At 38.4% G+C, this 114,350-nt stretch overlaps 6 protein-coding genes across 11 annotated transcripts; 5 read left to right on the top strand and 1 right to left on the bottom strand.

The window, feature by feature from the left end:
- Window positions 1-3,400: 3,400 nt before the first annotated feature.
- On the bottom strand, window positions 3,401-22,855 carry gss (glutathione synthetase). 3 transcript variants are annotated; one of them, XM_042409796.1, is made up of 13 exons: window positions 22,703-22,854; window positions 18,819-18,960; window positions 17,485-17,630; window positions 16,122-16,197; window positions 15,520-15,659; window positions 14,911-15,027; window positions 14,391-14,471; window positions 13,922-13,999; window positions 13,728-13,797; window positions 12,806-13,000; window positions 9,963-10,044; window positions 9,014-9,203; window positions 3,401-6,998 (listed from the first exon to the last, which is right to left on the bottom strand). In XM_042409796.1, the coding sequence occupies exons 2-13, from the start codon at window positions 18,948-18,950 to the stop codon at window positions 6,875-6,877; spliced, it is 1,431 nt and encodes a 476-aa protein (XP_042265730.1). In that variant the 5' UTR covers window positions 18,951-18,960; window positions 22,703-22,854; the 3' UTR covers window positions 3,401-6,874. The 3 variants fall into 3 exon arrangements, with proteins under 3 accessions (XP_042265730.1, XP_042265731.1, XP_042265732.1); XM_042409797.1 differs by lacking the exon at window positions 22,703-22,854 and adding an exon at window positions 19,615-20,109; XM_042409798.1 differs by lacking the exon at window positions 3,401-6,998 and adding an exon at window positions 8,823-8,925 and having other exon boundaries at window positions 22,703-22,855.
- A 1,552-nt stretch (window positions 22,856-24,407) lies between these two features.
- Window positions 24,408-28,561, top strand: zgc:103759 (U8 snoRNA-decapping enzyme). 2 transcript variants are annotated; one of them, XM_042408789.1, is made up of 5 exons: window positions 24,408-24,518; window positions 24,707-24,838; window positions 25,070-25,110; window positions 27,659-27,896; window positions 28,061-28,561. In XM_042408789.1, the coding sequence occupies exons 2-5, from the start codon at window positions 24,707-24,709 to the stop codon at window positions 28,304-28,306; spliced, it is 657 nt and encodes a 218-aa protein (XP_042264723.1). In that variant the 5' UTR covers window positions 24,408-24,518; the 3' UTR covers window positions 28,307-28,561. The 2 variants fall into 2 exon arrangements, with proteins under 2 accessions (XP_042264723.1, XP_042264724.1); XM_042408790.1 differs by lacking the exon at window positions 24,408-24,518 and adding an exon at window positions 24,531-24,625.
- A 1,662-nt stretch (window positions 28,562-30,223) lies between these two features.
- On the top strand, window positions 30,224-62,050 carry arhgap4b (Rho GTPase activating protein 4b). 2 transcript variants are annotated; one of them, XM_042408788.1, is made up of 24 exons: window positions 30,224-30,948; window positions 38,447-38,806; window positions 40,694-40,865; window positions 40,952-41,114; window positions 46,206-46,268; window positions 46,375-46,548; window positions 46,825-46,953; window positions 47,219-47,440; window positions 48,090-48,191; window positions 48,292-48,477; window positions 49,071-49,155; window positions 49,327-49,354; window positions 50,224-50,251; window positions 51,314-51,374; window positions 51,535-51,612; window positions 53,493-53,621; window positions 54,384-54,489; window positions 54,610-54,837; window positions 56,071-56,126; window positions 56,484-56,655; window positions 58,216-58,314; window positions 58,548-58,655; window positions 60,053-60,155; window positions 60,613-62,050. In XM_042408788.1, exons 2-24 carry the CDS (start codon window positions 38,737-38,739, stop codon window positions 60,817-60,819), a joined length of 2,769 nt encoding a protein of 922 aa, XP_042264722.1. In that variant the 5' UTR covers window positions 30,224-30,948; window positions 38,447-38,736; the 3' UTR covers window positions 60,820-62,050. The 2 variants fall into 2 exon arrangements, with proteins under 2 accessions (XP_042264722.1, XP_042264721.1); XM_042408787.1 differs by lacking the exon at window positions 50,224-50,251 and adding an exon at window positions 49,604-49,700.
- Window positions 62,051-63,449: 1,399 nt separating this feature from the next.
- zgc:158296 (uncharacterized protein LOC791212 homolog) lies at window positions 63,450-67,913 on the top strand. The gene is made up of 4 exons (XM_042408791.1): window positions 63,450-63,734; window positions 64,359-64,591; window positions 66,107-66,294; window positions 67,580-67,913. Exons 2-4 carry the CDS (start codon window positions 64,364-64,366, stop codon window positions 67,761-67,763), a joined length of 600 nt encoding a protein of 199 aa, XP_042264725.1. The 5' UTR covers window positions 63,450-63,734; window positions 64,359-64,363; the 3' UTR covers window positions 67,764-67,913.
- Window positions 67,914-68,867: 954 nt separating this feature from the next.
- fam50a (family with sequence similarity 50 member A) lies at window positions 68,868-83,076 on the top strand. Of its 2 annotated transcripts, XM_042409672.1 has the most exons (13): window positions 68,868-69,138; window positions 70,944-71,028; window positions 71,349-71,448; window positions 73,157-73,278; window positions 73,816-73,892; window positions 74,661-74,727; window positions 74,847-74,908; window positions 75,015-75,091; window positions 75,886-75,940; window positions 79,140-79,188; window positions 79,328-79,398; window positions 80,499-80,609; window positions 82,939-83,076. In XM_042409672.1, exons 1-13 carry the CDS (start codon window positions 69,028-69,030, stop codon window positions 82,945-82,947), a joined length of 996 nt encoding a protein of 331 aa, XP_042265606.1. In that variant the 5' UTR covers window positions 68,868-69,027; the 3' UTR covers window positions 82,948-83,076. The 2 variants fall into 2 exon arrangements, with proteins under 2 accessions (XP_042265606.1, XP_042265607.1); XM_042409673.1 differs by lacking the exons at window positions 79,328-79,398; window positions 80,499-80,609; window positions 82,939-83,076 and adding an exon at window positions 77,908-78,045.
- A 102-nt stretch (window positions 83,077-83,178) lies between these two features.
- On the top strand, window positions 83,179-102,118 carry si:ch211-207e14.4 (interleukin-17 receptor D). Its single transcript, XM_042409671.1, has 12 exons — window positions 83,179-83,790; window positions 90,889-90,973; window positions 92,242-92,400; window positions 93,013-93,131; window positions 97,681-97,804; window positions 98,061-98,099; window positions 98,271-98,416; window positions 98,568-98,642; window positions 99,375-99,441; window positions 100,090-100,236; window positions 100,351-100,523; window positions 100,854-102,118. Exons 1-12 carry the CDS (start codon window positions 83,668-83,670, stop codon window positions 101,400-101,402), a joined length of 1,806 nt encoding a protein of 601 aa, XP_042265605.1. The 5' UTR covers window positions 83,179-83,667; the 3' UTR covers window positions 101,403-102,118.
- Window positions 102,119-114,350: the final 12,232 nt, after the last annotated feature.

Raw genomic sequence — 114,350 nt, 5'->3', positions numbered from 1 at the left:
GCGAAGAGAGCGGTGAATTTTGCTTACTATAAGCGGTTAATATATCTGTATATATTTAAACTCAGCAGAAGGACATGGTTTTGCCTTTATTTAATTTTCTTTTTGTCTTCACAGCTTGAACAAAATGAGTGAATGAATAAATAAATAACTTCAAAATGACGCTGGCACACTTTTATTTCTTAAATTATAAACGCTAAGCTTTTAAATATAAGGGTCTGGTCCCATACAGAAGTGACCACGAATAAAATGGGGATTTACTTAAGTATTTTTGTAAAAGTCCCTCACAGTTCTTCTATTTTATGTTTCCCGAATACAGACAAGTGATGCGAGTGCGAAAAGACACTTGATGGAAGCGTCTTTTGAGAGTCTGTTTCCGTCTGTCAGACTTTGACATGCAGCTGAGTTAAGCTTGACAGTTCTGCTGACTAAGTTACCATGGTTACTGAGCTGGGACAGTAAACTGCAGTGATGGAACGGAACTCTCACTTAAATTAGCGAGGCTTATCGAAATAAGCCAGGATATCCTGTTAGCCAGCTTGATGCCAGTCCTTCTACACCCCCCAGGTGTAGATGGACTGGCTCCTCCAGAAATATTGATTTTACAAAGTAAGTTTTGTACCAAAGCCTGTGTACACAACTGTAGACTCTATGCAAAACATTCTTGTACATGTCAAGACCCAGGTATAGACATATTTCACTTCTTGCAACTGTTTGCAGCCGCTCCGTATCGTATTGCATATGAGAAGACAATGTCATACAGAGTTCAAACATCAGGCAGGTGAATTTGGTTAACAAGTTTCACACCAGACTCATCCACTCTGCTCTACCCGCTCCTCATGCACCAGTCTCTTCCTTTTTGCTGTGATTGCACAATAGTCTTTTGTACTTCATTTTTCTCATACCAGTGCTGCTCCACAAATAAAATATTTGGATGTTATGTCTATTTAGTCCTTATCATTTTGAAATGCCATTACTAATGGCCTATTTGAAAATGAGCAAACATTTTATGCACCAATGCAAGCCCAAGTTGCAGAATAGTACAACATTCAAACTTATTAACATATGTATTCTCCATTCACTGATCATGCATATGCACTCGTATAACAATAGGTTCACAATATGATTTGTACAAGGTTCTAAATTATTAGACTGACAAACTGGGGCATCAGGTTCAGTAGTTTTAAAATAGTACAGCCTAAAGTGCGAGCCTGACTCCTTCCCTTGTAAGAGCTACTTGACCTGGGCTGGTACTCTCCAGATAGCAGCTCTTCTGATATCCATGATGTTACAACTGTAGGTGTTGCCTGTGCTGTTTGTCTTTTTTCCTCTCCTGTCTCTTGTTCCGCCTAGGTCTTCTACATCTGATCAGTCCTCAGTGAGGTGCACCTGGCCCAGGAAAGGAAGTGGTTAAATGCTCCAGGTTCCTGTGGCAGGGAGAGGCTTCTGGTTTGTGGACTGCTGCTCTTGCTGCCTCTCAGCCTGGAATTTATTTAGTATTTCTATTGTCTTTTGACTGTTTATAGTCTTTATTTAGTGTCTTGGTTGTTTTGTATGTTTTTATGTTAATAAATCCCATGGTTTTGGTACTTTAAAAGGTGTTAGAGTTTTACTTTGGGTCAATGGTAGAGTGTTGTTTAGCCCATAGGGCTGACTAAGGGTGGGGCGTAACAATGGGCATACCATTACTCTGTATTACATACCACCATTTACCAGTACATGTCAAAAGACACATTGTAATTACTGTATTAACTAGACGATAATAATTGTTCATGGGACTGCAATTAATGGATCTTAATGCTTTGTTTTAAATGTGGCCCATAAGGGGTTAATAGACCAGTTCTTAGGGGAATCCTGATTAAACTCAGTGGAGACATACTGCACTATGTCCTGAACATACAAAGCAAGTTTCATTTACATCTGATAAAGGGGGGACAAATTGCAGCTGTGTGCAATTAGTTACGCATATGCGCATGGTCTAAGACATATTGGTTCATAACTTGTAGTTGGACTTCAGAAATTTTCAGTGCACCAACCTCTCTTTAGATAAGACTTTAGAGGAGCTTGGTGATTGGATTAAGTTCCAGAAAGGACAGTTCTTTTCTGGGTTCCTTCATGATTGTGTGCAGCGAATGAGATCTATCATTCTTAGTTTTTAATTATATTTATAAAAACAATTTGCTGTAGATTAGCGATACCACTTTTTAGATTAATTACTGTTCTCTGAAGTATCTTCATACTCACCTCATACTTCACTCCTTTAAACTGATTAACTAGCTGAAGTGACTTTGCTGTCCTTTGTGAAGCCTGAAACCTGCTTGTGGCTTTAATTTTGGCTGATTGAGCTGCTTATAATTCTGAAATAAATAAGGTTGGACAAGCTGATTTCTCTAACATCATCAACAGGAATATCAATAATTTACCACTGTTGACAAACTAACTACTTGTCCAACACACATGGCCCCTGACTTCCTACCTCTCACTAAGTGTTATGAGTTTGCATCTTTTTTATCATGGCAATCCATCCAAAAGTTTGAGATATTTCAGTCTGGACCAAAGTGGTGGGACAGACCAGCCAACAGATCAGCATTGCCATCCCTAGATACAGTACTGACTACAATTTTACTATAAAATCTTGAGGCACAAAACATACTGCTGTTTATATCCACATCATAGGTGAACTGTATACAGGGTCAAACAGTAAAAGTCCTCAACAGTCAGACCTTTACATCAATGAACGTGTGAAATAAACCTATTACTCTGAGCATAATTTTTAATGTCATAATTATCCATTCAATGATCTATGATATATATCTAACTGATGACTATGACTATATTGACCTTGCTTCTTAAGAGCATTTCCCCTAAAGCAGAATTCAGGAAATTTTTATTTTCAATCCCCATCATATCTAAGTATCAATACTTCTTGGCAATTAAGCTGATGTTAAAGAACAGCACTGAGACCACCAAAACACAAGAATTCTGAGTTGATATTGATGAGGAATACACATTCTAACCAACGCAGACTTGATAATAAGTACATCCTGCTGATATTGATCAAATGTTTTCAACTCCAGTGTAACAATTCTCTACCTGGTGAAAATCAAGTATCATCTGGGAGGTATTTAAGAAACACATGTCATAGTGGAATTGTGACTTAATTATGAGTAATGATTTATTCTAAAGCAGGGGTGTCAATTTCATCCCGGGCCACATCAGCATTATGGTAGCCTTCCAAGGGCTGGTTGTAAATGTAAGACTATATAAATGTATCTACTTGTTATCATATTACATAATAGCCTCTGCATTCGATTATTATTGGTTTTAGTAATAACTTAATAATCAATAACTAGCTCTGAAAGCAGAATTCTAGGAAAAATAATGGCAAGTAGACATTCAAGTGTACAACTATTATACAATTTATTAAAACTGAAATATACAAAGTAGTATACTGGTAAGTAATAAAGTCAAAATAACAATAAGGGTGTATTCAGATATCTGCTTATCATATTACATGACTGCCTCTGCATTCAATTATTATTAATTTTAGTAATAACTTAATAATTAATAAGTAGCTCTGAAAGCGGAATTCTGAGAATATACATACATACATACATACATATACATACACTAATATTATATATATAATATTATTAAGATAGATAGATAGATATGTTTGATTGCAATTCAAGCACAACGGTCTCATACTTCCCTGAGGCAAAATGAACATGTATTTCTCAGTCCAGCCATCTTTTGATGCATGTTTTTCACTATATGGATAGCAATGCCAGTCTTTCAGTCAGTCCATCACTTTGGCCCAGACTGAAATATCTCAACTACTGGATAGATTGCCATAAAACTTTGTTCAGACATTTGTGGTCTCCATCGCATGAATTTTATTAACTTTGGTGACCCCCTGACTTTTCATCTCAATTTTTATTTGTCCAATATTTTATTTTACAACCATATACCTGCAAAACTAATGACAATCCCATAAGCCTCAGCTGTACTTTGTGTGTACTGCCAATAAGCAAATGCTAACTACATGTACGCTAAATGTGACGCTGGAGCCAGAGGATGCTTAGCTTAGCCTGCCATAAAGACTGGATGCATGGAGAAAACATTAGCCTGACTGTCCAAAGGTTAAATAAATCTGCATGCTAGCACCTCTAAAGCCAATATCTCATTTTTACCCTTTGTTTCTTGTATGGATTATACAAAGCTGTAGAGTATTAGTAGGTAGATTCTTTTACTTTTAGACAGCCAGGAAAACTAATTCTCCCCCTTTCCAGTCTTTATGCTAAATTAAGCTAATCGTCTCCTGGTTGTAGCATCTGATTTAGTGTATAGACATGAGAGTGGTATCAGTCCTCTCATCTAACTCTGCATGAATAAGTACATATCCTAAAATGTAAAACTATTACTTTAAATAACAATTTCTGTCTATGTTTTAATTAATCTGCTATATTAAATTAAACAAGTAGAGAGAAAATACAGTATTACAGACACATTTTTTTAAATTTATTTTTAATATTTTTGATTGAGCATGGTGAGCAAAGTTTTTTTTTCTGTAGGGAGTGACATGGTTCTTCATTGTCCTTCACCATATCTTCAGATTGTTGCTGTATTCTACAATCACAGTGTTAACCTTAGATTACGTCCTAGTGGGGTGTAAGATCCCTTACTACTGTTTCTTTCAATGCACTGTTAAACCTAATGATATCTTCTTCAGACACACTGGCTTCACCACACTAGTGTTGAGGGAAAAGAATGATATATTCTATGCACTGATTCAATTAACTGTTCAGGAAATGCATTATTTGATTCATTATGTTCATAAATCTGAAGAGGAAATTACAATTATTGGCGATAATTACTAAAAGTATTTGGCGTCATTTTAGCCAGTTTTTGTTAATGTATTCCAGGGTTGAGAAATCACAGCAAAATGTCACAGTATCTGTATAAAATACTGTTTACATTAGTTGTCTGTCTTAATCATAAAATCAAGCAATACTCAGCAAGTCATAAAAATTGTAAAACAAAAGATGAACCGCAAATACCAGATGTTTAAAGAGTTAATTTTTTTAAACACACAGAACCAATCCAATGAAAAAAGTGAAAGCACTGCAGTAAATCTTGAGAATCTAAATGAAACTTATGGTCCCCCCCACTCAAAAATATGTTTTTCTTCTTGTTCCTTCAGTTGGATGTTTGAGCTTCACTGTGCAGAATGATGTATGTGCAGTGTATCTGTAACGCCTGCCAGTGACACAGAGTGCTCTCACTGCTGTGGTGACATGAAAACCTAAAATGTGGTAACACAGGAGTCCCACAAGACAGCCATGTTTCTAATGTTTTGTATGCTGCAAATGCAAAGGCAACACCTACTGCACACAGAGTGCACCCAATTAAAAACGCTCCAGCAAAGACAAGTGATTGTGCCCCTGAAGTTGTTAATAGTGAGGCTTTTCATTATAATATTACAAGATATACTTTTAAAAATGGACAAATTAGAAATAATAACGCCTCACAGCTTGCATCTAAGAGAGAACTGGTCTTCTCTTCATTGAGGTAAATGGAGACCCTAGCATTTATTGAAAATACATTTTTAAACATGTCTCTGAACTGAACATTTATTATGTTAAATTAAGTTTTTTAATCACTGACTACATTTGTTAATGTTTTTTTGACAATGCTACTGTATATCTTGCTCTTAAGTATGTATTTGAGAACAGCACTCCATTTTGTGCCATTATGAACAGAGTCATCACATTGTCAAAAACAACATGGTCCTCATTAACCCTTTTGGAACCACTGACAGGGTTTACGTCAGTGTTTTGCAAGCCTGGCAGCCTGCCGGGCCTAAGTTGACTCCCTGCCAGGCCTAAGCATTGGAAAATCTAAAATGTGTTATACAAATAGTGTAGCTCCAGTGTTGTATGTGTAGTGAGTGTGCCGTAGAGAGAGAGAGAGAGAGAGAGAGATAGTGTGTGTAACGGTGAGCATGAAGCTAGCAGTATAGCTGTAAATGTAACAGTGCAGTGTTTGTACAGTTTAGGCTATTTGTCAGTGAATAAATGCCAAGCTGACATTCAAGAGAGATGCTGTTGCTTGCCACCCAGCTGAAGTGAAAGGGGTTAGCCCCGAAGTTAGACTCACTTAAGGTGGAATGACCTTTAAAAAGGACCTGTGTGTAAGATTTAGGGGGATCTATTAGCAGAAATGGAATATAATATTCATAAGTATGTTTTAATTAGTGTATTATCACCGGAAAATAAGAACTGTGTTTTCGTTACTTTAGAATGAGCCCTTTACATCTACATAGAGAGTAGGTCCTCTTCCATGGAGCCTGACATGTTTCTACAGTAGCCCAGAACGGACAAACTAAACACTGGCACTGGAGAGGGCCTTTCGCGTTTTTTGCGGCCACCGTAGTTTCTCCTACATGCTTTGAAGAGGCGGGTGAGGGGGAGGTGTATTCAGTTGGTTGCAATCTACAACCTCAGCACTAGACGCCACTAAGTCCTACACACTAGTCCTTTAAGGTGGACCAGTTATTCCAATGGTAGTGAGAAGTTGCTCCTCTGAATTTTGTTTTACATTAGAAATAATTTAAAAGATATTAGTCTACTACATCACTTCAAATAGCAGCAGTTTCACCACAGAGAATGGAGGTTGTGAGCAATTCGTGGGCCTACACTGATAGCACTTATACCCCACCTTTCTTGTATAAAACAAATTTGCTCATCATTGATTTGAATGCTGTAGCAGCCAGTACTGTTACTTAGTGTGATTCAAACATTAAATCTTGATTTCACTGTTGTCGTTCTGTGCATTTGGTTTTTTGTTGAAGCCCAGCAGGTAGGAGTGTTGATTTTCAGACAAGGAGAGGATTGTCCAGCACAGCCACTCCTGCTGCTACACCACCATCTGCCTGTTCTGAACTCTTGGTTCTTAGCAGATGACCAACACACTCATTCATCACCATGTCTTTACCCTGCCTATAAGGAGAGAAATGACAGTTAGAACCAGTAAATTATTATTAAACTATTTCATAGAAACTGGACAGAATTAAATACAAGCAATATGGTTACGGGGCTTGAACAGTGAAAGTTAAATTTTGGCATTGAAAATAAAACCTGGACTGAAAAAGGAAACATTGGCATTGAAACTCTTGTATTGGAAAAAGTTGCATTGACACTGTCTTGGCACTGAAAAAACTTCCACTGAAAAATAAAACACAGGCATTAAACAAATTACAATCTCACAATTTTATTATCTTGTTTTATTTTGATATTTTTTTCCATTATGACGTGTTTTTCTGTCAATCTTCAGATTTACAAACAGGAGTTACTTGGATAAACTGACCACACGTTGGGAATCTACATGGTTACTTTCTCGCCTGAAAAAATATTAAATCTTAATAAAGTGACATATTAACAGTCCTAGAGCGAAAATTACAACAGTCTGGCTCAAAATCTCTGCCATCACCCTCGGGTATCTTTGTTGGACTGCAAGGCATACTGGGTAATGTAGTCTCTCACTCAAACCCCTCCTGCCTAAGCCAAAATGGTGACAGAAAGTTGAAAATGCCAACCAGTGACACTGAAAAACCTGACAGTGTAGAAAAAACTGTCACTGAAAAAAAACAGACATGAAGAAAAAATCTGAAGTCACATTGAAAAACGCATCATACTGCAAAAAATATCAAAATAAAATAAGATAATAAGATTGGAACTTTTTTTCAGTGTCAATACTTGTTTCAGTATCAATACAACTTTTCCCAGTGTTTCAATGCCAATGTTTCCTTTTTCAGTTCAGGTTTTTGTTTTCAAGGCCAAATTTTATTTTCAATGCCAAATTTAACTGTTGCTGTTCTGGCCCCATATACGGCAAGCTTAACGTGTGCACCCTCCAGTCTGATACTATTGTAGATGCCTTCTCCCAAATATGATTATTGGTCAGTTGTTAGTTTTCACTCAAAACAGTAATTATTTATTTTATGGCTTCTTGGTGGAAGCAAAACAAGCTGTACACACAACACTGACATAGTAACACCTTTTTAAGATGATGCCACGAACACGTTAAAAAAACAATTGCACATTTATGCCACAGACACAGAGCAACATATTTGGAGTTCTGATTCTGGCAACCATCTGATTTTAGTGCTGGACTGGTAGCATAAATCAGAACTTGTTTGCTGAAAACAGCTGCCTGTTGCAGTTAAAAAAAAAAGGATGATGAGAGCTGTGAGACTGAACCAAAACAGTTAAGTTGTGAGCTGCAAAACCAAAACAATAAACTTAAAAATGTTACAAAGCTCCACAGAGCTGAGGGGAAATGCAGAGTCAGGTCATAATGCTACTACAACTGGCTCCTTTACCATTACACTTACTAATTTGATTCATTGTTAATAAAAAAAAAAAGATTAGTGCAACTTTAAAGATAAAATGTCTTACAGTTAATATGTCCACTGTTGGTTTCTCTTTAAATCATTCAGGAGTGTCTCATAATGTCACAGATTGTTCTGAATCGTAAACACAGTCTTCCTAGCCTGCTGGTTCTGGGAACAAAGTCTACACCAACAAGTATATTTACATCAAAGCACATCAATGAACATAGTCCCCACTAACAGAAAGAGGAAATTATGCAAAAAAGCTGTACCTTAGTAAAATATCTGCATAAATTAAATGATCAGATATTTGGGACATTGCATTAGATTAGGGATGTGCAGGAGTTAATCCTGCAGAGAGGAAGGATTACAGGGACCAAGACCCTCTCTGTGCTTATTGGCAGTGTGTATAAAATCAAGATAGACTTCATAATTCTACACGTATCCTTTAATAAATCTGGAATTACACTCAATCTCCTTGCAGTGCAGTTCTGAATTACTTAGCAACAGCTTCAGCTGAAATGAACAAACTAGTCCTAAAAGCAAAACAAGTTTTATCAAAAGATGTCATCTAACACAAAAGCCATGTACAAAATACATTTTATACCAATAGTGATTACTGACCTGACATACACTCCAAACGCACCCAGTTCACTGAGACAGTTAGTGATTTCGAGGGGAGCGTCTTGTCTCAGCAGGTAGTTCTGTGCAGGGGCAGGATGGATTTTATCCATCAGAATATAGGCTGTCCTCTCTGTACTCTCCTTCACTCCCTCCAGTACCTGGCAGATCTCTGATCCATAGATGTTGTTACCTAGGAAAACAATAGTACAATGAAGTTAGGAAAAACACTGAAGAACCTGACTTTAACTTTCTCTAGTTTAGTATTTTGTAAGGCAGAGAAATGTTACACACAAGAACTTCAACTTGCTGAAATAAATACAAGTTACTAGCTGGAATATTTTTGTATGACTGACTGGATCTGTGGCCTTAAGACTCAGACATGAGTCCGAATATAAAACAACCAGGACTTGAGGCTTGAGTTGGACTTGTTTAAGACTCCAATACCTTATGATTTAACTTGTTTTGACCTGCAATAGTAAACTCCAAGAGCAACAAATACTAGATGGAGTAATGGTATAGAGGCTTCTGTGAGCATTTACCATGTAAGACACTGAGACAAATGAGTGAAAGGGAAAAAAAAAAAAACAGTATTCAGTTTTCACAATTTATACAACTGCTTTAATCAGAAGTAACACACATAATTGGCTCTGGACTTGTGACGTGACCCGAGACTTGATCTGACAAACGGCGCTGGTTTGTCTCGAATGATTTGAAAATTGATCTGGACTCAGACAGCTCTGTGACTGACTGTCGGCAAAAACTAATAACTTGTTGGGACTGATAGCTTTCATACTGTATGTGTACCCTTCAAACAACCTTGAAAACTTTCATTTACTGCCATGGAGGTAGTGACACTCCAAACTCTCCTGCTTTAAGAAATGGTGATTTTGCAGTGGTTGCAGGATTTGCTGCAAGGGGAAATTTATAAAATATTTTTCTATTACTGTACCTCCTCCCTCTCGCTGAGGCTTCAGGACAAACTGGTCTGGTGCTGCCAAAGCCATTTCTACTGTTTTGTCTCCCTCTGGGCCCTGAAGACAACAACAACAAAGAAATAAAACAAGTAAATAAAACATTCCAGGACATATTAGAAGAATGCAACAATCTGACTTTTACATTTTCTGTTGATGTGAAAATATTTTTGCAATATAACTGGCCCAATCGACATTAGGTTGATGTCTCATCAGTGTGTGATGTCATCATGCAGTCTGCTCTTACTACCACACTGAGCCTCATGCAAGAACCGCTCGTACAAACAGATTTGTTCTTTCGGTCCCAGTGAAATGGAAGTTGCATTTGATTGGACTGCTAAAAAGTGGGTGGGGCTTGGAGTTTTCTGCGATACAGGGAGAAACGGAGCTACAGAGGACTGTTGGATCCACACATACCTCACTCACCTGTTGTTAGATCAGGAGGAGGACCAGGAAGAGATGAATGAATTAGACCTCAGCCACATTGTTTTGGAAATGAAAAAGTTTTTGCCCACTGATATCTAAACAAACATCTCTCTATATTGGTCTGTTAGCCACTTCGACCCACAAATGGAGAAGTGCAGTTTTATCTGACCGGTGTGGCTAGCTACTCACCCAATGTCACGTTTCATTGGATGAACTTTTGTAAACACCCAAGTGCAGGATGAATCAAACATTTGAAACTATTTTACAGGGATTTTGATTTAAAAATAATCTGACACTGATTTTTTGACATATATCTGGCATATAACAAGAAACAAATTAACAATTAACACATGGACACAGGATTAAACGTGGGAAAATGCATTTTTCATTTCACTGAGTCTTTCAGAGGCATGTATGAGTGATTTACAAGAATTTGTGGCATTCATCAATTTTCTCATACTTCGGTACGAATGGAATTTACAAGCAGTCCGGACCTGTTGTAGCGTTCATGAACAGACTTTACAAGTCTGCCTTGCTTTACAAGGGGATAAACAGCTGTTTGACATAAAATCATAATGAATTTGGAGTTAAAATATGACACCAAAATCAACTAAAATGAAATATATGATTATCATCATCATCATCATCTCGGCTGCCAATTTACTGAGATGGTGTTTAGATTTTATTTTTATTGACATATTTTGGCTCAGCAACTTACACATTTCAGCAGTTGTTAGGAAACTTCTGTCACTTCAATAGCTGCCTCACTTTGCAGGTGTCTGTCCAATATCATCTTCTGTTGTAACTGACAATATTACATCACCTACTGTAGGCTAGAATATTCTCTCCTCAAATATGTCTGTGACTGCCATCCCTTGACCGCCTATCATCATGAGCACTTTTCTTTAGAAAGATGTTTTTAGCATCTAACTTCATGTCGAAGTACTCTTTATTTCTGTCACACTACAGAGGTGCTCTGATGACATGTTGCTGTTTTAATATTTTCTAATTGCTTTGGGTCCCCATTTCGGAGGAACAGGAATTGAAACTGCAGTGTGAAATTCTTGCTTTTACTCTGGTCACATTTTTGTGAACAAAACACGCCCACAAACAAAGCGGAACATGTAGCCTTATATGGACATTTTAGGGGTGTTGATTATGCTAATGACCAGATCTCATCAACGCGCATCTCCTCATGAACAGGTGACATTGATCAGGCTGAAATGAGCAATTCACAAAAAGTTCGGGCAGTTATGAGAGTTCGTTGAATCCGACTTGGAACACACATACAAGTAAACATCACAGAAACAAGATGAAGGGGAAATTAACCGTGTATGGCCGTGTATGGTCAATGTGTGAAACTGTGGCCAGTTAGTTACAGGGATAGTCAGTTGTAGTGTCTATAATGTGAATTCCTGGATATTAAATGTTCATCCGCAATTTTCTGTAGTGGTCCCAGTAATATTTGTTGTTAAAGTGTACTGAAGTAGCATATCACATGACATGGTTAAGCAACGTTTGAGTCAGAAAAGAAAGGTTATAAATACAGTTGCAAGAACAATACTTTCCACTCATATCATATATGTTTTAGTGCGGTTGTTAATCGTTTCTGATGTGAGAACATCAGAGAAAAAACCTTGCGTTCTGGTATTAGTTCAGTTATAAAATCCAGACACACCGCAGAGCATCTCTCCTGCCGGCTGCTGACAGCGCTGCCAGCCAGAATGTCGATCAAACCGGCTAGTAGTGGAGGATATGGTAGAGACACTGGTATGTGTCTGTTTAAACAGGAGTTCAGCTGACTTCTCTGCATTTAACAGCGTAGCTGAGAGCGTCAGAGCTCGGAGCAGGACACAGTCACTCTGCATTGTGCTGCTGTCCTCCGCTTCCATCATCTTGTGCCAATTCATTTTGATAGAGTAACGGCCAATGGGGAAACTCTAATACACTGTTGGCAAACCAATGGTGTAACTTCATCACTCACTCAGTCACTCATGAACAACTGCGGTTATAGGGCTGGTCTGTAGCCGGTCCAGCCAAAAAGAGAGTTTTAGGATAAGAATATGATAATGTTCTTGGCAGGAGTCCCAATGTCTTTGCAGTGACACAGAAATCATTTTCAGTGCAAAAAGGTGCAGTCCTGTTGTAGGTTAACGTGGCCATTACAAGATGGCTGAGACAGTTTTGTCAAAGAATGAATTACTTCTATTTCATCTACAAATACTTGCAGCTTTGAAAATACTTTTCTGCTCCCCTCTGTGTATACTTGCCTTGTTTAGTCCAACAGAATATACACATAGACCTAGATTCCCGTCAGTGACTCCATTTTCATATGTGTGATGTAGTCACATGTGGCTTATACAATTCCACAATATTATATGCATCATTCTCTCACCATGTCTAGAGAGTAGAGACCAGCGAACGTTGCTCTGATCTGTTCCACTACTTCGGGTTGGTTGGGGAAGAACTTCTCCAGAACTCCAGGTCTGGCGAGCACCTGTTGGACCTTCTTGGTTCCAGCCAGGTGAGTGCTGATATCTGGACATTTCACAGCCAGAGAGCGCTCCATCAGAAGACGAGTATCCCAAGTCTACGAATAAAAAAAACACAGATGTGTTTCTCTCCCTCTGGCAAGGATTCTGATACACCCCATTTATTTTAACCAACAGCCACTAATTGAATACAACTGGATTCAGGTCTGTCTAAGTACATTATAATGCAGGATGGTTGGATGTCATACAATAAGATGCAATTGAATCATAAAGATAGTTCCAATTAATTTCTACTTCATGTTTAACACATCAGCAATCCATTCATATGTGAGAGAAACAAACATTAAAATGGTGTTCACATTTCAGTGACCATGTACATCATCTTTGGAATCTCATCTGTGAGTTTATTACAGTTGGTTAGCTAGATATTTCAAGTTTCACATATTGTCACACACACAAAGTTTTCTAAACTCAAAAGTGGGTCTGCACAGCATTTAGGGTGTTTGATGCATTGCATATCTGTCTTTGACCGGGGTGAAGGCAGCATGTGACCCCCAAGCTGACAGAAGAATGAAGTGGAGTACCACAAAGCCACAAAGTGGATTTTGAAAGCTGCTAAAAATATGAGGAAACTGGTTTGTACTGAGGAACTTAGAAACCTGTGTTGACATGCTTTTAAGGCTTGGACACCAAGTTACAGTTACCTGGACTTTTAGAGTCAGAATAAAATGAGAAAAAACACCCCACAATTTTCCATCTTAACTGCACTTCACAGAGTCAGCATATAAAACGATTAGAACTAGGAATAAAGAAAATAGTTAAGACCTCTCCAGAAATGTAGTTCTCAGGCATGTAGCCATTCCTGTAGTACACCACTGCAACCTCTTGGCCATCACTGAAAAAAGTAGTAGCATCGATGATCAGTAAGTACAACTAATGAACATATAGTTTTTAATGTATGAATGTATAAAGTTTATACAATTTATTAATTTACATCTAACAGACAAAAACAGACTTACACAAACAGCCTCTTGTCCTGATCAAGGGACCCTCTTTTATAGACATCGTCAAACCGTTTTCTTACTGTGGGAATGTCCCTGAAACACATGACATGTGTGCAGCATATAAAAAGCTCCACTTTTCACACCATTCACAATACAGGTCAACATCTTGAATGTCAGTTTCAACCTGAGAAACAGAACAAATCTTTTACACTGTTATAAATGTAGGGGGAGACACTATAAGGTAATGGAAGCTAAATATGTGAATCGAGACGCAGTTCACATAGAGCCCACTGCAAAAACAGACATCAGCATATTCCAGTTGGCCAGGGGGCATCAGGGAGACACTGGGCATTAAAGTTAGGTTTGGACATGTTTTCTATTAACATTGCATTACTTTAAGTTTCATATCAAATATAATGTTGATTAAGGCTACTGGGGAAAACCTTACTTATTCAAAAACAGCTCTTCAGCAATCACTTCTTACCTCTTCCATAGTTCATTCTCAATGAATCGCTGATCAAAGATGTTCCTTTGACTCTCTTCCACCAAAAACATGACAACTGCTCTGTAATGACAACAAGTGCTCCTGTAAAACACGCTCACCACTATCTTAAAAAATTATTCTGGATATTTGGTTACTTTTGATAGTCCTCAGGTCTCACTGGCAATTGTTCGGAGGCTTTTTTCCATCAATAGTATCAATCATTATTGATACTATTGATGGAAAGGAGTAGAGCATTACCAACACCAGTAGCACAAATCTTGATCTACTGGACAAACTTAATGGTTTCCATTCACTATTAATTTATGGTACTGGTATCAATCAGCTGGTATTTCAGAAGCATTGTTTCAATACACAGCTCCACCGACAAGGCCTTTTACCCCAGACTCTTTGTAAGTTGAAGTAAGTCAATTGAACAATGAGTGAGTAAAGTACGAAAATCCATTAGGCAATGACATGTAGTTTCACAAGATGTGATTCAATGGATGTACTTAGTTCCTACCTCTTTGATCCATAGAGCTCCCAGGCCTTGGCAACAGCCCTGGCCTGACCAGCTGCAGGGCTGTTGTCTGGGATGCACTGGCTCTTCTCCTGCCAGCCTGCCACCTTGAGGATGTGTCTGTTGAGCAAGATGAAGAATATTTATGGCAATCTTAAATCAGTGCAAATGGTTTATTACTGCCTGCCAGCCACGCTTACTTTCACTCCCTGTCATTTCTTTCTCCATCTCAATTAAAGCAACAACACACTGTCATCTGTTTTGGCAAAAGATTTTACACAGAGGGTGACAGAGATAATATGTGGTTTGGGTTTTTTTTTTTTTGATATACAGGAAAAGAAGCTGTCTGAACAGACAACCAAACTGCATGAAATGGATGACAGTGGATCAATTCTGACTGCCTGGGGAAAATGGGTTACTGTTTCTGTTAAGCCCTGGTAGGTAACCCATTTTGAGTGAAAAAAAAATCTGATCACCGAGAGATGACACACTTTTATATGACAATTATGAAAATGTCAATGAATTTCAGGTACACTATTAAATTTATTCATTTTCATCACAAAACCGTACAAATGAAACAGTCTGTAAGTGATATACTTATGACTGACTTACCGGTGTACATCTGGCGTGTGTGACGAGAGACCTCCAAAACTAGCAGCAAAGGTGTTGATCTCTATCTGCTTCAGTGATGAGGACCCGTCCTCTCTCTGGTCCAGCATGTAGTCGGACCGATTGATACCCAACATAATAGACTAAGCAAATAGGCAAAGAATCCCCATTAATATAACTTTACACCTTAAACCATAAGACATGCTATCAAACGTACATATATCTATTCTGTATATCCTCCATTTAAACTAACAGTAGAACTGTATTTTATGAACATCAAGTACAGAAATATTGTTGAAAATCTGCAACATAATGACTATAAACAATCAAATACTTGGTCCTAGTAAGATTCTCTCTAGATGGTTATTTTAAACTTTACTTCTACTTCATTTTTTGGGTGATGCTTTAGTATTATTTTTGTATTATTATTGTTCTTACGTGCAAATTAATTATTATTTTTTTGTTTGTGGAAAGATAAAGTTTCTGGCTCCAAACCAACTGATAATCTTTATTTTAAAAAGAGAGAAAATGTCAGTATCAACATGGCTCAGTAATATACTCACATGTAGATCAAAAGAAGCAAGTTTTCACATGTGCCAACATACCTGACACCTTCCTTCTTTCAGGATCTGTTGGTGGATCCTAAACAACCTCGCAGTGAAATCATCAACGGCAATGGTGCTATAAACAAAGAACATCACTCTGTTAAAATCCTGAAAACCACTTAAATCAAAATGTTACTTGATAATTCTATTAATAAACGTTATATGAAGATAGATCGAGTCAGATAATGTAAAATTAACATGATCTGTGGGAAGTCTTGTCTTGCCATGCAATGCTGCTACATGCAACTCCACAGGATAACCTAACAAGCACATTTCCAAACTACACAGGAGTCCATCAATATAGTGGGCTCATATGGCAAACCGTCATAACATTTAATTGCTAGACTGGATATGTATTGCAGATATCCGTAATTCAATTCTTCCTAATCAAAATGAACATTCAGGATTCTGTTACTGCATTGCCTTTCTCTCTCTCTCAACTCAAATGTTTTCAGAAACATATTTTAGTGTACTGTTTAAATGTAATATATTAAGGTTTTTGACCAGGCTGCTATTTTGACAATGGACCAGCCCAAACCAAGCACCGCCCAACTCGCAGTACGTCACCCACTACATTGATCTACATGAACTGCAATTTCAGATATCTAAAACTGCATTCTGGAAAGGAAGAATTACAATTATGGACATCCGCAATATTTATACAGATGTCCCCAATTGTTTTTCCTAGTAAAATTGCAGTTGTACATATCCAAAAATCACATTTTACTAGTCAAATGTATTTTTGGATTATTATTATTTGAATTACATTATGAATATAATGATAATAATAATAATAATAATAATAATAATAATAATAATAATAATAATAATACTATATGGTTTTTCATTTTGGATAACTGAAATTAAAATTATGACTAGTAAGAATTAGACTGTAGATATCTGAAATGGAAGTTTTTTCCTAGTAAGAAGTTTATTGCAGATATCCAGAATAAACATTCTAGATATCAAAACTGTAATGGTGGATCTGAAATTGAAAGCCCAATACACATGAATGGCAAAAGCCTCATTTTTCCAAGGAAGAATGTCATTGTGGATATCTAAAATGTTGATTTTGACTGGGAAGAATTGAATTACAGATATCTGCAATAGTTATTCAGTCTAGCTATTAGATGTTACTTTTTAATGATTTTTAGATATCTTAAATTTATTTTTGACTAGTACAATCAAAGTTGTAGATATCTTGAATACAATTCCTACTAGTAAGAATGTTATTGTGGATATCTTTAATTATCATTTTGACTAATGGAGAATACAATTTACTTGGAGAAGTGCTATTATGGATATCCAAAATGTAATTACAGATAGGAGTGTGGTTCGAGCTTCACATAGGCTCATATCCTACCTAGCAAGAGCCTCTTGCAGAAAGTCTGGATCCTGGCTGATCTTGTCCACCAGTGTGTTGTAGTGAGTTTGCAATGCTAGAGCCTGGAGGAACACAGCTTTCGGCACAGGCGTGGGGAAGAGTGTAAATGGAGCGTAGGTCACCAGCTGAAAAACATTTTTTTTTTTTTCCAAAAAACACAGCACGGGATATGGCATGTGAGGAATAAAAGAAAGAATTTGTTTTCCTGTAATTGCAGACAGGGGCTTAACAAAGATCTGTCCCAAATCCTGCCCTAAAGCAAAACAAATTCCTAGCATGACTTTGTCTGTTTTAACAGCAATAGCGTAACAACACTCTGGTATGGAATCGTGCCCTCTGCTGTGGCTGACTCACTCAAATCACAAATACAAGTTTATATTCATGTGCTTCCAACAAAGCAAAACAACATCTTTTATTGAATACTGTATGTATGCCTAAACATGGCTGCATTCAACAATTCAACAGCCAGATGTGTATTCAGAGTGATAGCAGTAATTTTGTTGCATAAACAACAAACTGGCCAATACAAGCTATCTGACTCTTAGCTGGAAGGTGAATGATGTTTTTCGTCCTTTTTTCATGGGATACCCCAACATTGCTGGCTTCATGTATCTATTTAAGTGATGGCTTTTTGTCCTTCAGACAGAAGTGTCTGTCTTGTAAATGTTCCTTACAGCTTTACTCAGATATGACAGGACATTTAGAGGATGAGCCACATTGCTTGGTACTTCTCTGTTCTTTTTTCTAAATTTCACTAAAATTTTGCTTTACATATTTGGTATCTTTGGATATTTTGGGATCTCATCTAGAACACAAAATATAGTTAAGTGATTTCGAACAACAATGGCTTCAGAGCTTGAATTTGAAATTAATGTCCCACCAGCTATGATGTGAGAGACACAGCAGTTTCAAAGTAACAAATTCTTCACTTTATCCATAGGACTTCAGGCCATAACAGATTTTACAATAAGAGAGGCAGCACTTGTAAGGTGTACTGAATTATGCAGAAAACTTCTTTGGTATGTTTCATGGTGAGCAATACTACTTTAATATTAGGCAATCATGGTCAGTGTAAGTCAGCTAAAAAATGCAGGCTGTAGATGATTTGAATGTTGATGAATGTTTTTTTATATTCTATAATTCTGTAATTTGTTCTTTGTTTTCATTTTAAAATTGTTAGCTTTATGTTTGTTTTATGTCTGTAACAGTGTTATTTGTGCTGCTGACCGTCTTGGCCAGAACACCCTTGAAAAAGAGCTTTTTAGTCTTTTACTCCTGGTTAAATAAAGGTAAAAAAAAAAAAAAAATCTCACCTCTGATGAGTTAGGCTTCTCTGGGATCCTCATTAGGACACCCTGCAGAAGCGCTGCATCTTTTGCCACATCTGCTAAGTGTTTTATTAGTGCAGTATTCATCAACGCCTCATCTGGTATACCCTGGGCCATTCTGATTCACCTGAGACAATAAAACAGTCAAAGACCATGGCGAAAGAGGTACAAGTGTCCAATAAAACACAGGGGAAGGGAACACACCTTGTGACATAACACAATGAAAAAGTAGACAAGAAGATATATTTCCTTAAAGTAACATAAACCTTCTATAGCATGACAAAATATCAGACACATAAATATAGTTGTTGTTTAGCAGTAACACCCTATCAGTCAATTTAGGAATCATAGCAGGCTCCAATTCTGTATTATGAGTTTGGCATGTGAGGTTACCTTTCTGTTTTTTATTACAGAATCTGTCAGTAAAAGAAGAGAAACAATTAACCTGCTCACTCACACTTTTTAGAAAAACTAAGGGACAAAAATACAACTAATGGCACTACTACTGAAATACTGATAATAACTGTTGTTGTTGTTTTTCTTGTGTAGAAACCTGTAGCGCTTATTTAGCACATGACTTCATCAAAACACATTACATAAAGGCAGAGAAGGCAGCTCTAAAATATGCAAATATCAAAACTTAAGTTGATTCATACAAAAGATTAAACAGAATTACACACATGAACATATCTGTAAGATGATACAATGTCATTAAACAGTACATAAAGACTTTAATTGTATTGAACAAGTATTACTTCTGACTGTGTTGCTTGTAACTTACCTAACTCTACCAGTGTTTTAACCAGGTGCATACCATGTTGCACACCCCTGTACATAGACTCATGGATGTTTATAAAACATCCAATCTATGACCCCTGTGATCCGTGCATTTGCAGTTGTTCACGTTGTATAATGAAAAATCAAATTTTGGGGGGTATTTCCTATGTTCATTGTCCTAAGACGTGGAACGCAATTCAGCACGCCAGAGCGTCCGCTTGTTCCGTTATCCAACTTGTACACTTAAAATTGAAACAGTAAGTTGAGCACCAGAAACAGACAGCTCGCTTTCAAAGTAAAAGTTGCTCGTTTTGAAGCGTGTTGACTGCAGCTGTCAATTTAAGGAGAGCTTAAGTAAATAAATAAACAAATAGCCTAAATAATGAACATAATTCATAACTTCTTTTACACATTTTGGAGATAAACCTATGTAAGAGGAAGCTAATTTTCGAAGTATAAGCAGCATGTGTTACAGAGATGCACTGAGCCGCTGCAAACAGTTAATGTTAAGTACCAGTATGTCCAACTTTATGTGTTTGTGGTCTTGTTGTGTGCATGACTTTATCAAGTTAACCTTTCCAACCAAATGCTGTTTAAATTGTTCACCTGCCCACCAGCGTAGCTTACTGTTAGCTTCAGAGGATAACCAATACTAGCAATGCAAATTGGTAACAACTTGCTAACAAACTGCTGTTGTACGCTAACGTTACTTGTTTGTTATGTCAGCCGTTTTGCACATCATCTGGCTATTTGCTCATCTAAGTCTGTGGAATGTTTACATTTATGGTAGAAGTGAGTTAGCTGGACCCTCTTCAGTCATATATGTAAGGATCAGAGGTGTTTGACATGCATTTTTGATTTATTAAACTCTAGTGTGGTCTGTGTGTTCACAAATGTGTATACTACCAGCAATGTGTTTGTGCATGCAGACTACAAAGTAAAGAAATGTTCTAAATAATATAATAAATGTCATGTGTCCTATTTGACAAGTGTGGGACCTCCATTGGTAGGCTGATGCATAAACTCACTATGACTGCACCAGGATAACCTGGAAACAGCCAGGGGGAAACTAGCAGTTGGTAAATAGACAGCAGAGTAGAGGCCATCATTTAGACAGTGACACATTTAGGTTGTTTTGGTTTTGGCATATTTGATTTGAAATGAAACAATACATGAAAACTATTGGACATCAAATATTAGATATCACAACTAAAGTTTGTTTTAATTGGTAAAATGATCTTTGTTCCACTATAATTGGACGACTTCAGTTACAAGTAAAAACTAAAGCTACAATTTCTAGCATGTTCCTCTGCAGATGTCACATCAAAGTCAACAGGAAAGATTAACCTCATAGTCATGGTTTCATTTCAAAGCCAGTGGCTGAAACTACAAGAGAACAAACAACAATGTGTCAATATCAATTTAGTCTTTCTCAAGCATTTTTAGCAGTCCTATTACAGTTGCCTTATTGAACCTTTGCTGGTGCACAATTTAGCATTACATATGTGGATCTACTGTAGTACATAATATGTTGGAACCTTTTCAGGGAATTTTGCCTTAATTTTTTCCAGGTTTATTCACTATTCACACTAGCTTCCTAATCTTTCCTATTGACAACTGTAATAGGACTGCTAAAAATGCTTGAGAAAGACTAAATTGATATTGACACATTGTTGTTTGTTCTCTTGTAATTTCAGCCACTGGCTTTGAAATGAAACCATGACTATGAGGTCAATCTTTCCTGTTGACTTTGATGTGACATCTGCAGAGGAACATGCTAGGAATTACAGCTTTAGTTTTACTTGTAACAGAAGTCCACCAATTTTAGTGGAACAAAGGTCACTTAACCAATTAAAACAAACTTTAGTCATGATACCTAATATTTAGTGTCAAATAGTTTTCATGTATTGTTTCATTTCAAATTGAATATGCCAGAATCAAAACAACCTACTATTTTTAATACCTACTCTGCTCTCTACTTACCAGCTGCTAGTTTCCCCCTGGCTGTTTCCAGGTTATCCTGGTGCAGTCATAGTGAGTTTATGCATCAGCCTACCAATGGAGGTCCCACACTTGTCAAATAGGACACATGACATTTATTATATTATTTAGAACATTTCTTTACTTTGTAGTCTGCATGCACAAACACATTGCTGGTAGTATACACATTTGTGAACACACAGACCACACTAGAATTTAATAAATCAAAAATGCATGTCAAACACCTCTGATCCTTACATATATGACTGAAGAGGGTCCGGCTAACTCACTTCTACCATAAATGTAAACATTCCACAGACTTAGATGAGCAAATAGCCAAGTGATGTGCAAAACAGCTGATAATAATAAACAAGTAACGATAGTATACAACAGCAGTTTGTTAGCTACAGCAGCTAACTTAGCTAGTTTACCCACAAGTCAATTATCATTGCTAGCATTGGTTATCCTTTAAAGCTATCAGTTAGCTACGCTGGTGGGCAGGTGAACAATTTAAACGGTGTTTAGTTGGAGAGGTTTACTCGATAAAGTCATGCACACAACAAGACCACAAACAAAAAAGTTGGACTTATCGGTACTTAACATTAAATGTCTACAGCGGCTCAGTGCGTCTCGGTGCGTTTACTTTGAAAATCCTCGGGCTACTTCCGCTTCCTTTAAGAAAATGTCATCTCCAAAGTGTGTAAAAGACGTTATGAATTATATTCATTATTTAGGCTATTTGTTTGCTTATTTAGTTAGCTTCTTCTTAAATTGACCGCTGCAGTCAACACGAGCAACTTTGAAAGCGAGCTCTCCGTTTTCGGCGCTCGACTTCCTGTTTCAATTTTCATTGTAAAAGTTGGATAACGGAACAAGACATTGCACGTCTTAGGAAAGTGAATTTAGGAAATACCACCAGAAATAGGATGTTTCATTATACAACATGTACAACTGTAAATGAATCATACTTCATCCACAGACCTGTACATAGTACATCGTCGGCTGGTGACAGCTAAATAGCTATCTACGTTCATGCTAACAGGTTTTTCCAGTTTTGTGTCCCGCCTGAAAGGTTTCACATGCACAATGTGTATGTCTGCGAACAATATTACCTTATGAGGGGCACCTATATCCTTGGTGACGTTCCAAAAAACAGGACACCGTTGCGATATCAGTACAGCCGCAGGTAATGTGTGCCACGCCGGACTGTCCTCCACAGCTTCACCAGTCAGAGTTTACCACACCGCTGTGTGGTCGCTGGTCAGGTACATGGTCACGACCTGCTATTGGCTAGGGAGAAAGCCACGTGCTTTACTCAGCCAGTCACCAAACACTATGGAAAGTCGTTTTGGTTTGAGCATTTAATCGAACTACTCTCCTACCTGAATGGTAATCAAAGATATCCACAATAACATTCTTACTAGTAGAAACTGTATTTCAAGATATCTACAAGGATACATGATTGTATTAGTCAAAGCCAAATTTAAGATATCTAAAAATTCTTAAAAAGTATCAGTGGCTGTTTTAACGTTTAATAGCTTGACCGGATATGTATTGAACAAAGATCAGAGTCCCTTCAGCCAGCTGCTGCTGAAACTCTGCCCACACGCACTGAAAACAATCTGGACCAACCAAATCATCTCAAAACAAAAAGAAAATTATATCAAATATTGGAATGAAACCACAAAATCACAAAGTAAATTAGAATTGTATTTGACCCTAAATAGAGAGTACATGGTGGCAGAGACCACCGTGACTGATAGCACAAACTGAGAAAAACAGTGACAATGTACAGACTGAGTGGACACAGCCTGGTCATAGAAACAGGCAGAACAGGCTCCCCAGGAAGGCCAGGCTGTGTTCACTTTGTCATAAAGGAGAAGTTGAGACAGAATCTCACTTCCTATTATACTGTGACAAATATAAAGATTTGAGAGAAGTTTTCTTTGAAAAAATAAATCACATATATCCTGAATTTACCCACCCAGTCGGTATTTGCCATAAGAGTATACAATAATTACAGTAAAAACAAGTGTAGATGTTTTTCCCCATCAAGTCCACAGACAGAGCAATTAATATCAATGTTAGTTCTTATTTTTGGCAAATAATGTTTGTTTGGGAATTTATGGAGAAGTTTAAAACATACAATATATCACTAGGTTTGTTTTGTTCAAGTATTTTGAAGACAAGATCCAAACTTTTCCACTGAACATATGAGACAAACCCTCCCCAATAATGGACTATATATGGCATGATGACAATGTGTCTCTGAAAGACAGATCCAATGGCTTGGATAAAAAACTTTTTTTTCTAATATGTTGTCATTGAAAGACGTGGTTCAGTGCTACCCTTGTATAATATCATCACACCTTTAGGAAAGGCATAGCAGCTTCTTTTGAAATGACAGGATTATTATAAACAGAAAAATATTCAGAATAACTCATTAGAAGACCTTCTGGATTAAATGATTGTTGTCCACTTTTTTTTGTTTAACCTATTTTGGAAAATATTGATTTGTTTTTGAATAGTATGTCAGGGTTAGACATGTTAGATATTTAGATAATGTAAACTTATTACTGTAGTCAACATTAGAATAAGAAATAAAAGAAAGAGAAAAGAATAAAAATATTCCAACAACATAAAAATACATTAAAACAGATCATATGCAGTATGATATATGTTTTTTAATAATTATTGTAAAAGATATTTACAATATGCTTCATAAAAAATGCCAATGAAAACTGGCAGAGGGTAGGGACAGGGACTCTCCCAGTTGTCACCCTACTCCACACCAGCAGAGGGAGGTAAAGTGTCACAAAGATCTTCCTTTAAACTTCCTGGTTTTACATGCTGTAGACTGTAGCCCTCCATGAGCTTTCTTGCATGCAAGCCCACAGGCCGTCAAGTTAATCAGTTGGTTTCAGTCAGGTCTGTGAAAAGAATTCATTGACTCAGCATATGAGCGAGGGAGACAGGAGGGATGAACAGAGAGAGCATGTGTATTTGGATGATGTCACATTGGCAGCAAATGACAAGTGGGCGGCCATCCAGATAGATCAGAAAGCACTGAACTATGACTGTGTAATACTGCACTGTGTTTGTTTGTATACTTGTAGATGGCGAGTGGACAGCTGTCGAGGGCGGAGGCATTGGTATGTTCAGACTGCAGGCATGCATGCCACGTGATGCTCTACTCTGACACGAAAACTCGGCTGTTTGGAAAAATCCCCATTAAACATATCATACTGGTGAGGAAAAGCATGTGTTTAGGTGTCTTGTAGGAGTGGTGTATGGATGGAAATAATTTAGACGGTTTCTTTCAATGTATCTTCATGTCTGCATAAAAAATGTGTAAATGTCTGGGGGTGTCTGTGTCTGTGTGTGTGTGTGTGTGTGTGTGTGTGTGTGTGTGTGTGTGTGTATGTGTATGTGGATGCATCAATGTGTCAGTGTATAACAGCCTCTGTCACTTCCCACAGATGCAGATGCGCTTTGATGGTCTGCTGGGTTTCCCTGGCGGGTGAGTCTTTCCTGGTGCTGCTTTTGTTTAATCTTTTCATGTGCACAGGTACATGTAGCCCAGATTTGTATGTCTCCTCTTTTTGTTTTTTGTTATTGTTTTTTTACAGATGAGCCCTGTCAAAAGATATAAACCTTTACGGCACAGAGCAAACATTCACAGCCTGTCACTAAAATACTCATACCACAAGGATGAACTGTGAAAAATAAAATATGCATGATACAGTAGACTGTGCAAGGTGTCTTATCTTGCTTTTAAAAACCTGTTTCAAAAAAACTGTAATTGTTAGACACATACAGTACTGCTTAATTAGTATTCAACTTAACATGAGTCACTTGTGCCTTTGTATCTGGGGTTTACAGTATTTGCTGCCAGAATTTCTAAGGCATCATTTGCCAACACAGCAAAATTATGTAACAAGGCAAGAAGAAAAATCTAAACAGGCATGATGACATATGCAAAACAAAGGAGGACTGCATTAGAAAATAGTGGAGTCACTTGTGCCTTTGTATCTGTGATTTACAGTAGTCGCTGCCAGAATTTCTAACTGTAGCAAAACTCTCATGATTTTATTCCAACAATTTGTCTGCGACAGTGAAATCGTTTGAAAAGTCGTTTGGTGCAAGGCCGACATAAGGCATCATTTGCCACCACAGCGAAATTATGTAACAAGGCAAGAAGTCTGAAAAATCCTGATGACTTATGCAAATCAAAGGCAAACTGCATTAGAAAACAGTTGTCAGAACCAGCAGTGTGTCCCACTTCCATACTACAGATTAATACAATATGTACCATATACTAATTGTCTTTGCAGTTAGTATACAAAAATCTACATACATAACAATTTTACACTAACAGGAAATCATACCATATGTGCTCCAATGCATGTCAGTCAAACTGCAACTTTAGAATCCTACTGTCAATTTAACTTGAACAAAATGTTTAACATACAATAACTTTATTTTGTTTTCTGAATAAAAAATAAACAAAAAAGTATATTGTTCATCAACAATACACTAAAAATCATTTAAGTATGGATACTGATTTTTTAGCCATGTTCGTGATGTAGTATTGTCAATCTACCTGTTGTTCAGCTCGCCATGTCCAGACTGAAATTTCAATGGATTGATTGCCATGAAATTTTGTGGCTTTAAGTGAAATATCTTAACACCTACGTGGATTTCCATGAAAAGTTGTACAGACATTTATCTTCCCCGCAGAATGAATTATAACTTTGGTTTGGTTTATGACCAAAGAGTAGTAATTAGCTAACGCTAGCATGCTAACATGCTAAATTAAGACAGTGAACAAACATGGTAACCTGCTGCTAGCATCTGCTGAACATCAGCATGTTGGCAGGTTAGCAGTGTCATTGTGAGCAGGTCAGCATGCTGACAGTAGCATTTAGCTCAAAGCTGTGCCTCACAGAGTAGCTAGCATACTAACCATAGAATTTGTTTCAGTATATGTTGGCACTGAATTAGCATGTTGTGTGGAATTGGGACACTGCAGCACTCACTAAATGATGTTTAACAGCACATTTGCTCACCAATATTGAAAACATTGCCTAAAAAATGAAAAATTCTAACCAGATAAAAAAGAGAAAGGTTAAGCAGTAGACAATAAAAGCCTACGTTTGTAAGGTGTTTCTGCTGTTTTGTCCATCCCCTCGGTCATATGACATGGGCTCAACTCTTGGATTAACAGATAGGTTCAACTGTCAGGTGCTCATATGAACATTCAAAGAGGTTTTCCTAGCTGTAACAATTCCTCCTGTTCATGGCTTCAGCAAGCTGAGTTAGTCATATAAAGTGGATATCTGCCACATTTACAGTCTTTTTAGCATCAAATTTCCTCTTTGTGTTTCCTCAGACAGTGTTTCCCTGTTGAACTGCGGTGAAAGTATAGTAACAAAAAGAGGGACTTTGGCACTAAAAAGACTGTAATGTTGAAAGATATCTACTTGATTTCAATCGTTTGGACAGCTGAAGCTTCATATTAGCTTCAGATAAATTTTTAAATACATTTTTGCACAGAATGAGGCTAGTGGATTTTGTCCCCCATCACTTACATTGTAAGTGCACTATAAAGGGATTTTCTAATGCTCAGTATGAACAGGAGAAATGACTACAGCAAGAAAATCCATTTCAATGTTCATTTGGGGGCCTGACTGTTGTTTTAAGACAGACTTGAAAAATTGCGAATCTGTCCGTTAAATTGTATTTTCACTAATGCATTTCTAACAGATACTCCTGAGTAAAACTTGATCTGATAGTTTGGTTATTGTGAGCTATCTCAGAACATTTTCACGTGTCTCTAACTTCAGACTGAAGATCCAGTGGACTTGTGACTTTCTTGTGACTTGAGGCAGAAGCAGCCCGGGGCCACCTCAGCAAAGAACTGTTAGCCTTTGAAATCCAATGAGCTTTTCAATCAGCTTGATTTATTTACTCTTGCTCTGAGGAGTCACAGGAGAGCAATACAGCTGACGTTGTTTATCTACTTTCTTATCTGATTTTGAACTTTGACCCCACCTCCCACACCTCAGGCTCGTTAACCTATCGGAGGAGACCCTGGAGGCAGGGCTTGGCAGGGAATTACTGGAGGAGCTGGGCGTGGCTCTTCCTATATCGGTAGAAGATCATGTGGACTCTTGCCATGCCCCTGCATCCTCCCCTTCCTCCTCCCGTCTTATCACTCACTTCTACGTGAAGAAGATGGAGGAGGAGCAGATTAGGGAGGTGGAGAGTGCGGCTGCATCCACAGCAACAGATCATGGACAGGAGGTAGTGTGTGTGTGTGTGTGTGTGTGTGTGTGTGTGTGTGTGTGTGTGTGTGTGTGTGTGTGTGTGTGTGTGTGTGTGTGTGTGTGTGTTTGTTTGATTGCAGACATTTACCTGATCTCATGCTCTGTTCCTCATCACCTGTCTCTCTTTTTCTGTCTCTTCAGGTTCTGGGAATGGTCAGAGTCCCACTCTACATCACAAAAGGTGGGGGAGGCCTCTCGTCTTTCCTGTCACACTCATTCATCGGCAACGCTCGCTCACAGCTGGTCGACGCTCTGCTGCGCTTCAACCTGGTCACCCCCAAGGAACTGCACAAAGCTCTCACACACTCTCTGAAGACAAATATGCACACCACAGAGGACCTGCAAGCAGCCCTCGCGCTGACAGAGGCGAAAAGGAAACGGTTTTGAAACACACCTGCACGTGCACAAGCACAACCTCTCAAGCACGCATAGAGATGCAGTTTATTGCCCAACAGCAACGTAACTTGTTCAACACAATCCTTCACTCACACATTTAATCCTACACACACGCACACACAGTTTGTTGCACTGATTCTGAGCTGGTGACTCATAAATAACTACTCTGCATCAAACAGTTTGGGGAAAACATCATCAACTGCTTTACTATTAATGGAAATAAAATCATTCACACTGTCAATCACATTCAAGCATGATATTTTTGTCATTTTACTCCTTTGACTCATCGGTGTGTTAACACCTTATTTTAAGTCCTCCTATTTAGCATTTATAGGCAGTATATAAACAGTTAATAAATGCTTTATAATGCACTATAATGCAGTTGCTAGCATATATAAGTTTTTATTATATGTATATGTCAACAACTATAACTCCTCCCGCATAACTGGATCTGGTATATAAACAGATATACTGTATGACTACTAGAATGAATGTAAACAGATAATGACTGACAATATAGTTAGTATAGTTTTAATATATCTTCATATGTCTTCAAATACTGTACTTTAATAAACACCTTAAAATGTCCTTATATCACAATTACATTGTAGTGTATTATAAACCATTTGTCAACTGGTTATATACTGCTTATAAATGTGAAATAGGGGGACTTAAAGTAAAGTGTTACCGAAAAAGGAATTATATGATGTGAAAGCAATGTATTATGGAAATCAACAGTATTTAATCATACCTTTCTATATCTTAATGTTATAAAGATAGGACTTCAATGATTTTAACAGGAACTTGTGACACATACTGTATATCATCAGCATCTTTCAAGCTTTCAAGTATTCAAAGTAACAGACAAAAAAGGCACCGTGTCACAATACAAAATGTGAACAGAAACACAGAGGATATCACGCAGGGCTGTATCTCCTTATAAGGTAAAGAAAAGGCTCCCTGTGGTATTCTATAACTGCCAGGATCAAAGGGGCATGACCAGCAGAAAAATACCCAGTTCTCAATCAGGTAGAATTCTTCATCTGTCTTTGTGCAGCTCAGATTTTCGGTGGCTTCGTTTATGAAGTTACAGCACATTGCTGGTGCAATCCAAGGATTAATTACATCCGTGACATACTATATAGCCTGCAGCTGAAGATTTGATTCTGTTTAAGTGTACCCTCGGTGCACATAACACGCCTGCACCAGATGTTAGTAACCTCATTCCCAGACAATATTGCTGGCAGTGAGCATGAACAGAGACATGGTGCTGCCCTAATCTTCATGATACTTACTGTACATTACCAAGTGTACAATGTATCCACTGCTTTTTGCAGGTGAACTTACATGCTGAATGTGTACCTATGTATTACTGTATAATGCAGAAGCACAGAGAATGCAACACTTCTTTATCTTAGATTCATCAATCATGCACCAGGTTTACTACTGTGATAAATCAAACTTGCATGTTTGATAAATTGAGTACAGAATGTCTACATAAAAAAAGGGATGAAGGATGATGAGAAGGATGCACTCAACTTTTATTAATCTTTAGAATGCAAACAGATTTCATTATTGCATATCACAAGGACAGATATATCCATACATACAGATTGACTCATCTTTGAGCAGGTGTTAATAGAATTAGTGATGCTGGTAGCCTACAATTCATATGAAGGAGTGTGTGAAGTACAATGTAATCTGCTGTCGATAAGCCTATTGCTTGATCAGAATGTGTTTTTCTGAGCTGTCGAGAGGAAAAATGCACCGCATCCGGCGCAACAGACAGGAAGCTTAGGAGACGGGTAGTACGAAACACTGTTGTCTGTGGTTGTTTTTATGCAAGTCTGTGGGTCTGTGTGTGTGTGTGTGTGTGTGTGTGTGTGTGTGTGTGTGTGTGTGTGTGTGTGTGTGTGTGTGTGTGTGTGTGTGTGTGTGTGTATGAGTGTGTGTGGCTGCTTGACAACATGCCTCCATGAAGCATCCATATGTGTGTGTGTGTGTGTGTCTTGTTGCATGAAGCATGAGAGTGTGTGAGGAGAAAGGATGCTGTCATGTGATGGTGTTGTACGGGTGAATAATACAAGGTCATCAGAAAAACATTTCGAGAGAGAAAGGGATGGAGGGATGGAGGGAGGGCAGTGCAGGCGAGGGATGGAGGGAGAGAGAGCGGGAGCGAGGGATGCTGAGGGAGAAAGACGGTGTATTCATAGCAGCAGCGGTATTTATAGCAGCCCAGAGGAGAGGAGAGAGCGGGGCGTGGCTTGGGTTGTGACTTTCGCACTGCTTCACAAGGCAGAGAGGGAGGGAATGGGAGGAGAGAGGCAGCTCTGGTGCGAGTGAGAGAGAGAGCGGGGAGGCTATTTGGCATATTTGGCAGGAGAGGGAAGAAAGAAAAGAGGGAGGGAGGGCTGTTTTTGAGTGTGTGCCTGAGAAATGAGAGAGAGAGAGAGAGAGAGGGAGGGAGGAGGGTACTGAGCTGAGAGAAATCTGTCAGATTCAAACACACTGCTCTCTCTGTGTGTGTGTGTGTGTGTGAGTGTGTGAGTGTGTGTGTGATAGAGAGAAGAGGGATGAGAAGAGAAGAGGAGAGCTGAGGAACAGATAGAGATAGCAGAGGACCATAAAGTCAGGTATGTACGGCTGTCAAGCTTCTGTTGCTCATGAATCTAATAACAACCTGTGTGTACATATATATTTACAGTATGTGTGTGTGCTTGTGTACATGCGTGACTAAAGTGCCCGTCTCTGTGTGTTTATATATAGTTTAGTGTTTTAAAGGGACACTGTATTCACTTGGGGTTTTATAAATGGACAAATGGATGTAGGCTACTTACTGTTAGGGGTATCAATTATGTAATATGTGTGCACCATTTTCAGTGTTGATGCTCTGTGTGTGTTGTGTGTGTGTTTACATGCTTGTGTAATTATGCTTAGGTGTTTGTGTGGCCATTGTGTGGAGCCCTGCTACAGTGTCTTGGCCATATGGGGTGATGTACAGCCATTGTAAATATAACTCAACACTCCTGTGCTGTCAGAATGGTAGAACCCTAATTCCCCTTCCTGCTTATCACCTACAATGTATTGACAGCTGAATGGCATTCTGTTAGGATAGGATGAAGATGAGAAAAGACCAAAAAAACCCAAAAAAAACAACAGGCATCTACTAAGTAGCGTTCCCTTTGTGCTATTGGTTTACAGTGTAACCAATAGTGTAGATTGTGATGGTAATGTAACAAAGCAGCACAAGCTAAGGAATTGTAACCTCAAATGCTCTTAAAGACAGGCGAATACATATATATATATATATATATATATATATATATTATCTGATAAGTTGAAGTTTAGTTAAGCCTTGAAGGAGATCCAGAATCAGGTTTATTTTCTCAGACATACAGTATGATTGTGCTAAGATTATGAATATCCATTATGAATGCACATTGACTTTAACCATATCAATGTAGGTCACATGTTGAAATGCTGTAAAAAAAAAATTAGCCTCAGAAAAGCAAGACCAGCTTGGTCTAAGATGCAAATCCCTGTTTACAGTATGTATTCTTCGAATCAGTGAGGACGGTATGACAAAATACATATTTCAAGTGATGATTCTTAATCTCTACTTTCATTTTCTAGCATTTGCACATGGTAATATTTCTCAAAGTAAAATATTAAATTGGAAAAAGATTCACTCAGACATCCTTTATTAAAACAGAGACTAAGATCAAAATTGGCAGGAGAACCAAAACTAAATGGACCCCTAATTAGCTCTGTCATAGAAAATTTCAACGAAATTGTCATTACAGAAGTAGAGGTTTCAGTAGAACTCGAGGAGCGGATATGGCCAGTCTGACAGCCTCTCGCCTCTCACACTGCCACACTGTCAGGGACTGTTTTCATTTCACTTTTTTATTCCCCTTTTTTTAAAAAAAAAAAAAAAAGTTTGCCCTCTCCTAGAACCTACAGGTATGCATTCTGCAAACATTACCTGTAAATGATCCATCTAACACATAAAAGTCGACCATGGCAGGACCTGAGAAATGTAGACAGCTGTGGAAATTTTTCTGTACCCTTTTACTTTGATTTGCAGGCCAGCCCGATGCAAAATTGCCCTCAGTGCCATTGCAATTAAGTACCATGCCAGAATCTGAAAGGCACTTTATACCGTGTATACTTACTAAGCTACAGTGCCCAAAGCTGTTAAATTCCACCCTTTTATTATAAACATGCACCCTTTTGCTACATGTAAAGTCCTTAAGTCATTGATGGCCACGCTTCCTTTTCTGTGATGCATTATATGCAGTTTCACCTTAAAACTAGTGTGTAATATATGTTTTGCCAGTGGTGAGAACCAGGATTAAGCTGCCACTGAAAACTTTCTGTGAGGTTTGCAGGTACAGGGTAACTCTCTACAGATGGTGCACGAGTAAAAGACCTGTGGTAGCATACGGTTTCCTGTTTGCTAAGGCAGCTGCAGCCCCATCAGCAGTTTAACAAGAGAGAGTCTGGCAAGAAGCAAACTTTGTCAGTAATATGGTGAATGTGGATTTTGCAACATTGCATAGCTAATCTTGCATCGCCCTAAATCTCATGACACGTTCTAAATGAAAGCTGGGGCCAGAGCCAGTATGAGGGCGCTCTACCTGTTGTAGTGCAGTTACATTGACTGTATGAGCTGCATTCAGATCTGCCTTGCAGTATGTAGCAGCCCATGAATGAGCTGACGTGTCTGTTAGCTTCCTGTGTTTCAAAGAACATCAGTGTTTTACGTTAGCATGCCTGTGGGAAATTACAGGTTCAGATTTTGATTGGTCATGTATTTTTCATCTTAAAGAGAATAGTTTTGATATTTTGGGAAATTTATTCACTTTCCCGCCAAGAGTTTGATGAGACGATTGATACTGCTCTTCAACATGAGAGTTGTATCTGTCTTCTAATCTAACTCTCAGTGAAAAAGCAAATAAAATGTCAAACTATTCCTTTAATTAAGCAACCTGTAATTGGAGGAACTTGTACCATAATAGCCAGACACTGTATGCCCATCCATATAACGTAATTTAAAAAAGAAAATACATGACAGAGGCCAGCAGCTGTTGCTCCATAATGAATTGAAACACATTTAAATCACCTACTGAAACAGCTTCAGGTCATAATGAGGTCTGTAGAACAAAAGCTGCTGTAAGCTGTAAATTGACAGCAGGTTCTGTCTGTTGTTGATGACATGGGCTAATACATGTCAGAGCTACACTTACACCTCACTCAGTAAAGTAACATGGAGTACATACAGTATGAATCACCATCAAATGCTTTTATTTAGATTTTTTTTAATTTGATTTTGCATTCAGCGTAAGGCCAAATAGAATCTTACAATAAAATCTAACTGTTATTTATCTCTCTGCTTCTTCTGGCAGTATAAATTGCTACGAACTCCATCTTCTCCTAATCATGTCTGTGTCTATGAAAGCCTCTCCAATCAGTCTGTCAGACGGATGAGTTTCACACCTGACTACCTGACTTGTGTTCACAGCAGTGAATGTACAGCTGTAGCACATCTGACAGTACAAATTAGCATAAGATCATGCTTGACACTGTCATGCATCCTTTTTAACATTTCTGTGCTTATCTGTGATCATACTGCACTGACACAGATGAATCTGGAGTGCCTGTGCACGCTGTTACTCTTTTCATATCCCAAAAGTCAACTTTTCAGGAAGTGAGATCATCTGGCCGCAGGTCCCGTTGACACCCATATGTTTTGTTTTGGGGGGTTTTGGACATTTTACACAGCATTAGCAATGGTTTGGCTTTGCCCCAGGTTTGCAGGGATCAGGAATGATTTTCTACTCAGAGGAGACAACTGTTAAGAGATAATACAGCTGTAAGATTTTTTTTTCTGAAATGAGGACACATTTAAACATCACTGCAAGAAACATCACACAAGATAAAGTTCTGTACAGTAACAGAATCAGCGTAGCACAGTGTGGTTGGCTCTCAGCGATGTCAGGAAATCCCCATACAGAATCGGCCATAACATCAAACACAATATCCTTCTTGTATCCTGTATTGCTTCTGCTGAGTGCTTCAATTTTTTTCCCCAGAAGAAATTAGCGGAAAATCCCCTCAGTAGCAATAAGGATCTATCTCAGTGTGCCACTTGTATCCTCTCTTGTCTTCAGTCTACTTTATATTCACCACGTGTACCGCATGACGTCCTTCTTTCAATGACCTTGACTTTAAGTATGAAACACTGTTCCCCAATAACCTCCGCCTCTCTGCCCTTTTTACCCTTTTTGCATTTGCCCACCTGAGTTTTTCCTGGGCTTTCGCTGAATCTCTCACAGCCCCTCCTCTCGCTTTCTCAGATCATTTACATTTGCTTTGTTCGGTGCAGATTAAGGTCACATGCTGATGATGGCCTCCGGAGCTTCCAAGGTCTCAGGGCCATCTCAACCCAACTCTCAGTAGCGGAAATCTCTCTCTATTTGTGCCCTGTACTTCTCCATTTAGTTTCTAGCTCTGTCTCTAACTGTCACTGCACCACATCCACCACACAGTTTTGGGTGAGGAAATGAAAGTAGAGGTCTAAGAGCACTTAATACATTCTGAGTGATAGTGTGAATATGCAATATATCAAAACATCTGAATAGATACAGTGCTTTTAAACAATGCACTGCTTTCAAACTTGCATTGACACGATTTTCTCATAGCACTGTGGGTTACAGGAGACCACATGAAACTAGAGCAGTGCTAGGCCGTTGGAGTGAGTGTGTTTTTCTGGTCAGAGTTTTGATTCAGTTACAGTTTTGGGTTTTAACCAAACCAAATAATTGCTTGAGACTGATTGAGGAAGAATGTTTCCAGTGGGCACTCATTGCAGATGAGCGGAAACCTGTTGAGAAATTGACACAGGATGTGGAAAGTGGAGTTGTCTCTGTGTGTTTCTTTGTGCGAAAGTGTAAAAACTCATCAGCAGAGTTTGTGCTGAACATCCTTGCAAACAGCTGTGTCTAATGCAATGTGAGCGTTTATTGTAGTCGTGTGCATGTAGACTAATTAGACAAACCTTCTGGATGTAGGACACATCTACTGTACCAGCAGTGCAGAAACTGATTGTCTTCCAAAGTAGGCTTTAGTCCTTTATAACACCCTCTTAATTGTATTTCAAGGCACAATGTCCTTTTAAAGGGGTACTCCAGTGATTTAGTATTGCATTTCAACTGATTTAGTATTGCACATGCAGAATGACATGATGGTCAGCGTCAAAGAGCAGCAAGAACTCTCCAATCCGTTCCCAATCACAAATGGGGTGGCAAGGCTGTGTCCGAGCACCAACGCTCTTCAGCATGGTGTTTTCTGCCATGCTGCAAGACTCATTCCAGAACAACAAGACTAGGATTAGCTTCATCTACAGTTTTGACGGTGGGCTATTTAACATGGGGGGGGCTATTTAACTGCGGAGGATGCAAGCCAAAACCAAAGTGGAGAAAGTCACTGTTCAAGATCTTTTGTTTGCTGATGACTCTGGCTACTTGCTCAAACTATAGGCCCATATGGATCACTTCTCCTCAGCTTGCAACAACTTCGGCCTAAGAATCAGCACAAAAAAAGAGTGAATTTTTGTACCAACCTGCTACTGGGAAACCCTACACTCTAACCCTACACAAACCCTGCACATGCCCTGCACGAGACTGCTGAAACAAGTCTTTTTTGATGAGCTGAAAAATGGAAAGCAAGCACAAGGTGGCCACAAAAAGCACTACAACAATGCCCAGACAGCCTCCTTGAAGTACTGGATCCTACACTTCCAATAATGCAACTGATTGTGTCTTTACAAAGGCCCCTCCGACATGTCTTTAATCTGATACCTTCAGTTGGTAACGCATACTTTAAGGAGTTAAAGTTCCTTTCTTTTTCTCCATAGACAATTTTAAGTGACTCAACAGTTCTCTCTTGAATCATTGGTACAAAAGATTAACTGTGTTAGAAAGTATCTGGTTCATTGATAAAAAGTCGAAGGGAGCCTAACAGTCTGAGTGCATAAAAATGTAATGAGACATTAACTATGACTCTCACAGTGCATTTTGGTGAGAAATTTCACTTAAAATTCTGTCACATGGGCTGCTAAAGGTGGGTGGAAGATAAAGATTATGCTATTGAGAAAACTGAGGGGCGACTTTATCTGCTACATCTCAATGTCCAATTCACAAAAGATTTTTTTGGCTAATATCATGATGGCACAAACATGCCAAGAAAGCTTTGTGGCTGAGTACAATTATTAGCCCAGGTTTGCATCTGAGTGAGTGAGCCGTTTCCAGTGTTTCAGGCTATTCTCCACATTTCAGCACACAGATTGGTCCATAATGAAAACTGCAGAGAGCACAAAAGCCTCAAATTGCGTGTCTTTAATTAGCAGAGATGCGCACACACAGAGCTCTCCAACATCACAAACCAACTTTCATGTATTTTGCTTCTTCTCTAGTATTTTGCATCTATAACATAATCTACTGAAATTTCAAATGTCAAAATACAGCTATTAATGTGACTCAGGCAGGTCTGAAACATGTTAGATTAATGTCTGAATCTTACTATAATGTCGTTAGGTGTCATTGAATGTATCTGGGATTTCGCAGAAATATCATTACTGATGTTCTGTTTGTTGCCCACAGCTGGCTGTGTGTCACAGCTGGCTACAGGATCATACAGCAGCTGAAACAATAAATGCGTCTCCAAACTGATAATGAGGCTGTGTGCATTTACACATGTGGCACAGGTCTGTGCCGTCACAGGCAAGTCGCTATCACGGCGACAACGTTGGTTAGGTAACGTAACCATGGCATAACCCCGGATTCACAGAGTATAGGTGTAGCTGTAGCCATCACTATTTCTGTGTGTTATCAGTTCATGAAAGTTAATTCTAACGTTTTGGTTGCCTAAAAAAGTCTTGTTCAGCGTTTGGTTGTACTAAAAGATACAGAAGAGGATTAGGGCTACGTGAAAAATTTATTTGGGTTCTGAGTTTAAAGTCAGAATTCTGAGATTAAAATTAGTTTCAGTTCACATTAATTAAATTTGGGATTCTGGGTAATTTTAGTTGAATTGAGCAACTGTGGTGTCTGCAATGACAAATCTTTTGGATTTGATTCAACTCTGATTAACCCCTTTTACTGTTTTTTTTGTTTGTTTTTTCTATAGCAATGGTGGCCAAGCCTGGATCCTGTAGTATTTAGACCCGCCTGCCCTAACAGACAAAACAATTTCTCAGAGACAAAATTGAAATAGTGTCGTAACATTATCCAGAAGCCTGCCGTGTTTGTTGAGTGACATTGACATTGGATCATTAAAAGATCATTAAAATTGAAATGAGAATTCAGAATGGGGAAAAATTGAGTTAATCCGGTGATATTACTAGGGTTATTCTTTCAAACTTAAGAGACACATAAGACATTATACTGTTTTCCAAAACTGAGTAGTACTTCTCATAATGCGCAAACTAACTTTGATGTCAAATTGGTGGAGTTCCCCTTTAACATGATTAAACAACAAAGGTAACCCATGAAGCAACTGTGAGGAATTGTTAATATATCAGCAAACCGCGAGTTGAGCACAAAACAGATGACAGGCCAGTTTCAGTATTTAAATATTTTACATCCTATTGTGACTATAGATTTCTCCACTCTGTTATATTTCTTTTGGAAATCCTATTAGGCTTTGTATGTGGACAAACAAATTTGTGAAAGCTCGTTCGTATGACCATTACCTTTATGGACATCCCCAACCCCCGACCTTGAGGCACTGAATGTCCTTCATTATTGCTGTTACTCATCACCTCTCATCTTCCCATCCCCCTTCCCTCATCTTTCCTCCCTCATATCCCCATCACTCTGCCCTCTTACTGTCCATTCTGCGCTCTGCCCCCCATCACACTGTCCTTCCTATTAAATCTCTCGTCTCTGGTGTCACTGTCCCTTTCTCTCTTGTCGTCCTGGCCTCATTTGTCCCCTTCCTCTGGCTCTCTCATTTTCTCATTCTGGTCTTAATAAATCTCCCTCTCTTCCCCCTGTTGTCCTCTTCCATCCATCCACATCCTCTCCTCCTCTCCCCACTCTTACCATTATCCTCTCTTCTGCTGCTCAGGACAGTTCACCTATGGATCAGCGTTCATACCAGAAACCCAGGGGATTCCATGGACACAGCGACCCGACTGACTTCCCCGCCAAGCGCAGCCGATTGACAGTGATGCCGATGCACTACATGCAGCTGTAGATCAGCAAGGCCAAGGGGTCAGGGGTGAAAGGTCAAAGACTACAGCGTGGGAGCAAGCACTGAGGTTGAAAGGTTTCACAAGAGGAGATTGTGAGGCTAAGAGAAGAATCAGGGTTCAGGAAGGAAGGTCTCTTTGACAGACGAGGGTCAGGGGGTCAAAGATGATGACATCACATGGAAAGCTGAGGAGGGAGAAGGGAAGTCTGGCCGAGTATGAATCACAGATGAAAGGTAAGTTGCTCTGTGCGCATGTGTGTACGTTAAGTGCTTGTCTCTGTGTACGTCTGTGCCCTTTATCGCATCTCTGTTTGCGCATGTGCACTTACCTGCATGCATGAATGCATGTAAATCAGCACATTCATGCATAAACATGTGCAGTTGTTCCACACAGTCATCCAGCTATAGACTCTCTCTCTAAATATATTTGTGCACGTGTATGTACTCAAACATGCCTATGTTGTCAGAAACTGATCAAATCTCCCTTGTTTGATGACAATCCATGCAAAGAGTTTCTTAAATCCTCTCAACCTGTAAAGGTGCAACGATTCCTTTAATCGAAGTGAAACCATGAACATGACCAATATTGGCGTTGACAAGATTTTCACATGACAACAGCAGTGTGTGTGTGTGTGAGCATGTGTGTGTTATGTGCTGTGTTTTGGAGGGTGCATGCTGTGGCTGACTAGCTCTGTACTGTACTACAAGGGTGTATTTATAGGAGTATTAGTGATGCTGTCTCCTCACATTCAGTCAGCCCTGGGCTGTGTACTCACACAGAGACACAGAATAAGAGTAAAGAGGGAGCGGGCAGTGGGGGCTGGGGGGTGCTGAGAACGGGTAAGAAAAGAGGAGCAAGAGAGAGAGGTGAGAGAGCAAAGAGAAGGCAGTTTTATTTGAGAGAATGATGTATTTATCAGACTTTTCAAACCAGTGTGCAACACTAGGCTACACATGCTTCTTTTTAAGCTTGGCATGCAAACTTATGTGTATAAGGTTATGTTAGGTTATTATAAGCCTAGCTGTGTGTAAAAATCTGCTGTCAAGTTACTTTGTGAAACAAAGGCAATCACACCCACAAATAGACACAAATGATTAAATCTTGTCCCATAGCGGAAAGACTTTAATTATCACTGATTATAAAGTGATTTGTTTAACTGCGTAGATATGGAGATTATTCAGGTGAAATGTGTGATTGGAATAGACATTATTATATATTTTCTGATTTGATAATTTCAGGAAGAGAAGAGAAGAGAAGAGAAGACTTTATGGAACCCTGAGGAGAAATTCACATAAAAAATAAACAAAATAAAAATGAAACAAGAGATTATGGTAATTAGAGAGCTTATGTTAGAAAGGCTATATACAATATATTGTAAGATCATGTAAGAGAATTGTGCAAATATTTGTACAAAAGAAGACCAAACGGGCAACTCCAGCAACCCTCATGTGTGAGCAATATGTAGTATAGTTATATGTATGAATAAGTACAATACACCATATAATAAAGTATATAATATTAAAAATATGCCCAGTATTATGTAATGTACACACACAATATACAATAATAATAAAATACTGTGACGTGTGTATATAATAATATAATAGAAATCAAAAGAATACTATGATATAGAATATAACGATATAAAAGAACAATAATAACAATATAGTAGTCATGTAGTATTATTATATAGTGAAATAAGTAAAATAATGCAATGTAAAACAGCATGAGATATGTCACTGTATACCCATAGTAATAATATTATCGGGGACAAGCTGAAGGTGTATGATTTGTAAACTGATTGTGTTTGCATGTATTATCTCCAAATGCACAAGTGCACATGATTAATTTCATCTGTATACTGTTTACAGATACTGCGTGTGTGTGTGTTTGTGTGTGTGTATGCTTATGTAAGCAGGAGCAGGCATGATCTACATGTATCATTATGATGTTTGTTCATGACCGTGTGGATAATCATGTGATCGTGATCATATGATCACTGTGTTCATCCATGTAGCATGTGCATGTGTGTTCTTGTGTCACTGTGTGTGTGTGTGTGTCTAGTATTATAGACATGTATTTGCTTAAATGACTGTGATGTCTGTATTTGTGTACCCCAGACCTGCGGGCCCAGCTGACAGACCAGATAAAGATTTTAGATTCTCAGGTGGAGGTGAAACAGCAGCAGCTCTCAGACCTCTCTGAGTTTCTCCGCCGCCGAGGCGACATTGAGGCGGAATATGCTCGTGCTCTCGACAAACTCACAGAGAGGTTCACCCACAAGACTAAAAAGTAAGTGTGGGTCTTTTCTCTTTCACTGGTGTTTTGCAGGTGTTTCATTATGGCATATCTCAGTGAGGATGTGTGTTTTTTTTCAGGAAGGAGCAGTGGGGTCAGTCTGTGTCTCAGGTCTGGTCCGTTTTACTGACTCAGACTCGTCTGGAGAGTCGGGAACATGCAGCGCTGGGTGACACCTGCTGCAACACACTCACACAGCGACTGGTGCACAGTACGGAGGATACACACCGCTTGCACAAACGGGTGAGTTGGAGAGGGTGGCTGTCATTTTCAGAAACAGACACATTGGACACATACAAGGCTTACACATGTACACACCGCCACAGGAACAGTTCCAGTAGTAGCCATCATACACGTCTCCCCTCCCCAATGTACAAATAATCCATCTTAAAGCAAAACTTCTTGTTTTTGCATTTTGAGGCTAATGTTGTAGGAGATTATCCTCCTATCAATCAGCTATTTATAGCTATATAACATTTTGCTGAGAAAAATAAATGCTGAAATATGTGGCAAAACTTCTAGATGCTGTTTGTTTGTTTGTTTGTTTTAAGCAGTATATTATCTGACTTTGAAAGTGAAAACGTAGGTATGTTGGAAAACTAACCATTGTAAATAGCATAGGCATTTTGCAGAGTTACAGTAAGTCAAGGTTTGACCAAACTTTGACCTACAGCACTATATTACCAGCAACTGTATGTACTTGTAATATAGTTGTGCAGCTTTGAGTTGCTATGTTCTAGATATCTCTACAACAAAACCTGGTGAGTAAAAGATTATCATCACCAATAGCAACAATGGCCAAAACCCTTGAAACAAAATATATCTATAGAGAAGCCTATATCCATAGAAATGATCTAAGGTGCAACATCAATACAATTACCCCAGGATTCCACAGAAAGTTTGTGATGTGGCCACCAACTTGGAAACAGATGCGGAGGACATGGAGGGACTCACATGCACTATCATGCACACTCACATGCACTAACATGCACACGGGGCCACCAAAACAAAGAACAGAGAAGCTCAGATAACGATACACACAGAGAGAGTGTGACTTCATTCACTGGTAAGGACGCCATTACTCTGCAATATCGCTACATAGCAAATAGTTGACAACTAATATGGCTAAATATCATATGTTGTTTGATGTTTGTTTAATAGTGGTATTGTAAATCACATGGGATGCAGGATCTAGTCTTTTTTTTTTTAATGGTGTCTTGTATGCCCATGCAGGCTTAGTAAAAATAAATCAAATCAATCAGTCATCAGGACTGTCGTTGTAAGAAAATAGGAATCTTGTTTGATAAGTCCTTTACTGTCATATTCAAGTCTAGTGTTTTTAAATCAAGGTGAGATGATTTCACTTCATTGCAGGACTTTTCTGGGGACAGTGTTGGAGCAAAGCAGAATAAGCAGATCACTACACTAGCAGCAAACCAAATTCTTTACGTCCTGCAAGTAAAACAAGCCCAAGAGTCAGTGCATAAATTCATAAAGACAGATTTCTTTTTTCAGTGTGTTTTTCAGTATTTGTCCCGTCTAGGTACTGCAGTGGCATCTGCAGCCTCTTTCATTTTACACAAGAGTCATCTTGCTCAAATTACTGGTTGTCAGACTCGTTCTCTGTACCTTCTTGTGGATAAAAATGGAGCAGAATTTTTAATTAAGCCATTTTAGAGCCGCTAAAAGGTGTTGTTAGGCCTGACGCCAAGTCAGGCCTAACAACAAGAAAGAACTTTTAAACTGCTCTAAAATCACTGCAAGCACTATATTCAATGTGTTATTGCTACCAATCAAAGTAGCACTATGCAATTGCATTAGATAAAAAAAGAATTAAAGATGCAAGCAGCGATGAACGAGCCCTCGCGCCTCCTTGCATGTCAGGCCACGACACAATCAAAGGGCTTCTGTCACGGGCATGTAGAGGTCTTCAGACTTGGGCTGTTTTCAGACAGTGCAAGAAGGAGAAATAAACATCACTTCCTTTGTCCACTGTTTTGCCCGCAGCTGGGGCTGCTTCACTGAAATTTCGGAGGGGGCGCTATTCAGCCAGTTTGCATCACTGATGGAATGTTGTCATGTAGACGTGCTCAGGCCGGGACTCTTATCAAACGTTTAAAGTCTGGAGCATGTACAATAAAGTTATAGCAACTTCCTCTGTCATGGAAAAGCATCAAATCTCAACAGTGTGAGGATGAGAATTTTCTGCAGGGTGAGACATGTCTGTCTTGCTCACACCTGTGTCATCAAAATTAAGCAAGTTTTTGGCCCATTCACTTGAATTTCAATTAGTAAATTGAAAACTCTTGATGAGTTTGGTTGTAAAAGAAATTAATTTCCTAATTTTCATCAAGTCTATTTTAGAAAAGGAAAGACTTTTAACCCACATGATCTGGTCAAAGTTTGATTGAAATGTGTACTGTCAGGTGTGTAGAGACAATAAGTAACTACAGCTGGACACAGAAAAATACTCATATATTTGAATGGAGAGTGTGATTGAAACCCACACCTTTTTGAACATTTACTGCTTCCACATAGTTTTAGATACAGACTTCATTTGAACTTCAAATGAGTCACGAGACTTTGACCTACAAATCTTGAATTTTTATGTGTTTTCTATCTTTTACTGTTTTTGAGATATTAGAGTCTGAGTTTTAAAGTCTTTTGTTGCTCCTCCTGTTATTTTATAATGAGTGTGTATTGCGGAATGTTTCACATCACTGAGGGAGTCACATAACGAGGAGCAGTTGGAGAGGAGTACACTTCTGGTGAAATCTCCACATAAATCCCATTACTTTGGCCAAATCTTACATTAAAAATCATATTTTAGTAGGAAATTTCATGGTGAATCCATTGATACAGGTTTGAAAGTGGTCAGAGTTATAGTTCAGACGTCAGAAGCCCCTGTTTGACACAAAGTCCATGCCTCACCCATTGTTTTACATTGTAAGGGGTACATTTGATGTGATGTGGCTCTGCAACTTTCAGGGCTTAAAAAATCCAAACCGTTCGAGTTATTACAAAGTGTTTAACACCTTTTTTTCAGCACAGTGTCATTAGTCATGTATTAAAGTTTGAAGCCAATACCATTAACGCCCTCAGAGGAGATAGTGTTTGTTTGGGAGCCAAAATTGAGGAGAAGTCCTATTTAGAAAGGCTAATTGCGGACTTCCTTTTGGATTTTGATCAGGGGTGTCAGTGTATGATTTGTAGGTCTTGATGAGACGAATAATTGAGTTTTGGTTTGATCTCTCTACGACATTCCTATGAGCCGTGGCGGCCATTTTAGTTACATAGGTGGCGCTCTCAAGCACATTTTGGCACATTGGGGGTTAATTTTTACATTTTATCAAATTTTGCACCACACCTGATGTGTGTGCCAAATTTGGTGAGTTTTTGAGCATGTTAAGGTGGTCAAATTTAGGTGTGAAGTGGCGTTATAGTGAAGAAAGACAGAAAAGTCTTATTAGGGCCTTTCGTGTGTTTGTTTCTTTCTTCTTTCTTTCTTTCTTTATTATTACGCCACTTAAGCCCTAAATTTGACCCCTTAAACATGCTCAAAAACTCACCAAATTTGGCACGCACATCAGGTGTGGTCAAAAATTTGATAAAATGTAAAAATTAACCCCCAAAGTGCCAAAATGTGCTCGAGAGCGCCACGTATGTAACTAAAATGGCATGTAACTAATATAGCCGCCACGGCCCGTATGAATGTCGTAGAGAGATCAAACCAAAACTCCATTATTTGTCTCATCAAGACCTACAAATCATATAGTGACACCCCTGACCTAAATCCAACAGGAAGTCCACAATAAGCCCATCAAAGTACGATTTTGCGCCAATTTTGGACCCCGAGCAAACACTATCTCCTCCAAGGGCGTTAATGGTATCGGCTTCAAACTTTGATCCATGACTTATGACACTGTGCTGACAAAAGATGGACTTTGTGTCAAACTAATGCTTCTGACGTCTAAACTATAAGTCTGACCACTTTCAAACCTCAATCAATGGATTTGTGACGAAATTTCCTACAAAGATATGATAATTTTAATGTAAGATTTGGCCAAAGTCATGGGATTTATGAAGATATTTCACAAGAAGAGTACTCTGAAATCCTGCTCTCCAACTGCTCCTGGTGATGTCACTCCCTTAGTGCTGAGACACATGACGCAATACACACTCATTATCAAATCACAGGAAAGACACTCTAATATCTCCAAAACAGTAAAAGATAGAAAACACATGTAAATTCAAGATTTGTAGGTCAACGTCTCATGACTCATTTAAAGTTTAAATGAAATCTGTATCCAAAACTATGTGGAAGCACTAAATGACCAAAAAATGTGGGTTTGCTCACACTCTCCATTCAAATATATGAGTATTTTTCTGTGTCCAGCTGCAGTTACTTATTGTTTCTCCACACCTGACAGTACACATTTCAAACAAACTTAAACCAGGTTATGTGGGTTAAAAGTCTGTACTTTTTAAATTTCTTTTACAACCAAACTCATCAAGAGTTTTCAATTTACTAATTGAAATTCAAGTGAATGGGCCAAAAACTTGCTTAATTTTGATGACACAGGTGTGAGCAAGACAGACATGTCTCACCCTGCAGAAAATTCTCATCCTCACACCATTGAGATTTGATGCTTTTCCATGACAGAGGAAGTTGCTATAACTTTATTGTACATGTTTCAGTCTGCACCAAATTTTACATGTTTGATAAGAGTCCCGGCCTGAACACGTCTACATGACAATATTCCATCAGTGATGCAAACTGGCTGAATAGTGCCCCCATGCCCAATACATGCCCGTGACAGGGGTGTCAGCGTATGACTTGTAGGTCTTGATGAGACGAATAATTTGGTTTTGGTTTGATCTCTCTACGACATTCCTACGGGCCGTGGCGGCCATTTTAGTTACATAGGTGGTGCTAGAGAGCACATTTTGGCACTTTGGGGGTTAGATTTTAAATTTTATCAAATTTTTCACCAGACCTGATGTGCGTGCCAAATTTGGTGAGTTTTTGAGAATGTTTAAGGAGTCAAATTTAGGGTTTAAGTGGCAAAATAATAAAGAAAGAAGAAAGAAACACACAAAATACAAGAGGCCCTTTGGGCTCAGGCCCTACTAAAAACAAGTTATGGTTTTATCAGGAGCTACATGCTAGAACTAAGCTAAACTAGTCGTCTCCTGGCTCTTACTAGCTTCATATTTAGTGTACAGACATGAAAGACAGAAATCAATTTTCTCATAACTCAGCAAATGAAGTAGTGTATCCCTCAAAATGTCAAATTATTCTAATAAAAAACAATCTTACTTTGCACATTGTAGAGCAAAGAAGTTGGAATCCAGATGCAGGATGAGCTGCTAAAAGTCACCACTGAACTGCAGACGGTGAGCACTTTATATCGTTTATCTGCATGTTATAATGCAAAATAATGTAACTAACACCGACAATGCTGATGTGAATCTGTGTTATTTGATACATGTGTGAATGAAGGCTCTGAAGACGTATAACCAGTACCATACAGACTGTCTGATAGCTGAGGGGAAACTGAAGGAGGCCGAGCGGTTGGAGGAGAGACACACCGGAAAGACAGCCGAGCTTGGTCCCGGCCAATCAGGGGGACAGAGGCGGAGTTCTGTCAAGAAGATGGAGAGATTAATGGAGAAGGTGAGTGTGTATGACAGAGAAAGAGAGAACAGATCACAGGAAGTCTTGAAGTGGGTTTTCAACAGAACAAAGCATTTCCTGTTCCTGTTGTTTTAAATTCTATAAATGCATATCCCCTTTATGCATACATTTTTGAGTGAGATGGGGCAGGTTATGGTCATATAATATCATAATGTGTGTTATTTTATCAACACATACTTTTGGTGTTCTTATGAATGTTATCTTCTCATGTTTTGTGTGTGTGTGTGTGCGTGTGTGTGTGTGTGTGTTTCACAGAGGCAAGGCAGAGTGCAGGAGACCCAGTTGAAGTGTACCAAGGCTCGAAATGACTACCTGCTGAATCTAGCAGCAGCAAATGCAGCCATGAATAAGTACTACCTGCAGGACGTCAGCACTCTCATTGACGTAAGAAACGTGCAATTTGTGTTGCATGATTGTGTGTGTGTGTTTACGAGAGTTATTTTGAGAAACCTCTTTGTGACATATTTCCTGCTATTTTCTGAAGAAAAGCTGAGATATTTTGGGGTTGAAATAAGTTAGTAGAGCAGATATTTTTGATTTCTGAAGAACTTACTATCAAAAATCCCTTTTTTCCCTCTCCTGCTCTATAATTGCGTGCCTCCTTTCATCCATCTCCTCCTCTTTTCTCTGCCTCTCCCCCTCCTGGCAGTGCTGCGACCTGGGTTTCCATCTGTCTATGGAGAGGGTGATGAAGTGCTACCTGATCGGTAGGTGGCGCATCCAGAAGACAGAGGAGGCAGGGCTCAAGCAGCTGGAGACTGCTGTGACATCGCTGGACCAGGGTGGAGACAGAGATGCGTTGCTACAGCAGCACGACACAGCCTTCTGCCTTCCGTTCAGATTCAACTACCACCCGCATGAGGGAGACCAGGTAAAATCACGATACCTCTGCTCGAGGTGTATGGTTTCTGTGGGAATCAGATGAAACCCAAATATTGTTGTGTTTATTGCATGTCACAGGTATAGCCCCTATTGTTTAGTAGAAGAGTCTTGGATATGCAACAGAAATGCCATTTTGGTTTGTTGTGTACCTTCCATTCATCTGATCATTTCAAAGCTTGAGCCTACATTATGTAACACATTTTCTAGTTTGTTTAGTTTCTTTTCTATTTGAATTGATTGAAGATTATTATGCAGTTTTTAGTAATGTGACTAAATGGATATGTGATTCTAATTATTGAACTCTTAATTGTTTTTTTTATAGCTGCTACTTATGTCAGCTAATATTCTTAAAGCCCCAACATTCTGCACAACAGCACTGTTTCAGAGTTCCTGTCCTTTAACTAAATCCCCCTCCCCAAATAATTACTGTCCAATAACAGCTTAGCAGCTGTAACAAGGCCCAGCAGGCTTGTCAAGCTCTGGATCTCTCCACATGCTGAAGCATTGGTCGTGTGACTGTAATAACAGTGATACTCGCAATATAAAGAGTTTGGAATAGTGTCTTTTTTATCGCCTGTGGGAACCTGATGACCTCAGTGTTATATTGTATTATGCTGTATTTTATGTGTGTATTTCAGGTGTGTGAGGTTAGTGCGGAGAGCCAGGTGAGGTACGAGCTGGAGACCAGGTTCCAGCAGCTTCAGTCTCGACTCGCTGCTGTTACCTTGGAAACAGAGGAGGTTAGATAATTATTCAATGATCTATCTGTGTATCTGTCTAGCAGACTGTCTTCCTGTCTGTCAAAAAATGAACTGTAATCAATTTCTTTCCCTTACTCAGGTCAGTAAAACACTTAAAGCCACCCTCACAGCTCTGCTGGACACTATGTGTGACAGTGACTGTAACCCCTCCCCCGACGTGCCCAGCACCCTATCACATGAGCCCCCTGGAGGAAGCACCGCCCCCAAACTTACCCTTGCCAAGCGTCGAGCCAATCAGCAGGAGACAGAGACCTACTATTTTACAGTGAGTTACCAATTTTTCATAACAGTTTATGCATTTCTTTTTACTTTCACAAAGAATTTTAAAGTATAAACACAGTTGTCTTCAGTTGACCATGCAATACATTGAGTTTGCCTTGTAGATTACACTGCTCTTCTATTCCATTAGAGCTTTAATTTTCTGTGTTTGTACAGTATGACAATGAGTTTTTCACATCATTCAGTTTTAATAGATACTTTTTAGTTGGCTCTAGAGGATATTTAATGATGTATGTGCGTCTCAATGAGAAATGAAACATAGAAAGACAATTTCTATGTTTCATTTCATAGAAAGTGTTTTCTGTCAGACTAGCACAATTCCTTAAACACTTGGCTTCAGCAATATTGAAGGGAAATGTAATTTTGTTGGCAATGATACACTGATTGATTAATTTATTTACTTATGACTCTTTTGAGTGAGTGATGGCCTTTTACTGGACAAATGAAGTGTGTCAAATTTAAACATTGTTGTGATGATTGCATGGTTAGTTTTGAGAATTGTGATAGATTTTCAGAAAATGTGCTTATCAGTTGAGAAAAACTGTTAAACTAACTAATTGGTTATATTTTTTGCTGTAGAAAGTGAAGGAGTTCCTCACCAGCAGTTCTCTGACTTCCAAACTTCAAGCCAAACATGATCTTCTACAAGATGCCATACAGAAAGGTACTTTTATACTCAATGTTAGATCGTATCTGTGAAAGATGAGTGCAGTTTTACAGATGATGCCACTGGTAACTTTGACTATTGCAAAAGTTAAATAATGCTGCGCATTCTTTGCACCAGGTCCTTAACCAAACCTTACTATTTCACTTGTATTCTGTCTCTTTCTTCCAGCTGAGGCCGTAGACACTGACCCTTCCAGGTAAACAGTGTATTTACACAGCTGGGAATAAAGATAGTATGACTGATCATAGAGAAATGGAGAGAGGAGAGCAGAGGGGACAAGGGAGAAGGACTTAACGACGTCATTTTAGGCAATTTTCTGTTTACATATGACAAGATGATTTTTGAAGCGGGGCTAATGATAGCAATTAGAAAACATCATAAGATCTTGAGTATGAACATCCACATGTAAAATGGCATTATGCAGTTTATGCATTGTATTTCCCAGAATGCAATGTGCTCGGTCAGTACGTGTTCGGAGGTCCAGACCTGTTTCCCAATTCTGCCATACACTCTTCACCACAGACATAGTCTCCTACATACAGGTAACACTCATACACACGTACATGCATATGCATTTAAAAAACAGGATACCTCTGAAATACACCCATGTTTTTACCCCCTTTTTATTTGCCTGCTGCTCTGCACTGCTGTTCAACTCAATGGAGGAAATTATTTGGAAAATCCTGTTACAGATGCAGAAGAATGGGGGGGGGGGGGTTGTTGCAGCACATGCAAACACTCACAGTCCACCCCCCCAGTGTACTTAACTGCTGCTTTCATGTGTATGGTCATGCTTATGGCTTATTGCTGGCTTTCTCTCCTTTCAATCCATTCCCCCCTTTTATCTCTTCCTCTCTTGTGAAAGGGATTAAAATGCACTGGCCTCTTTGCTGCCTCCTCTCTCGACTCCTCTATTTAGTGTGTGTGTGTATGTGTGCGCGTGCGTGTGCTTATGTGCGCCTCTTCCCACTTCTTCTAAATCTTTATTGCCCTTACTTCGTACTCTCCCTTTTCTAATCTCCGCTTTTTCTCTGTCTCTACTCTGCTATGCTTGGGTTGGTGCAGAAGAAGAAGGAGAATGTCTCGGACACAGGTACCAAACCTCATCTGTGACTGCTTACAGTAAATGACCAGGGCAGCTATACTGAGGTCATTTCCTTTGCATTTTTTCTGGAATTTTTTGAGCTTTAGCAGCTGGGGAGCTAATTTACAATTAAAACTTAAACTTAGGAATAGTTTGATATTAGTGGAAATGCGCTTATTTGCTTTCTTGACAAGAGTTACATGAGATCGATACCACTTTCATGAAGCTAACATTACCGCCAACAGCCAGTTGGCTTAGCTTAGCATACTAGAAGTAGGAGGAATAGCTATAGACTATGTTCAAGGGTGACTAAAATTTGTTTGTTAAATCCCCATAAAACCACAATTTGTCATTTTTCATTTCTGTATTTGTACAGCTAACAGAGCCAGGCTAACTGTTTCCCCCTCTTCGTGTTGAACTAAGTTAACAGGCTGCTGTCTATAGCTTCATATTTAATGGACAGACCCTAACCCCATTTAGCTAAAGTAGCATATTAGAGGGCCCAAATTTAGCAATTGAGACCATAATGACTCGTTGGACGCTTTGTGTCAGTTGGATTCAGCATCTAGAGGCCATCAGTGGTATTGCACTTCAAGGTACTTCAAGCTGTGGTAGTTGCTTGGAACAAACATGAGAGCAATATTGATTTTCTCATCAAACCTAACTCTTGCCAAGAAAGTGAATGTGTTTCACTTTGAATGCCAAAGTATTCCTTTGAACATGGTGGATATGTTTTCATATCTTTTCTCCTTGAAAAAACTCCTCAATTTAAGCAGTATTTCAGGCTACAACAAGGGCATTAAACATTTTGCATCTTGCATCAACCCAAACACATATATAGCATTTAGTCACTTTATTACTTCGGGTTATTCCATAGCTATTTTAACCCATGCCTTCTGTTTATTCATTGTTTTCCTCACATTGTATTTTCCTTTGCACGTTTTTTCTTACTATTATGGCTGTTTTTTTCTATATCGTCCTAGCCTTTGTCTTCCTGTGAGTCTTTTTTTACTCTCTCCCTCGGTCTCTAACACTCCTTTCTCTCCTTCTCTAATCATCTCTCTTCTCTAGAGCTCTGGGCAGCAGATTCCTGTGGTGGTTGAAAGCTGCATCCGTTTCATAAACCTTCACGGTGAGTCAGTCTATATGATATAGCACTAAACCATGCTGAGGGAGCTTTGGACACTGAGAATGAGTAGGTGGAAGTATTTGTGTATGTGCATGCAGTCATGTGTATGGAACACCAGGCATCTATGAACATGTAAAATAATGTACGTGTGTGTGTCTTTCAGGTCTCCACCATGAAGGAATATTCAGAGTTCCCGGGTCGCAAAGGGAGGTTAACCTCATCAGAGATGCATTTGAGAGAGGCAAGTGTTTACCTCATCTAACAACAGTGTTTCTCCTGTAGAAAGGACTATCTAGGATCTATACTGGTCCAACCTTTTAGTTGTACCTTGGCCCTATTCTCCAACGAACATAATTAGGGGGTGGGAAGCCAGTGAGGGGTGCTGCACTACTGACTTGTACTTGCTGGTTTTTGTGTCTGCACAAATGGGGGTGGGAAATAGTGCAAAACTATGACTATGATACACTCTACACCCATGTGGAAAGACAGCAGCGGTCCCACAGGCCAACAGTGGAGTTAGTTGTAGAAAGGAATTTTCCATTTCAAATTTGGGAGGAAATGTTGGGGGTTAATGTCAAGCTGTGATAGGTAGTGTTCTGGAAAAGGCAAAAAAATGCCAGGATTTGAAAATAAAGCCCTGCTACTGCAACTCTCCCCCCTCTCCTCTTTGTCCTTAGCCCCTCCCACCAGACAAGCACAGGCATATGCATGCGCTTCACACGCACATGCAACACAACAGTATTTACTACTGCACTCACTCACACACACAACTTCCTCTCAAGGCACAGCAACCTTCAGTAAATAATAAATGGTAAACAGGACAGCCTCTCACCTGTTTGAGGTCCGCCACAAAAGCAATGAGAGTCCCATATCCTTGCTTGAATTTGAGTGATATTGCGTCTCTTTCATTGTCCGCCTCCAAAACCTCCTCAGTCATCAGTCTGTCAGAGAGCCGGACCTGGACCCACAGCTCCGAACCAAGTCCCAGAGCAAAAAGCAGCACCAGGGCACAGAGACGGCTCAGTATCTGACCATAAGCTGCAGTGATGCATTAAAATCTATCACTGATTTTCACTTCTGGGAGTTGAGTTAACTTCCACTGAAAGTCTCTCACTCTGTCGTTGTTGATAAGGTTATGTGCTGATCAGTTTCCCCTGCACTACAGGCAATAGTCCGCTGATCGCACGTTGCTTTTCATTCTGGTTTCTGTTGATATTCCTGTTTTCGTCTCTCCTTCTGCAATTCATGCAGTCCTGTCACTTCCTATCCGTCGGTATCCCACTGCTCATCTGGCCTCCAAACTTTCTGTGTTGTCTGTCCTTGTCATATCCCTGGTCATGTGCAAAGAATGCATGGGCAGAGTGCAAGCAGATAGGCAGGTAGGTAGGTTGACAGGCAGGCAGCCTGTCCAATCATTTCATTTGGCCTGGATGAAATGATTAGACAGACTTACTACAGGCCTGCAGCAGCTACAGATACTGGATTTTTTTCTTTTTAATTTTAGAGCATTTGATTTACTGATTGCTGTCAGGATGTACAGAGTATTTCAACAAATATAAGAAAAATGCCTCTAAAATACATTACCTACCCTAGCTTTAAATATAAAACTGAAAAGTAAGACTTCCATTAGCTATGTGGCCTGAGGTTTACATATATTGGACCAATGAAGCCAGACCCAATTAATGTAGGCCTCGCACAACTCTTTTAGAGAGGTTTAGGGTTAAAAGTAACATAACAAATAGTGAAACTAATTAGTTTTCACAGTGTGTAATAAGTAATTAATACCATTAAGGCTGCAATAACTGATTTTTTGGCCACTTATGGGTAGCGGAAACAAGCTGCGAACACAACATTGACATATAACCATATAAAGTTGATATGGTGAACGTGTTAGCATATTTACACATCCATCAGATATGGAGCAACAATAGCATTCATTTGAAGTTGTGTTTCTGGCCACCTAGCAAATGGAAGTCAAATACGTTATCTCTGGTATAGTCTATATTAATTCCTGAGGGAATCATCTATTAATATGTCTTGTTTCTGTGTGATAAAGTGTTTATAAGCCTGTGTTAGTACATTGGTACATTCATCTCAGTTGTCTGTTTTAATTTCCTGTAGGAGAGGATCCTCTGTCGGACAGTGAGTGTGACCTGGACTCTGTGGCTGGTGTGTTGAAGCTTTACTTCAGGGGCCTCGAGCCTCCTCTCTTCCCTTATGACAGCTACTCTCAGCTGCTGGAGTGTGTCCGTAAGAACCCCTTATATACTTCTATGTCTATGTGTAGTTCTCTTTTCAGATGTTGCTCATGAATTGGTTTCACTTGGGTTTTCAAGTCTGCTTTCAGGTACTTATTTAAATATCATTTGGTTTCTAGTTGCTTATTGCCCTTCAGTTAAGTTTCTGACCCCCTCATGTGCTGTAATGAGGATATTTTTGCATATGAATGAACATGCAGATTTTGATTCAACTTTTTGCAGCAGTAGCCTTACACAATGGCTGCACTCCCAATTCACTAATGCTTCACTCAAAGTAACTTATTTAAGAAATACATGTTTTGTTGATGCAAGGTGGTGCAACTTCTACACTGTCTACTGGTGTGTCTCACTGTCATGTTTGCTCTCTGTTGTTCTGTCTCTCACTGTCTCCTTGTTATTCCTGTAGGCGTATACCCAATTTCTTCTTTTCCAGTACAGAAACTCTGACTCACAATATTTGCACAGCTAACCAAGGTTGTAAACCTGCCTGTAGGTTGTTTACTCCCCATAAATATATATATTTCCTGTCAGAGGCCTAATAAATACTCAGCCACGTCACCTCAGTAGTTCAAGTACTTGTCACAACATTCCTTTGTGTGAGTCCAAGTCAGTGATGGAGAATTTGGGATGGTTTGTGCATTGGGCACAGTTTCAATTTGGAGAAACTATAACAGCACAAATAAAACTTGTTATATTAGTTGCTCCCCTTTAAGGTTTCATCTTGCTCTCTTTCTCTCCTTTCTCTCACTGTCAGAAATTGAGGGTGTGACTGAGAAAGCTGCCCAGATTAAAGCGATTGTCTCCACCTTCCCACGGCCTCTCCTCATCGTATTACGTTACCTTTTCGCATTCCTCAATCAGTAAGCTACAATATAAACCAATGTGGGATATTCATCACTTGTAATATCAGCTATAGTTATAAAATCTTACATCCATGCCAAAAATAACAATTGTGTGCATGTGTGTGTGTGTTTTCCCAGTGTGTCTCAGTATAGCGATGAGAACATGATGCAGCCCTACAACCTGGCCGTTTGCTTCGGTCCAAGCCTGCTGAGGGGGGTTGATTCTGATGACGCTGTTGCTAGGCAGCCACAGGTCAATGACCTTGTCAAAACTATGATCCTCCAACATGACACCATCTTCCCCAGCCAATCAGAATTGCCAGGCCCTGTCTATGAGAAGCACATGACTCTGGAGCAGGAGTACTGGTGAGAGATGAAACAATGATATAAATGTATTTATAAATGTATTTATATGAAAGTGCAGAGAGACAGGAAACAGGGGTAGAGAGAGGGGCAAAACATGCAACAAAGGTCTGCGGCCAGAATTGAACAACAGATGTTCAATTCAATTCAGTTCAATTTTATTTATATAGCGCCAAATCACAACAAAAAGTCATCTAAGGGCACTTTTTTCACATAGAGCAGGTCTAGACCGTACTCTTTAATTTACAGAGACCCAACAATTCCCCCATGAACAAGCACTTGGCGACAGCGGTAAGGAAAAACTCCCCTTTAACAGGTAGAAACCTCAAACAGAACCCGGCTCTTGGTGGGCGGCCATCTGCCTTGACCGGTTGGGTTGCAGTTAATGCTGTATGCATCTGAACCTAACATGGCTAACATGGCAACACATAAATGTGGTATTAGTTGTGGTGAAATGCTGTTAACTTCAATAATAAAATTGTTGCAAATATAAGCTTGAAAATTGTATAAAAAAGTAATGTAATATTTTTTCCTTTACCACTAATCAGTTTAGAAATTAGATTAAAACTTTAGTTTTTTTCAAACACTCTGTTGTAATTATTTACGTAACAATATTATTTATTGATGTGTTCAGTTATGTTTTTGACTTGTGTGATAACCTGGGGGGGGGGGGGGTTTGGCAGTTTTGGGGCTCCATACAAAAATGGTCTCGTTGCATTTGTTTAACATACATCTTCTTATTTATATTTAAATATAATGTCATCTACACTCTACACTTATTTCTGTCCTCACAAGACTTAGATTCTAAATAAATGAATGACTGGTAACAGCTCTACATTGCTCCAGAGATTTGTAGGTAATGTTAGAATTTAAGACAGTCTGAGATGGTTCCAAGTATGTAGAGCAGTTTCCCCTTAGCCCCCTTTTTCATGGCTCATCCTCTTGAAAGTGAATCTTAAGCCATGGCAAAGGCATTTCTGTGCAGCAAGCAATGCTTTCTGTAAAAACTGCTTAATACTATTAACCTGAGAGTATTTTCACTTATTTGGTCCCTTGTTTTCTGTAGGAAACTGAGGTTTTGAGGGTAATTTGAGTAACCTCAAAACAGTATGGAGTCTTAGTAAAATTGTATAAGCGAAGTGTGGCATTGCAAAAAGAAAGCCAGTCAGTTTGTGTGTCAAATAGAAGAGGAACTGTGCTTGAAAAACCGACTTCCATTTTTCTGCTTGTCTGCAGTGAACCAATCACGGAGGAGGGAGACGGAGAGACAGAGCATCTGCCCAGTGAGGACGGTGAGAACATACTTTGTAGCACACATACACCAGAGACAGACTTCCAATAGACATAGGCTATGTATCACTCACCATACTTCACATGAATGCACCACAAATACACACAATTACTGATATGAACATTAACGGAACCTTGCATTTACACTTTTTTGAATAACCCTTTTAAATTATGATTCTTAGCATATATGAATCTTTTGGATCAGATTAAACCTGAAGTGACAAGAGTCAGCAGTGTTTTTGTAGTTACTCTCACTGCCAGAAGGGGGAGACAAGTGTCCCGCACTCCAGATTTAATTAAAGATAATTAATTTGCTTGAGTTGATTGGAGCTGTGCTGTTTGTGTGCATGTGTGTACAGAGTGGGAGGCAGTGGCTATGTTCGACTACGTGGCGAGATCTCCGGCTGAGCTGTCATTCAAGCAGGGAGAGCTTCTTATCCTTCACAGCAAGGCCTCCTGTGATTGGTGGAGAGGCGAAGCGGGAGGGGTTAAGGGTCTCATTCCTCACAAGTACATCAATGTGCTGGAAGGGTGAGTGATGTTTCAGCTTCTATTGGCCATTCAGAACCATGGCCAAGATGAAATTCTCCTGATGATCTAAGTTTTAAAAGGACTGTTGAACACTGGCAGAATTTTATGTGTGTCTTGGTTCCCAGTGCTACCTGTATTTGCTTCCCAATTGAGTCAAATAAATTTTCTTCGGTGCCAAATTGCTTGCATTTGCCACCAGGGACAACACAGTGGAAGCTTAATCAGTTTTTCCCAAAGACTGGGAAGATTTGTTTGAAATAGCCCAGAACAGCAAGAAATATTAGCTTCCTTTTTTGTTTAGTAAAAATGTATCTCATATAAATATTTCACTTCATGTCATTTTCATGGCCACAAGACGAGAATAGGTGGAATGTTTTTAGGAACACCATGGTAACAAGGCCACATTTACAGTCAAGGAATAGTTTGGCATTTTGGGAAATATGCTTATTCGCTTTCTTGCAGAAAGTTAAATGACAAAATATGAGAGATTACTCTCAAATGTATGTTGAATATTTATATATATAATTATAATGTTAATTAGTGAGCTTTAGAGCTGCTGGTAGGTGGATTTTTTTTAACCTTTTGGACATTATCGGTTTCCCCTGCTTTTATTTTTTATGCCAATGGAAGCTAACTGTCTCCTGGCTGTAGCTTCATATTTAAAACACAAATGTGAGAATGTTAACAATCTTCTTATCTAACATACCGGTATAAGAGCAAATAAGCTTTATAATAATAATAAAACAATATTTAATGACTTTTCCTTTAAATGAACATGTTAGAAATGGTAATGGTAATGTTAAAAATAAGTGATAAAAATCATTCATTTCAAAATCACCTGTTAAAATGTGCAGTTTTGCCACAAGTAGGATCTCTGCCACGAAAGCTAACATTTGGCAACATGCTTTCACATGTGTCCAGGTTTACAGCAGTTACAAATAGCAGCTATCAGAACAAGTGATGGAAAAATAGATTTAAAAGAATGTTGCATCTTAGCTCTCTGCACAGTCTGAGACCAAACCAACAGCCAGCCCAGAAAAAGAGCTTGTATGGTGCCATTAAAAAAAAAATCACATTGAACATTCTGTTCTTATGTGTGTGAGTGTTTAACTACATATCTAACTCATACTGCCTTACACCATACCATTCCAGATAAGTAGTGTAAAGGATGTATAACCAGAGGGTGTAAATACTACACAATACAATATGATATAACACCACTAAAAGCTATGGACTGAAAAATTGCCATAAATTTGTATAACAACTACACAGTCTCAACAAAAATTGAACATTACAAATTTCACAAAGGTAGTATTTTTGTAGGGCGATTGCACTTGTATTATGCTGTCCATCGCCTGTAAGTCTCTGCATTATTTTGTTTGGTTTTAGAATAAATTCCATATAAAAAAAATTGGCTGCACTTAATTTCACTCCTTCTTCTGCTCCCTCCTACAATTATTTTGTCACTGAACCATTATCCCATATTTAAACTTGTACTGGTTGTTCTTTCTGTTGTGAAATATACGCTTAATATATCTTTCTCTTCTTCTCCTCCCTCAGGTCAGAGCGAGGGAAAAGAGAGGAAGGAGGAGGAGGAGGAGGAGGAGGCAGCACTGGAAATCTGACAGCAGAAGATCCACAGACGGAGAACACAACTCGGTATGCACACACACATGCACACACACACACACACACATACTAGAATGCACACTGCAGTATTTGAATGCATTCACACCAAGACACGTGTAGTAATAGATGTAGACAGAAAAATACACTCACAGACAAAAATACTCACTTCTACATTATTGCACACAGCTACATACACGTACAGACTCACACACATGAATGCACACAATGCACAAATTACAAAGTTTCTCTTTGTGTCTTGACAGGATGCGGGTGAACAGTGACAGTGCTTCGTTGCCAGGGAGACAGAGAGGAAGTGAGGGGAGCCCCAATCGAAAGCCACCAACCTCCCCCGCCACACGTCACCTGCCAGTGTAAGACAGGACACACATCTCAGACACAGCGCATATATCCATGTATTGCACACAGTATGAATATACTGTACACTCTGCTTAACTCATCACAATATGTAGAGGTTTATACCCTCTTGAGATATAGCACTAAACTCAAAGTGAAACATTCAGCATAACGGGAAAAACAGACACATGACATACAGTATTACCATTAACTTGCTTTAAAGCAGCTATAATCAATATTTCTATATTAACAATAAATCAAGTGCTCATGTTTGTGATAGAGACCCGACCCCACAACTCCTCTCACCTCTACGGTGCGTTTCAGCCTCTTTAAGCTCATTGTTTTGGTTTTATGGCCCATAACTTTACTGTTTTGGTTCACTCTCACTGCTTTCATTAGTTTTTTCAGCTGCAGCAGGAAGCTGTTTTCAGTGAAAAAGTTCAACAAACCCACTGTACACTACCTGCCCAGCAGCAAACAACAAACAGACACAGTTAGCAACAAGCTGGTGAACATAACAGAGCCTTTAGCAGCTAAAAGCCAGTCATTTCAGTCAAGAGTTGGTGGAGAGCAAAAACAAAGATAAATGGTAAATGGACGGCAATTATATAGTGGCTTTCTAGTATTATTCAGACCACTCAAAGCACTTTACAATACTTGCCACCATTCACCCATTTTCACACACAGACACACACACACACACACACACACACACACACACACACACACACACACACACACACACACATAGACCCACACACACACACACATTCATACACTGATGGCAGAGGCTGCCATGCAAGTTGCCAACCTGCTCATCAGGAGAGTAAATATCAGACTTACATTCATCAGGTGGACACAAAAACAACTCCCAGTGAATGCTAATGTTGCTCCATAACTGCTGGATGTGTTTTAGGCAACAACATTTCTAACATTAGCCATATGAACTTTTAAAGGTGATAATATGTCAGTCTTGTGCTCACAGCTTGTTTCTGCTGCCCCCAAGTGGCCAAAAAAAGCAGTTATTGCAAGTTTAAAATTAACATGTCAATGGTAATCGCATATACCATTAATACTACACATACCAGCTAATTAAAGGCACCATTTCAAACAGTTCTGTACACAGCATCAACAGGATGGTGGTGGTGTTGACAAGTGCCAATTTGGTTCTTAAGGGGAGTTAAAGAGAGCCTAGCCTGCATTTAACTTTGATCTCTACTATGAGAACAACATATTGTCAAATTCCCAAACCTATATAGCCTTTAATGAGTCAAATGTAAAGCCTTTGTAGCCAAAACTATAACAGTGTTCGGATCAGATTTGACGATCAGAAATCAGCATTTATCTATATGTTGAAGTGAGCTCTCCACTTGCTGTTCTGTCTTGTCTCTGTTACCTTTTACCTGTGTTTCAGGTCTCAGGAGCGAAGACACACTTTGGACACTGTGAGACAGGGTGGCTTCAGACCCACTGACAGACCTCCATTTGGTCAGGCAGAAAGATCAACGGTGGACAAGGTTAGTAATTCATCCTCATGTCACAACATAGATATGACACCTGCAAAGCCCTCAGCTAATTCTCTAGGCCCACTTAATCTGAATTCAGTAGACAGATAAACAGACATCAAAGGATGCTAGCAACACATTTAGGTTGTGTAACATGTTTAGGTTCTGTGCCAAAAACAAATATAATTTGTGTTCTAGATAAATTCTGCGGAATACAACCAACAACATAGACCGATGGAAAAAACACTACCAGGTTTTACTTAGTAAACCTGCTTCTCGGAACAGGCCCCTAATTTTGTATATGATGTCAACTTGCAAACTAACTGTTGTATCTGATTAATCACCTTTGAGATGAACTTTGATGACCTTTCTTAAGTAGAGCAGCTGTACACTGTAAATTTTGATGTTTCCCACATACATATCTCTCCCTGTCCCTTGCTGTTTGACTCTCATCCTCTCGCTCTCTTAGGAGATGATCAGTCGTCAGATGAACTCGGTGTTCAAGGAGCTCCTGTCTCGCCAGCCTCCCATGCAGCCGTCTGCCCTCCCCACCGCTGCTGCCCCTGCTCCCTCTTCTTCCTCCTCCTCCTCTTCCTCCCTTCCTCAAGCTGCCCCTGCTGCCAAAAAAGTAGGATTCGGCATCAGAGGACGGGCCCTTTTCAGACCAGTGGACTAAGATAGAGGAGAGGATGACTGAAATTATTGATTTATTGTTTGACAATGAAGAATATGCTGATGCCTATCATGCATTTGGTGATCTTAGTTTATTTTTATGACACGTGTATAATATTTGCGTCTCTGCCATCTCATAGTGCCACTAGTCTTGGTGCCGTATTACAGTATGTCTAGTGTATCTGTTTTCCAGCTGGTTTTGGTCACTTTTATGTTCTGGTCTGTTTTTGTTCTCCAGGCTTTTGCAAATTTTGGAGAATCAGGGATGTGACATCACCAGTGATCTCACCAGACGGACCTTTAAAAGTGGTTGCCATTATACTTACATCAACAGCAAAAGACTTAAGCTGCCCCCTAGTGGCAGGTCTGAGATCAGTTCGTCCTCATAATGTTTATTTTAAAAAAGTAGACTGATCTGGGACCTGTGTCTAGGAGTGCCTTCACGCATTTTACTCCTCACATTTATTTCACTTGAAAAGACCTGATAGGTCTGAACCCTGCATATTGCGTTTAAAAAAGAATAATGTGATCTGGGCAGATGTTACCTGGGAGAACTGTACGCAGTGAGGTCAATATTTTATAGCAGCATGCAGTGTTAGCACACACACAGACACACACAGATGGAAAACACATTCCCCTTCATATGTGATACATGGCCTGGTGCACAGGCCAAAACTCAGGGCTTTTGCAGAGTTAGAGACATGCTAACTCAGGTTTGGCTTCGAAGGAATAAGTAAGAGTTTCTCACTCAGGGCCTTGGTTGACTTGCTTTTCAACTGGAAACTGTGCCCTAGCCTCAAGAGCCAAAACGGCCCCCATATCAGAGAGGATTCAGTGATGTCCTCTGGTTTTAAACTGTGAACGCAACAGCAACATTTTGGAGCCACAATCAAAATTCTTGTCTCATTCATCCACACATTCTGGCCCCCTTGACAATATCTAGCACCATCCACAGGTCCCATTCAGATGTGTTTGAGGATTTTTGCAGTGAGGTGTACAATGTTAATTACTTTGACTCCAAAAGCATTTGAACTGTTTTTACATATATGGCATCTCCCTTCTGTCGTGTTTCAGTATTGGAAACATAGAAGTAGAATTTTTCAATTGAATCTGCTTCTATGATTAAAGCACCCTGTTATTCTGGATCACTGTTTGATGATGTCACTAAATTTACTGTGTCAAATTGTATATGTGGTACCAAAATATGAATACAATAAAGATGATAAAGTGATGAATGATTGCGAGGTTGTCAGTATTTTTAAATAGTAAAAAATACCGTATTCCAGGGGTGGATCTAGCTTTCCAGCTCCTAAAACTGTTAATGTAAAATAATGCCACGTTCAGTCACCACTATGTCCCTAAGCTGCCTAAAGCACTGAAACAAGTAACAAATAGGCACGGTACTGCACCAACCTTGCACAGTCAAATTCAGTCACAGTGAAGTCAGAGCTTCCATGTGTAAAATTAAACTCAGTAACAAATGTAACTACTGTCTGCTAAATTCTTCAGTAATAATGACATTTTCTTTACCATAACGTTAGCCACTATTTGAGTTGCCTGCTACAACAGAGCTGGTGCATTCTTAATTTTTTCAAGTAATTGGTCCAAATCATTAGATGTGATTTAGAACAGCCTGTGCAATTTTCTGAGTCATGGTGATCAGTGCTGTGCTGCTGCAGCATTAAACAAGTGTTGCATTATGTATGAATTTGTAACATTAACATCCATCTGATAATCTGAGCACATGAGACCCCACCTAAACAGGCTGCATCATTGACTGTCAGCCTGGGCGTATTTCAGTCATAAAGTAAATATAAATTAACAATTATTTATTTATTTGATTGTTTGTAACATATTAACCGTGTTCTCCTATAATATAAATCGGATTTTAACAAGAGATCTTTTCACATGTTACCTGCAGGTAAGGGCAGAGATGATGGATTGGCCTTTTGAAAGAAAATGAAAAGGAAAGGCATAAGTGCAGCTAATTTTTTAAAAATGCCAATGACTGGGCATGAGGAAGAAAAGGTGAGACAAGAAGCAGAGACAAAGGATGACAAACTTACACATTGAAGAGATCAGAAAATGAGAGAAAGAAAAGGAGATGAAGAAGAACTAGATGTGATGGATGAAGGACCAAGCAAAAAAGATTAGAAAGAGATAGAAACTGATGGCAAGAGAAATGAAGACAAGGAGATAGATGACCTGATGCCTGTCCAGTCAAGCATATTTCTCTCTGATCATATTAAATTCCATGGCAGTAAATTACCATTTCACTCAATAAAATAACATGTTTTAGTTATGGGCTTTTTCCTGTTGTCATTTACATGAAACAGTAGTATGTATTTTTATGTGTGGACCCCCACCCTCCACCCTCCCATACCACTCTGTCACCTCTTGACCCTCATGGTACTGTTATATTCTGACTCACCACTACTTAAAATATGTATTCAATATGTATTAGAGTGAATTTGCACTTATTCACTGTATTACTGATATGTGTGTATGTGTGTTTCGCTGTTTCAGTTACTGTGTTGAGACAGCACCCCAGTGCTGTAATGCGATCTTTTAAACCCATCCACTCCCCCTAAAATAACCCCTTTCCACAGCCACACACACACACACACACACACACACACAGAAGAAACAAGAGGCACTGTACCACATTAGTTCGCACTTCTGCCGCTCTAAGTCAGTGTCAAATAGTGAAGGTGTCTGTCTATGTGTGTGTGTTTGTGTATGTGTGTGGCTCCGTCTGGGTTCTCATATGCCAAATCAGCTCTGAGGGACATTGTGATTAAGCGGTTGAACTGATCTCATTGACATTTTAGATTAGCACTCTCCGCAGGGCTCCCCTGCCCCGTCTCTCTGCAAGTGTCTATGTCACTGATACAGGATTAAGATAGCACTGTAAGGAAGGTAAGTCAGACATGAGTTATCATTTCTACTGTTGCTGACCTTCTTGTGAATCTGCTCTGATGATTTCTCAACAAGAATATAGATTACAACTACATTGTGTCACGTTGCAGCACAAGTTTCATGCATATTGTATATCTAAATGCAAGTTGTTAAAAAGGCTTTTAATAAACTGTTAAGACTTTAATCAACATGATATTTTACTCAAAACTCCAAGGCAGGATTGCATTCAGCAAATGTTTCTGAATCTTGAATTATTTTTTATTTAAGTAGAAGTCCCCATTCCAATTCAGCACAACTAAATATCTGATTATAAACTGATCTGTTGTAAAAACTATTTTGCTGAGAATGTTTTAATGCAGAGTGACTATATGCATTTAAATTTTACAAGTGTGATTTAAAATTACCAGCTGCTATTTACAGATTTTGGTGTGGCTTCTTTTTTGGGGGCTAAAGAACAGGTGGAAGTGCCGGTTACACTTGACATGCCTGCAATCTGCTGGAGGAGCGTGTGTGTGTGTGTGTGTGTGCGCGCATGGTTTACAGTATGAATGTTGAAGTCAAGATCTGTGTGTCTGTGTGTTCATCTGTCTTCATGCATGTTAAAACAATGTTTTCCTCCTGCAGTGAGGATGATGATGGTGAGCGATGACTGTCTGGTGGAGTGCCGGATCGATGACAGCGATGAAGACGAAGGAGGAGAAGAAGAACAGATAAACACTCCTCCTCCTCCTCCTGAGTTTGCATGCAAAGCCCCAACTCCATTGCCACAACCCCCGACCCCTCCACCAGCCCCTGCCATGCCCACACCCACCCATCCTGTCAACAGGGACCCTTATGGCATCAACCAACACCTAAAGGTCCTCTTTCCCTTTTCCCCTTACTATGAATCAACATTGTCTGCATGGCCTCAGTTAGTCATGGCAGTGGTATTTAATGTCTGAAAATGACAGCCACATATACTGTCTGTCACAAAGAGAATCTTTGCCTCTGAGGTCACCAGTTTTTTTCTTTGGCTAAACATGATAAATATGTTGAAGATTAGATTTTCGTTGATTTTAACTTTCTGCATCATCTGTCATCAGTAACAACATCTACAAGTCTATAGTATTTGCTTTCCTCTTTAAAATTCCTTCATTCTGTCCCTCTTCTTATATCTGATACAGATACGCCCAGCATTTTATCTACAATAAACACTTCCATGCTCAGTGATCCCAGAAAAAGTTGTATTTTCACAACTTGTCCCTTTTTTAGAGCAGTCCACTCTCCAATCAATCAATCAAAAGAACTCTTCTACGTATAACAAATGCCTTACCGCTGTCTTTAGATATTTCAATTTGGTTAATATGAATCATTCTGCTGCGTTTTATAGAGTCAACTAATTCATACTGTTGGATTGTCTCAGACATGTAGCAGACATTCAGAATAAGGCCTTAAAGTGGTTAAATTGCAATTCTTGCAATTGTTAACTGCAATTCTTATCTTAATCCCTCTGCTATTGTCTCCTGTGGTGTACCCCAGGGTTCCATTTTAGGCCCTATTTAATTTGCAAGCTTCAACTAAGGTCTGTTTTGAGAAAATATGACATCACTTACCATTTCTATGCTGATGACACACAGTTGTATACCCGCTTTAAACTGAATGAAGTACTTGAGTGTCATCTAAGTTATCTTGAGTTGTCACAGGGGTCCTTATCATTGGTCCCCAAAATTTCACTAGTGGTGCAATCAATTTTCATCTCTGTTTTCAAATGTGCATGCATATGCAAGAATAGAGAGTAGAAAGAGTATCATTTTTGTTTCTGCTCTAAAATTTGACATGCAAATAAACAAAGTAACTATTTAGGTCAATAGCAAAAATCCAAAAATGTCTCTCTTCTGGAGATCTTAAGACTATCCTTTATGCTTTTTTCTCACATCTTGACTACTGTAACTCTCTTTATGTGGGAGTATGTCAGTCATCACTAACTCGCCTGCAGCTGGTGCAAAATGCTTCCCCTCTCTGGTTACCTGTGAGATTAATGAAACCAGCTGTTTTTAAAGCTCTGCATGGACGGTACATTGGTACCTCTCCAATCTCGAGTCCTCTCCATTTCTGCTCCCAGACGGAGGAACAGTTTACCTTACCTATCTATTTAAAATAAGACCCATCTTTTTAAAATCAAGTTTGTGTCCTTGACCCTTAATTATTAATATAACTATAAAATTGCATTAACTTTATTTGTTACAGTTAATTAGCTATTTATTTTCATTTCAATTATTTAATTGTATTTTAAATTTCTCTGTAAAGCATTGGTCATAACAAAACATCAAAATGAGATCTATGAATAAACTGACTTGACTTGGACCATCTGCTCTTTTGTTCCCTGTCTGTAGGTGGAGGTCAGTGACGTGCTGGCTGAGCCCGCCACACCTCACAGCATAGACCAAGTGTGGCTTTACAGTGTTGTTGGCTTCGAGAGGGCTCGTATCTGGACTTACCGCTGCCTCTCCCTGCTGTTTGCTGTGCCCTTTGCGCTCCTCTGTGGCATTTTTCTGGCCATTCTCACCTGTCTACATGTCTGGTATGCTATCACCACAACATCATGGATTAAAAATCAAGTACAACAAAATGCGAGTGACACATCTCTCATCACAATGAGTGTTTAACAGAGCTATAAGTACCAAGACTAAGATCAGAGCTAAAAGTGAAGCTAACATGTCAACAATGTCTCAGAAATTAAAAACAAAACAATCAGTAAATCCATGAGGGACGAGAGAAAAAGGATGAACAAACAGTAACAGTTCTTTACTCATTCATTCATCATTGTAGTGCCGCCACTCCATATAAAGGGATGTTAACAACACAGGTTGTCAGCCCAGAGTGGAAAAAACAGATGATGTTTATTAACAAAAATATCAATATGAAGCAGAGACAAAAATGAACCCTGGGAAATTCAACCAAAAATAACTTAAGCCAAAGCAAACAAACAAATAAATAAATAAAATCTGCAGCCTCACAGCAAGCTGCCACCTACTTCTCAGCCTCACCTAACTGGAACATACCATCTACTCAGGTCACCACAGGGTGAGCTGGACTGATACATAGCTTCAAAACATACAGAACAACATTGATGTAGAATGACTCTGTTACTGCTGACAATCATAATTTTCTATGGTCACACATGCACAGCCATTAGTGTGCCAAATTATACAGAATGTACCTCAGAACAGTTTTATCCTTCCTACCTCAGCTTGACCGTGCCTAGTGACTCACTACTTAGTGCAGCTAATGATGCACATCTGTTGTCACTGTTACTGATTAAACAGGTGACCTGCTCCACCACCACAACACTGTCAAAAATGAAACATTCCAACAGGACTGAAGACCTTCAACAAAACATAACATTGTGAAACACAAACTACTCAACTGAAACCCGTTTTCCATGATTTATGTAACATTACTGAAATGAACAGAAACATTGGACTGAAATTAGTGATTTAACACAAAGACACTAACAGGCCTAATGTTGGGAACCAGGGCCTAGTGAAAAGGGAGAGGAGCAACCTCTCACAATGATTAGTCCATTTTTTTCTAACTAATAATAATACAAATTTGTCTTTATAAAACTTATCTGGTTGGCTTGTTTAGCAGTTGACCAACAAATCAAATTGTTTTTCTTTCTTTCTTCCTTCTTAATTCTTAATTATGAGCTACCTTTGATTGAAGACACTGAAAGAAATACTTTTGACATATTAACTTATTTACAAGGATTTTATTGCTCTGTCTTTCTGTCCTGACAGTAAGAGTTTTTAGAAACAGTTATTTAACTCTTCTCTCTCTCTCTCTCTCTCTCTCTCTCTCTCTAGGTTTGTGGTGCCTTGCATACAGCTGAGCAACACTTTCCTTCCATGCCTGCGGTCCTTGTGTATATGTGTTGTGAGCGATTTCATCTCTCCTTTCTGTACGTCTTTTGCTCTCTGCTGCAGTCAAATCGCCATTTCACTGTCTAACAAGGACTGGCATCAAATGAGAGAAAAAGAGGCTGTATGAATGTGAGACATACTGATTGAATGAGTGAGTGAGTGAGCGAGCGAGCCAGTGAGTAAGTGAATGAGTGAGTGAGTGGCTGTTTGATATGTTTTCTACATGTAAAGCCAATTCATAAAAATGCATTATTATTATCATAATTATTTACACTGATTTCAGATGCAAGTCTGAGGAAATTGTATTAGCTGTCAATAAACTAGATGTCAAAAATTCCTTTTTTTTGGATTTGTTTTGTTTTGACCAATCAGATTATGTGAATTGATTTTTACACAGGAAACACATGGAAATGTAAGGTATATCATATTCATTCATTCATCGGTTGTTGAGATATTTGTAATATTATGGACCTCAGATGAATAAAGTAGAATCAACTAAATAAATAAATATTCTGCAATTGTTAGCCAATTGGTGGAAAATTATTTGCAAATAATTCTGGCAATTATTGTATTATTAAAGTAATTTATCAAGTTAAAAACTTGATCTCTGGAAAACAAATTTTTTTGTCAACTGATTAAACAGTCATAACAATCATAACAATGACATAACAATCAATGCAACCCTAATACCTAAATGCTATGGCTTTTTGTCCATTAGATATTACAAATTGGCAATTTAAATGACATTCAACCTGTCACTCGCTGCTATATCAAAACACTGTGGTATTTGTGATTGGTTTATGAATATATTTTACATCCATATATTCAGATTTTAGTTTAGGTACGCTGCATTCAAGCTGTACTCCTTTCTTTAATAACACTTTTTGATCGTTGCAGTGTGAGTTCATAATTACGAGGTTTCCTGAAGCACCTGAAGGCAGCATTATGTAGTTCCTGTTTGCGTTATGAAGCTTATAACATTAATATTACAGAAGAGTATTTTACCGGCATCCTGTCACTCACTTCTTCATCAAAACACTGTGGTATTTGTGATTGATTTGTGAATATATGTTTTACATTCATATATTTAGGGTTTAGTTTAGGTAGGCTATGTTCAAGCTGTAGTCCTTTATTTAATACCACTTTTTGATCGTTGCTATGTGAGTTCATAATTACGAGGTTTCCTGATAGCATTTGAAGGCGACATAATATATTCCCTCAATACCCAACATGCACTTCGCCACCGCCATTTTTGTTGTTGTGGTGTACTGGGAGCCCTACCTTCACAGATCTGGAAAAATCAGCGTTTTATTTTAAGTGTTTATCTTCTTTTTCTGTCTTTTGTGTCTTTAGAGTTCTTATAAGTAAACTTGAAACACAAAGAAAGCAACATGGCGCAGTACAAAGGAGCTGCCAGCGAGGCCGGGAGAGCCATGCAGCTGATGAAAAAACGAGAGAAAGAAAGAGAGCAGTTGGAACAACTGAAGCAGAAGATTGCAGAGGTTTGTAACCTCTTACCCGAAATTATGATGCTTATTAAGTACGTGATACTACCCAGACTTCATTTAGCCCTCTATTTTCCCCCCAAAATTACTCAGTTCAGTGTCGGTAAACATAACGTAAGGAGACATGTCCTCAGTGTTAATGTCACCAGATAAGTCAGTCAGCCAGAGTTCACAGAACTAAAGTTACCTTTTTTCCATAACTTTATTTACAGAAAGCGTCCCTTACAACATGTGTGACAGTAATACAATATCAGAAAACAATTAGGCATCATAATGAAATAAAGATCATAAACAACATGACTTCTCTTTCAGTTTGTTGATACAGTCAACATGGTAAACAGGGCAAAGGGTAAAAGTACTAATAATAAATAAATGGTTAGAAAAATAATAAAAATAATCAGATTTATTAAAAAAAATCTTGGAGCATACTAATTGTATGCGCACATTTCTTATAGTTAAAAGTTGGATAGACTCAAAATACTCCCTAAATTGAGTCATGAAAAGTTCAACTTGGATTTATGGTATGTGAAATTTTCCCAGTAAAATTACTATTAAATTGACAGTCTGCTTTTCGAACTTTTTGTTTTTTGTTTTCATTGTACAGTATTACATCCTTGGCTTCCAGTTTAATTGAATGGTAGGTTTGAGTGTCAAAATCAGAACCATAGTTACCTTCCTAACTTGTATTATAGTCTGTTGTATCTAGAGGCCAGGGTCAGTGAAGTGGTCGCCGTTACAATTAGTTAAATAAAAATCAATTTACATAACATTCTAGGCAAGTCCAGGATAATGACAAACTGTTAACCTGTTTGTCTTATAAAGCTTATAACATTAATATTACAGGAGAGTATTTTAAAGGGATCTTTCACTCAGAATGCTTAAAAGTAACCTTACTCATGCGTCTGTGCAGTGGTGGAAAGTAACTAAATACATTTAATCAGGTACTGTACTTAAGTACATTTTTGAGGTACTTGTACTTTACTTGAGTTTTTTGCATTTTATGCTACTTTATACTTCCACTCCATTTCATTTCAGAGGGAAATATTATGCTTTTTACTTCACTACATTTATTTGACAGCTTTAGTTACTTTTCAGATAAAGATTTGACACAATGGATAATATAACAAGGATTTTCAACACATTGGGGTGCCTGTGGCTCAGGAAGTAGAGTGAGTTGTCCACTAATTGGAAGATTGGCAGTTCGGTTCCATTGCTCCCGATGGCTGTGCCAGCACCCTGAGTTGTTAACAGCTCCACCAAATAGTGATTTTCCCTCTAAACTTCTCACAAGGTTTCATTTCAATAAATGTTCAAATGATCCAATATTTCACCAAAAATCAAAGATTAGAGAAAAAGTCCAAAAAGTGTAAACAGATTTGTGTATCAGAACTTTTTCTTCTTCTTTCCTCTCCCATTAATCATCTCACAACCCCTCAGATTTATCTGGTGACCATTTGGAGGGGCCCGCCCCCTAGATTGGGAACCACCGGACTAAACTAGCTAACTGTATATAAAGTAGTTGAAATTGGCTCCACCTCCAGCAGCTACAACAGTATCATGCTGCTCCAACACTGATTCTTCAGTATTAATAATCTAATGATGTCATATATAATAACATATCAGTCAGAGGGACCAAACCACTACTTTCACTGCAATACCTTAAGTAGGATTTTTCATGCAGGATTTTTACTTGTTTTGAAGTATTTTATATTGCTGTATGTATAGTTTTACTTAAGTAAAGGGTCTGAATACTTCTTCCACCACTGCTTCTGTGATGTAACATTATCTCTGGTCTCTTGCAGGACAACATGGTCAAGTCCAACATTGATAAGAAATTCTCAGCTCACTATGATGCGGTGGAGGCAGAGCTGAAGTCCAGCACAGTTGGTAAGTATCTTTGTTTTTGTGGCCCTCCTGTAAGTCTACAAGCTGTCATCTTAAGGTGGAAATGCCCGGACTGGCTTAGAGTGTGACCCACAAAGTTCAATATATGAAATGGTTGTCTCAGAAAGAGTGAAGACACTTCACAGATCTGCACAGGAAAGCAACATGCAGTGTTATTATGAAAATGTAGATGAAAAAAGTATTTTAACATCACTGCATGTGAATTAGTATATAGTATACTGTATTTGATAACATTTTTGAGATAATATATCCATCTGAGTCTTGCAGTGAGACCTGATTCATGTCTTTCATGTTTTGATCAGGTCTGGTGACACTGAATGATATGAAGGCCAAGCAGGAGGCGCTGGTGAAGGAGAGAGAGAAGCAGCTGGCCAAGAAGGAGCAGTCCAAGGAACTACAGCTGTGAGTTCGTGTGCTTACTGGCTCACATTCACACTGTAGTTTCAGTTTCTCAACCATTTGGTTTAAACCACTTCAGCCCGGAGAGGTGTAAAGACCAGCAGGGCTTTCAGGGGGCGCTAGTAGAGCTTTCAGACCTCTAATCTTGCTAATGGTCTTTTCTCATCATGTTTCCTATCATTTGAATTCAGCCTACAGCCAGTATGTGAAAAAAACATTTACATTTCCAGTTCCGATGCACACAAATGAATTCATGCTACATTTCTGGGAGCAGAGACAAACAATTGACTCCCAGATACAAATAGCTCTGCTAATTATGTGAATGAGAAGGAAATTTGATGTGTTCAAAGGATTTTGCATTAGAGCTGCATCGGTTATCATCATTTTTCAAGCAAAAATGCCAAATATTTGCTGATTCCAGCTTCTCAGACATGAGGATTTGCTGCATGTTTTTATTATGTATGATAGTAAATTAAATGTTAATTGGTTTTGGACTGTTGGTTGAAGAAAACAAGCAACTTAAGTACATCTATTTGGGCTCTGGGATGTTGTGATGAGGGTCTATCACTTCTTTCTGATTTTGAAAATGATCATTAAATGTAGCCTTACTTTGCATCTTCCTCTCATGGTTCCCCTCTTGCTTTAGACTTAATAATTGTACCCTCACAGGCCAGACAGTGTGATGAACTCTTGATTCATGACAGGTGGCTTCCAGATTCCAAAATACAAGTTGCACTTACAGTTTTTAATTTTGATAGAAATGTAACTAGCAGTGGCATGAAAAATTCAAAGTAGAAATCAAATGGATGGCTATGACACTAATGAATCTCTACAACTGTCGCCAGGGGCCTCAAAAGAAAATGAAAAATGAATGAAAACTCTGGATGGTGTCCAACCTCACCTGTCAAACCGTGCATAACAGTGCCAAGATGACTAAGGCATCTTAGCAGAAGCCATAAAACATGTACCCTGTTTCTGCTGAATGATTGAAAGTTGAGCAGGCATGGGCTTATTTAGTACTTGGAAGGGAGACATCCCAGGAAAAAATTAAGGTGCCACTGGAAGTAGTGTTGGTTAAAAAAAAAAAATCCCAATGCCACAGTGCAGTGACTGGGACACTGTGCTGTAGGAGACGCCGTCCTTCGGATGAGACATTAAACCAATGTCCTGACTCACTTTGTTCATTAAAGATCCTATGGCACTTATTGCAAAGAGTAGGGGGTTCCCTGGTGTCCCGGCAAAATTCCCAACCTAGCTTTCTCCATCTGGTCACCTAATCGTCCCCCAGTGTATTTGGCTCAATGATTCCCTCCCTCTCCAACTCAATCTGATGTGTGGTGAGTGTTCTGGCACAAAGTGGCTGCCATATATCATCCCCATGTGGATGCTACACATTGGTGGTGGTTGAGGTGAGTTTACCCCCCTTCACTGTAAAGCGCTTTGGATATCAAGATAAAGTGCTATACAAATGTAACCCATTATTATTATCATTGTTGTTATTATTATCACAAGGCTCCAACAGTAAAACATGAATCAGTTTTTTCTGGGCACAAGTTCAAGAGCTACAACTGTTTTCCTTGTAGTCCTGCAAAGAAAATGTGTGCTGGAAACATAGAGAAAGCATGAATACATTATGCAATGATGGTGTGTATGTGTAGCTGTTCTTCCATTTGATTTTGGTTGATAATTATGAATGTTTTACTCTTTGCAGCAAGCTTGAGAAGCAGAAAGAGAAGAAGAGAAAGGAAGAACAGAAGAGGAAAATAGCCAGTTTATCGTTTAATCCCGAAGATGAAGAAGATGAAGAGGAAGATGAAGAAGAAGAGCAGGATTGTGAGTATTATGTTAAAGCAGAGACTAAAAGAGTAACACAGTGCTGAGAAGCACTTTCAGCTGTATACGGCCTCTGTCATTCTTCAGTTCAGATCAACTAGATAATTCTCTCTTAAATCAGTCTGATTTGGTCTAAACTGGAGCTTCATCAGTAATTAAATGAATGGATTAAAAAATGAAATCTTGAAACAGGATCTTGCAGGGATTAAAAATGGGGAGTTGTCAGAGAATATGAGTTGTTGCAGCATCAAAGCCACTTCTACAATTTAATATATTTAGATATAGATGTTTGGTGTTTTCTTTCATGGAAAAAGTTACTTAAGTTTTAGAATTAGTTGCTTTTTGAAATTTCTTTTTTTTCACATTCACCTATTTTGTTGCTTATTTGTTGTAGTCATGAGTGATGTTCTAAGCAGTGATGTTGAGCTTGTCATACTGTTTGTTTGTTGCTGCTCCATATGAGTGTTTTAAGACACTGTTTTGGTCAGCAGGTATTTTATAGCTCATGAATAAAAAGTGTGTGACTTTGTCTCACAGATTCTCCAGTAAGGAAGAAGAAACTGGGGAAAAATCCAGATGTGGACACAAGTTTCCTTCCTGATCGAGACAGAGAGGTGAGGTTAGACACCGTCACATTCAGAGTATGACTCTGGGAAAGTATTTCCTTATCATTTCTCTGCTTTGTGCTGGCAAAAGATTAATTGGACTCTGGTATTTTCTTTGTGAACGCCTACACATGGACTTTAAACCACAAATTTAGTTTTAGAATGTTTTCATTTCATTTTTGCCAGACAAAGATCTTCCTGGGATTGAAACAATTTCTGCTTAAATTAATTTGTGGTTTGGAGTCGTGTGCATGCAATGTGCTCATAATTTCAATTTATTCAGAGATTCTAGATTTTACAGGTTTGCCCCATGGATTCTATTGAGCTTTGGAAACCAACACTTCTATTTACATTTTATAACTGTGCATCATCAAATTGTAAATCAAACTAAAAAATCGGGGGGACTTTAATTCCTGTTTTACATGGCAAGCTGTAGAAGAACATTGAAGCCAATGATTAGAGCAAGAAGTAACTATTGATTATGAAGCTAAACCAGCTAGACTTTTAACGATTCTTCATGTCGGTTGTATTTCCGAAAAAACAGACCACACGGACCTCTGGACACTTGTAACTCAAATACTAAATAGAAGACATCGGCCATTTCACACCATTAAAACTACCACATATACTGTATTGTTGATACCATGGTAGAGTTGCCATGTTCGTTTGTTATTTTGTCTATTGAGTCCGATCTCTATTGTCATGTTAATGCAGCATGGTCCTCTAATATAAACTGACATTTTCAATCATTTCATTTTGTCGGCTTCGTGTGTTCAGGAGGAGGAGAATCGTCTCAGAGAGGAACTCAGGCAGGAGTGGGAGCTCAAACAGGAGAAGATTAAGAGTGAGTGTCACAATTACTTTCACACACACACACACACCCCTTGTTATTGCTGTAACTGACTCACATGCACACTCACACTTACTCTCAATCCAAATAATGGTTTATATGTTTGTTTTCAGGTGAGGAGATAGAAATCACATTCAGCTACTGGGATGGATCTGGACATCGTAAGACGGTCAAGGTAAAGTATGACTATAGATTCCCCTTATTCTGTGTATAAACATTCAACACAACAGATACTCTCTTCATATTTTCCCCTCATGTCTTTCTGTTTATTTCCCCTGCAGATGAAGAAGGGCAATACCATCCAGAACTTCCTGCAGAGGGCCCTGGAAGTCCTGAGGAAGGACTTTAGTGAGCTAAGGCAAGAGAATCATGCTTTACTCTTATTCTGCAGAGGAGAGTAGCATGACCATAAATGACAGCAAAATGCAGTAGAGACTGTTTATTTATGTTGTTTACCTAATTTATGTGCACTTGTTTCATTTCAGCTCAGTGTGAGAATCTCTTGTGCGTTTTGCTGTCATTTATGGTAGAAGCTGTAATAGTGGCACCACATCTGTGCTCTGACATTATATTGTAAAGCTAGTTGTTTGTCTGTGGTAGTGTTAGTGTTATAATGGCGAAACTCAGCAGATGAAGTTTGTGTGTCAGACTATGGCTGTAGCCTTGCTGTGGTCGCCGCTTTCTCCTCAGCCTACACTCTGATTCCACAGCGCGATATTCGACCTTGTATCATGAAACTAGTTTTTTCCAAATTTACTGATTACTGAATTTATTTTAAAGTATTTAGTATTATGATATTTAAGTGTCTGCTTTTCCCTTTTGTATGGCGTAGCATGGTAGGCAGGTAGTGCTTTGGGAGACCCACGTTTTACAGTCCTTGAAGGCATCATTACAGAAAATAAGGAAACATAGTTTCTCCAAAGAATCTCTTTATGTCTCCCTCTCAGTCCCTCTGATTTTAAAAATTGCACCGATGACAATAAGCCTTGATGTCTGCCACTGTGTGTTCTTTGATACTATCACTTAGAGTTGCTTAAGTCAGACATATTCAAATCACACACACACACACACAGGAAAAATATTGGTAATTTTTCCTTCTTAATAATGTTGAAATTCATTTTTATCAGACTGAAATTCTCATTCTCTGTGCAGGTCTGCTGGAGTAGAACAGCTGATGTACATCAAAGAGGATCTGATAATCCCACATGTGAGTAGTGAGTGCATGAACGACACCCTCAAAAACCACAACTGAACTGTTGCTTCATTTTCTTCGTTTCAATTCAACTCATTTACTGTTTAAGTGTTTGAGTAGATTCAACACCTCTGATGTGCGTCTGTGTTCACAATACAATGGCCCTTTAAGACACACATCCCTTTACATTAATTTGATGGATTTACATGTCAGGCTCATCTCTGAATAATTGCCTGATCCACTTTTACTTGCATGTACAGACTGAAAAATATGCGTCTTGTTTCACCTTCTAACATCACTGTAATAAATATATCTTCCCTATCTTCATCTCTTATACACAGGTATAAGAAAGTTAGCTTAATAAACTATGAAACACTAAACTTAGCACAAAAAGTAAGGAAATTTGTATTTGGTAGATTATTTCTTTGTTCTAACAACGCTTCTTGGCAATAAATCTTATACCTTTGGAAAGCTTGTTTATTTCCCTTTTTAAATGGTGCCACATTTGTGAGGAACATGCATTTGTGGGATGAGCAGTAGAGCTGAGTATGTGGGTTGCGCCCATGAAAAATTTGCCAAATCTTCTCTGCCAATGCCAAACAACTTATTTTGCTGTTGCTATTGACTCTTGTTTTGAGCTTCTGGTACCCCCAGGTGATGCCAGTCAGGTGCCAATCAGGCACCTGATTGGCAGCACCTGTGAGCATGGGCCCTGCTACAGTGGTCAGTAGGTGTCCACTCCAAGAATCGGTATGCCACATTTGGCTGATCTGGATAGGGCCTGTGCGATAGGGCAACTTCAAGCTGGTGTTCCGCAAAACCAAATTGCGGCATAATTCTAATTCCCTATAACAGGGGATGTCAGAGACAGGTCGCGAAGTGGGCGTCCCAAGAAGACGACACCCCAAGAAGACTGTTTCCTCACCCTGTCAGCACTTAGGTACCGTAGTCTGTCTTCTACAGATTTGCGAGGTTTGCAGGACGATATGGCCGACGGCTCTCGGCCCAGACGAACCGGAACAGACTGCATGCAGCCAATCTCTGGTCTCATAGGGCTGCCAGGAGGCCTGCCATGACTGCCCCTCACCGTCAAGCCTGTTTGCACTGGTGTCGGCAACACGTGCACTGGAACCTGAACATATGGAGGAAGGTCATGTTCAGCGATGAGTCCAGACACTCGCCCCCACGGAGCGGGGTTTATCAGGGACTTACTCCAGAATTTGGGAGTGGAGAGGATGGAATGGCCTGCCAGCAGTCCTGACCTCAACCCCATTGAACACTTGTGGGATCAGCTTAGGTGTGCTGTTCGTGCCAGAGTGACCAACACAACCAAGTTGCCTGACTTGCGACAAATGCTGGTTGAAGAATGGGATGCCATCCCACAGCAGTGTGTGACCAGGCTGGTGACCAGCATGAGGAGGAGGTGCCAGGCTGTTGTGGTTGTATATGGTTCTTCCACATGCTACTAAGGCTCCTGTTTGTTAAATTAATTAATCGTTAAATTGCCAATATGTATTGTTTCTTCAAACTTCAATCATCCAATCCACCAAACACCAAACAAGAGTCAATGGCAGAATAAGCTGTTTGGCATTGGCAGAGAAGATTTGGCAAATTTTTCATCAGCGCAACCCAGATACTCATCCAACAAATGCATGTTCCTTACAAATGTGGCACCATTTAAAAGGGAAATAAACAGGCTTTCCAACGGTATAAGATTTATTGCCAAGAAGCATTGTTACAACAAAGAAATAATCTACTAAACACAAATTTCCTTACTTTTTGTGCTAAGTTTATATTCCTCTTATGGTGTGACAGAGGCAAGTAAAAGTGGCTTGGGCGATTATTCAGGCATAAGACCAAGACATTAAATTGCCATCAGCTTCCAGTTCTAATGTTGTGTTCACACCAAATGTGAATTTTCAACTCTCGTTACTTGCGTGCGTTTGACCACAGGATCATTTGTGTTTATTCGCCCCACACAGCCAGTGAGCAACAGCAGGCACCGACTAGTCCCCACCTGGACAGTGAGAACCACTGCGGTGATGTTAATGAAGCTCAGCCTGCCTGCCATCATGACAGCTCAGTCCTCCTGCTAACAACAGTCATACCGACACTTATCTGTAAACACTGAGAGATACATTATCAACTCGTCTCTGTTTGTTCTGCTGTGATAAACTGCATTAACCCATCACACAAAACTCCCCCCCAAAATCTGTTGATTTACTGCACTTCCCAGATGACAACTACAGGCCTTAAAGCGGTATGAACAGCGGATAAACAAATCAAAAGGATGCTGAAATAATTACATCATGATGCTGATTTGTAAAAAGTCTTAATTCATGCCTTGCAAGGTCTGTCTGCAAGATGACAAGCAAAAAACTTTTGAAATGCTTGTTTTCTGAAGTCTGGAGTTCAAATCGATCAGAGCTATGCTTTGCAAACATTAGCTGCTTCATCCACACTCAATATAACGTCATCTAAAGGCATAAATACAGCAGCAACATGTTTATACACGTAGATATCTACATATTGTGCAACTTTAAGATCATATAAACTCACTGGCATTTAAGATGTTTATTACCGATGACAGCAGCTGAGGGGGGTATGTGACTCTGGTGTTAGCTCCGGCTAAGTTAGGTTGAGAAGCAAAAGTGAGGATAAATCAATTTCTTAATCCCAAAAGTTTAAAAAATAAACTCTTCCTGCCAGTAAATGGCTCTGGATTAGAACAGAATCTGGTGGTGGTGGTGTTTATTCCCCCAGAAATCAGCAGCACCACCATCGTGCTCCCTGGCTCTTTCCTCCAGAGCTGGCTGGGTCTCAACAGCTGTCTGTTGGCAAGTTGCAGCTGAATCCCCTGGTCCAGCCCTGTGGTAGCGCAAACTTTTTGCTCAAGTTGAATGTTTTCAACTTGCGTGAATATGCAAATTACGCAAATTTTGTGTATTTGTGTTGCGAATTTCACATATTTGCGTCATTCACGTCGCGTAATTCACATCATTCGCTTCACCCAACACGAGTAGACGTGAATTTGCGTCTATTTGTGTCTTTGCATCGACTTTGCATGTAATCTTGTCGTTCGAAAAATTTGCTGTCAATGTTTTTTTTTATGATGGTGTTTACTGTGATTATTTTTTATGGTTTCTTTTTCATTTGTCCAGCAGCTGTGGCAGTTTTTGAATTAATTCATGTTTTATCTCTTTGTTCCAATCAGCACCACAGTTTTTATGACTTCATTGTGACCAAAGCCAGAGGCAAATCTGGTAAGTGAACACCAACAGCTTTCATTTCCTTTATTTGTTTTTAGATATTACATGCTGAAGTAGTTGTTTCTGTACAACACATGGAACAATGTGAGGTTGATTTTCCTGCATTTTCACTCAGTTTAGTTCTCCCCCACAGGTCCTCTTTTCAGCTTTGACGTCCACGATGATATTCGACTGGTGAATGACGCCACAGTAGAGAAAGACGAGGTTAGGATTATTCCCCAACACTCACATCCCCATATGTACATTGAAACAGTAATTGGTCAGAAGCTGCTGCTGTTGAGCTGCTGACTGGCTTACATATGTTACATTGGAATCACAGCAAGAAGGGACCTTTTCACAGCCGGTATGGACAGAAGGAACAATTAGCAGCAACCAAAAACTGCTCCAGTGTACATATGGGCATATGAATATTGTTTTAAGATAGACTTGAAAAAATGTGAACCTCTAAAACTTGCTAAAAAGATCTGAAATTGTCTACAAATCAATCAAGAAAAAAAAAGTAATTTCTGATGTTACTTTTGTTGGATAAAATCATAATCATAATTTCAGTAAAAAGCACTTGAATTTAATCATTTCATTACAAAAATCTAAATGAATTTAAAGGATAAGTCTGGCATTATTCTACATTTTTCTTGTCAATAAATCCCATGAAAAGATGAAAAATATAAATGCGTCCTCTATCCCTCACAACTTTAGGACTTCTCTACCCTGTCTGTCTGTGGCATTCATCCCGAGCCCATTTGTTACTGCTGATGTAAATATTTATAAATGGGTCAAAAATATATAGTTTTAACTTTTTTAAAGTCTCAGTAATTCCCTAAAGCAGCTGGACACTTTTTAATCAATGTCGCTTAAACAGGAGATAAAAGTACAATGGTTGGGGACTATTTTAAGCTGCGGATTAATACACATTTGTTGCTCTAGTGAGTATTTCTGGCAGCAGGACGGTGTGTGTGGGATTGAGTCAAAGTAAACTACAGTGTGCGTGTTCATGGTAATGAAGGAACATGTCACCCAGTGCAACATGTGGCTCACTGATGTGTTTTTAATAGCTTTGGACAACAGCAGAACTTTATGGTACTGAGGAATAAGTTATACAAGGCTTTGGATACATGCACAATACTTGTTAATGGAATCAATTCATTGTTTGTTCTCATCTTTTCATTGGACTTGTTGACACGAAGAAAAAAATAGAAGATGACCAGACTTATCCTTTATATTATTGTTAGAGGAAATACTAAGATAAGTAAGATAAATTTAAAAGCCATATCAAAGTTAACCTGGTTGTGCTCTCTTGCTTAAAGTCTCATGCAGGTAAAGTGGTGCTAAGGAGCTGGTATGAAAAGAACAAGCACATCTTTCCTGCTAGTCGCTGGGAGCCATACGACCCTGAGAAGAAATGGGACAAATATACGGTGAGAAGTTTTGCCTCAGGGATCATTGAAGTTTCACCTAATCTTAAATCTGATCTTTAGCACAAGTAAAACACTTAATGCGACATTTTATTAGCTGTGTTTCCATAAACCTATTTTTCTGCGCATTTTTAAGTATCACATTAAAAAAGCTTAATGGAAACACCAAAATCAGAAAAAACGTATTTTCAATTTTTTTGTAAAAAAAAGTTTTTACACTTGCTTGAGGTGGATTTTGGAAATGTTGAAAAAGAGTTTATGTGCAAAATGGGTAATGGAAACGCATTTGTCGAATAAATAATGACATAGCGAACATTTAACTCACATGACTGACCAGCTGTTTCCGTTCTCGCGTCTTCTGGTGTCTCCATATAACATGGAGCATGGCCAATACTAGCTGACATTTGACAAATTGAAAGGACAATTACCAGTTGGCAATATCACTGTTTGTTTTGTGTCTGGTTGGCTACCCCTACTTCTTCTACTCTGTTTACTGGCTGATTATTTAAGCCTATACCGCCATCTTCTGACAAAACTATGTGTTGCATAGCCTAGATTATTTGCTTTACAAAGCAGTTGATGAAAACGCATCTAATTAGCATTTTCCTTCTGTTGACATTTCAAAGGTTTTCTTAAAATTCTCTTGTGAATCTAATGGAAACATGACTATTGATGATCAGTTTTTCAGAGACTGACAATGTTGTGTGCGTATTTAGTAACAGTGAGTCAAAGGCTTGCTGTGTAGTATGTGTACCTGCTCTTCCAACAAGCTTCATCAGTGGAATTTAACCTTTATTATTACGATAATTTATCTTTTGTTCATGCCATTGTATCATGACAATACTCATTGGCAGAGACCAAATCAGAGCTGAAAGTAGAATGAATATGAACAAACTTTTAGAGCTTATTTCATTTCCCCCAAGTGGTTAAAAAAAAGAATGGAGGTTTAACATTGTGATGATCACAATGTGTGTGTGATGTTCAAATCAAGCAGCACACTAAAAACTTAGCCAACCAAGGGTGGAAATCACAAATCACTTTGCTGATTCAAGTCTTTGAAAAGCTCTGGTCAAAGATTTGTAGTCACAATGTAATTCATTCACTCCTAAATTTAGTGGTCACATCACTGTTCAAATGGGAATTCAGCACTGATGCTAGTTGTCTTCAGTTCAGTATTACGTTCAGTCTGTTGCTGGTCCAAGCTGTCATGCTCAGTTCAGTTCAGTACAAAACTGGCCTATACAAGCACTGCACATTAATAGCTCAGCTCGTGTTACAGTGTAGTTTGCACAAGCTGGAGAAAAAAGGAATGCAAAGGGACGTGTAGGCGATAAATATGGACATTGCCAAATAGAGGAGGATGGATAACTCTTCAGGTACTCCACTAATACTCCTTCGAGGCGAGTGATTTTCAAGTTTTGTAAAGAGAAAACAGGTGGTTCAATAGAAAAATAAGGACGGACATCTTTGTCAAGCTGGAACTACCATCCATGAACAGGAAACTGCCATTTGTTACCCACTCACTGTGTTGTCTTCACTCATTACTATTAAATTACAACAAATTTTCATTTCTCAAAAGTTTAAATGCATTACACACATTAGTCTCTTCACATTCCACCATAATAAATGTGTATACTGATACAAACCAAGAAGATCCAGCTGGATGTTAACAGATAATCTTTGCAGTGTTTGTTTCATACATATTACATTTTCTTACATATGTTCCACTTCCTTTAATGCAGCAAGTCAGTTTAGAAAAAGCATTAGAAAAGCCCAACCAGGGACAGGGTTCACAAAATAGAAATCCTATTATAATCCTATTATGTATTATAACACATCTGTATCATGATATTGTAACCTGTTACAATGTTGTTTTTTTTTACATTGTCCCTGATAAATAAACAAATATAAATAAACAAAAATGTAAGTTTTACGAGAAATAACTTGTACACTTGAAACTTTCATGAAACTTTCATGAAACTTCATGAAACTTCATGAAACTTCATGTATTAGTTATAAACATATCTTGAACATAATGATTCCTTTGGGCAAACTGAGCTGGATCAACAGCTCTGCCTTCGGCACGTTGCCTGTACGATTGTTCTGTCAAGAGAACCCTGCCCAGTGTGGTGGAGCTGCCAGCTTTTTCCTGCAGAGGCACGCTCTGTTTTACAACATACCCCCAGTCCATCCAAATGCCTGACAAAAACACACTCCTTCTATATCTCAATAATAACCTCAGATCTGCAATGATTGAGTATCATGTGGCAGAATGGACCTGATTATTTCCTGGAATAACTTAATATTTAATTTGCTGTGTTTTGTTTTTCAGATCCGGTGAAGCAGCTGTCTTCTTCTGTCTCTGGAATCCTTAATGCAAATGTTTCCTTTTCCATCCTGTTTTACTTTTGTTACAACACATTTTATCGGTGCATTATCACAATTTAATAAACTATTGATTCATGATTTACTTAACTTGGTTATTGAAATACTAGTTTCCCCAAATGTATTTGAAATGCCAATGCGATGTTTCCTGTGAAAACAACTCCACATTCATATCTATATAGCTCATAAACATGTTGTAGTATCTGCGCTGAATAAAATGAACCTCGCTGGACTGAAGAGAAAACTTTATATTCTTTTGGAATCAACACTTGGATGTTTTTGCTTCTTGTTGAATACATGTTCCTGCGTGTGATGATGTGGAATGTAAACCTGGTTTTCTTGGATCTGGCTGTTGACCCAGTGTGTTTTGGAATAAACCTGCCATGTGCCTTCTGCTTTTCCAGCACAAAATGAACTAGTTGGGCAGCGTAACTGTTAAAACATGCTGGCTGCACCTCCACCCGTAGCCTGAAGACACCACTCCCCTCATCGTCTTTCTCCTCTGCCTCCTCCCTGGTTCTTGTCACTCTCTCTCACGCACCATCGAGGACACCTCTACATCTAGACTTCACTTGTTCACACTGAGTGGTAACAGCGGCTCATGGCCGTTCAGTCCACTGTGAGTGTGTGAGGTCTGGTGCTCACAGTGGGACAGTGTCATGTTGGCTTTAGCAGCATGTGGAAGGCAGTTCTTGTGTTGTATCAGCTCTTGGTACTTAGTCGGTCACTCTGGGCTCAGGATGGTGTCGGAGCTGCAGCCATCACTCCTCAGGACTGCACTCTGGAGTGTATCCAAGAGGTAAGGTTTCCCGCCTACTGTGTAAATATGTTTTTGTGACACTGTGCTGACTAGTATTGGACGTTACCGTGTATCCCAGTAACGCAGCGTTACTGCGTTTTTTGTCCCATGTAAATTAGGTTATCTTTTGATGACGCGTGCGCACGGCAGGTCAGCGCACGTCAGCTACCAGCCGAGCAGATAAGCGAAGGATGGAGGACGAGTGAGGGAGATAAGCTTACTTAAACAGCTGCAAGTATTGTCACTATTTCTCAGTCAAAGATGTACAGAACATTGTCGTCAGTTGTAAACTTTGTGTGAGCAGTACAATGCATTCAACCGTGAAAAATACGATTCAGATTTATTGAAACATCTGATACGGCAGCGCAGGAATGAGAAACTTGTCGAAAACATACAGGTGTTGAGTAGTAATATGCACCCCTGCCGTGAAATCCCCCTCACCTTACGATAGGGGTGCATTTTACGTCCCAACACCGTCAAGGTAGAATTCCTTTAACGAGGCCGTTTCCAGAATCACCGGGAATTAAGTGCCTCGTCAAGAAGTAGGCTACTAATTCCTGACAGAGTGCTGCACCGTCATGAAGCCACTTACAGCAGCACTGGACATGTTACAAGAGGGTAACTGCTGTTATGGGACCAACCCTCGAAGTTCTGATGATAAGGACAGTTGCCTTGAAAGACACCCTCTCACTCAAGAATGACAACTGGCCTTCCAGATGTCATTGTGAAGGTGTTCCTATATTTCCAAACCTCTTTTTGCGAATTTATTTGGGTAGATTTGTTGTATTGCATCATTCATAAATAATGGGAACAGACTGCACTGTAATAGGCTATTTGTCTTTAAAGCAGTCAGTACAATTATCAAAACAATTGCAGTCAAAATAATGATATTCATCATCACAGCAAAAGAAGATTTTCAGACCATCCAGACTCGTCTTGCTGGTGTACTGGACAGCAAAGACACTCATTGCAGCTGCCAGTTGTCAGAAGAGGGTAGGGATCTTCTGACAGCACAGTGTCACAGCTGCTCCTGCCTGTATGTCCACGATCAGCCCGCCATGATGAAATGGATCTTTTTGCTTTTAAAACAGAGCCCGAGGACAGCTACTCGACAAAAAAAAGAAGTAATGGACTATTTGAGCTCAGGGGGGGCATGAGGTTGAGACCCTGAACCAGTTCTCAAACGTCAAAAACATTTACATGAAGTACAACACTGACTCCATCTAGCGCGCCTGTGGAGTGCTTTTTAGTCTGGGAGGTTTGGTTCTCACCTCAACAGGGAACAGACAGTCTGATGAGAGGTTTGAGAAGCCTCTGCTCATGAGATACAGTCGTTGTTTTACTTCTGAACATATTGCTTAATATGTCAGGACAGAGGTAACAAAACAAGAAGCTCCACACGATATCAGCTTGAATGTGGAGATACTGTTGCGTTATTTTATTTTTTATAGTAGCCTAACATAACAAGTGACGTAACTAATTACTTTTGATACCAAGTAGCCTAATAAGTAAAGTAATATTATTACTTTTTAAAGGAGTAATAACATATTACACTTCCTGAGTAACTTGCCCAACACTGGTAGGCTACTGACATAAAAGCAGGCTCCTTCTGCAGCACATATTTATTTACATTAATCTCCTCTCTTCATTTTGGGGTCTAATCCGGGAGGATTTTATGTCTTCAGACTCAAAGTACTGAAGCACACCTGGAATATACTTATGGTGAGGTCAGCTCTGCTGCTTCTCCCCCCTCAGCTGCATCTGTTTACACTGTTTCTGTTGGCTTTACAATAGAGGAGATGCCAAAAATTTTTTAAAAAATAAATAATTAGGTCTGCTATCAGTAACAGAAATATTTAGGTCATATGTATAAATATACAAATTCATATACACACACATACATAAATACATAAAAAGGAGGCAGATACTCAAACACCACAGTTGAAAACAACACAAAAACACAACCTAAAAGATTTCTGCAGTCCAAAAAAGGTAAACTGAAGCTACAGTTTATAATGCCCATGCCTTTAACAACACGTCATACTTAACCTCAAAAGGTAACATCATTCATCAAACAATAAAGGCAAAACAAAACAAAAGCAAAACAACACAACACCCAACAACTTAAATATCCTGTACCCTGTCCTTCTATGTCAGTGTTGCTTTCTGATCATCCATTTTAATATTTATTTTTAAACATTTTTTCTAACTTACTGAGTGTTCTACGTGTTTTCAGTTCCTCACTACAGCTGTTCCTTTGACTGAAATACAATGGTTTGTTACATTATTCCTTACTAATTGTTTTTGAATATGCAAATTTCTCTCAAATCATATTGTCTTTCTCTCTTTTTAAACAACTTTTTTAAACTTTCAGGTGATACTTGTTTTTTTTCTCTATACATAATTTGAATCATTTTAAAGTTGATCAGATTTTTAAATTTTAGAGCCTATAATTCAATAAAGAGTGAGTTTGTTGGTTCTCTATAAGTAGTTTTGTTTACAATTCTTATGGCTCTCTTTTGAAGTATGAAGATTGGATTAGTAGCCTATTTATTTTATATGCATTTCCCCACACTTGCTCACAGGAAGTTATATATGGGACCACAAGTGAACAATACAAGATCTTTAACTTTATACAGTATTGCAATTGACTTTTCTTTCAATTTCAACAGAATTTATTATGAGTTTGATTTTTGAGTTTTTTTTTGGTTAAACAATTTCCAAAGATTATAAAATTTAATTTTACTTAAATACTGTGTTAGTTTATTAGAATCGATTCCAATTTCCAATTCCTTTTCCACTGTATCCAAAAGTTGTTTCTACCCAAAACAAAATACATTTTTATCACCTGCAAATAATATGATTTTTAATATTTTGGAAATCTCACACATATCATTTATGCACAGAATAAAACAATAGTGGACCTAACACTGAGCCTTGGTGAACATAACCCATGTAACCTTCCTCCTTTATAGAATTCTTTTTTCCCCCAGCATTTTAGAGAACTATGAGAAAAAAGAAGCAGGTCTGTAATTAGAGAATACATGTCTATCACCAGCCTTATATATACTGTAGATATGACTTTAGCTGTTTTCATTTTGCTAGGAAATATACCAGCTTTAAACCAAGCACTTCTGCTCAGACAACAAACCTGTACTTAAAGGACTGGTTCACATTTTTTCCAAATCAGACTCTGGCTTTGGATCATACTCAGTTGTTTTAAAACAGCCTTGGATAAATTTTGGAATGTACTTTGTTATTCCAACAAGTTCTTGAGTACTTGAAGTACTTAATTGCGGATTTTTTACTCTCTCTAGGCGCCACAGTCTTTGGCAAATAAGCAATCAATTGTTTCCAGAAACCTAAAAATGTCATTCTGCATTACTGTCATGTTTGCTTTTGTGACCAAAATTTTGGGAACAACATAAATATGAGGGATTAACATCTTTTTTCAGATTTTATTCTAATCTTTTCTTTTCTAATGTGAATTACTGGAATTAACATCCAAAAAAAACAGTAAGTAAAAAGGGGAGAAGGATCGCAGATAAATCTGAGGGGTTGTGAGTTAAAAGTTTAGAAAACAAGAAATATTTTTCAGCTACATAAAATGATGTCCTTTTCTCAACTTTTGCTTGTGAGTTTCTGGATACTTTTATGTCTTAAAGATCCCAAAAAATTGAAAAAAAGAAAAAAAAATTTGATTGAAAAAGGCTAGGAACCAGTGTTACAAGATGACATATATACTATAATTCTCAGCAAGTGTAAGTTTAGGAAGAACTGTAAAAATTTCCCAGCAGAAAACATTGAGTTTATGAGGACAAGTTTGTTCAAAACTGATGTTATTTATTTCACACACACTGCGCATACAGTACATAGTTGGTTTTGTCCAGTGTTTCTGAAAATTCCTGAATGTTTAAGAGATTATTTTTTATGTCTTTTTACTGAGAAAAATTACTTGCTGTGTCTCACAGCTACTCAGGATCAACGCAACTTTTGCACCATATTTGTTTCACTGCTATGTAAAGACAAAACCTCCACCTTTGCTGAAAACACCCAAAATCGGACAAAAAGGACTTTCTTGTGGTACATTTTTCAGTTCAGTTTTGTGTGTAATGTCAGAAATATAGTGCACATATTTCTAAATATAAATAGCTCCAGGCAATAGAATTACACACATCATAGATTTGAGTCTTAGTGCACTGTTTTCTGCCTCTGGCAGAGACTTGTTTACGTCCATATGAAGTAAATGGACAAATGAGGAATGCACAGCTGTCAGCTTGAGCTGAGTTTCACAGCAAACTGCTTTGATTGACACACACCGTCATTTTGCCAGTGGGTAGTTTCTCTTGTTCTGTATTGAGTTTCTATAATCTCTCCTGTGTATACTGACTGTAAACTGAGTTTTACACTGAAAACATTTTTGCAGATGTTGATTTTTGTGACCCTTTTTGTCATTTTCACTATTTCAAAATCCCAGGGCTACCACAGACTACCTTTTATAGACAGTGTACGTAATATGTGACTAGATTCATTTTGGCTGTATTGAAAAGTCACCCACATTGTCACGTTGTCAAAGTGTGGAAGAATTCCTGTCTGAAGTGCACATTAAAAATGTGGATGTTGTTGTTGACGTTCTGTCATCAGCTTGCATGCAAGAAAATATTCAGACTACAAAGACCTCCTGGCAGTTATTACCTAGCCTGACAGTTTAACTACCACACACACACACACACACACACACACACACACACACACACACACTCTCTCTCTCTCTCTCTCTCTATCTCTCTCTCTCTGCCTGAAGCAGATGCACTTTTTCTTACTCTCTCATTTTCCCCACCTGTTACTCTAGTTATGGTCTCTAAACCTGCAGAACAAGTCGGCTATCTGTGTGTGTGTATCTTACGTAGAGGTATGTAATAACATTTTGGCTCACATGTTCTGATATTGCTCAACTGTAACAGGATGCTTTAATGTGTTTGTCTTAAGAACATTCAGAAACAGACTCATATTGTTTTATCATTACTGTGGTTTATGATCCCCCATTAACTCACTCTGACAGCGCTGTTAGTGCTGATATCTGGTTTGATCCCTTGATTTAAAGTAAATGCAGATGTTTGGAAATCAAAGACCCTTATGTGGTCTACACTTGGATGATTATATAGTTCATTCTTGTGGATGAATACTTAAAATACACACACACACCTCTTTTAGTATATGGCAGTTAGGACGTGACTGCAGCTGCTTTTTTTACATTTTGTTTTTGAAATGAGTGAATTTTTGAAATATGTTTCCCAGTGTGCTTGTAATTTCACAAAGATTGCAGCATAGTGACAGCAATTTGTCACGACAGCAGATATTTGAAAAGTACAGTGAACACACAGCACAGTTGATCCAAAGTGCTTTACAGCATGAAGAGAAAAAGACAGAGTTAAGGATATGACATTAGAGAAAAAAAATACAATAAGGTAAAATTACATTAAAAATAATCTAAATGTCATGAATGCACATGGAAACTGCAAACACCTACAGAGGCTTCAGATGAAATACAGGAGCATTGTTACAGACATCAGTATGCTTCTTTTGTCAGACGCAGCCTACCCAGTTCTGACGTCGGAAAGTTGTGGGGTGGTGGGGTTTCAGATGTTTGACAATTCTACAAGTACTTCATTTGAAGCATACTAACGCCTTTAGATAAGGAACAGTTAGTTTTTGAGCTTGTTAAGACCATTGGCCAGGACCCCAGGTCAGGTCAGAGATACAGAGAATTGTTCTGAGTTTGGAGACAATGTGGAGTTAATTGAAAATTGATTACCTGATTGCAATGCTCGTCTGTTGGTTGACCCACCACTTGAGTACAGAATGATTCATGGTAATCACTTCGATGATCCCCTAGCTACATTTATATCAAGAGCAGATTAAATGTTAGAAACACCTCGTAAAGCAATACACTTCAATAGCACCACAAACTGAAACCTCCATCACCATAAAGTTGAATCAACATGTCTTTAAGACAGCTGCAGTGCATTTCTTTTAACGATGTTATTAACTGTGACTTGAGTCCAGAATGATTCATGGTAATCACTTCGATGATCCCCTAGGTACATTTATATCAAGAGCACATCAAATGTTAGAAACACCTCGTAAAGCAATACACTTCAATAGCACCACAAACTGAAACCTCCATGACCATAAAGTTGAATTAACATGTCTGTAAGACAGCTACAGTGCATTTCTTTTAACGATGTTATTAACTGTGACTTGAGTCCAGAATGATTCATGGTAATCACTTCGATGATCCCCTGACTTTTTCTCTAGCACCACCATCAAGTCAAAATTTGTATTTGTCCAATACTTTGGTATATACTATATCTATTACTGTATAATACTGCAGAATTTTCACAATCTTCACAGCCTCTGCTATACTTTGTGCTTTGTGTTCATTTGCAAAGTTAACATGCTCATAGTAAACTAAGATGATGATTTACCTACACTGCCAGTTTAGATAAACTAGTTAGCTAAAAATGAATGTGATCTATTACAACAACCCTGTAATAAGTCCTAGCTACATTTATATCAAGAACAGATTAAATGTTAGAAACACCTCGTAAAGCAATACACTTCAATAGCACCACAAACTGAAACCTCCATGACCATAAAGTTGAACACGTCTTTAAGACAGCTGCAGTGCATTTCTTTTAACAATGTTATTAACTGTGATGTGTATGGCTTTTTTCTGCTATTAAGTCCTTATCTTTCTCATGGACAATCAGAGTGTGTTCTTCCACGTTCTTGTCTCTGACCCAGTCCCCATACTCTTGGCAGTTGAACAAGGAATGTACATAGTCCTGGACCTGTTTTTACCATGAACAAATCTAATGTGATGTTTAAATGCAGGTTCACAAAAATATATCTGTTTTTCTTTCTGCGTGTTCATACATTTTTAAAATGTTCGTCCCATGTTCCTGCCTCATGCAATTACGTGATCTTTATGTATCTAAATTGTTTAGCTGACATGGAATTCTCTTCAATATACAATAGTAAAAATGCAACTACAAGTGCTACAATTTAAATCTGTTTTTGCTATCTCTACTGCAGGGAGGGCCTGGATGTGAATACTGCAGAATAACCAGAGATGATGTGAAGAGCACTCTGGGCTTCAACTCCATTGAGGCGTTTGGAAGTAAGTCTGGTTCAGACAGGCTGCACTGGCTTCTCAGCTCACCTACAACTGTCTGGAGTCTGCACTCATCAGTGCATCAGTCACTACTGTTGACTAATTACAATAATAAACTGCGTTAAAGCACAGAATGCACTTATAACCTAATTGCTAAAACATATTTCGGCAGGAGTGACTTAAGATGAGAAGAGATGTGGTTCACCTTGTTCTCACAGCGTATCCCACTGGTCTTAAACTTAACTCTTAACACAGCATTAGCATCATAATGAGCAGATGTCACATTGTTTGCACTTCATATTAGGATTAGAACACAGGCAAACCTAAAGAGCAAATACAAGACCTATACATGACCTGTTGTCATTGCTGAGGTCAAACAAAATAAATGCCAAATGTATTACACCTATGCCTTATTACATCTAATGACACATGAAAAAAAACAAAACAATCCCAAGCCAAATATTTGCTGTCTAACATGAATGTTTAGTGTTACTGCTGGCAACAAGATCAACAACACTTGGCCTATTTGGTTTTGACAGTTAACATCTCCTCGTTTATTTTTAGCCAAGCTAGCAATGTGGCTCTGAGAATAGCAATGCTCGTCTGTTGGTTGACTCACCACTCACCACCACAACATCAAATGTTAGAAACACCTCGTAAAGCAATACACTTCAATAGCACCACAAACTGAAACCTCCATGACCATAAAGTTGAATCAACATGTCTGTAAGACAGCTACAGTGCATTTCTTTTAACGATGTTATTAACTGTGACTTGAGTCCAGAATGATTCATGGTAATCACTTCGATGAGCCCCTGACTTTTTCTCTAGCGCCACTATCAAGTCAAAATTTGAATTTGTCCAATACTTTGGTATATACTATATCTATTACTGTATAATACTGCAGAATTTTCACAATCTTCGCAGCCTCTGCTATACTTTGTGCTTTGTGTTCATTTGGAAAGCTAGCATGCTCATAGTAAAATAAGATGTTGGACTGGGTAAATATTACCTGCTAAACATCAGCATGTTAGCATTGTCATTATGGATATGTTAGCATGCTGACATTGCTCAAAGCAACATGTTGCCTAAGTACACCCTCAGAGAGCTGTTAGCATAATCTTGTTTAAATATCAAGTTTTCTTTCACATTTGTAGATGCACTGAAATGTATTGAATGTTAACTTTGCATTGTATAGAAATCATTAATAATGTACTGAGAATATCTTTCCAAGGACACCATTGTGATTTTATGTTTATGTCAACTGTTCTCAGGTTGTATTCCATGGCCATGTTTTGAGCTGCTGGGAGAAAATGACCCTAAAATCTGTCAGCACTACGTTCATGCACCAAATGATGTGAAGGTTGAGCTTGTGTATGATCCAGCCCCTGAATCTGACACTATTGTTGTCTCCTGGAAGCCCAGTTACTATGGTATATTACATTTACACTACATTTTGTCATTTGGCTTTGCTTTTATCTAAAGCAACTTACAATACAATCAAGCATTAGAGGACTGTGATTTGACATGGATGCAGAAGTTAATACACTCTCTTCTATATTTTAAAGCCAATTAAAGTGAGAATGTGCATATTTTGCAGTTGCTTTAAGGACATAAAACAAAAGCATGGCTTTAAATTGGGTGGGGCTCATACAGTGGTTGGTTTTTAAGACTATGACTCATGTCAGACATGAGTAACCTTCCCAAACTAATTTCTCACATCAGGGTCTGACAGTAATAAGATTTATTTCAGGTGACGTTCAGTGAATTATTGAAAGGTGAAAACTATGGAAACTATGGCTTGCACGACAAGAATTCTTTAAAGTGTGAGAGACAGCTCTTCAGATTTTTTCAATGTATAATTGAAGCTTTGACAGGTAACAATGGAGTAACAGACTTTTGTGTTAAAAGCTTAATTGACCATGCACGGTAGTGGTGTAGCACATACAGCACAAACATGTATTCGACATCAGAGTATGTGCAGCATAGATGACGGGTTATGCTGTGACAGTGATTTCACATTGTCTCTTTTATGTTTGCTGCAGGGATCACCTTCCTGCGAGGCTTTCAGGTGTCCCTTCAGGCTTTGGGAGGGCCCAGTGTTGCCTGTCAGCTCTTCCTCTTTCACCGTAACCTCTCCCTCCCGGCTTCACATGCTCAAAAGGTAGGAAGGACCCCTCTTGCTTCTTTCTCTGTTATGGTATGCTGTTTTTGACATCAGTAGTTCTCACAGTTTTTACTCAAAGGAATGTTCATATGTTGAATGTTCTTCAACAAAAATTTTTTTAAAGATTGTTTTTCTGCATTTTTTTTCTAGAGATGCACCAATACCAATACTGATATCAGTCTGATACTGACTCAAATAGCTTGATCAGGTATTGGTGACAATGGGCCGATCTGGTATTGGATACCGTTATTTTAATAAATAACAACTCAGTACATTTATATCTATGTATTTATTTGTTTTACAAAATTAGAAAAGCAATGTTTAAGTCAAGCCTGATGTTGTCTTACACATAAAAGAATGATCCCAGTGTCTTCCACACAGTGAGACATACAGCTTATTAATTAAAGACTGTATCAAATCAGTACTTGGTGTCAGCCAGTGGCGGCTGGTGACTCAAAAAATTGGCGAGGACAGGAGGAAAACCAACATGGAATCTTACAACAAACCGCATCAAACTATATCATTGTCCCACCTGATGAAATCGGAGGGGTGGGGGGCAATTTTATATGCCAATGAAACAATTTGCTTGAGTGGTGAAAAGGCTGCTTCTTTAAATACATTTAGCATATACATACTGTCTCTAAAGAGACAAGAAGTGCTCATTTTAGCCATGGAGTGGTTCAAGTGTGTCATTTTACTAACAAAGTGAAATTCAAATTTATAGTACTGTTCTATTGTGACAACAAATTTATGTTCTCACCAAAAACAACATATCAGACAACATATCACATGATTTACACGTGTTTCCTATATATTTTCTTGGTATACAGAAATGTATAAAGTAGCACAAAGCTTGTGGCAATGTGATACAGGTTCAGATCAGTGCTGAATACAAGAAAGATTGAACACTAAAAACATTCACAGATCTAAAAGTGTAGGTTCACATCAGAAAATATTAATGCATGTAACAAATACGTGACTTACACACTCTGAAATATGTGCACAACATACAAAATATAATCTACAAAGCTGATATGTTAACACTAGGGGTGTTAACATGAACACAAAACTCACGGTACGGATCGTATCACGGATTTGAGTCACAAATCAGATCATTATTAGGATCAGCGAAAAAAAGGGGGAGAAAAATAAAACTTTGTTTTCCATTTATTCTGTAACACACTTACAGCCAGAAACAGCAAGGGACTTTTGCCCATGGTCTTAAATGAAAACAACATTGAAGATGTCCAATGTTTAAATAAAATAAAATAAAATATATAAAATATTCAATGCTCACTTATTGCAATATGAGGCATGAAACCTTCCTCTTTTAAACAGTGAACGAAACAGCCTCTGTCCACATCATCAAAACTTGATGATAACAAACATTCACCGCTAACGCCAGTTAGCAGCTAGATAGCTAATTAGCTGCTCAGCTGCAGCACATTAAAAAGCAGGTAAACATAACTCAAATGTCACATCAGACCCGTTAGATGCTGGTTTGATTGTTGCTCTTCAAAATCCCTGTTAGCAACACGCTGTCTGCCCGTGACTTGTACTTAGAGCAGTTTGTTTACTTTGTCCTAAATGAGACATTGAATTTTGCAATTAATACGCAGTTCATATGCCTGCCGAACCGTGGGGGGTGATCATTATGGAACACGGATCAACTACAACCAGTTACACCACTAGTTAACACTTGTTATTCTAGTTACTTTAAGCTTATTACTCAATATACGTCTCAGCTCAAAACGAACTAAAGAAACTGTCAGAAGCAAGCAGCCAGACCTCCTGCACTCATTCACTAATCACACATCAGGTGACTGAACAACCACTCAATTAAAAACGAATGAATGAGTCCAGACAGCTCACTGTAACTTCAACAATCAAACTAATCTTACCCACAACAAATTATATCATCTCTGCTGCATTCTTGTTAAGGAGATAAAAAAACACAAAAAAGCCACACAGAGACATTTAACCATCAGAGATTAAATTAGCAACCAAAGAGACAGAGAGAAGCTGTATCTGACTCATGTTATCTGACATCTTCTTCTTTCTTTCATGGAGATGAAGTATTCATGTCATAACGTCCATCTGTAGCTGTTGGTCATCTTGTATGTTAGTTACTTTATGGCTGCTGCTTAATCAGTCTGATAGCATTAGCAACAATGACAAACAAGCTAACTCTCCTGGTTGTTTCTCCGGTTGCTTCTCTCTCCAGCCTCTCCGGCAGCGTCCTGCTGCTGCTGCGCTGCCCAGTCCAGATAATTTATCCCGTTAGCTTAACAACAGTCCTTAACAGTCCTTCCATGGATGTATAAAGAGTCCTTCAGGTTGCTACAACAAGCCAGCTCTTGCAATGGCTAAGCAAGGAGCTATCTACTGCTGGTACTCTGCTTTACAGTGGAGAGAATTGAAGATGAGTTCTGGAAACTATCATTGGACCAACTCGATGTCAATATTGCATTCTGGTTGTTGATTGGTAAGGGAGGACAGCCTCCCTTGGAGCGTCATTTTACGTGTCATGGCCAATCACAGATTAGCATGAAAAAAACTGAATATTAACTGACATTAAGTCCAATGTAAGAGATCCTGCCCTGCGGAGGACAGCAGGCACCCGTCCTCCTCATAGACTGTAAAAAAATGTTTATATTTTGATCTCCCTTTTGCCTCTCAAAAAATAGAGGAGGATCAACCTCCTCTGCCTCTATGGACCATCCTCCACTGGTGTCAGCCAATACCCACAGCCCAGGTATCAGTATCAGGACTGAGAAAGTCAGATCGGTGCATCCCTATTTAATTTTTTTGCCTTTGGTTCACAATTGAAAGTCTACAGAGACAGGAAACATGGGTAGAGAGAGAGGGGTGTGACCTGCAACAAAGGTCTACAGCCGGAATTGATCTGTTTTTACCTGAAACAGGATTATGTGTAGACTCGCAGGTCAGCCTTTAAAGAGAAGCCCATTTTCCATGAAGCCTTTTATTACGAGTGTGTACTGAAGGACTTTGCACACCATGTATGACATCATACACCACACTACACTGCATAAGTAGACATGTAAACTCTATATGAACTGATGGTGAGGGAGGAGATTAGAGCCACATTAACAAAATATCCAATGAGAACATCACTGTAGTGGATACAGTGTGGTGTGTTTACTTGCTACAGAAACTGTAAGAACATGCTAATTATCAGTCAAAATGGATTTATATGTTTAGAAATATACTTGATGAATATGGGTTTTTATATTTATTGTAAGATTGTGCAGATACGAACAAAGAGCAGAGGCATTGTTCCGGTCTGAAGCGTTCGGTTTTACTTTAAAACCATCATCAGGAGCAGGATGGGGTCAGGAAACGACCCCAAATGAAATAGATCGTGCCAGCTGATTGCATCAATTAGGCAAATGATGTCACAGTCAGTCCTGTGCAGCTTGTAAGGTAGAACAACACATAATCACATATTTGGTGACATCAAAACGTAAAACCCAAAGCTCTCAACATCATGTATCCAACTTTAGTTCCTTAGAAGCTTTTAGACTACTGTTCAAGAAAGGTTATAATTGTTAAATATCACTGGATCTCCTGATATCCATCCAGAATACATTTACATTTCAGGTTAACCTAAGACCAAAAGATGTGTATCTTCAGGACTGGCAATCACAATTAAAGGTTGTCTAAGATTGATTTATTTTTGAAAATATTTTTTAAATATCTACGTAATTAAAGTTATGTTTTTACATGACTTTACTGTACGTATACAGCATTTTTCTGATCAAAAATTACAAAGGACTTGACATCTGGTAGACAGTTGTGTCAGAAAATGAAATTGTGCAAAAAGAAAGGTTACATTCCAGAGCTGAAACTGGAAATATCTTTATGACCTTAATATTACTAATATTTTACAGAATTTTAAATTTCTATTTTTTATGATTTTTTTTATTTTAAAATAATATTTAAAAGCAAAATAGAATAATTTATTATTGAGGAAATATGATGCAAACAGTCTAATATTACACAAAATATCTGAATATCAAAATATTTCAAGTAACAATTTTCACATAAATAGTCTAATGTTACACAATTATATCACATCACATATCACATCATGTTATAATGAAATATCAATTATCAACACAATATCAAATAAGTAAACATTCAATGACAATGAAAACTATTCATAGAGAACCTTATAAAAAGAGAAACATAACAACCAAGTTGATTGAACAAAGCTGTTTTTGGATATTTTTTTCTATATGCATTCTTTTGTATTGGATAGATCTTGACATATGTTGTTTCAACTTTTTCTTTTACAGTATGAAAACCAATAGTGAGAAAAAAGTAATAAGATAAAAAAACAGGAATAAGAAAAAAAACAAGACAGGCTATAAAGCAGTTTAAACCAACATAAGATAATATGTAAGTAATAAGTTCTTTCTCAGAAATTAACAAAGCATATGTTAAAATTTTTTATCACCAGAACCTATGTGTGCGGAGTATGTTTAAAGAAAAATAAGGTCATGACTGCTGCTGTGTTCTGCAGGTGTACAAATCAGACCCTTTCCCCCACCTTCCCCTGGGATCTCAGTATGCTGTTACAGTCATGGCTCTGCCAGTGCCTGAGGAGTGGGAGAAGTTCTACCACAGCAAGATCTTCACCACACGCTGTAAGACTCCTGAGCTCCAGGCTAGATATGATCTCATAAGACATAAGATACACAGACAAGCATGCACAGTTTGTGGTTTCCTCAGTGTAACCTTTAAAATCCACTACTGTTGGCTTATTTACAGTGCATGTAGTAATAATAACATCTCATGCTTGTCTACTCTATAACCATTTCACTTTTCTTCATATATCTTCCAGTAACACTATTGTCAAAACTGTGATGAAGTTATTTTAATATGCACATTATGGTTTTTCAGCGTGTGCAGAGAAGAACAGTCTTGAGCAATGCAAAAAAGGTGAGCGAAATCATTTGACACTTTGACTCTCTCACCTCCAGTGCCTTCTGAAATGTTCTCATTTCCATATGATCCTCGGTAATCCACACAAGCACAAGAATCAGGCATTGGTCTGCTTCAGTCAGCTGTGATCAGCTCTACATTTGTCAATATGTTCTGCTCTGGTTGCAGACTGGTACCCCAAACATATTGAGGTCCAGCAGAAAGGAACTGTCATCACTGTGACCTTCAACCTGGCTCCTCCAAACCTGGGCATCAGAAGCTACTTCTCAATGTGCTACGCAAATGGCATAAAGAAATACACAGAGATAACTCCAGTGAGTGGCTTCATCTTCTGCAGCTGTTTTGCTGTTTTGTTTTTATTCAGTGGATTAATACCTTGTCTCTGTGATTTATATTACGGTATGTATATCTGACTTTATCTGAACTTAATAATTGTACTATTAACCACTAATTTAATTTCCTTAGAATTCCAACAGAAACAAATCTCACTACAGTTATCAGCTGAATGACCTCCACGAAGGAACCAATTACACTTGCGAGGTAAAATAAAAGTGGATTTTGGAAGTGCATACAACATTGTTTTGTGAATAAAAACCTGAGTTGGCTTTGTATTCAATGATAAATAATATTGAAATAACAGTTTTTAAAAAGGGTTATATGTGCTATGCTAAGTTATTTGTTTTTAAACATTTCTTGTAGTTTCAAAAGATAATCTCAAGGTCCACTTATAAGCTTTCCACAACATCTCATGGACTTAATCAGCAGATGAAGATTGTCACAGAGTCACAGTCACAGAGATGGCTCAGTTATATGGAACTTAGCAAGATGTAGTTGAAAATTCAGGAAAAAGCAAGTAAGTGGACCTTGAGTTAGCTGCACTCATCAATATTTTTAGATTAACAATGGATCAAATGACTATGTGTGATGTGAAAGCAGGACGCTCGTAGTGACAACCCCACAGAGAATTTCCACCCAACTCTGCACTTCCATTCAGCCTTATGGAGCACTTAAGTGTCTTTGAGCTCATTGTGAATATTGGACTTACATTTGTCAGATGGCCAAAAAACTCCAAATTAATGCCAATGTTACTCTGTATCTGCTGTTTGGTAACACGTTTACCATATCAAATTAGATGGTGACAATAGCCTATGTCAGTGTTGTGTTGCACCGAGTGACAAAAAAATGGATTCATGCAGGTTCAAGATTATTTTGTCAAACTACTATTTCCAAGGTCAAGAATGAACTTCACACCCAACATTTCTTGTGTCACAGATTGCAGCTAACGAAATGGATGCAGTGAGGAAAATATTCAATGTTCAGGTCATGCACAATCAAAAAGGTAGGGGAGGTTTGTTACTGCTAATTCACACAAACAATTTATCATAGTATAAGTGTTATGCAAAACCTTTATATTCAGAAAATCTTACTTGATGATGGAGATGTGGAGACTTAAAGTGTCTGTTGGACAAAGAAAATATTTAATACATGCTACATATTAAGATGTGATTAATCCTCTCAGCTCATCATTTAAGTAATAGTTTGACATTTTGGGAAATACAATTATTTGCTTTTCTGCCCAGAGTTAAATGAGACAATCGACACCATTCTCATATCTGTATGCTAATTATGGAGCTAGAGCTAGGAGGTGATAGCTTAGCTTAGCATAAAGACTGAAAGTACGGGTAACAGCTAGCCTGGCACACAGCTAATTAATTTGTTTAATCTGTACATTTAAAAAATGACAGCTTGTGGTTTTAAGGGGAGTTGGGATTAGTGACTTCCTGCAGTCTCCCTGGTTGGTTGGTTTTAGAGGTGCGGGCTAGGTGTATTTCTGAACTTCAAAGAGAGCCAGGCTGGCTGTTTTCCCTTCCAGTCTTAATGCTAAACTAAGATAATCTCCATAATTAGCATATCAATGTCCTCATCTAACTTTTTGCAGAAAAGCTAAGGTTTTTACTTAATTGTCCTGTAACTCCTCTCTCCTCAGACATGGTCACGCTACTCTCTGTCACTCCCTCCTTGGCCCTGTTGCTTCCACTGGGCCTGGCTGTGGCAGCCATATTTGCAGTCTTATTGTGTGTTCTTACCACGAGGAAGCCAAAGCTGTGGATGAATAAACTCCACATAAAACCAGGTGCACAGACAGATTAAACCACCTCGTGTAAAATCACTTTTTGCATATCATGAAAGCAAAGTTAATAAATCATCCTATACCTCCCGTTTGTCTTTGCCATCGTCATCTGTTCAGATATTATCAAGGAGCATCAAGAGAGCAGGACTCCGGAGGAGGTGGTATCATTGCCCAGAAACAGGCTGACTCCTCCTCGTCTCCTGATTTGCTACAGTGGCTATGACGGCCCTGCCCATGTCAAAGCAGTCATGCAGTTGGGGGCCTTCATACAGCAGCACATGGCCACTCAGGTAGTGGACTTTTTGAAAGTATGTTTTTGGGACATTTATTGCTTTTATTAGATGGTGACAGGTGAGAGATGCTAGGACATGACATTTCATAGCTCTAATTTGCAAAAGGTTTGCAAATGTTTATATCAAACTTTTAGTCTTAAAAGGATCATATTTTGGTGATTGAATCAGACAGACAGAAACATTCAGACATACCTAGATATTACTTTTGTGACATCTTTCCAAGATGCTAATGATTATATTCTTTTCAGTTCTTTGATATGAGATAAGGGTGGAGGTTAAATGTGTCATTAGATCAGTTTGTTGTCAAACTGTATTTTTTCTTCCAAGGTGTGCCTGGACCTGTGGGATTCTCTGAGTGTGGCTGAGGAGGGCAGCATGGCCTGGCACTGCCGGCAGATCCAGGAGAGCGACTTTGTCTTGGTGATCTGTTCTCGGGGCCTCAACCACAGACCTGAGCTTTCACAGTCAGAGGGTCATGATGAAGATGAGGAGGAAAATAGAAGGTTGTGCTTTGGGTCCAACAACTTCAGCTCTGATGCAGCCATCCACCTTATTGGAGAGGAGGTGGGCCGAGCCAAAGGCAGAGGGCAGGACCTTTCCAAATACATGGTAGCCATTTTTGAGTACTCTGAGGAGATGGACATCCCCACTGAGCTGAGGCTGGTATCTCATTACACACTAACCAGCGACTTACCGCTGCTCTTCTCCCACCTCCATGGAGTGGCTCTCCACCGGCCAGGGGGTTACCTGAGAATAAATCACATCTCAGAGGATGGTTTTATTAAGTTACCAGCTGGAGCTGCTCTGCAGTTGGCTATCTACAAGGCTGGGATGGCCATGAAAAAAAGTCATCACCCTGTGGAGGGAGGAGACTAAACACTAAAAAAGGAATCCACATACTGGTGGTCCTCAGCTCAGTAAAGGTGAGACTGCCTTGAAGATAGAAGTTCATGATGGCCACAAACCAGCTGGTTCCATATCTGGTCATACAGGAAGATGTTTGGGAGCTCACAACTGGAGGGTGACAGTACATACACAATCCATACAATCACTGCTGATGTGCCCTTATGTAATCGACCAACTAACCACCTCTGCTTCAGTTATGCTGCTGTGGCAGCAACTGAGCACTTTGACCTCTAAAATGTGTTAACATGCTGAGTGTGTCTACAGGAAGGATTTGTTCAAATAACGTCCAGTAATGTATGTCATGGTCAATAAAGCAATTTAATCTTACAAATTTTCAAGTATTAAATGTAGCGTGACATTTTCTGGTCATTTTATGTAAAAAGCTATTATGAAATTAAACATTTGTCATATATGCACTGTACATAAATAAACCATTAATCTCATAAATTAGTAATTGAAGTTATTCTGTGAGAATGTTTGCCTTACAGTACACATTGAACAGTGTATCCATGCATATTTACAGATATGTTTATAGTCTATTTATACATGTATGTATCTCATATCCATAAGACTGGAGTGACAGGTCCTATCATTTTTTATTTTATGCTGATCTGATGTTACCCATTTGTGTGAAAATATGGATTTTTCTTCATATCTAATCATCTAATAAAGCAAAATTAAAACGACCTTTAATTCACTATATTTATTTGACAACTTTTCACATGAAGATTTGACACACTGGATAATATAACAAGCTTTTAAAATACAACACATTGCTTTTTGGCTTTTAACATCTTACAAAAAGCAGTGTGTAATTGGGGTCACATTTCAGATGTCTATGAGTTGTTAACAGCTCCAACAAATAGTGATTTTTAAATATAAACTTCTCACATTGTTTCATTTCAATAAATGATCCAATATTTCACCAAAAATCAAAGATTAGAGAAAAAGTCCAAAAACTGAAAACAGATTTGTGTATCAGAAGTGTTTTTTCTTCTTTCCTCTCCCATTAATCATTTCAAGACCCTTCGGAGGGGCCCAACCCCTAGGTTGGGAACCACTGGACTTAACTAGCTAACTGTATATAAAGTAGTTCAAACTAGCTCCACCTCTATACTTTAACTACATCAAGCCGATAATACTTTCTAATGAATAAAATACTGAGTACTTAGGATTTTCACACAGGGCTTTTACTTGTGATGGAGTTGTATTGGTACTTTTACTTAAGTAAGGGATCTGAATACTTCCTCCACCACTGTGTGATTAAACAAAAAACCCTCATTTATTTGTGGATCATTACCAGTCACATTTATGCCGCAATATGAAGATTAAAGAGGAAAAATATTTACTTCCCAAAATGTCTGCAACTGTTTCTTGGAGTAAAACAGTCAAACCAAACTGATTTCAACTTTGACAATCATTTCAGACTTTAGAAATACACTAAAGGCTACAACACAACCTGCCAAAAGGTGCTAGCAACGGTTGCTGAGCAATGGTCACTGCAAAGTAGAGAGAATATCAATCAGTCAATCAATCAATAAAACATTAGCAAAACACCTGGCATCTGGCAGTTCACATCAGAGGTAATGTTTGTTTGAGCATTTCTCAAAATAAAGAGCAATTTCCCTACAATCTCCATTGCTAATTAAGATGATGATTTTTTTCTTCAAATTTACACTTTTTACTTGTTGGAAGTGATTATTTCGATTAACCTTTCCATCTGCCATTATCAGATAGTCAAAGCAGATAGTTAAAGCCTCAGTTGTCTTCTTTGTTTACAGTAAATATTAAAATGATTATGCCTCCCAAGTGGTAATGGCTGGTATTAAAACACACCTTTAAAAAACAACACCTTTAACTGATAAAAACTACCATTGCTGCCACAGTGTAGTTGGTTTTCTCAGAGGTACAGTACAGTAGAAGGGTCTTGATTGTGTTGTGACACAGGAGCAAAAAGGCCTCTTGTATACTTAGGCTCTGCAAACATAGAGAACTGCTCACTGAATAGGACAGGACTCGTGTGTACGTGTGTGTATGTGTGTGTGGGCGCACACACTGAGGGGCGAGAACATGCATCGTTCATGTCATACACTAAACCAATCTCTGAGACAAATAAAAGTGGTTACAGGAAGGCAAAGGAACAGAATAAATGAAAAGACTGACTCTAGACTTTAGAAAGCATTTCACAGCAACGATTGCTTTGGCAGCCTAAAAAAGTCCTCTAGGTCAGAGGGAGAACTGCTTTGTTGTCTGACAAATGACAAAGTGAATTTCTTCCATTTTAAAGAATTCCTTGAAGAAAAAACAGGAAAACGTAACATTACCCCCTAATCCAAGTTTGTGATCTAAGGCAGTTCTCTGTTGGAAAGCATTTTTCACACTCAGCTTGGTAATAAGAGGCCCACATGGTCCCACACTCACACTGTCAAAGGCAGAAGCACAGAGGGACCCCACAACATCTCAACATTCAGCTCAATAGCTTTACATGTATTAGAGGCAAATACCATATGCACTTACAACTGTCTGAATAGACATGAACCCCAACCAACAACATGGAATTCCTTTTGCTTCTGATTTGTTTTTGTTTTATTAGTTTATAAGTTTTTGTCATTATATTAAGTTGTTAAGTGCTGCTGAATGAACTGCCAGATTTTTAAAATTGAAGCTTCTTATTTCTAGAGAGTGAAGGAAGTTCTGAGGAGTAAGTAAACATAAGTGAGGAAAAATGCAGGATGTACAAGCGGAAACAGAGAAAATAAAAGAAAATAAAACTGATTGAAAGAAAGAAGATTGAAAGAAAAAAAAATAAAGGTGAGATCAGCCCAGGAGTGAGGTGATTGAGACACATGTACAAATACTAAAAAGGCACGATTGTTATGTTCCTAACTCATATTTTTTAAGGAGAATACTTAATCTGGATTCAGAACACAAAATCAGACAGATCTTTTAATACAAGGAATAACACACAACTATATTTGTTTGTTTGTGTCAGTAACTTTTGTAAGAACAGAAAGATCACTTTGCTTGTGTATGAGTCAGAATAAGTTTGATTACACTGGGTTGAGACTTTGAACCGGGGCCGTGGAGGTCAAGTCTATTCAAAAGGCTGAGGTGACTCCCATGCTATGACTAAATTAGAAAAGAGAAAGGAATGTGAAGGTGGGTGTTTGTGCCATTGTGTGTAAGATATCTGCATGTGTGGGATGTGCATGCATGTGTGTGATCCAGGCGAGACAACAACAACAAAAAAAGTGCAGAAGAGAAAAAGTGTTCACATTCTCAGCTCTGTGATGATGTGACCTTTGGCCCCTACTGAAGGGGGAAATGAAGAGGCAGACTGGGGCTCAACATGTCACACAGCAACCACAGAAGAGGAAAGCGGAGCTATTGGTGCAAGTGCTAGGCCGGCTGTGTATTCTTTATGTAGGAATCTTGGTATTTAGTAAAAAAAAGACATTATTAGCAGCAAAACAAATGAGGGGAGAAGTGTCAGACTGTACCTGGTGATCCTAGACTTGGAGCCAAGTCAAATTTGCTTCAAAGCCTGGTGCTGTTCCTGTATCCAGTACTCTTTACACATCCATGGGCTCGGGCCCTGATAAAGAAAGAAGAAGAAAGAAACAAACACACAAAATACAATTGGGCCTTCGCCCTTTGGGCTCGGGCCCTAATTAGGTCCATCTGAGTCTGGAGTGGTGAGGGCTGCCCAATCCTACAATCCTTCAAGTCCACAAATAGGCTTATGCAGAAGTTACCGGACTTAATTCCAGATGCTGGAAATACCCACATTTATCAATAATAAAAGCACGGCGAAACAAAAGCCAAATGCTGGTAATAATTTGTATGTCCTAAATGTATAATATCTATCTGAAATATGTTTTTGGCTGTAATGAGGTTCAACATTACAGCCATTAGGGGTTTCATGTTAGTATAGTGTACAGTATATCATCAACAGTGTTAATGATTAGATAATTAAAGGACATTTTCATTATTTTCTTTACTCAAGAAATATATTAAAACAACAGAAGATGAGACCAACTTTGGTCTCATCTTCTGCTGTGCAATGTACTTTGGTACATTGCACAGCATTTATAAACTGGATTCTCTTAAGAAAAACAGCCAAGAAGATGTATTATAAAGTCAAGCTCTGAATGTTGTGTGCATATATGAGGTACAAAGTGTTGTCTCAAATATTGTATGCCCTCACAGCCCAGCATCTTTGCCATCCCATGATAGGTGTGAAGTAGTAGCCACCTTGTTTCATGACACTGGAGGGTCTGACTGTGCAGTGTTTATTCAACGCATTACAAGGGGAACTGGAAAACACACAAAGTAATGTCCAGATAGGATCTGATCTCTTGCTTTAAGACTCCACTTAATTGGGATGAGATTGAGCATTGTGTGTATGTTTTTGTGTGCACCATGGGATATAAAGGTGTGTTTTGTCAAAGAAAGTAAAAGATGAGGTAAAATAGCAGACTGAATGATTACATTAAGATGAAATTTATTGGCTTGATCATACATTAAATTAAAGAAAAATACACTTTCACTTATTACCGGTGAGCACTTTATATCTACAAAACATAATAGCGTTTTTGCTTGTTGATTTTTATATTTTAGCAAATTACATTGCAGTGAATTGATTTTTTTAGATTCCAATGTATTATACTGCTTTACAATGCATTGTATACATTTTTGTTGTATTTTTAAACTTGCATTTGAACATTTCATATTTTCTTGCATTTCTGAACAATTTGACTTCATCAAATGTCAATACAGTTGTTGTAGTTTTTGTGTTTTTTAAGTTAATTTAAAAAAAAATCAAATAGTTACATCAACTAGATGTTTTTGTGTGTACCATGTGTATTTTGTCATATGGAAAGGAAGTAAAACAGAAGGTAAAAAAACAGTCTGAGGAATTACATTAGGATGAAATTTATTGATCACAAATAAAATAAAATACACTACACTTATTACCAGCAAGCACTGTATGTCCACAAGATTTAATTATAACTTTAAAGTCATAGTCATAGTCAAAGTCCTAGAAATTACGTTTATATTCAACTAAATTGCCACAGCAAAAGCGTTTAGCCAGAAAAGTAATGCTGGCTGAATTACGTTTCTCTCAACATAATGAGAGGACGTTAATTAGGCTATAACCTTTCATGATTTGAGTTGCAAACAATGCAACATTTGTTCATTTTGTACCTCTGTATGAATTTTCTTTGCTCCATACTCCAAACTAGGAATGTCCTTTTTATCTATAGGAACAGTCTGTCACACCTATTGGCCTGTGTGAAATGCTGAAAAACAGTTGCGTTCAGTTTGCAAGCATAGTAACACATTACATGTCAAAGTCACCAGTGTGTAACAAAGTATAAAACTGTTCATTGTCAGATAGAGTTGTTGACAGAGTTTTAGCCAAATGTTTGATGACCAAGGCTCCCAAACACAGTCCCTCCACTTCCTGAACACGTGAACTCATTGCATTTGCACCTTGATACACTTCAAAGTCCAGCACAATGCCATCTGCTGAAGCTAGCACAAAGTTCTTCATTAGTGGCACATACTGTCAAAACAGACAGGCTCCTATAAATGGGATCATCTGCTCATCAATTGACACACATTCTGGTTGAACCTGAAGCAAGCAGCCTTCAGTCTCAAACTGAACTAAGTCTGGAGTAAATGCAGCAAACTTCCAGAGCTCTGGACGTCCATCTTCCTAGGTCCTGGCTCATCATCAGTGTCAACACTTTTACCACACTGATGTTTAAGCAAATGTCCTCTGGATCTCTGCACATGTTTAGATGCACATGGATGGAGTTGTGGCTCATTGTCACTATTATCACTGCTCTGCTGATCAGATTCTGGTGAATCAGGTGGAATATAATCACTTCATCACTTATTCGTTTCAAACCAGGATCTTCAGCATCACGATAAGACAAGTCTTACACCTCAGAGTTGTCTCCTACTATTGCATTCAGCAGTCTTTCTGTTTTTGACAGAGAAATATGCCCTGGAAATGTATCACATCAGAATGATAATGATAATAAATTATATTGTTAATTAAAAAAAAAAAATTAATAAAAAAAATAGAATAATAATAATCAGTGTAGATTAATTTGTACCATATGCAAGACCTATTTATACACTTGTAAACTGTTGGTTTCTTCTCAAATCTTCCCAAGCTATGTTTCCTTACCTTTACAACTTCACTTTGAATGAATGATAATAAAGTCCCAATGTCCTCAAACGACTAATCAGCAACATCGTAGCTTGTTGCTATTGCTAAAAATTGTCAAACTTGTATGTAATATCAAACTACAAACGTTATTAAGCATAATCAAACAAGTTTCAACCATAAAATTTGATGAGGTTTTGTACCTGGACCACTTTTGTCATAGGATCGGCAGTTGAGTGACTTGGCCATGACGGCCGCCATCTTGTTTTTACATGGATTAGTGTACTGTGGTTTTGATACCACTAGATGGCACAAAAAGTGTCTACTAATAAGGACAACAGGTCTTAGTGAAGCTGAATGAAGTATAAGGTACAGCAAGACCAAAATGTAATGTCCCTATATGAGGACGCAGGGTCGCAGGAGGCTAGAAATGTACAACAATGTTTTATATAGAGTCTACAGTCGTGTACACAGGCTTTGGTATAAAACTTACTTTATAAAATCAATATTTCTGGAGGAGCCAGTCCATCTATCCATCTGGGATGGTGTCTGTTGTTTTATCGTCTTTGCTTGACATTCTACCCTGACTGATTACACTGATTACTGACTACAGTTATATGATTAGGTGATTTAAGTAATTTACCTTTTTTGTTCATTTATGTGTATGTTTTGTTTTTTTGTCTTATAAAGACACCTGAGTACAGAGGGAAAGAAAACAAGCTTAGCCAGGCATAACAAAAAGGACAAAGACATACAGCACACAATAGACAACAGGTTAAAAGTTTTAAATGGTCCAGTGGGATAAGACATTTACATTTTTAAATCCTCTGTAATTTATTCCATTTATATGGTGCACAGTGATCGAAGGCGTCTTTCCAAGTTCAGTGTTTACCCGAGGGGTAACTAGAGTTAAACAGACCTTAGATCCTCTCTAGTCAGCTGTGGTTTTGGATTTGCGAAGTGCAGTGATATACTGAGGCAGCTTTTGTAGAAGACATTTATAAATAAAAATAATAGAATGTAGCTCTTCTTGTTGCTAATGGGGATCAGCCTATGTTTTCATATATTACACAGTGATGTGTACGATATTTAGCTCCTGTAATGAAACGAGAGGCACAATGATAAACTGTATCAAGTTGTTTTAAGGCAGAGCGAGCAGCATGAGAATAAAACATAACTCCTCAAACACAGGTATGATAGTTGACTGATCATTTTCTTGTCCTCCAGACAGTAACATGCTTTATTAACATGCTTTATTTCCATACAGGAGCCTTGTTTTTATATTTATCTTCTGTGTCAGTTGCTCCACATGCTGTTTAAAAGTCAGACTGCTATCAAGCCAAATTCCCAAGTATTTATAAGTTCAGACAATTTCCATTTCAATATTTCATATGAGGAACTGATTTATTTATTTTAATTTAGTTATACCCACTTTGACTGCATTCTGTTCAATTCAGTTCAGCTCTGTTATGACCTGGTTTAAGTGGCCACAACAAAAGGGAGTCACATCAGTGCTAAGTTTTAAAAATAAAAATATTTTATTAATCCAAATTAAACCAAATTGAGTGAATTAAAATGCCCATTAAGGATTAATAAATTGTGGGTGTCAGTGGTGTTAGTATGCCTAAGTGATGGATGTGTGTGTGTGTGTGTGTGTGTGTGTGTGTGTGTGTGTGTGTGTGTGTGTGTGTGTGTGTGTGTGTGTGTGTGTGATTGTTGTAAGGTGCAAAACCAGGCATAAGAATAAACTTAAAGCAACATAATAAACCAAATGAACAGCTGTCTGAAGGGGAAAGGGAGAGAGAGGGAGAGAGGGCAGCTGCTACAGCAGCAGCGAGGCAGACAGAGAGAGAGAGAGATGCACTGCAGCCAGGCCTAAATAACCTGCGGGGACCTCAGGTGTTCCAGGTTACACTAAATATCCATCTGCAGAGTGAACTGAGACAAGTGAACCACACAGCAACATAAGATGATACAGCTCATAGATGATTTTAATGTTTGTTCTTGAATATATTTTGATCCTGTTTTCTATTGAAAATGTGTGAGTTTACACACTTTCCTCTATGAATTGAGGACAACAGCAAATTCCCCAAAGTACCATACCACTGTATGTTAGTGTAACAAAACACAAAAATGCAGAAGCATACAATTTAAATAACAGTTATTGGACTTACACTACAACTTTATGATGGATACAAAATGCCTGTTTGCCTTTACCTGTGTGTTCTACTGTTACTGCTGCTGCTTCTGCTACTACTACTTCTAATACCTTTGCTAGGTCCAAATGGTACAAAGGACGAGATGAATTAGGTTTTTTTTTTTTTTTTTTTAAATATCCGAATGATATAGAAACCCTGAAACTGTAAAGAAAGAATGAAACACACAAATATTACACAAGCTCCATTAAGCTCATTACAATGTCTTAATAACTGCTTGTTAGTTAACTTATATCTAAAATACATCAACATGGGCAACATAGTATCAAAATGACCATTTGCATGACTGACTGTGCTGAGTGGGGTTAACAAGGTTTGGGACTGGTAGGAGAATTGCATGTGGAAGTATAGAGGTGAATTTTGAATGAGGATCAAATACAGTTTCAGAGCAAATGAATTCAATTTCATAATATTACATTCAGTTTCAAGTTTACTGGAATTCAGTTCCAAACTTTTTTCAATACATTTTTTTTTTTCAAATTCAGTTTTTAATGCAATTATTCAAGTTGAGTAATCAAATTCAAATATAAATGATTCAAATTGAGTTTCTAGTGACACATATTTATGCCCATAGTTCAGCCTTTGTATCCTCATAACATTCACATCCTTCACTACTAGAAACAGCTGGATATGAAAGCTTGGCTGGACTTTGACAACATGAGTTCAGACTGTCAGATTCATAAATGAACGTCATCACACCACTTTCAAACTGTGCACTCCTGACCTCTAGTGGCTAAAGTCTGAGAGAATTTTCACTCGTCTGCGTCAATACATTAAAACGATAGGGTCATACTTTATGAATGAATCAGAGTAGAAAATATTTCTGATAATTTTCACTCATACTGACATATGAACTGTAAGAAGAAACAGACTTAAATATTGCCAGTACACCCTCCTAAAGCTCTTTCTCATGGTCATGAAGTGATTAAACTTGTTGTAGAGCTGAAATATCACTAGTAGCACTGCCACTATTATCATTACTGCAATTGTTTCTTCCAGTGGTACCACTGTTGATAACTGAACTTCATGTTTATTAGAAAGAAGTGATGAAGGGAGTGAGGGAGACAGGCTCAGCCAGATAATTAATGACTTAATGATCACAACATTATCTGTTAAGTCTATCAGGGTTTAAAAAGCTCAGTTGTGGGGGGAGAAAATCTCCGGCCTGGTGAGGACAAAGAGAAAACTATGTGATTATATATTTGACTTGCATGATCTGGAAGTAGGCTACTTTATATTCAATACAGGACATAAGATGGTGTGGTGTGGTCCAGTAATTAAGCAATTAAACCGAGTAAAGTACAGCCACAAAGCATCTGTTAACACATCTACATCAGCTGAAAACGTGTATTTATGTTTTTTAACACCAAAAATATCACCAAAATAATTTACACACTGAAAACCACGACGGAGCCGTGACTGAGTCAGAACTCAACCAGAATGCGACGCAGCCAGATTCTGTGGACGTTGGACGTTTACACATTTTATAGTTTCTCTTTTAAAAGCTGTATCAGTACTGCTGTTGCTGATGCTATTACTTTATTATTAGAGCTGCTACAAATATTACAACTACTGCTGTTCATTAATGAATTAAATGTTCCATCTAAACTTGTTGCGTTATAACGACTTCACCTGTGTTGAACCCTTTGTTACAGAAGGAAAGATCTTTAAGAGGGTCTAACCCTCCCTAACCCTAACCCTCTGACAATGTTCCATCCAAATATATGTTTCCTCTTGTTTATATTGCAATGTCATGACCTAACAAGACACTTGTTAAATAAGCTATCAAACACTGGCCTATTTTCTGACAAAATGTTAAATTGCTCATCATTCAATATATGAGTCATAAACAAATAAAGTAGTTATTATTTAGAATTAGTATGGAGGAACATTTTTCACTTCTTTTGCCATTAAATGCTGAGCTGTGCACAGTAAAAAGATTTGAATGGAACACCGTCTACAGACCCTCTTAAAGATCTTTCCTTCTTTTACAAAGTTATTATGACCAGTTCACCACAACAGAGAAAACAATATGGACAAAACTTAGTTATTACAAACACTTTAAGTGCTACTACTGCACTAGTCCATCTATTAGTTGTCAGTAATGTTATCACTTCTGATTCTGAGGAGCAAACAAGACGTCCATCACAGCTACTAATACTGTTTACAGTCTCTTACTACTACAGAGAAAACAGCTGAAATGTCTCTAATACTACTGATACAATTGCTGCTACTGATAACATCACCACTCTCATACTTTTCATAACTTTTTGAAATCACTTTTTAAAATTGTAGAAATGCTACTCAGTGAAATGTTTTTATTTTTAAGCTGCATCAACTTAAATTCAATTGGGAATGATCAGATTTTGGGAATTCATCAGACTTTGCACAGCTCCCTCTGGAGCCACAAAAGGCTTTATTCAACTTTTTTAAACATATGCAGTAGTACTCCCCAATACCTGTAAAGATACTTGATGTGTAAATTTCTATTTCCTTTTTCAACTTTAATTCGTGGTAAAATTATCTCAATAGGTCTAACCCTCCCTAACCCGAACGCGATGTACCATCCAAAACGTATACTTCAAAACTTATATGTAGACTTAGTTAAATTGATTCCAATAAGAAATATTAATGATGAAAGTTTGTCTTCCTCATTAAATACTAACATATGTACAACAGTAAAAAGGATGTGAATTGAAACATTGCCTTCAGACCCTCTTCAAACCCTTTCCTTTTTTTTTAGAAAGTCATTATAAGATAAGATCAACTTAATTGATCACATCTTAACCTTAAGATATTTTTTACTGTCCAGAAAGAATTTCAAATGAAATTTAAACAATAAAACTATAATAGTTAATGCACACTTTAAGTGCTACAGCTGAAATATCTGTCATACTAATTACTGCTAATATTACTATGTTTGACAGAAACATAAGTAAAGATCTTTAGGAGGGTCTAACCCTCCCTAACCCTTTGACGATATTCCATCCAAATATATGTTTCCTCTTCTTCATATATTGATGTCATGATAGAACAAGACACCAGATTAACAAACTGTTAAACTCTGACCTGTTTTCAGGCATTTTTTCAACTGTTGATAATTCAGTAACTTTAAACATAACCAAATAACTCTGATAGTAGTCAGCAACATTATCATATAATGTTTTTCACTTCTAAAGTCATTAAATACTGACCTGTGCACAACAGCAACAAAAGACTTGAATGGAACATTGTCTACAGACAATGAAAATGCTTTCCTTCTTTTCACCACAAAACAGAAAAAATATGGACAAAACTTAGAAAAAGAAGCACCAAAGTGAAGGAAGTGAGTTGGAAGGAAAGAGTTGGAGCATGTCCGACTTACCATTACTTCTTTTGTTTTTCAAAGACTGTGTAAAAGCTATCAGAGACTTAAAAGATTTAATACTTATCTACATGCTAAAAATAAATGAAATGTATATATATGTACATTAAAAACAAATGAAATCATAAAAAATCATCTATATACTAAAAAGAAATGTATGTAAACAAATGTACTCTCTACATACTAAGTATGAATGAACGTGTACTGGAGCTGTTGTTTTTTTTTAAACTTTAGAAGTAAGTGAATGTTTGAAGAGGTTGAACATGTCTGTGTGTAAATCTAACATCACTTACTGTGTTAGACTGTATCAGTCAAAGAGTTAAACAGAGTTACAAAACTTATGTACATGCTGAAAAGGAATGAAGAGTTGAAACTTATTTACATACTAAACATGTATAAAACAGTTCAAACTTATCTAAATGCTAAAAAGGCATAAATGAATTAAAACTTCTCTGCATACTGTAAGGTTTTTGATTTTTAGGAATTGTAGAAGGAAGTGAAAGTTGAGAGTTGGTGTGTGTGTGTATGTGCTAAAAGAAATGAAATAAACTTAGCATAAAAAGTAAGGAAATTTGTGTTTGGTAGATTATTTCTTTGTTGTAACAATGCTTCTTGGCAATAAAACTTATACTGTTGGAAAGTTGGAAAGTTGGAAAGCCTGTTTATTTCCCTTTTAAATTGTGCCACATTTGTAAGGAACATGCATTTGTGGGATGAGCAGCAGAGCTGAGTATCTGGGTTGCAGCCATGAAAAATATGCCAAATCTTCTCTGTCCAACAGCTTATTCTGCTATTGACTCTTGTTTGGTGTTTGGTGGATTGGATGATTGAAGTTTGAAGAAACAAGACATATTGGCAATTTAACAATTTATTAATTTAACAAACAGGAGCCTCAGTAGCGTGTGGAAGAACCATACACAGCCACAACAGCCTGGCACCTCCTCTTCATGCTGGTCACCAGCCTGGTCATACACTGCTGTGGGATCATTCTTCAACCAACATTTGTCGCAAGTCAGCCAACGTGGTTGTGTTGGTCACTCTGGCACAAACAGCACGCCCAAGCTGATCCCACAAGTGTTCAATGAGGTTGAGGTCAGGACTGCTGGCTGGCCATTCCATCCTCTCCACTCCCAAATTCTGGAGGTAATCTCTGATAA

Source organism: Thunnus maccoyii, chromosome 4 (genome assembly GCF_910596095.1).
Source record: "Thunnus maccoyii chromosome 4, fThuMac1.1, whole genome shotgun sequence".
Classification (NCBI taxonomy): Eukaryota; Metazoa; Chordata; class Actinopteri; order Scombriformes; family Scombridae; genus Thunnus; species Thunnus maccoyii.
Note: the sequence above shows the minus strand (reverse complement) of the source record. Positions and strands in the feature narration are given on the sequence as shown.

Coding starts and splice junctions, on each gene's coding strand:
- gss (XM_042409796.1), bottom strand. CDS start 18,950: ATGGCCCAGGGTATACCAGATGAGGCGTTGATGAATACTGCACTAATA. Junction 16,198..17,484: donor CTGCAAGAGGCTCTTGCTAG/GTAGGATATGAG, acceptor CTTTGTTTATAG/CACCATTGCCGTTGATGATT. Junction 15,028..15,519: donor CACACGCCAGATGTACACCG/GTAAGTCAGTCA, acceptor CTTGCTCAACAG/ACACATCCTCAAGGTGGCAG.
- zgc:103759 (XM_042408789.1), top strand. CDS start 24,707: ATGGCGAGTGGACAGCTGTCGAGGGCGGAGGCATTGGTATGTTCAGAC. Junction 24,839..25,069: donor CCATTAAACATATCATACTG/GTGAGGAAAAGC, acceptor CACTTCCCACAG/ATGCAGATGCGCTTTGATGG. Junction 27,897..28,060: donor CAACAGATCATGGACAGGAG/GTAGTGTGTGTG, acceptor CTGTCTCTTCAG/GTTCTGGGAATGGTCAGAGT.
- arhgap4b (XM_042408787.1), top strand. CDS start 38,737: ATGATGACATCACATGGAAAGCTGAGGAGGGAGAAGGGAAGTCTGGCC. Junction 48,478..49,070: donor CAGAGACCTACTATTTTACA/GTGAGTTACCAA, acceptor TTTTTGCTGTAG/AAAGTGAAGGAGTTCCTCAC. Junction 54,838..56,070: donor ACTCTGGAGCAGGAGTACTG/GTGAGAGATGAA, acceptor GCTTGTCTGCAG/TGAACCAATCACGGAGGAGG.
- zgc:158296 (XM_042408791.1), top strand. CDS start 64,364: ATGATGATGGTGAGCGATGACTGTCTGGTGGAGTGCCGGATCGATGAC. Junction 64,592..66,106: donor GCATCAACCAACACCTAAAG/GTCCTCTTTCCC, acceptor CCCTGTCTGTAG/GTGGAGGTCAGTGACGTGCT. Junction 66,295..67,579: donor CTCACCTGTCTACATGTCTG/GTATGCTATCAC, acceptor CTCTCTCTCTAG/GTTTGTGGTGCCTTGCATAC.
- fam50a (XM_042409672.1), top strand. CDS start 69,028: ATGGCGCAGTACAAAGGAGCTGCCAGCGAGGCCGGGAGAGCCATGCAG. Junction 75,092..75,885: donor AAGGACTTTAGTGAGCTAAG/GCAAGAGAATCA, acceptor TTCTCTGTGCAG/GTCTGCTGGAGTAGAACAGC. Junction 79,189..79,327: donor CAAAGCCAGAGGCAAATCTG/GTAAGTGAACAC, acceptor TCTCCCCCACAG/GTCCTCTTTTCAGCTTTGAC.
- si:ch211-207e14.4 (XM_042409671.1), top strand. CDS start 83,668: ATGTGGAAGGCAGTTCTTGTGTTGTATCAGCTCTTGGTACTTAGTCGG. Junction 92,401..93,012: donor CTGGAAGCCCAGTTACTATG/GTATATTACATT, acceptor TGTTTGCTGCAG/GGATCACCTTCCTGCGAGGC. Junction 99,442..100,089: donor GGTCATGCACAATCAAAAAG/GTAGGGGAGGTT, acceptor CTCTCTCCTCAG/ACATGGTCACGCTACTCTCT.